The sequence below is a fragment of the Corvus cornix genome, chromosome 10 (assembly GCF_000738735.6).
Source record: "Corvus cornix cornix isolate S_Up_H32 chromosome 10, ASM73873v5, whole genome shotgun sequence".
Lineage (NCBI taxonomy): Eukaryota > Metazoa > Chordata > Aves > Passeriformes > Corvidae > Corvus > Corvus cornix.
The window spans coordinates 11,885,055-12,023,036 of NC_046340.1; the positions used below are offsets into that span (position 1 = coordinate 11,885,055).

Here is a 137,982-nt window from a genome sequence, read left to right on the forward strand (position 1 = left end):
AAACTCACCCGTGACAGGGCTCCAGGGAGTGACACGAAGCTGAGCGGGAGGTTCAGGTTGGACATCAGGGAAAGTTCTTCCCCCAGAGGGTGCTGGGGTGCTCACCAGGCTCCCCAGGGAATGCTGATGTTCCCAAGGCTGCCAGAGCTCCAGGAATGTTTGGACAACACTCCCAGGCACAGGGTGGGATTTTGGGGTGCCCTGTGCAAGGACTTAGATCCTCGTGAGTCCCTCCCAACTCAGAATATTCCACAGCTCCATGTTCAGTTACTCCTGAGGGCCTGACTCCATCTAATCCCAGGCTGAGGAATGACCTGTGGGACGAGATGGAGCATTTTTGTGCAGTGGAGCCCCACATCAAAGCATCACTTGGGCTGGAGGGGTTTTGTTTCTAAGAACTTCAATCCTGTTCAGATAACCTCAAATCTTATCAGCAAAATCCTGAGCATGTGTCAGTGTTACCTCGTGGAGCTGCTTCTGCTTTGGCTTAGCCGTGCCTAGAGACGGCCTTGGCAGCCCAGGCCTGGCTTGTCTGGCTGGAAAATCCTCATTTTAGTGCAGTAGATCCAATGGCTGCTTCCAGGTGAACTTGTCACCAGCCTGCAAGAAGCAAATAGAAACTGCAGCACACCCTTGCATGGTCTGTGCAGCCGGTGATGCTCTTGGTGCCCTGTGCTGAGTTCAGTCGCCCCATGAATATTCCGTGTTCAGTGTGAGTCTGAACCCCAAACCCACCACTAAAACCCCCACATCCCAGAGTGTTGCTCCCTTTCCAGCTCTCTTAGGGGTAGTGGCTTTCAAAATTCACTTTCCTTGGAATTCTTTGGATTTCCCGGATTTTTTCAGTCTGTTGGAGCCGTATTTACTTCCTGGTTTCTTTTCTCATTTTTTTTTTCTTTAAGTTGTGCATGACATAGGAAATTTTTTTTTTTTTGGGTCATTTGGGCTGATCTGTTCTTCTTAAGGAGTGGAATGTGTAAATAGCTGGAATGCAGTTTTTTTTTCAGGAGATTCTTTAAAGTCAGAGAAAGGGGGAGGGAAGGAAGTGATTCTTGTGTCCCAAAGTCCATGTCAGAGAGAGTAAATATTTCCTCTGGTGTGAAAAATATTTTTATAACTGGTTGAAAGTGCAGGTAACGAGTTTATCAGGAAAGAGAGTTAAGGAATACTAAAATTAGCAGATTCTTGTCTGAATTTTTTCATGTCCAAAAAAACTGTTGATTGCAAATAGTCGCTTCGAGCATTGACAAGGGCCACCTTTTGCCTATGAAGTCGTCTCAAAACAAAAAACTAAATCTTGCATTGATTAAAAAAAAAAAAGGAAAAAAAAAACAGGAAAAAATGATAAAAAAAACAGGAAAAAAAAGCAAAAAAAAAGAAAACCTTTAATCCAAGTAGCATTAGGTATTGCTGTCTGATCAGTCGTATGGTTATTTGAAAGGTTCACATTATGTGGCATCAAAATTGTTTTTAGTGTTTTTACAGCATCCCTCTGCCACTAAATAGTTGACTTGAATTTTGGAAAACGGAACTGTTTGTGTTTATATGTATATGTGTGTGTATATATGTATTTATAGATCCGTGTGTGTGAGTTCCAGGTGAGTTAAATAGTTTTTCCCATGCATGTGTATTTCATACATATCTGGCTGATATATATATTTCACCATACACCGATTTTATAATTTATTAAATGTCAGTTAAAAAAGAAATAAAAGGATAGAAAATGGGAAAGACTTATTTTTGAAACAGTCTGATTTTGGAGTGATTAAACCTCCGCTAGGAGAAGCTCTCGTCCAGTTAATCACGGATAACCTGGAGCGATTTTAGTGGGAGTGCCCTGGATTTCCGGGAGCTCCTGGAACACCTGGCAGGGATTTGGGATTGCTCATGGCTGCTTTTCCCACCTTCCCATGGCCTTGACCCCAAGAACAGCTTGTGCCACTTGTGGCAGCGGGATCGGAACCGTGTTAATCCCATGGAAAGCGGAATGTGGCGGTGTTGGTATCCCAGGATTTGGCACTTTGGGAATGGGAGCTCGGCTCGGCGTTCCTCATTCCCTGTGATCCTGGTGGGAGGAAGGCTCCAGGGTCACTGCCGGCCTGCATGACCTCAGTGCTCTGCTCAGGAGGGACAGCGAGGGCTGTGTGAGTATTCCTGCTCCACGCTCCGGCATTCCCGCAGCTGGAATTCCTCTGCGCCTCTGACCACAGCGAGCGGTGCCTGCCAGAAGTCTCAGTCTGGTCTCCCCAAACCCCGGCTCTTTGCGTCCCCAGCTCTCCTCTGGGTGGCCTGGGCTGCGCTCCTGCTCCGGATCCTTGGAATTGCGGGTTCTTGTCCTCGGGCTGTGCCACGGCAGGAGCGGGGTGTGCACGGACGTGGCTGCGGGGTGTGCACAGACGTGTGGGGTGTGCAGCGTGTCTGGAATGTGCACATCTCTGGGATGTGCACACGTGTGTGGGGTGGTCACAGACGTGTGGGATGTTCACAGACGTGTCTGTGGAACGTTCACACGTGTCTGGGACACGCACACACGTGTGGGATGTGCAGACACGTCTGGGATGTGCACATCTGTGGGATGCACAGGGACACGGACACTGCTCTGTGGGACGTGTGTGGGGGGGGGACATTCACACACGTGTCTGGGAGATCCACACGTGTTTGGGGTGTGCACACACATGTGGGATGTGCACACACCTGTCTGAGATGTGCACACGGGTGTTTTGGGGACGTTCTCTCCCATTTGGGATGTGCACACGGGTGTTTTGGGGACGTTCTCTCCCATTTGGGATGTGCACACGGGTGTTTGTGGGACTTTCTCTCCCATTTGGGATGTGCACACGGGTGTTCTGGGGACGTTCTCTCCCATTTGGGATGTGCACACCTGTCAGGACAGCTCCGTGTGTCCGTGCAGCAGGAGCAGGGTGCAGGTGCCTTTGAGCGCCCCTCCCATCCTTCAGAAGCTGGAAAATGCCCCGAAACCACCCCATAACCCTTCCTGCCACTCCCACGGTGATCCAACAGCAGCTCCAGGCTTCCCTTCCTCTCCCTGGGTTCTGCAGGTGGGATGGTCCAAGGTTTCCTTGGGCTCTCGAGGACCTGCAGGGCCCAGGAGTGTGAGGAGAACGTGGTGAAAACTTGTTCTTTGTTGCAACCGACCGTGTCAGGGTTTGAAGCACGTTTTAAACAGCAGCGGGTTTGCTTTTTCCGTGTTGTTTAATCACTCTTTTTTAACAGAACGTAGGTGTCTGACGAGGGCAGGCTGCTGGTGGGCCCCGAAAGCGCCGCTGCTCCCGGGTTAACAAAGGGGGAGATGTAAACAAGCAGCGTGTGAGAAGTGGCCGTGAATTCCGTGAGTCGAGAGCTGTCATCCCTTGCCTTAAACCCCTTCTCCTGGCTTTCCATAGGGCATTCCAACCCCGCCCCTGGCTTTTACGGGTGTACACCAGTGTCAGTTTGTGTAGAAGTACCGAGTGAAAATATCGATTATCTGCACTGGGAAAAAGCACCGCCAAGCCCAAAGCAGCCTGGTCTGAGTGTTTCCTGTTCCTGTGGAAAGCTGTAGGTGGAATAAAAAGCGTTCGGCTGTTCTGTGTTTCCTGACGGGGGAAAGGGGAGGGAGTGGGAAGAGGGGTTTTTCCCGGGTTTTTTTGGACCACGGAATGCTTTTTTGGGGGATGATTTGGGGCTGTGACAGCGCTGCTTTGTCCCGGCAGTGCATGCGAAGGGCGGCTCCTCCCTGCCAGCTTTTCTTTGGGAATGTTTTCGCAGCAGGAGCCGTTCTGGAGCAATCCCAAGTGACTGGGAGTCGCTCAGTGCCCGTGCCACGCTCTGCCATCGCCTGCAGCCGCCAGGATTTGGGAGTCAAATCCCGGGAATGGGGAGGGATGGGGCTGAGGATGGATGGGATCCGTTGGAATCTGGGAACAAACGCTCTGCGTGAATTCCTTGTTCCGTCAGCTCCACAAACCAGGCCTTTCCTGGTGGATCCAGGGTCGGGAGAGCTCCAGAATCCAGGAGCAAACCCCCAGCGTGAGCAGAGCTGCATTCCCAGCTTTATCTAAACCCTGGGATTAATTGAGGGTGGCAACAGAGCGCGCAGGGAAATCCCACCTTCGGCTCTGGGTTCCGCCTGCTCCTGGTTTTCCCAGGGGATCCCGGCTCTGATCCGGGTGTGCCGCTTTCCTGGAGCGGTGTCCGAGTGCTGAGCTGTTTGTAACTGCGATTTTCCGCTCTTTCTGGAATGTTTCCTATCACTGGAGCAGGAAGAGCCGATTAAGAGCTGAGGGGTGTGGCAGGTGTCAGTATTCCATGGGGCAAAGTTCCTTTTCCCTGGAAGGAAGCTGTTCAGAGAGCCAGGAATGTGGGGATGGATCCCAGTCTGAGCTCCCTGGGTTTGGGACCGTTGGGAGAACTGCAGGGATCAGGGCTTGGATCAGGAGCTCGGGCAGAACCTGGCGTTTTCCTTAACTGCAGGACTGAAATTCGTGGATCTGCTTCCATGGCTCGGGTGGAGTTCAGCAATGTCATTTAATCTTTCTTCCCTACCTTTCCCCCCTCCATGTGATATTCCATGAGCATAATCCCTGTTTTCCCCTCACAGGGACCCTGTTATGGATTTGGAAGGTTGGGATTTGCTGACATTTTGGGGTTTTTTCAATTTCTTCCCAACTTTGTGTGACATTCCTGGGGGGTGGGGGCCTTGGAGTGTTCCAGCTGCTCCGCAGGGATGGATGAATCTCGGAATCGTGGGATAATTTGGGTTGGAAGGACCTTAGATCCCATCTCATTCCATGGGCAGGGACACCTTCCCCTATCCCACTATTCCACTATGGGGCTGCTCCAAGCCCCGTCCAACCTGGCCTTGGACATTCCAGGGATCCAGGGGCAGCCACAACTTCTCTGGGAGTTCCAGCCCAGCCCCTCCCCACCCTCCCATGGAAGAATTCCTTCCCAATCCCTTGGATCTGCTGTGGCTGCCAGGATTTAATTCCTGCCCACTGATGGGGCAAAGAGGAGAGTCAGGATTAAGAAAGGGCTGGAGGGAGAGGAAGAGGCTCCTGGAGCAGAAGCCAGAGCAGATTTCTGGGAACATGGGCTCTTCCAGAGAGTTTTCCAGGTTGCTGTTGGTGCCATGATCGCTGTGAAATTTCCCAGCTGAATCCAGGGAGAACCTGCTCGGAATTCCAGACACCCCTTTGTGGACTTGCTCTGAGACACAGGTGGGATAACAGTAAGGATCCAGAGGAGTTTTAATCGGTCTGGAGCTGGGGAGCTTTTTCCTGGCGTGGAGAAAGGGAATTTCCCTGGCCCTGCTTGTCCCTGGCACCCAGCCCGGAGTGTGGGGACACCAAACACCCGCTGGGTCGTGCTGACTTCTTGGAGAACCAGGAGACCCCGACCACGAGTTCCTTCTCCCACAAGCCCAAGATTTAAATGCTTTTTAAAATAACTTTTTCCAGCTTGACAGGTGTTGTTCTATTCCGTTTATTCCAGTAACAGCTCACATCTTGTTTCTCCAGGAATGAGGGAGGAGTGGAAGTGGCAGAGCCTATGGAAGTGGCTGCACTAAATGAAGGCAAAATCAGGTTTCAAAAGGCAAATGGTGGTTCCTGAGTCCAGCTGAAAACTGGGAAAAATAGGAATAAATCCCTTCGGGGTCCTGCTCGTAGCTGATCTCACTCTGGGTTTCAGTAGTCGGCCAAAGGGAGGCAAATGAGGCGCACAAATTCTTCGTATCGGATGGTTCCGTTTGGCCCAACTTTGGCCTCTTTCAGCAGGTCATCGACTGAAAGCAGGAAAATACCGTCAGCATGGAAAATCCAGGATTTGGGGTCTGGGGTGTTTTTGTTGGAAATCACCTCTGGGGTCAAGAGGAGGTGGCAGCCAGGGGAGTTTCAAACTGGCTCAATTAACACTCGGATTTTAATTCCATGTAAAATTCTCTGGAGCAGAGATACCCATCTTTTTGAGCTCCTCAGGGGAAAGAGTCACAAATGAATCCAAATGGGTTTGGGGGTTTATTGTGCCCCTTGGAGCCAAATCTCTGACAAACTGGATGGGTGTGGGGAGGAAGGGAGGGAGGGGAAGGGAAGGGAAGGGAAGATGGATTTGATCCCTGTGGGAATTGCAGGATACCTTCTTCCTCGGAAAGCTTCTCACCCAGCTGGGTGAGCTTGGCCCGGAGCTCGGGCACGGTGATGACCCCTCTCTTCTGCCGGTCGATCATGGCCAGGGCCGTCAGGATCTCCTTCTCGGGCTCCTCCTGCTTCATCTGCCTGTACATGATGTTCAGGAAGGTGGAGAAGTCCAGCTCTGCGTTCCTGTCTGGAAAAGGAAGGGCAGATCCTTTGGGAATGGCTCCATTTGGGGCCGGATCCAGGATTAAGCATCCCCCTCCTCTTCCCCCCAGTTCCCTTTCCTGGGGCTTCTTCTCCCTGACCTTGAGGTTTCCTTTCCCCGCGCCTGGTCTGGCTCAGGGCACACCACAATTGGGGTTTTTTCTCCTCAAATCCCATTTATAACTTCGTTCAGTTTGTGCTCCAAACTTGGATCCTGAATTTTTAATCCCCCCCGCATCCGATCTCACAATTCCTTGGACTTTGTGCTTTGAGTTTTTCCGACAGGCCTGCAGCTGAGCATCCTTCTGTGCTCTCCCCGCTCTGCTGCCTGGCCCGGACAGTTTCCCAACCTCAAAATCCATATTAATATGTTTGTCTCCCACATTTTTGGGGATTTTAATGGCACTGTTTTAACCCGTGGGCTGGATTTAGCACATCCCAACCGCTCTGGGTAGATGTTCCCTCCTGGCTGTGCCTGGAGCATCCTGACTCCAGAAAAACCGTGTTTTCCCACCCTTAATCCATGTTTTTGGTGGCTGTGCCCGTGGCTTACCGATCCTGTGCAGGTGCAGGTGTCTCTGCACCTCCCCTGGCGTGGGGCTGGCTCCCAGGCACCTCATCACGGCCAGCAGCTCCGAGGCTTTGATCTTGCCTTTCTGCTTCTTGTCGTACAGGGAAAAACATTCCTTGAACTCTAATTAAAAACCGAAACTCGGTTACGCCATGTGAGATCCCATTGAGCCCCGCTCCCGCGGCCCGGCGGCCTTGGCAGGATTCCAGCCGGGATCTGGTGTCGGCTTCGGGGGTGGCTCCTTTCCAGGAGGGTGATGGGCACGGCGGGAGGACCTCGCCAAGTGTCAGGGGCAATTAAAGCCGAGCCTTGGGAATTGCGGCGCTAATTGGGGCCCTCCAGCCTTGGGAAGCAGGGCTGGGAGGGAAAGCGGGAAACGGGAGGATGTTGGTGAAAAGTGGTTTTCCTGCCTTCAGGGGGTAGGAGAGGGCGCTGAGGGAAAGCCTCGAGGACTGAGGGGGAGGATGCAGGAGGAGGAGGATGCAGGAGGGGGAGGATGCTGGAGGGGGAGGATGCTGGAGGGGGAGGATGCAGGAGGAGGAGGATGCTGGAGGGGGAGGATGCTGGAGGGGGAGGATGCTGGAGCTGGAGGACGCCGAGCTCTCCCGCATCTCCCCCTCTCATCCCGCTCGCCCACGGCCTTCCCACTTTTCCAGCAGCAAAGCCCGGCTTGCAGCTGACCTAGATACGGCCGGGAGCTCTCACGCCCCTTCCCACCCCGCTCCCAGCGCTCCCGGCTCCCTCCTGGTCCCGCTGGGCGCTGCCGGACGAGTTGTGCTGAGCGGGGAAAATCAGCCTGGTTCTGTGCCACCCCCCGTCCTTGTCCCCGCTGCCCCCGCCCTCGCTGCTGTCGGGGTGCCGGGGGTGCCCCGTGGGTGCCCCGTGGGTGCTCCGGGGGTGCCCCGGGGGTGCCCCGTGGGTGCTCCGGGGATGCTCCGGGGGTGCCCGCGGGGTCCGTGGCCTCCCCTGCCCCGGCCGCCTCCTCCTCCCCTCGCCAATCCGTGCGCGGAGCCGCAGATTATCAGATTTGCCATAATACTCTTATTTCAGCTTTCTTCGGCCATTCCCGGAGCAATCCCAGCCCCCGGCGCGGATCCCCATTCCCAGGGTGGGTCGCGATGGGAATTTGGATCTCCTGTGCCGCCTCCTTCCTCCTCCTCCTCCTCCTCCTCCGCTCCCACGGCACCAAAACCCTCCAGGAACTGGGATGGGGCACCTGGAATTTCTCCCGGTCCCTGTGGGATTGGGAGGGGCCGGTCCCTCTCTGTTGGTCCCAGTGCAATCGGTGCAACATTTTAGAGGGACTGGGGAGATTTCCCTGTTTTCCGAGCACGCAGATCCCGGGAGAGCCGGGAGGAGGGGGAGTGAGGGAGAACAAGCCCAGACTGAGACATTTTTGAGGGGAAATACCATTTTTATACATTTACAATCTTAATCTTGCTGATTAACCCCCGGCCCAGGACAAACCCGCACTCACCATTAATTTGATCCTGGGACAGAAACTTTGCCTGGAGCAGGAAGGGGAGGAAAGAGGAGAGAGAAAAAAACCAAACAGCTTTAAAATCTGATTTAGGGGCGCAGAGAGAAGGGTCGGCTCCGCCCGCAGCGCGTCACTCACCATGATTTTGGGGGCGATCCGCGGGGTTTAGGGCTCCTGGCAGGAGCGGAGGCGGCTGCTGCCACTTCTGCGGTTGATTAAGGGCTAAAGTCCGGCAGCCCCGGGCGGAGGCGGCCGGGCTGTAATAAATACCCGCTGCCATGGCTACGGGGCCTGAGCCTGCTGCTCCCAGCGCCGCTCCTGCTCCTCCCGGGAAAAGGGATCTTCCCGAGCCTCGGGATGGGGCTTTGGGGTTGTTTGGGGCCACGCTGCTTGGGCACAGCTTTGGTAATCCCAAAGAGCCACACTGAGCTTTGCTGCCGGGAGAGGAGGAAAATCCAGCCCCGCTGGAATTTTCTGGGGCCTCTGGGGAAGGGTGAGGGGGATTTATGGATCTTCAGGAGGGTTTGTAGGGGATGGAGGTCGGGATGTGCCCCTGAAATACTCACGGACAGGTGGAGAAGGTTTAAAAGCTCTGTGAGGTTTTATTTATTAGGATTGAATACCCAGAGGGGGATGAAGCACCTGGAGCCAGGCGTGGTGGACAGCCAGACCCACGGACAAAATATTTACTGGCCACACACGGACTGGACCCTTCCCAGTGACCATCCAAGGTCCCTAAACCCGCTGGGATGGAGCTGCTCCCTTCAGCGCTTCCCGTGAGTCACCGAGCTTCTCCCACGTTTTTATTCCGTGTTTCCCTGGGAGCTTTCCTCCTTCCCCCGCCGGGGCTGCGTCACGCGAGCTCTGACAGGGATTGTTCAGACCTGACGGGTCCCGGGGATGCAGCGGGAGCTGCGGGAGCTCCATCCCCGCGGCTGGAGAAGGGGGAGCTGCCCAGGCATCACCCCCTCCCTGATGCTCCTTTTGGGCCGCGTTTTTGAGGAATTCTGAGGAATTCTCCTGTCTGAGCGAGAGCTGGAGGTGCTGCTGCACCGACCCTTGAAATCCACCCCCTGCCTGATGGATTTTGGGGCCGTTTGTGGGGAATTGGCCCTTTTGTGAGAGCAGGAGGTGCTGCTGCACAGATCCCTGGAGTTCAGCCCTGCCTGATGGATTTTGGGGCCGTTTGTGAGGAATCCTGAGGAATTCTCATCTTTTGAGCAAGAGCTGAAGGTGCTGCTGCACAGATCCCTGGATTCAGCCCCTGGCTGATGGATTTGGGGCCGTTTCTGGGGAATTGGCGTCTCCTACCCCGTTCCTGTGCGGGGCAGCGCGGGACCAGCCCCGCGAGGCTCCCTGGGCTGCAGGGAGCAGCTCCGAGCGCGGATCCCTGCCCGTGGCTGCTCCTCCGGGAGCAGCCTGGGAGGAGCAGCTCCGGCTCCGTGCCGGGAAACCACTCCCATTCCAGGCCGGGATGATGATGGGAATGTCGGGACTCAGCGGGAGCCAGGAGGGATTTGGTGACCTGAGGAAGTCCAGCGCGGAGCTGGGCTGTGGAATCGGGAGGGCAAACCCAGGGAAAGCCACCGTGTTAAATTAACCCTGTTTTTTTTTGGGAACCCCGTCCGTGGCCCGGAGTCATGACACAGCAGCTACCGCTGGTCAGGAATTTATTCGAAATACATCAATCTACATTAGAAAAACTAGAGTTCTATTGCCCCCCTCCCCTCCCCTTTCCAAACCCCTCTCAAATATCAAAACTCAGAAGCTCTCCCTGGCCGCGTGGAGGTTGCTCATGTGCAGCGTGTAGAAGGCCCAGGGCTCGGGGATGTAGATCACGCCGGGGTATTTCTTCCTGAGGATTTTGTCGTTCCAAAGCCACCCCACCCAGCCCGCGATGAGGAGCAGGGCGATGATGAAGGAGTAGAAGAGGAAGAGCCCGTTGCTGTCCAGCACTAGCCCCTTCCGCTTCTGGTGCATCACCAAAGCCATCATGGCGAAGAAGGTGAAGATGTAGAGGATGAAGATCTGGCCCTCTGTCACCAGGTACCTGCCGAGGAAAAGCACCTCTGGTGACCCCGGGGGAGCAGGGAGAGCAGCATTCCCAGCTTCCCTGGCATCTGCTCCTCATCCCGACAAAGCTGTGCTGCTTCCTCTCCCTGATTTCACATTCCTTATCAGGAACTGAAGACCTGAGCTGTGGCCTTGGGAAGAGCATGGATACAGGGAAGCATTCCCAGATGGGAGAAGCTGCTGGGCTCAGTTTGTGGCTGGGATGCTCCAAGGCAGAGCCAGAGCCGGATTCAGGCTCCAATTTGGGGATCTTGTGCTCATTTAGCCCCAAATCCACTGCTGGGGAATGGAAAATCCACTCCACTTCCAGCTGTCTTTAAAGCCAAGGATGGATGTTGTCCTAAAAATACCGTCTGGGAGAAGGGCTCTGACTCCTCCTGGAGCCAGAATTCCAGGGGGAAGGGATTTGCTTTGGATATGAGGTGTGTCCAGGTGCTCTTTAAAAAGCAGCATCACAAATCCTTCCCGGAGCGGGGAATTCGCCCTTGCTCTGCCCTGCCTGGGAGGCAGCAAGGGAAGGAGGAATTGCACTCCTGGCTCTCCAACCCCACAGAGATCCACCTTGATCCATCCAAAGGAAGTGCAGGGGAGCTGACCAAATCACCCGGCTGATTCTGAGTCTCCCAAAGGAATTTCCTGTGGGAAAGCTGCCTCAGCAGGGGGTAGAGGCTGCTGGAAATGGGAAACGGGAACTGGATCAGCCTCGCTCCTGAGGCCACGGCAGAGAGAGAGGAGGCAGCGCCGGAGCACCCCCAGGGAGCTGCCAGGGGCGTCCCCACTGCCCCCGACCCGCTGGGACAAGTGGGAGCACTGCAGGCACCTGGGGACCACCCCAAAACCGCCACGGAACGGCCCGAGAGCAGAGCCGGCACTGCAGTGGGGCCAGCAGCAGCAGCTGTGGCTGCAGGAACCCCCAGACATGGGCAGGAATCTGGCTGGGTGGCCCTGGATTGTCCTGGGTGGCCCTGGGGCTGTCCTGGGTGGCTCTGGATTGTCCTGGGTGGCTCTGGGGCTGTCCTGGGTGGCCCTGGATTGTCCTGGGTGGCCCTGGATTGTCCTGGGTGGCTCTGGGGCTGTCCTGGGTGGCCCTGGATTGTCCTGGGTGGCCCTGGCTCTGTCCTGGATGACTCTGGATTGTCCTGGGTGGCCCTGGCGCTGTCCTGGGTGGCCCTGACGCTGTCCTGGGTGGCCCTGGCTCTGTCCCAGCTTCCAGAGATTGAAGTGGCTACAAATTTCCATAAGGTTTAATTTGATTTTCCAGCCCTGCAGAGCCCTGGGGAACCCCGGGGAATGGAGAAGCTCTCCTGGGGGTATTCCCAGGATACTCCTGGCTGTCCCTGGGGGGTTCCCTCCTCACGCAGAGGGGACAGGAGCCACTCACCAGTAGTAGAGGCTGCTGGGCCCCATGAGGAGCACGGCAGCCACGGGCATCCTGCTCTGCTCTGCCACGGGGGTGAAGCAGCCGGTGAAATAGATGAACAGGATCAGGAAAAACGGGATGTACCTGCAAGGATCAACAATTCCCAGCGCTGGGGGGAGCCTGGAATGGGGTTGAACCCCCCCCAAATCCAACCCACACGCAGAGCAACTCCTGTGCTGAGCCTGGGGAGCCATCTGGGGATGGAGCAGCAGGGGAATCTCGTGCTCTGAGACACAAAGGGCCTGCTGAGGGCTGCCTCTGTCCTGGCTGCTCCCAGTGCTCCTGCAGATCAGGAGAACTCCCAGGCTCCGGCAGGAAAAGCCCCAGTTTGCTGATCAGGGCAAATGCTGGGCTCCAGTGCTACCCTGAACAATTCCAGTTGTTCCCTTCCCCGGCTCTGGGAGCCCCATGCTGGGTCCTGCAGGACAGCAGGACATGGAGCAAAACCCCCCCAAGCCCTTTTTTCCTTTAGAACAACGGGGTTTCTCCCTTCACAGCACTCGAGGAACAGCAAGGCAGCCAGGAAAGCCTGATGGGGAGAGACTTCCCTGTGCTCTGAGCAGCCCTGGGATTTCCTGGCAGTGGATCAAGGCACAGCCAGGCCTTCCTGGGGTCTCAGGGTGTTTGGGGCACAGCCGGGGGTGGTGGCAGCCAGAGGAACCTTCTCTCCACCTGGACACCCCCTGGAAGAACCAGCTGTTCTCTGGCCCTACAGCTGCCCCATCCCAGAAATATCCCTGACCAGAGGGGATTTTCCAGGGCCCAGATCCACTCTAATCCCCCTGGCCAGTGGAACTTTATCCCCAGCCAGCTTTGGCTCCCGTTTTTCCCCCCTTTAAGCCGTGCTCTGCCCTTCCCCCTGCGCCACCCCGGGCCCTCTGGACTTGCTGGGAATCACTCACCACATGGAGTGCCCCAAATACTCGTCGTAGTAGTAGAGCAGCTCGAAGGAGTCGATCTGCAGCAGGGCACAGGGGTTAAACGTGGGGTTAGCAACGAGCACGGCGATTCCACCTTTCAGCAGCTGCATCCTCCCAGCCCAGCCCAGCCCAGCCCAGCCTCTTACCAGGGTCTCAGGCTTGAGGTTCCTGATGATGGGGTTCTCCCTGACGGACAGGTGGTGCTGGTACCCGCTGAAGATGAGCCGGTGGTTCACCGAGTCTCCCACCAGGTGGATGCTGGCGCCCATCACGAAGGTGATGATGCTGACGTAGACCATGGACCTGGGCAGGGTTTTGGGGGACCTCTCGATGAGCTGGAGGCACAGGGAGGGGGTGAGCGGCTGGAGGGGGCAGCGGGGACACGGCAGCCGAGTTTTGGGGCTTTGGTGCCTCTGCCAGAGCACTCAGAGCAGTTTTTTGATCATAAATGAACAAAACCCATAAATGAGGGAGGAAAGGCCGTGGCTTTCCCAGCTCTGGAGAGGATCGGAAGGTTGGATGTGCCCTCCAGTGGCAGGAGAGCCTCCAGCACACTCTGTCCTCACACTTCCCTCCCCTTCCCGACACTCTGGGATTCTCCAAGTGAACGTTCTGGGGCTCTTTTCACTTTCTTCCCGAGGGAATGGCATTCAGCTCCTACGGGACGAGCTGTTTGACCCCACAGCCAGGAGGAGCTGGGTGCCACAAAACCAGCTGGGGCCACTTTTTGGGCAGCACCTCCAGTCCTGGGCTCTCCCTGCCCCATCCCAGGCTGGCTCAGGGCCTGGGACAAGCCTTGCAACAGGAGCAGGAATTCCAGGAAGCAGCTCCACACTCAGCCTGCAAAGCAGGGAAGCTCTCCCAACCCAGATCCCAGCTCCAGGGGTTTGGGATTGTCCCAGCTTTGGGATCAGCCAGGCCCCCCCGTCCCTAAATCAGCTTTGCAGCCCTCCCCAGGCAGGGAAAAGCTCCTTATTTGTGTTTAATTTTGAGGCTTAACTTTCCCTTTCCCCGTGACTGCGGCACGGACGTCACCGGAGGCCAAGGAGAGCACAAGGTCCTGGAGGGTGGGACACATCCAGGGAAACGCATCCCAAATAACCCCTGGAATTCTTCTGTGGATGAGCCCTTGGTGCTGAGCTCCCAGGCAGCAAACGGAGCCCCCAGCCTGCAGAAATCGCCTGGGAAGGGCCAGCTCCCACATCCTGGCTATTCCCATTTTTCCAGCAGCGTTTAAAGTCTCCCAGAATCTCGGGAGAGACTCGTTTCTGTCTCAGGCCATAATTCAATTCCCAGCTAATGAGGGTTAAAATATATTTATAATTGCTTTCTCCTAAGTGTTTCACAGGGAAAGGTTCCTAACGATCTGACGGAACTTAACCTCATGAATGGTTTATGGGATCCAGAGGTTGGCAGCTGGAGCCAGATAAATTCCAGCTCCAGCCACAATTCCAGTGTCAAAGACCAAGTGTAATTAAGCCCTGAACAATTTAGAAAATCCACTCCACTTCCAGCTGTCTTTGAAGCCAAGGATGGATGTTGTCCTAAAAATATCATTTGGGAGAAGGGCTCTGACTCCTCCTGGAGCCAGAATTCCAGGGGGGAATGATTTGCTTTGGATATGCAGGAAATTGAGGGGTGTCCAGGTGCTCTTTAAAAGGTGGCATCACAAATCCTTCCCGGAGTGGGGAATTCCTCCTCGCTGGCAGGAGTTTGGGAATAAGCAACATCCTAAAAACCTCAGAACCTTTGCAAAACTGGGAATGGGAAAGGCCTGAACATTCCCAGGGTTACCTTCAGCAGCAGGAAGGGTGTGATAACGTTGTAAGCCATGTGGAAATAATCCCCAGCACTGGGCTTGTTCAGAGGAAACCATTCCAGAGGGAGGATAATCTGAGGAGAGAGGGAAGAGCAGGACATCCATGATTATGGGTGAGGGACAGGGAGAGGGAGAACATCTGGATTGCTTGGGAATGGTCAGCTGATTTTCAGGGGGCTGGTAGGGACCAAGCTGGGCAGCTCTTCTTGGAGCAAACTTCCCAAAAACCACCCTCTGGAAGTTTTCACTCCTATCCCTGCCCGGTGCTGGGAAGCTGTGGGGCCAAGGAAGGCATTTGGGATCCTGCAGCTGTGGATCTTCCTGAACCTCCTGCTGGCTTCCAGCTAGAAAAATTCCATTTAAATGGAACGGCCACTTCTGCCTGCTCCAGCTGGAAGCTCTGGGATCCAGGCAAGGAACAGGGAAGGGCAGGAGGAACCTCCCAGGTCCCTTTCGGTGTGAAAACAAAGGTGTGGAGAGACAACAGGGAACAGGATTCCCGGGAGACTGGGGCTGGCTCGGCCCCAGTGACACCAGAACAGGGTCCCAGCTCCTCCAGGACAGGGACAGCCCTGGGGACCGCCTGGCCCTGTGCCCTCACTCACCATGGCAATGGGGCGCCCGAAATCCAGCACCCAGTTCTGCAGGGTGAAGTAGAACCAGAGGTCCAGGTGGAACGGGGACGTCTTGAAGGTGTCCTCAGCCTTCACCGCCCCGTGCCTGGAGGGGACAGAGGGACACGAAGCCATGGAGCAGCTCTGGGAGGAGGCAGAGCTGTTATCCTGTGCTTCCCTGGCTCTGGGATCTGCGGGATAACCAAGCTGAGGAGCAGGCAGGACAGAGGAGCACGGAGCTGTTGCCATCCCTGACCCGTCCCTGTGGGAAGACTCTTCCTGGTCTCTTCAGCAAGGTGAAAAGTGCTGAACGAAGTGCAACTATTTTTAACTTTTGCATGATGAAGCAAAATCCCGACTCCCAGGAGTTGAGCTGAGTGCTAAAAATGCAGCCATGCCCGGTGGAATTCCAGCACCGGGATGCTCGGGATGCACCATCACCTTCAGCTCCTGCCCCGAACATCCTCTGCCTCTGCAGAGGCCGGATCCAACCCCGCTGGAGCCTTTCCATGAAATACCTCTCCAGCACCTTCCCGTCCCTCCAGGAAAAGCGGATCGATCGCTCTCCTGGTGCCGAGACCAGAACGGGATCAGCGGGATGAGCCTCGGGCTTGGGCTGCCTGAGCCATGGTCCAAAGGCCATGGAAGGTGTCCCTGCCCATGGAACGAGAGGATCTTTAGGGTCCCTTCCACCCCAAACCATTCTGGGACGGTTCAATGAACCCTGAGAGCTGGAGGGTGAGGATGGGGTACCCTGGGTGAGCTGGGAATGCTGCGGCTCCCTGGAAGAGGCTGTCAAACCCTGGATCGGCTGGAACAACCCAGGTAAGCCGGGATGTCCTGGACAAAGCCGAGTGGGGGAACCTTGGGGGACTCCGACCCTGGGGATGCCCCGGACCCCGCCGCATCCCGGCCGCGGTGGTACCCGGGATGGGGCTGGGCTGTCCTGCGGCCGCGGGGCAGGGTGAGCCGGGGGGAGGAATGGGGTGAGGATCCGCAGGGAATGAGGGGCGGATTTTCCCGTTCCCAGCCCCCCCGAGCCCCGGCCGCGCTCACCTGCCCGGGTAGAGCGGCCCGGCGGGCGGGGGGGACCCCGGAGCCGCGGCCGGGAACGGCCGGCGCCGCGCCGAGCCCTGCATGAGCCCGGCCGGGGCTCCGGCCCCGCTCCCGGAGCCGCTGCCGGTGCCTGTCCCGGTGTCGGCGGCGCTGCCGGCGCCGCTCCCCGCTCCCGCTCCCGGCCCGGCCCGCGGAGCAGCGGCGGCTGCGCGGGGGCGGCCCCGGGCCCGCCCCGGGGCGGGGGCAGCGCGGGCCCCGCTCCTGCAGCGCTGCCGGCCCGGCCCCGCCGCCCCCAGCGCCGGGAGAGCGGCGGCCGGCCTTTAACCCCGTGTGTGCCGGGCGTGGGGAGCCCCTGGCTCTGATGCGCGGCCCCGTGCCGGGACTGGGATCAGAGCGGGGAGAGGCTGGCACGGAACGCTCAGGGCGTTCCGTGCAGTGGGAATGAGGAGTGGAGCTCCCCGTGGATCTGGCTGGTGGCCGCGAGCGAACGCTGGTTTTCCCGAGTTTCCATGTCCCTGGATCACGGCACAAAGCGCATGGACAGTGGGGCCCTGCTCTGTTCCCTGCTCCCGGTTTTGGCTGGATAAATCCATCCGGCTGGGGTGGCTCACAGGCAGGGGAAGTGGGAGGCAGGGAGGGATTTGCACCCTTCGGGACTAAATTTGTGCTCCCTGGGATTTTTGGGTCTGAATCGGAAGCTGCATCCTACCAGGGGCAGTGACATTCCCCCAGGGCTATCCCAGGGTGCTCCAAGCCCCATCCAGCCTGGCCTTGGACACGTGCAGGGATGTGGCAGCCACGGCCAGGGCCTCACCACCCTCAAGTAAAGAAGGTTGGAGGCACCAAACCCTTTTGGCTCCTGGGCAGCTCGAGGGCTTGGTTTGGACACGGAGGCTCCAGCATCCCTGGGATGGGAGCTCTGTGTGACCACTCCCTGTCCCCGTTCCCTTGGATGTGCACAGTGTGACGTGGAATGGTAACAGGACAATCACTGGGAGCTGTGCCTCAGCCTTCCACTGAGGAATTGTGGCCTGGAATTCCAGGAGTTGGTCCCACTGGAGCTGAGGGGGCTCCCAGAACCAGCAGAACTGAGATTTTGGTCCCTCACGAGGAGCAGTGGCAGCGGAACACGGGTAGCACCTGGGAAAGGTATCCCTGGAAAGTGGAGGAGATCATCGAGATAACGGAGCCAGGTTCCACTTAATCTTACCAGGACCCTGCTTGTCGCCCTGTGCCTGACACGGGTACGTGGCTCTGAACAGCTGATCCTGGGAGCCAGGGCTGACCACAGCCTGCCTCCTGTCCCCTCGTGTCCCCTGGGCTCCGGCTGCTGCTCCATGAATAATGCACATCCCACAAAGAGCTGCGGCTCCGGTTGCAGGACTCCAAATTAACAATTAATGGGGCTGAGACTGGATCCCCCACAGGACAATGGGGCGGCAGACGGGGCCCAGGGTGGTGTCCCCTTACTGCCGGTGGCTCGTGTGGCCATCCCAGCGTGGGGCACCTCCGGAAGGGCTGCCAGCAGCCAGGGAAGGTGGCCCAGCAGGGGGTTGAGGTGACAGGTGTGTGACAAGGTGATGGTGTCCCCAAAACCAGAGGTGAGGGTCCTGCGTGTGCTGGGGACGGGCACCACGGGCTGGGTGGGGTGAGGGCATGGCCGAGGTGATGGGAACTGCTGGTCTGGCTTGAAAAACCCAAATTGAACCAAAGCCAGCCCAACCCAACCAACCCAGCCCAACTAAACCCTACCCAGCCAGCTCAGCCCGACCCAGTCCAGCTGAGCCCAGCCCGGCCCAGCCTAATCCAGTTGAATAAATTCCAACCCAACCCAACGCACCCCACCCTTGCTCTCCACACCTCCCTGACAGGAGGGGGCAGCTAGGGAGGGTTGGGCTCTGCTCCCAGGGAACAGGGGATGGGATTAGAAGACATTTTCTTAAACTGCACCAGCTGAGGTTCACGTTGGATTTAGGTTGGACATCAGGAGGAATTTCTCCATGGAAAGGGTGGCCAGGCCTTGGCAGGGGGAGCCCAGGGAGGTTTGGAGTTCCCGAGCCTGGAGGTGTCTTAGGAAGGCCTCACGTGGCACTCAGTGCTCTGGGCTGGTGACAAGGTGGGGATTGACACATTTTGGACTCAATGGCCTTGGAGGTCTTTTCCAACCTCAGTGATCGTGCAGTGGAAATGCGGATTAAAAGCTGAAGCAGTGACACGTGCGGCCTAGCAGTTGTCTGTGTTACTGTGTTTTATTGCTCGCTGTGGCGCTTGGGGACAGGCTCGGCGATGTCCTGGCGGTGCTACCTTGGCCTCCATGCTCTGGAGCGCTTTTCCAGCCTCGTTATTTTTGGGATCCCGTCACCGCGAGCGCCGGAACGGCCGCGCTCGGCCGCTGTTACCGGGCGGCCCCGCTGTGGGGGCGCGGCGCTGCGGAGCGGTTCCGGGGCGGAGCGCGGCGGTGCCGGCCGGGCCCGCGCTCCGGGCGGGGGGGCCGCGCCTTCTGCCGGGCCGCGGCTGCGCTCCCGCCGGGGCCGGCGCGGCGCGGGGGGCGGCTGGCCCCGGGGCGGCCGCATGTGCGCCCCGCGGGGCGCCGCGCCAGGACGGAGCGGGCCGGGGCAGAGCCGGGCCGGCCCGAGCGGGGCCGTTGCGGGCGGCGGGGCCGCGCGGAGGCGGAGGCGGCCATGGAGGGGCTGGCGGGGTACGTGTACAAGGCGGCCAGCGAGGGCCGCGTGCTCACCTTGGCCGCGCTGCTGCTGAACCGCTCCGAGAGCGACATCAAATACCTGCTGGGCTACGTGAGCCAGCACGGCGGGCAGCGCTCCACGCCGCTCATCATCGCCGCCCGCAACGGGCACGCCAAGGTGGTGCGGCTGCTGCTCGAGCACTACCGCGTCCACACGCAGCAGACCGGCACCGTCCGCTTCGACGGGTACGTGCGGCCCGGCCGGGACAGCCCCGGGCGCGGCCACGGCGGGGCGGGCAGGGCCTGGGCTGAGGGGAGCCCGCTCCGGGAGAGCGGGGCTGGGAGGGCCGTGCGGGCCTCTTGCGGCTCGCGCTGCTCTGGGGCTTGGTGCGGCTTGGGAGCCCTCTCCAGCTCGGAGTGTTCCGTGACCTGATGGTCGTTGCGGGGTCCTTCCAGCTCAGCGTTCTGGGACTTGGTGGTGCTTGTGTCCCTCTTTCAACTCGGGCTCTTCTGTGACTTGGTGGACCTTGTGCATCTCTTCCAACTCGGACTATTCCCTGACTTGATGGACCCTTGTGCGTTCTTCCCAACTCAGAGTATTCCGTGACCTGATGGTCCTTGTGGGTCCCTTCCAGCTCTGTATTCTGTGACTGGATGGTCTTTGTGGGTCCCTTCCAACCCCGGCTATTCCGTGATCTGTGACCACTTCCCTGCCCTCCCTGGGCCTCCGCAGATTTCCAGGAGGATCTGTTCCCTGATTTTCCCAGGCACAGAGGGGAGGCCCTCCTTTCTGCTGTTTTTAGAAGTGAATTCGTTACATCCACACCTGAACATCATGTGGGTGTTGGAGACCATAATGAGGTCACAGTTTGGTGATTTTGTGATAAAAATGCCCATGTGGTTGGAGATCCCACCCGACGCTTTACGAGCCTTTTCCATTTAGGAATTCCCCACCTGAAGCTGTGGACAGGATAATATTCACCACAGCCTAGAGAGGCTCTGCTGGGCCAGAGTGGCTTTTCTGGGACATTTTTGCTGCTGCAGGTGACAGTGGCATCGGGGAGGGGTTCTCACACATTTTTACATGCAGAACCCCTTCCCTGCGTGGTTTGATTTTTATTCCTTCCTTTTCCCTCCCAGCTGTTAATTTTTTTCCCGAGCAGAAGCGGGTTGAGAATTCCTGGGGTGAGCTTTGCCCTGAATGCAGCTGGAGGAAAGGCAGCACATGCTCTGCCGCTGGATTTTTGCCTGGCTGGGGTGGGGGTGTGTTTTCCAGAGGCCGTGCCTGGCACAGATGAAAGGAGGAGTTGTCTGAGGCACAATGGATGCACTGGAGAGGAGGAGAGGAGAGCCCGTGTGATCCCCAGGGATGGTTGTGCCTCAGATAAGGTGGCTCAGCAGCTCCTCGCCTTTGGGCTTTTCGCTTGGAACCTCAGCACGCCAACGAATCACCTCATGCTCGTTAACAAATCCTCTCTCCTGACTTTCCCGCTGCTTTAATACGGAAATATTGTAGTGGGATCATTTACAAAAATCAGGAACTTCTTACTGGGAGTTCTCTCCGCAATCTTAAAGAGCCTCTGGAGGTGCTGGATTTGCAAACAGCCACGGCTGTTGCTGTTTTGGTACAAGAACTTCACCAATTGATTAAAAACCACTGTGAAAGTGAAATTTGAGGTGAACTTTTATGATATTTTAACTCTGGGGAATGTGGCTGTTTGGGCACATGGAAATATTTGTCCTTCCTGTGTGTTTGGGGCATGCCTTGAGGGTGTATGACCACTGCCTGTTTCTTCATAAAATCCTTCAAAAAACAGGGAATGGGAAGGACAAATCCTTTATTTTGTGCACTGGGTTGGGGAATGAAATCAGCTGAAAAGGAGGGATCTGTCCCCTCATTTCCCCGTTGTCTGCGAGGCCGCCGTGTGACACAGATCTGTGGAACAGCCAGCTCAGAACTTCTGCTTTTCTAGGGTTTCTTTTCTTCCTGAGGTTCTGTTTGTGTCACCAGGCTGCCGGGCCGGTGCCCGGTGTGGGATCTCGAACACGGAAGCGCTGGCGGATCTGCAGCTCAGGGAGAGGGAACAGGGGAGGTGATCAGAAATTTTGAAGCCAGTTTTGCTGCCAGGGCTGTTGCTGGTGTCTAAATCTGGGGGTTTTTCGGTGTCAAAATACCCATTTTAAGCTTTCTGTTGGCCTTTAACATGTCACTTTGTGGCATTGAAGTGATAATTTTAGAACTCTTCTTCCCAGGCCTCCCTAAGCTGAGGCTGGAGTTTGTAAATGGGATCTTCAAGGTGGCCAAACCCTTTGGCTGCTTTGAAGCTCCAACTTCCAGCGCTCCTTCCCTTGGGAGCTCCGTGTGCTCCATCAGCCTCATTCCTTGGTCGTGCCGATCCCGGCGAGTTCCTTGAAATCCAGGAATGGGCAGGCTGTAAAATACCTGTTGGTGGCTGGGTGTGGGATGCTTTTGGAAGAGCAAAATTCCCTAATTCCCTGTCCTTGTTCTCCTGTTCCCAGCTTCGTCATCGATGGGGCCACCGCGCTGTGGTGCGCGGCCGGGGCCGGCCACTTCGAGGTGGTCAAGCTGCTGGTGAGCCATGGCGCCAACGTCAACCACACCACAGTGACCAACTCGACGCCGCTGCGGGCGGCCTGCTTCGATGGCCGGCTGGACATCGTGAAGTACCTGGTGGAGAACAACGCCAACATCAGCATCGCCAACAAGTACGACAACACCTGCCTGATGATCGCGGCCTACAAGGGCCACACGGACGTGGTGCGCTACCTCCTGGAGCAGCACGCCGACCCCAACGCCAAGGCCCACTGCGGGGCCACCGCCCTGCACTTCGCCGCCGAGGCCGGCCACCTGGAGATCGTCAGGGAGCTGGTCAAGTGGAAGGCGGCCATGATGGTCAACGGGCACGGCATGACGCCGCTCAAAGTGGCCGCTGAGAGCTGCAAGGCCGATGTGGTGGAGCTGCTGCTGGCTCACGCCGACTGCGACAGGAGGAGCAGGATCGAAGCTCTGGAGCTTCTGGGGGCCTCGTTTGCCAACGACAGGGAGAACTATGACATACTGAAGACTTACCACTATTTATATTTAGCCATGCTGGAGAGGTACCGCGACAGCGAGAACGTCATCGAGAAGGAGGTGCTTCCCCAGATCGAAGCTTACGGGAACAGGTCGGAGTGCAGGACCCCTCAGGAATTAGAGTCCATTAGGCAGGACAGGGATGCCCTTCACATGGAAGGCCTCATAGTGCGGGAGAGAATCCTGGGCTCGGACAATATCGACGTCTCCCACCCCATCATTTACCGCGGCGCGGTCTACGCAGACAACATGGAGTTCGAGCAGTGCATCAAGCTCTGGCTCCATGCGCTGCACCTGCGGCAGAAAGGAAACAGGAACACCCACAAGGACCTGCTGAGGTTCGCTCAGGTCTTCTCCCAGATGATCCACCTGAACGAGCCTGTGAAAGCCAAGGACATCGAGAGCGTCCTGCGCTGCAGCGTGCTGGAGATCGAGCAGGGCATGGCCCGCATCAAAACCACCCCGGACGCCGACATCCACACGGCCACAGACAACTACGAGTGCAACATCTTCACCTTCCTCTACCTGGTGTGCATCTCCACCAAGACGCAGTGCAGCGAGGAGGACCAGTCCCGCATCAACAAGCAGATCTACAACCTGATCCACCTGGACCCGCGCACGCGCGACGGCTCCAGCCTGCTGCACCACGCCGTCAACTCCGGCACGCCCGTGGACGACTTCCACACCAACGACGTGTGCAGCTTCCCCAACGCCCTGGTCACCAAGCTCCTGCTGGATTGCGGCGCCGACGTCAACGCCGTGGACAACGAGGGCAACAGCCCCCTGCACATCATCGTGCAGTACCACCGGCCCATCAGCGACTTCTTGACGTTGCACTCCATCATCATCAGCCTGGTGGAGGCCGGTGCCCACACGGACATGACCAACAAGCAGAAGAAGACCCCCCTGGATAAAAGTACCACCGGGGTGTCCGAAATCCTCCTTAAAACTCAAATGAAGCTGAGTCTCAAGTGCCTGGCTGCCCGCGCCGTGCGGATCTACAACATTAGCTACCAAAACCAGATCCCCAGGACTCTGGAAGAGTTTGTCCAGTTCCACTAGGCCGTGTCCAACCTTTTGTGGTGGTGCTATCCCGGGACGACAGCAGAATACACCCGTGTCCATGAAGTTGTTTTTCTCCATTCCTTTGGTTTTGGGTTCCTCTGGATTCCGTCTGCGGCCGCGGTTCTCGGGTGGAGATGGTGGAGGGCGGGGGCGGCAAAAGCCACGTCGTTGTCCTGTCGTTGAATCCGATGTTTGAGATTCTGGTCCTTTCTTTTTCCGATTAAAAGAATTGCTTTTTAGCTCTTGGTTTTCTAAACAACACAAAAAGAATCCCCCAGGTAACTCCTGTCGAATGTTTCGTGTCCGATACTCACGAGTCGCAGATTGGATTGAAACTCCTCGCGGTGAGGTGGGGGAAAAAAAATTGGGAATTCTGTGGGAGTTGGTTAAAAGTGGAGTTGTCCACACCCAGAACAGTGCGTTGCTCTCATACCTCACCGTGCTTTTATGCCTTTCAGTTCGTGCTGAAGATGTTGGTAACATTTTAAAAGTTGTGTTTGGATTCGGAATTCCCTTTTTGAGCAGCAGTTATCAGCAGCACCTACAGACGCGAGGGACGCTCCGTTAGGAAGTGCAGGTGGAGATGCAGCTCTGAGGGGCTGAATTCAGTTCTTACAAGCTCTTCACTGACACTGCTCCAGTAAGTATTGAATAGCCTATGGACAAAAAACTTCCACGCTGACCGAAAATAACCGGAATCATCGTTTGTTTTTCCGTAGCTCCGTCGCTCCTATCCACACATCATGCATGATCCCTAGAAACTGGGTAGGGAGTTGGTGTTTGTGTGTGTCCCAACATTTCAAACTGCTTTTAACTTGGGTTTTTTCTGTTGTTTCAACGCTCAACACGCACCTTTCTTTGACTCAAAGTCTGTCCAACTGCACTCTTGGATTCCAGATGCTGGATCTTCCTAACGGAGCAGTCTGTCGCCAAAGAGAGTCTTCCTTGAACCTGGCTTTTCCAAGAAGCATTGGAATCTGTGCCTCCCTGAATTGGACTCGAGGATTTTTCATGGTTTTTACTCCTTCCAGTAGGAAAATCTCTTCTTAAAACTGATTTTTATGAAATTCTCCTCTCATCAACCTCTTTGCTGATGAGCGAGTGATTGTACAGGAACGTTGTTGCTTGAGAACTTTGGGAGAAGTGGCAGATGCTCCGAGAGGAAAATGTCACTTGTTGGGACAGGCTCCTGAAACCTCTGTTCCTTTCCCACGCAGCTTTTTAACCGTCAGGATGAACGAATGTTCCGTAGGGGTTTTTTAAAAACAATCCGGGTAGAACTTTCAGGCGAGATTTGGGCACACGTTTCTATTTGTATGACAAAGAAATAAACATTGAATGTGGAATTTGCTTGGAATTCCTGATTCTTGTGCAGGGCTGAGCGCTGGGTGCTGTCTCCTTCGAGGGAAAAGCTTTAGGATCAGGTTTAGGATCAGGTTCTCCAGAGAAGCTGTGGCTGCCACATCCCTGGAGTTGTCCAGGGCCAGGTCGGAGCAGTTTGGGAGTGGGAGGTGTCATTTTCCTGAGGAGAGGATTCCAAAGCAGCTGTGAAATTCCTGGCAGTTGATTCCCAAGCACTTCCAAGAGGAAGTGCTGTGGGTGGAGCAGCTGCTGGGAAAGGTGTGTCCCTCGTTGTTACCTGCTTCCCAATGAATTCCTGCTGCCTGGTGTCATGGAATGCTGTCCTGCCACCTTCCCTGTGCCACCCAAAGCTCTTGGCAAAGGAGAGGGAATACCTGTGGATGCAGCAAAGTCCATCCCAGCCTTTGGAATCCCAGGACCTTCTCCATGATCTGGAATTTTCTTTCCAAGCATTGGAGGTTGCCCTTGCTCACTGTTACTTAAAGCTCCTGATGAAATTCCTTGGAGCCTCCAGGTGCTGTTTTCCCTGGGAAAAGCACGGAGCGAGGTCCCCGTGCCGGGAGGAGCCGGGTGGTGCCCGGGGTTGGGATGTTGTTGATGGAGTGGGATCAGTGCTGGGATCAGTGGGAGAGCTCCGGGAGAGGCAGAAATAAACCCGGCCCAGCTGAGCCCAGGCCGGGCTGGGAGCTGAGCCAGGCCTTGGAATCCCGATCCCGCTGTCCCGAGGGATCCAGAGGGGCAGAGCCACCCGGGGGCTGGGGACAGCCGTGCTCAAACCCCACCCTCGCTGCTGCCAGGACTCCCAAGGTCCTGAGGTGCCTGGAAATCCGGCATTCCCGCTGCTTCCTTGGGAATATCTGAGCAGGCGAACGGGAGGTGGGGCAGCTGCATCCTGAGCTCCACAGAAATGTGGGAATTGTGTCCTGCAGTGATCCCAGGGATCCGTAGGGAGAGGTGCGGCCTCAGCATGGCGCGGGATGGGCGCCGGGCACTGGGAGTGGGCAAGGAGGGTGGGAATTAAATATAGAAATCCATTTGTGTTCTATTATATATCACAGTATATAATATTATATTTAATATTTACATATAAAAATTATATATATACATATATATTAAAAATACATAAAAGATATATATTTATGTGTATATATATACGCACACATATTTTATATATATACACATATATGATATATATACACATATATGAGAGCTATATATAAATGCATATATATACATGTATAAAAATATAGAAATAAAATACACAAAGATTTTATATTTATATATTATATATTTTATATAAAATTTTACATGAAATACATATTATATAGATTTTATATAATATTTATATAATATATAATTTATATAATATATGTATATATAATATACATAATATATATATTATGTATAATATATATAATATATGTATTTTCTATATATAAATTTAGAAATATAAAATCTATATAAAATGTATATGCATATATGAGTGTGGGTGTAGACATATGTATATAAATATATACATATAAAATACATCTATGCGTGTGCACATATATATAAAACAGCTACAATTATATTTATATTACAGGGAGTTATATATATATCACGTATATATAAAATATATATATGTGTACACGCACACATATATAAAAATACACAGAGTGCTCTCAGCACAGCATCTGCTGTGATCACTGGAAGGCTTGAAATGCTGGCTTTGACTCATATACATATACATAAACTATCTATAAATGTATATAAATATCTAAAAATATATATAAACGTGTGTGTGCACGTGTAGATGCACATTCACACACAAGCATATAGACGCTCCGCAAGCTGTGTAATTGATGTATATATAGATATATATTATAATTTTACAGGTATGTAAGAATTTTATGTATATATATGTAGACACATGCATGTACTCACAACCTAATGCGTCATCTGATAAATGTATATATATACATATACATAATATACATATATACACAGGTATATATATATATATATGTATGTAGTGTCTCCATATATAAACACATGAATACACACTACATGTATAGAAAGCATATATAAATATATATTGTTGATATACATATATAGTACAAAATATATATATACATTTGTATCGTACATAAACATGTATGTACACCAGTTATATATAGAACTATATGCTCTGTATACTTATATATGTGCACGAGAGCGTGTATCTAGGACTATATACTCTATATACTCTCTCTATATATCTATATCTCTATATATTTCTATATCTCTGTATCTATATATCTATATCTATATATCTATATACATCTTTATCTCTCTATATACTATATCTATAATATACTCGGTATAATATATAGAATATGTTATATACAGCACATAAATATACCTCTGTGTGTATATATGTTTATATATATGGATGTATATGCATGTATTTTTATATACAATATATAGTACAAAAAATATATATGTACGTTTATCTCGTACATAAACATATATATACACAAGTTATATATAGACCTCTGTATACTCTATATATTTATATATATGCACATGAGATGGTATATATAGGACTATATACTCTATGTATCTATAGATCTGCACACGAGATAGCACACATAGAACTGCATGCTCTATGTATAGGTCTATATATCGATACCTATATCTATATATCTATATATCTATATATCTATATATCTATATATCTATATATCTATATATCTATATATCTATATATCTATATCTATACATATCTCTCGATATACCGTAATATACTCTGTGTAATATATATAGAATATATTCTATAGAGCACATAAATATACCTCTGCATGTATATGTGTTTATATGTATGGATGTAAATGCATATAGTTTTATATCTAATATATATAAAGATGTCATTATTAGTCTATTTCTTACCTGTATATGTATACATATACTCATATTTGTATATTTATGTGGTTTTATATATATTCTATATATATACATACAGTATGGGGTTCTCTATATAGCATACAGTAGTAGTATCTATATTAAATATTATATATATTAAATATTTCCTATAGATAATATAAAGAAATAGGCATATAATTTAAATAAATAGATTACATCTATTACAGATAATAGATACATAAACGATCATATATATAATATTTATTATATATTATAGATAATGTCGTGTGCATGTACATATAAAAATAAATATATATGTGTGTAAATATGCATGAAATATGAAATATATATTTCATATATATGAAATATAAAGATTCTATATATCTTAAAATATATATTCATAGATATATAACTCATGTATATAAATATGAATATATATTTTGGTAAAAATATATGTTTAGTTATATCATATATAAAAATATATATTAAAAATAAATAAATAAATATATAATAGAATAGATAATATATATTTTATATATAATATTATATTATATACTATATATATAATATATAAATATATAAGAATATATGTTTATATTTATATATAATATGTATATCATATGTATATGTGTATTTTATTATATGTATATTTTATTATATATATTATATACAGTATATAATATATATCCTATATATGTAGCATATATTATATATGTTATGTATAATATATATTTATATACATATATATAAATATATAAAAATACACAACCACATATATTAAATATATATAAATATATATATTTATATATTTTAAGATATATAATATGTATATAATATATATTAAAAAAGATAATTTTTACATATAAATGCACATCCATTAGAAAAGATCTATTTTTATGTACACATGTATTTAGGATTTCCCGGAGCATCCTGCCCATTCCTGGCTGCTCTCCAGCTCTTTCCCTCCGTTGCAGGGATCCAGAGCCCGGCAATGCGGGAAGGCAGGAGGGACGCTGTGCGATCCGCCAGGCCTGAGCTGGCACAGGAATCCCAGGATTTGGGCTCTCCGGGGTATCCCTGCACCCCAGCTGGACCCCTGAGTTCCCGATCCATCAGAAACTCGGACATGCAGAATTCCCACTCTGGCTGAGGATGGAAATCTGATTTTGGGAGGTTTTCCCCCACATTTTATACCAAGTTTGGGGCTCCCAAAGGCTTCATCCGACTTCTCATCGCACCTGAGAGCATCCCTTCAAAACAGCCTGGAAAAGCCGCCCATGCCACAGAAATAAAGGATGGGAAAAGTCTGGGATCCATCCTCCTCCCCTGATCCCAGAGGGATGGGAGCAGCCCCGCCTCATACCCGTGGAAGGAAGGGAACAGACACCAGGAATTTTTAAAATACCGTATTTTTAATCCTTAAAAAATACCAGGACAGTATTTCCCGAACCTCATCCCGCATCCAGAAACATCCGCTTCCCTTTCCTCCATAAAATTAATATTAGCATAAATAATTCTGCTATGCCAGGGACACATTCCTGCCCTTAGATTCCCATGATTTCCATGGCTCCAGCTATGTACAGGTATGATACAGGTGGGGGCCCTCGCTGGCCACCAGCTCCCCAAACTGCTCTGCCGGGACGAAACTCATCAAACTGCTTTTAATTAATTAATTAATTTTTTTCTAAACGATTTTTAATTTTTTTTTCCCCCAGGATTTTTCTTTTTTTTTTTCTCCCCCCCCCACCTCCTTTCCTTCCTATTTTTGGAATAATTATGTACAGCCTGACACCGGAGATTTGCATTAAGGTGCTTGAAATCCCAACAATTTCATTCAGTGCATTCAGACTAATTAAAGCCTCCTCTTAATTACTCCGCTTAACGAAGGCAGTTTGAGAGCCGTGGCCAGCAGAACCCGGGATTTGCTGTGGCTGCGCCACGGGAAGGAGCAATCCATGGGGGTTTTTTTTGGGATATTATTATTATTGTCAGGAGTTTTCCAGCCCCGCATCAGGGACGCCTCACGTTGGTGTCCCCTCGTCCCCGCTGCTGCCACCTCCGTGGAATCCCACTTGGAAGCTCCAAGGAGGAGATTTTGGGGAATTTCCCGTTGGTTTGAGGGGGTTTTGATGGCTTTTAGGTGCTGTCCCACAAGGGGTGTTTGCTCATCCCGCTGCAAAGCCAAGCTCAGCCCCCAAATCCCTCGGGATCCCGGGAATCCCGGGCTCCGGAGCTGGGAAGGGGCTCCTGGCCCCGGCAGTGTCACTCCATGCCTTGGGAATTCTGCTCCCGCTCCGCCTCTCGCCGGCGGCTCCCGCTCTTGAAAAACCCGAGCTGTGGGGAGGGAAGAGAAACACAACCCTGCTGTTATCCCAGGAGCTTGCCTTCAGTGGGAGAGCAGCTGGGAGTTGACCCTGGATGTAATTTATATGGAAAAGGAGATTTCGGAGGAGTTTTGGGGGGCTTTGAGGGGCTCGTGAGGTGCTGGACATGGAGCTGGAGGGTCCCTCCAGGCATGGAGTCTCCAAAACTCCCCCAAAAGGTGCAGCCTAAGGGCTGCTCACCTTCCAGAGCGCCAGGACGAGCAGGGCCAGGAGCAGGAGACCTCCGAAGGTGCTTCCCAGGATGATCCAGATGGGAATCTGCGACTCCTCGGCCTTGGAGATCTCAAAAGTGATCTGAAGGAGAGAAAAAAGCACTGCAGATTCCAGGCAGGGATGGAGGGGAAAAGGGGACGGTGGGAATGCTGAGCACCCCTTCCTTTGGGAATGCTGCACCAAGGATTTGGCTCAGTTTTCCCTGCAGAATCCGGTGATTCCAGGATTGGAGCTCGGCTCCGGCCACGGCTGCCCCGCGTTTCTCCAGACCTCGATGCTCAGCCTGGGTCACTCCTGCCCTTCTGCTATCCACAGGGATTTTCCCAGTGGGATCAGGGCAGGGTGTGGCAGCATCCCAAAGCTCTGGATCCCACAGTCCGGGACTCACCTGGCGGCTGGGATCCTCCTCTCGGAAAATGAAGGGGCTCCGGAAGTGCCGCTGGAGAGCGGCGTTCATGGTGAGCTTCAGTGCCTTGAACTTCAGCTGCATGGAGAGGGCCAGGATGAGCATCCCACATGGAAAAGGAGCCCCCATTCCCAATGGGATCCATCCCAATGACAGCAAAAAGGAGGTTTTAAATTAATTAAATTGGCATGGATTAATTAGTTACGGAATGCGATAATCCACGTCGAGGTGCTGTGTGGGATGCTGGATGCACAATCCCACACGTGGAATAAGTGGCTTTGGGAACAAAATCACCCCCCACACGCCTGGGCTTCCTGGGGGAGGGAAAATCCCCACACTTCCGGGGTGTGGGGGGGATTTCTCCCCCAAATCCCCGTTTTTTGTGGGAGCACTCACTGCTTTCAGAGACTTCATCCACAGATTTCCACGCAAGTGCAAGTTCAGCTCCTCGTTGGGCGCCAATTCCACGTCACAGTCGATGGAAACCACGTCGGAGTTGCTGTGGTTCTGCAGAGGGAAATGTGGGATCATCGCTGGAAAAGGCGGGAGAATCCCGCCGGGATCCATCCCTGGCACACACCGAGTGGGGGAGAATCCCACGTTCCCGTCCTCCTGCGTGGCCAAATCCCCACGTTCTTTAAAACTTTTTAAAACCTTTTTCAGCCCAAGCTTCCCAGACTTGCTGGGTTTTGTGCTGTTCTTTTCCTCCAAGCTTTCCCTTGGAAAAGAATGATCCCAATCTTTGGGAGCTGGAGGATCCCCTCGCTCCCCATCAACCCCGAGTATTAATGGGGTTTTATTTGCAGTGGCTGAGAGGAGAAATAAAAATCAAATCATGGAAGGGTTTCAAAATCCCCTAAAAAATTCCAGCATCCACCTGCCCCTCCCATGTCCATGGGCCATCCTTGTTCCAGGTTTTTCCCTGGTTTGGGATATCCTGGAGCCAGGACCAGCCCCGTGGGGGTGAATACCAGGTGTGGGGTGCGGGACAGGTCCTCCTCCGCCGGGGTTCTCCGGTAGTCAGTGGTGTTCCCCCAGATGCTGCAGGTTGTGTTTTCCTGTGGGAGAAGCTGATGGAATTCCAGCATGGACACAGGGATCATGGTGACCACTTCCCTGTGCTCCCATCCCAATGGAATTGGGGATCCCCAGCATCCCCCAGGCTTTGCTGGGGCTGGGATTGAGCTGGGCTCGCTGTGGGATGTGGCTGGAGGAAGTCCTGGAATCCTACTTGAAATAATTCCTGAGTTTTGTGCCTCTTCCCAGCAAAACTCAGCCTGGCAGGGAGCCCCATCCCAGATTCCAGCCAGGTGTGCCAGGGTGACACTGGTGACATGGGGACTGCCAGAGCTGCAGCAGAAACATTCCCAGCTGAGGCCAAACCCATCCATAAAAACCTCGTCCATAAAAATCCCATCCATAAAAATTCCAGGCTCCTTCCATGGGCTTGGGAAGCCCCGGGATCTGCTCCCAGCCCTCACAGTGCAGGCCCAAGCCTGGAGTTCATCCCAGGCTCAGCTGCTGCCTCCCAGACCCTCAGGAATTCACTGCACACTGGAGAGAGGTCGGGATTGGGGAATTCCTTGGACTAAACCCTTTGGCCTCGGGGTTTTCCATGTTCCCAGCCAAGAGAATGCTGAAGGATCTCCAGGCACGAGCCAGGTGTGAGCACAGCAGTGTTCCCAAAAGATGGAGGGACATTCCATGGAATTCCTCCATTCCCATCCCTGTGCAGGAGGGATCAATCCATCCAAACCATGCTGGAATCCCATCCTAAAATGGGCTGGAATCCCATCCCAAACCATGCTGGAATCCCATCCCAAACCAGGCCAGAATCCCATCCCATACCCAAAACTGGGCTGGAATCCTGTCCTAAACCATGCTGGAATCCCATCCCAAACCATGCTGGAATCCCATCCTAAACAAAACCAGGCTGGAATCCCATCCCAAACCATGCTGGAATCCCATCCCAAATCAGGCCGGAATCCCGTCCTACCTGGTCCACCCGGAATTCCGTGGGCAGCAGGAGCCGGTTGCCCACGCGGGTGGCCACGGGCACGGTGAGCTTTAGGGTCACCCCTCGCACTGGGAAGAATCCCAGGTTCTGCAGCTGCCGGGAAAGAACACTGGGATGTGCCGGGATCGTGGCATGGGGATCCTGGCTCCCAGGGCAGACCCCAAATCCTGGCAAATCCCTCAGGGATCCAATTCCTGCTCACCGTGAAGGTGCCGTGGAAGGGGGGCCCAGTGGGGTTGGATCCATCCAGGGAATTGTTGGATCGGATCTCGAAATAGTCCAGGCTCGACGTCCTGTGGGACAAGGGGTGACAAAAGGGTTTGTAGGGTTTTCCCCTCTCTTTCCAGGATTTTCCCTTTCTTTGTAGGATTTCCCCTTTCTTTGCAGGATTTCCCCTTCCTTTCCAGAATTCTCCCCTTTCTTTGTAGGATTTTCCCCTTCTTTGCAGGATTTTCCCTTTCGTTGCAGGATTTCCCCTTTCTTTGCAGGATTTTCCCCTTTCTTTATAGGTTTTCCCCTTTCTTTGCAGGATTTTCCCCTTTCTTTGCAGGATTTCCCCTTTCTTTGCAGGATTTTCCCCTTCTTTGCAGGCTTTTCTCGCCTCTTTAATAAAGCAGAGCCACCCAAGGCCCTGGCTGAGCTTTGGATGTCACAGGAGGTAAATCAATCCCTTTCTTTGCAGCTGGAAAGGCGGGAAAAGAGCCAGGAATATCCTGTGGGAATCCATTCGGGAGCACCTGCGATGGCCCCAAATCCCCACATTCTTTAAAATTATCTCCCTCCTTTTGCACCCCAAAGTTCCCAAATTTGATATCTTCTGTGCTCTTCTTTCCCTCCGAGTTTTCCCTTCGTTCTGACCCGGAGAATCCCCCGGCTCCCCGTAAATCCCGAACATTAAAGGCGTTTTATTTGCAGTGTCGGAGTGAAAAATAGAAAATGGCCCAAGGGCTGAAAAACCTCTGAAAAATTCCAGCGAGCACTGCCAGGGAATGTGCTTTGGGATCCCTGATTTTCCCATCAGCACGTTCCTGAATCATCTCTGCCTTCATCCCTGGCTCTCCCAGACTCGAATTCCCGCTGCTTCCACGTTCAGCCCGCAGCTGAGCTTCCCTCCGATGCCTTTGTGGGATGGCCAGCGGCCCAGACACTGGGAGCACCTGTTAGGGCCATTACTACCTCCAAGAAATCCCTTTTTTTCCCATAAAAACTCGCCCTCACACCTCCTTAATAACTCTGTGCCTTTAAACATCTGGAGAATCCAGCTCTCCACAGCTCGGGAATTTTAGCAAAAGCTCTCCCTGATTTTATGGTTCCTCCAGCTCCTGCTTTCTCAAGAAATTCCCGAATGAAAGCTCTGTTTGAAGGCTGCTCCCGGCTGCTTTTCCCAAGGGATATTCCCCAATCCGTGACCTCCCCGGAGCCGCATCCCATTCCAAACCTCACCTGGTGAAGAGCAGGTCGGCCTCGTACTTCAGCTGGAAGTCGAGGTGGACAAAGTTGTCCTCCTTGGTGCTCTCCTTCTCCTCGCTGTCACTGCAACAGCAGCAGGGCCCGGGGGTCAGGCAGGAGCCAAATCCCCTCGGGAATTTTTTGGGGGAAGACTGGACTTTTTTTGCTTTTTGGTCAAAGCAGGGTTTTATTCGGGGATTTTTATGAATCTCCCTGAAATGATTCGGAGGGAGGCGTCACCAGCTTAAAGTGGTGCAGGGGAATCCTCCCCTGCTCTAACAATTAGAATTAAATTATTAGAATTTTTTTTTTAGATTAAAAATTAAAAAATTAAGATTAAAAAAATTAAAATTAAAAAAACCCTTTAAAAATAATAATCAATTAAAGAAACTTCGCTTCCCTGTGGGAAATCTCTACTGTGCAGGAATTGGGAGTAAGGAGAGTTTTGCAAAATTATCAGGAGATATTTTTCCCGGGAATTTTTTGCAGTGGGAATATGGATGGGAAAGCACCAGTGGCTGGAGATCCAGCTTCCACAGGCATGGAAAAATCATGGATCTAAATCCCCAGATAAATAAAAGCAGCCAGGTTTGGCAGCGCAGGGCTGGGATAACCCACAGCAACTGGCTCCCCATGGGGTTATTCCACGGAAAGCCTCTTGCTCTGGAGGAGGGAATCCCAAGGGAAGCTGGCAGCATGCCAGGGTGCCCAGAGAAGCTGTGGCTGCCCCTGGATCCCTGGAAGTGCCCGAGGTTGGACAGCTTGGGATAGGGGAAGGTGTGGGAAAGGGCTGGGACTGGATGGCCCATAAGGTCCTTTCCAGCCTGACCCATTCCATGATTCTGTGATTCCAGAGGGAGAAAGCATCCCCACACCTGCTGGCAACCATGTAGATCTCCATGCTCTGCAGGAACACGGACTTGCTGAATTCAAAATCCAGGCGGAAAGCGACCTGTGGAGAAGGGAAAAATATCGGGAAAAACATCAGAGGGAATAAAACCCCGAGTGCTGAGCAGGGACCGTGCGGGACCCTGCGGGTGACACCGTTCCCGATCCCACCAGAGCCTTTCCAGGCAGAGAGGAGATTTGCAGGAATTGTTCTTCCCTGCCATCGGAGCAGCAGCGGCTCCCTTTGGAAGCAGATCCCTGCAGAGGCCCCAGATCGGCGGGAAGGGGAGGCAGCTGGAGAGAGCCAACAGCAATAAAATGGGATCAATGTGATAAATGTCACATCTGCGGTGACCTCAAACCGTCTGGGCCGCCACAGCTGACTGGAATATCAAAGCTCCCGCTGCTCCGGGGCCAAAATTCCATTTCCAGCCGGTCTTTGTCTTGGCAGGCCCGGCAGTACCTGATGGCCCAGGATGCATTCCCGGCCCCCGTAGGTCATGGGGAGCCGCGCTCCGCGTGCAGCCACAGGCATCCCGCTGGGATTTTTTGGGAGCTTTAAAGCCGAGCCTGCTGCCTGAGGCTCATCCGTCATTATCCAGGAAAGGTTTCAGACGGATACGGGAGCTGGGGAGATTTTATCTGCGGATCCTGCTGGTGTTGGTCCCTTTTCCCATGGGAGTATGGGGTGGGGAGGGGGAATTCCATGTGGATCCTCAGTGGCTGCATCTCCCCATTTTTCCTTCCCCACTTTATCCCTGAATTTGATGTGTTCTAAGGGTTTATGGCTTATAAAAATGATAAACTGGATCTGGGCTCATCCCAAATACTGGGAACACCGGTTTGGAGGATGCCACCACCCAGGGGGGTTTGGACAGGCTCCCAGCAGGATCCAGAGGCACCTCAGAGCAAGGAAAACCTCTCAGGCAGGGAAGGAGCCTCATCCTGCAGGGAGCGAGCTCAGGGAAGTTCCCATCAGTGGTTTGAAGCCGACACTAAATTTTTCCAAAGGGCTGGAGGCAAATCCTGTCACCTGGAGGAGCTGGGTTGGATTTTGGGGCTCTCCCAAGCACCAGGGCAGGATCCCAAGCATCCCAGCTTCCCTAAGATGCCTTTCAGACTCCAAAAGGGAAGAAACCAAATGTTTATATTTAAAATCCTGTTCGGCGTCACCCAGCTGTGGCAGATGTGACCCCGGGGGCAGAGAGTCCGTGTCCCGTGGGTGAAGGAGCAGTTGGAAGCCGGGAATGTCCTACCTTGGCCTTGGCGCGGAAGAAGGGGTAGCTGACGTTGCACACCCTCCGCGTGGGGTGTCTGTTGTCACTGGCACAGTCGATGTTGATGTCTGTGTCGTCCTGAAACGAGACACGGAGTGTCCAGGACATCGGGAATGAGCCCCGGGAGCCGGCGCTTCGGGAAACGGGAAACACCCAAGGGGCTCAACATGGGCCTTGGCTTTGGGGAGACAACCAACCAATGACCAACCAATGACCAACCAACCGATGACCAACCAACCAACAACCAATGACCAACCAATGACCAACCAACCAACGACCAACCAACCGATGGCCAACCAATGACCAGCCAATGACTAACCAATGACCAACCAACCAATGACCAACCAATGACCAACCAACAACCAATGACCAACCAATGACCAACCAACCAACTGATGGCCAGCCAACTGATGGCCAACCAATGACCAACCAATGACCAACCAACAACCAATGACCAACCAATGACCAACCAACCAACTGATGGCCAACCAACTGATGGCCAACCAATGACCAACCAATGACCAACCAACCAATGACCAACCAACCAACAACCAATGAACAACCAACAACCAACCAACCAGTGGCCAACCAATGACCAACCAATGACCAATGACCAACCAACCAATGACCAACCAATGACCAACCAACCAACAACCAATGACCAGCCAATGACCAACCGATGACCAACCAACCAACAACCAACCAATGACCAACCAATGACCAACCAATGACCAACCAACCAATGACCAACCAACAACCAAAACCCAACCAATGGACCATCCAACCAATCAGCCTGCTCGCTGCAGCTGGGAATCCTTCCCATGCATTCACCGATGTTCCTGGAAAGGGGCATCTCTACCAAGCCATTTCCAGCTTCCTGGTTTAAATCCTCTTTCTGAATCTACAGCAGTGAATGGATTTAACTGCAGTGAAGGAATGAACCTGATTATTCCTGGCATTCCTGATTTTTCTGCTATGAGGAGTCTTTGGGAAGCACCAAAGGCCGCTATCCTGCATGGCCACCAGCTAAGCCGGAAATCCCTCACCTCAACACCAACATTCCTGCTGCTGGAAAACTTCCCATCTCTCTAGCCAGGCTGGAGAAACTCCTGCCCATCGCAAAGCCCTGGTGGGATGGGATGGGATGGGATGGGATAGGATGGGATGGGATGGGATGGGATGGGATGGGATGGGATGGGATGGGATGGGATGGGATGGGATGGGATGGGAAGAGACACCAACCCTACTCTGCCTCCTCCACAGCCCTACCAGAGGTTGTAGCCTGGTTGTAAGCGGGTGTCCACCTCACCATGAGCTATTCCAGCTTTTATCCCTGTGTCAGATCCCACAAGAGTCTCAGTTTGCACCACTGCCTCCGGAAAAGTCCTACCCAGGAGCTGGAATATCCCAGCACCAGCCTGGAGCTTCTCCCACTCATCTGCTGAAATTATGGACTTTTTGGGGGCCCAGCAACTTTTAATTTGTATGGCACTGATATCCATCCCCTCTGGATGTTCCTTTATAAGGAGCAGCAGCCAGGAGCCCGTTATCCGTGACTCTTCCAAAACCAGCTGCAAATATTCCCTGCAGCCACTGCTGCCCAGCGCTTTCTGTTCCCCACCACATGGGGGATTTTCCCTGCTCCCCTCACTTCGTTTGGAATAATCTCCAAAAAATGCATTTTTCTTATTTTGTGGGCAACGAGCCCCACAATTTTCCCTTGGCATGGCTCGGAGAAAAACAAAGGAGATGGGATCTGCGGGCGGGGATGAAGTCATGGCGGGGTGAGGGAATGCTCAGCAGTATCAGCACATTCCCAAACCTCACTGGGAATAGGGAGGAGTTGCTCCAAGATCGAGTGAGCGTGGGGGGTGAAATTTTCAGGAGCAGATGGGACACTCTAGGATCATCCAGGGAAAGCCATGGAGAGGTGACATCGCCCGGCTCAGTGCTGAGCTGTGGCCACATTCCCATGATCAGCCCCTACTTCCAGGAGTTATTTCTCAGCTGCAAAAACTCATTCCTGACAGGAACTTGGCCATGTGCAGGGAGCATTTTTAAACGACTGGAGGAGAAAAATAGAGGGAAATAATTTCCTCTGGGTTTGACCTTCGCTCAGGCTCTTAAAACTCAAACGTTTTTGTATTTCCAAAATAAAGAGCTGGAAGTGCTTAGAAACGGAGCCCATAAACAGCTCTGATTTATGAGGGATGGAGCCAGATTTGGGCTCTGCTTTAGGCTGCAGCTTTCTCATCGGGCTGGGATTAGCAGCTCCTCTGGAAAGGCCTGGATCTCCCCTGGGAGCCTCACCTTGGGGATCAGGCTGGCGAACTGGAGGTTCCTGGAGAAGGAGATGTTGAGGACGGTGCTGTAGGCGTTCTCGCCGCGGTTTTCCAGCGTCGCTTCCACGGCCACCCTTCTCCTGCTGCTCTCGATGACGAAGACGGAGGCGTCGAACGAGAGGCTGAAGGCTGAGCAGTCCCCCCTCCGCAGTGCCCTCCGGCAGAATTCCCTGCAAGAAGGGGCATTCCCGGGATTTTACGTCCCTGGGTAGTGCATGGAAATCCCTGCTCTCCCTCTGTCCTGCCGTGCTGAAAGAGGAATTACAAATTCTTCCCATTGTCTATAATTTTGGGATTTTTGGCCAACGGTGTGAAGCTTTCTCAAACATTATTGGGAATGCTTGGGACAGCTGGGATGTAGGGAAAAAACAGATCCCATGCCATTAGCAAAGGTGGCTCCAAGCCCCGTCCAACCTGGCCTGGGACACTTCCAGGGATCCAGGGGCAGCCACAGCTGCTCCGGGAATTCTATCCCAGCCCCTCACACCCTCTCAGGGAACAATTTCTTCCCCATATCCCATCCATCCCTGCCCTCTGGCACTGGGAAGCCATTCCCTGTGTCCTGTCCCTCCATCCCTTGTCCCCAGTCCCTCTCCAGCTCTCCTGGAGCCCCTTTAGGCCCTGGAAGGGGCTCTGAGCTCTCCCTGGAGCCTTCCCTTTTCCAGGTGAACATTCCCAGCTCTCCCAGACTGGCTCCAGGGGGGCTCCACCCTCAGAGCAGCTCTGGGGCCTCCTCTGGATTCAGGGACAACCTTTAATAGCTCCTTAACCACGGAGCTGCAGTGTGAAATTATTTCCATGAGTCAAGGCCGTAATTGCCAGGTGGGTAATGCCAGCCTTGCAGTTATTCCCTGTTATTTCCTGATTTGTATCCCTGGATCTCATCACCATGGCACCAAATATTAGTTGGTTTGTGGATTCCCTGAAAAACCACAGATTCATTCCAGACATGGAGAGGAAGAGGCTCAGAATGCCAAGGAGCACCTCATGGAGGGCTTGGATGAACCTTGTGGTGATGCTGGATGAACGACCGGTGATGACAGAATTTATGGAGCATGGATTGGGGCTGGATTTTGGAGCCTCCCCCAGCTGGTGACACTCTTAGAGGATCCTCTGGGTCACCCACTCACATGGCACTGGGAATGTCACTCCTGGCATCCAGCACCAGATCGGGGACACAGTGCTCATCCTCATTGCAGCCGTTCCAGAAAGGGACCTGAGGGGACAGCGAGAGCAGCTCGGTGACGATTCCCCCGGAGATAAATCTGCCCTGGTGCTCTGGGAGGTGGCACCTGGGAGGTGGCACCTGGGAGATGGCACCTGGGAGGTGGCACTGTGGGAGATGGCACCTGGGAGGTGGCACTGTGGGAGGTGGCACTGTGGGAGATGGCACCTGGGAGATGGCACCTGGGAGATGGCACCTGGGAGGTGACACTTTGGGAGGTGGCACCTGGGAGGTGACACTTTGGGAGATGGCACCTGGGAGGTGGCACTGTGGGAGATGACACTTTGGGAGGTGACACTTTGGGAGGTGGCACTGTGGGAGATGACACTTTGGGAGGTGACACTTTGGGAGGTGGCAGCTGCTACCTACAGAGACCCTGAGCGAGGTGGGCCACCCATCATCCAGCATCGGGCCGTGCTCGGGATGCTCCAGCTCGTAGTCGATGGAGAACGTCACCGGCTTCACGTAGTCGGCTGTGTCCTGTGGCACATGGAAAACGTCGGAGAGGAGCCCAGGGCTGCTGCCTGGGGTGGGCAGCACCTCGGGGTGTCCCCCAAAGGTCACAGATCTGTCCTGCAGCCCCACCCTGGGCTGGCATGTAAGGACAAAACAGATCCCGTGCTCCAAGATTGCTCCTAGCCCCGTCCAGCCTGGCTTTGGACACTTCCAGGGATCCACAGCTTCTCTGGGAATTCCTGTGCCAGGGCCTCAGCACACTCCCAGCCAGGAATTCCTTCCCAATATCCCATCCATCCCTCCCCTCCGGAAGCCCCTAGGAGCTCTTCCTTTGCTTCGCAGAGGGATGCTCTGAAGGGAGATGTTTTTTAGGCTAAATCACGAGCTCCAGCTCCAGCTCCAACCTCAAATTTCCCAAAAGTTCATGGCAGTTCAGGCTGGGGCTTGGGGCTGGGCCAGTCTGGCAGCTCGGGCCTGCCTGGCCTGCTCAAGGCTCTCCTCATTCCCTGGGAATGTTTGGGTTTGGCCAGCTTTGTTCATCAGCTGTTCCCTGCGAGCGAGGGATTCACCAGCACTGCACCCAGGGGTGGGGCCCTGCTGGCTTAGAGGGGCACAGGGGGACACCACCAGGGACTGGCATGGGGACACTCGATTCCCCATGGAAAAAATGGGCATTCCTGGTTTTGGAGCAGGAAAAGCCACCTGAGCCCAGGATCGGGAGCGCACGCCCTGCCCAAGGACACGGCCCGTGGAACGGAGCACGTGGAAGCTGGGCCTGCGATGATGTCACTGCTTGGGGACCCAGCAGCCGCCCGTGCTGGCAGCTCCGTCCCTGACCACACCAAAGCAGCGGGAAGGAATCCAGCGGGAAGGAATCCAGCGGGATGAGGCTCATTCCCACCCCAGGAAGCCACCAAGGGATGCATCTCGGGTCTGGCTGAGGAGGACATGGCAGCCTCGTCCTGCTCCACACTCACCAGGACGTGGAAGGGGAGGGTGTGGCAGAGCTCCCGCCCGGCCGGCAGCTCCAGCGCCCTCTGTGCCGTCCTGTCCCCGCTGTCGTCCAGGTGTGCCCGGGGCGAGTAGCGGCGCTCGTCGATGGTCGTGTTGTACCTGAGCCCTGCGAGGACAGGCCAAGCTCAGGCCTTGGGGCCACACAGCCCAGTCCCAGGGCAAAGAGTGGCCCCAGTGCCCATTCCCTGCTGAGAGGAATCCAGGGAAATCAGGTTATAGCCTGCTGCTGACAGCCCGTTCTGGGAAGAGCTTCCCCTCTCCAAACGAGGAGCTTAAGAGAGGAGTTATTTCAAGACCCTGTGGAAAATCTGTGCAGAGATGGAATTTTTTGCCTCTCATACGTTCACGTGCTGCTCTGGAGGTGTCGGAGCACACCTGGATGATTTATGGAGATCCTTTGATTCCTGCACTTCTGTTGGAAAGAAACTGGAGATTCCCAGCCCAGCACCAAGCAGGGATTTCAGAGAACCACAGAATCCCAGAGTGGTTTGTTTTGGACACACCTTAAATCCCATCTCATTCCAGCCCCTGCCATGGGCAGGGACACCTTCCCCTATCCCAGCCTGCTCCAAGCCCTGTCCAGCCTGGCCTGGGACATTCCAGGGATCCAGGGGCAGCCACAGCTCCTCTGGGAATTCCAGCCCAGCCCCTCCCCACCCTCCCAGCCAGGAATTCCTTCCCAGTATCCCATCCATCCCTGCCCTCTGGCAGTGGGAAGCCATTCCCTGTGTCCTGGCCCTCCATCCCTTGTCCCCAGTCCCTCTCCAGCTCTCCTGGAGCCCCTTTAGGCCCTGCAAGGGGCTCTGAGCTCTCCCTGGAGCCTTCTCTTTTCCTGCCTGGACACCCTCAGCTCTCCCAGCCTGGCTCCAGAGCCGAGGGGCTCATCCAGGGGGTGACTCTTCCAAGTGGAAAGAAAGGTAAAATCAAATAAATAAGGAAATCCCACTCAGTTTTTATCCCACAGGGACAGCAGGAGGGAGAAAAACACTGGATTTGACAGCACAAAACAAAACTCGTGTGCTGGGGGATGGGAATTTTCCCTTTGGCTTTGGATCCCAATTTTCCTTTGCCAGCGTTTCCTGCCGGACCGCAGGAGCTGAGCCACTATTGCTTCCCTTCGCTCCGCTGAGTCCCAGGAATCTGCCGGCTGGACTCGGGGTCACGGTACCATCCAAGGGTTTAATAGGAGAACCAGCCAGCTCCACAGAATCCCTGGGATATTAGGGCAACATGCACATCTGGCCGGCAGATGTGTCCCGCTGCTGCGGTGGGAGGGATGGATGAGCCCTGCGGAACGCGGGCCGGCCACGTTCCCTCCTGTCCCGCTGGGGTGACATTCCCGTCACATGGAGCACAGGAAGGGAAATCCTGGGAGAGCTCAGCCCAGGGAATAGGTGAGGGATGAGGTAGGATTTATCCCGGGGGTGTTTCTTTCGGCACAACAGTCACCAGAACCCGGAGACTCGGCCGGGATAGGGACAAACGTGGGTGACACCAGAGGGATGTGGCAGAGAGACACGTGCGCTCCACCAAGCTCCGGGATGGTTTCCATCCCAAAAGCTCGGTGTTCCCACGGGGCTGGAGACCTGAGCAAGGCAGGAATTGGGATTTTGTCCTTACCCACGGTGGCAGTCTGGAAGTGGGCGGAGAGGAAGAGGGCGGTGAAGCAGACGAAGGCCCTCATGCAGGTGGCCTCCTTCCCGTTGCGCTTGCAGTCCTTGGTGAAGATGTTGATCTTGGAGGGCTCGAAGCGGAGGCTGGCGTTGATCTGCACCACACTGCGGGACCTGCGGGGTGGGGAGAGGGCATGGGATGGGATCCAGCATGGGATGGGACATCCTGGAGTCTCCCACAGCTCCAGGTTTGCCCTTTTCCCTCCTTTTCCCTCCTTTTCCCTCCTTTTCCCTCCTTTTCCCTCCTTTTCCCTCCTTTTCCCTCCTTTTCCCAGGAGGCTGAGGAAGACCAAAGGCCCTCTCCAAGCAGAGCCCAGGGTGACCCATCTCAGCTGGGCACAGCCACCCTCCGTCCCAACAGCTTCAAGGGACTCTCCAAACGTTAATTAATATTGGAAAATATTGCTCTAATTAAATCAGACCAGAGGGATCCCGGGCAAATCCCCACAAATCAGTTTGGAACTTCTGGAGAACTATGGATGAAACTCAATGGAAAACCAGCTCTGGCATCTTTTTAGGGCCCAAGGGCATTGAGATCCCACAGCCCCGCTGGACAAGGGGTGGTTATTCAGGAAAGATTGTTGGGAGATCAGTATTTCTGGAAAGACAGATTGGACTGCTGGGAGACCAGTTTTCCCTGGAAAAACGTCGGCATGATTTGGGCAGAGGAAATCAGGAAAGGGCACAAAGGATCCCTGGCTCACCACAGCACCACGGCGTTCCCCAGGGAGCCCACGGCCAAGTCCACGAGTCCATCCTCGTTCAGATCCAGCTGCCCGTGGATGCTGCATCCAAAATACATCAGGCCCGGAGCGAGGTCAGCGGCCGCGATCCGCTGGAAAGGAATGGGAACAATCCAGGCTGGATTCCAGCAGGAGCATCCGTGCCTGCCAAGGGTTTGCCAGGCTGACTCCACCTCACCACTGAAAATTCCCCATTCCAAGTGGTTGTACTAAACATGATCTTCCAGGGAATGAGAGCAGTTTCCCTTTCGAGACACCATCCAAGATTTCTATTGGATTTACCCTGCGTATTTAATACTTGTCAAAAGTGTAATAAATAAACAAATTATTTATTTATTTATAATTAATTAATTAATTAATCTGTAGCGATCCCTTGCAATGCTAAACATTGCCTCAAATTCCAAGCCTTCTTCCTGCTATTCCATGGAATAATTTAAGTTGGAAAAGCCATCCAAGGTTGTTGAGTCCAACCATCCCCCGGCGCTGCCAAGGCCACCACAAATGTCCCCAAGTGCCACATCCACACATCTTAAATCCCAGCAGGGATGGGGACTCCACCACTGCTGTTCCAGTGCTTGAATTCCAACGTTTTGTCTTGGATGTCTCAAAAGAGGGAATATCTGGCCGTAATAATTAACAATTCCATCCTGGGTGTGGATTTGTCCTGCTCCATCCCTCCTTAAAATGGGGACAAATTACATTTATTCCCACGAAGGATGAGGAAAACTGAACACACGGCAGCCCCACCTGCTTGTACTTCTTCAGGATGGTCTCCTGGAATCCAAGGAAAATGTAAATGGCTCCTTGGTGCTCGTCCTCCAGAGGGGCCCCGACCACCAGGTCATTGTAGGAGTCCTGGTTGAGGTCGGGAACGGCGGCGATGCAGGAGCCGAAACGGGAATTCTGGTAACTCTGGAGATCTGTGAGGGCTCCGCTGGGAACGAAGAGGTTCTGCCAGGGGAAAGGGAAAGAGAAAAGAAAGAAAAACAATTCCCAAAGCATCAGCAGCAAGACTGGAAAGAGGAGAAACCCTCATGCAAATGTGCAGTGATGTGGGAGGGGTTCTCCAAGGAAGGGGGTGGGAGCGCTCCCAGGGATGTGGGATTTTGGAGCCCCCAGCCAGCCCCACATCTGCTTTGCACGCTATGGAAGAAATTCCATGACTAATAAACAATCTTGCTTTAGGTGCAGGATTCCACGCTCCAGGCAGGCTCTACATCCTTGGATGTAGAGCACGACCTTCCCACGTGCCCCTGGATCCTGATGGATTTGGCTCAGGAGCTGCATTTTGAGCCAGATTTGGGGGTGGCCCAGCAGGAAAGCTGGGACAGGACAGGGGACAGGGGTGGCACATGCCCCATTCCCATGGTGGAGGGAGGGCACTTGCTGTCCCCAGAGCCCCGTGAGTGGCCAGCCCTCCCAGGGAACAATTCCTTCCCAATATCCCATCCATCCCTGCCCTCTGGCACTGGGAAGCCATCCCCTGTGTCCTGTCCCTCCATGCCTTGTCCCCAGTCCCTCTCCAGCTCTCCTGGAGCCCCTTTAGGCCCTGGAAGGGGCTCTGAGCTCTCCCTGGAGGGAGCGAGTTTGGAGGAGGCCACGCGCCTGGAGATGGTTTCTCCAGAGGGACATCCGTGCTCCCACGCGGCAAAGATCCCATTGCGCACCTCGCTGGGAGCTGGGCGTGCCAGAGCCCGCAAGGGGACGCAGCTGCCACGGCAGCGCCCGAACGTCCCCGCCGTGTCCCCGGGCGCCACTCACCCCCTGCAGGGCGTACACGTAGACCTTGCCCCGCTCCCTGCCCTCGCTGAAGAACATGGGCGCTCCCACCAGCAGGACGTCGGTGACGCCGTCGCCGTTCACATCCAGGGAGTTGATCTCGCTGCCGTAGTAGGAGCCGATCTGCAGGAGACCGGACGGGATGGGAATGATGCCACCATTCCCTGGGATCCATAGGGATATTCCAAGCCCTCTCCCTGCTACAGCCACGCTGTGGATGCAGCGACCACCAGGACATCCACGGCCGCGCGACGCTGCCGAGCCATTCCAACTTTGGAAAATCGAGGGAGAGGGTTGATTTTTCCGTGGGGGGAAATCAGCGCAGCATTCCCGGCTGGAATTACCTGCTCTCCCTTGAGGGCCTGGTGGATGGTGAGGTTCCTGTTGCTGTGCATGTTGAACAGGATGACTTTGCCGGTGTGGTTGAACCGCGGCGCTCCCGCCACGTAAATGCGCTCGTGCTTGGTGGAGATGACGGAGGAGACGGTGTAACCTGGAAAGGGATGGACACGGAGTGAGAATGCCCTGCCTGCTCCCAGGATCTGCTTTCCATTAGCCCCTGGCTGCTGACACAGCTCTGGCCACTTCCCAGAGAGGGAAGCTAAAAATCTCGGATTTTTCCAAAGGTAGAGTCACCCAGATGGACCCCAGTGCCTCCGAGCCACTGCTCTGGTGCTGCCACAGCTGGAGCTGTGCTGGGAGTTTTGGCACTGCTGGATTTGCTCTTCCTGTGCAAATCCTTCTTTAATCGAAGGTGAATCCGATTCCTGCAATTCCCAGGCTTCCGAGCGTTTTATTTCATTCCTCACGTCAAGTCGGACAAACACTCGTGAGGTGCTGAGTGCTGGGAAGTTGCAGCTCCCGCTGCTCCGCTCCTCCGGGAACACTGGGCAGGAAAAGCTTTGCCGGCGCTTGATGTCAACATTCCCAGTCCAATAGGAGCCATGAATCCATCAAAACCATTCCCCCTTCTGGAAATAATGCTGCCTAAGCGTAAGAGCAATCCCTCTTTCCTACTGGGATCACTCCCTGGGCTGCGGCACTTCCATGGCTGCAGACGGGATTTTGTAGGAATATAAAGCTGGGGCTCCTAAATCCCAGTTTTCAACACCAGGTCCAGGATCCTGAACCTTCAGGCTCAGGTTTAAATTCCACTTAAATTCTTAGAAGTGGAACAGGGTGCTCAGAGAAGCTGTGGCTGCTCCATCCCTGGAATGTTCCAGGCCAGGTTGGATGGGGCTTGGAGAAACCTGGGATAGGGGAAGGTGGAATGGGATGAGCTTTAAGGTCCCTTCCAACCCAAACCATTCCAGGATTCTGGGATTCTGTGAAACTCAAAGTTTAGCCAACCATGAAACTGAATCTCATTCCCTGGAAGCACATCCAGTTAAATGTTGAGTTTCTCCAGGGATTTTCAGACCCCTTTCCCTGCTCACCAGACTTACCTGGGCTCCCTCTTTCCCTAAAAATGCCCCCCCTGGAGGGATATTCCTAAACCAAGCGCCATCCCTGAGCCCCCCGGCTGCTGCTCAGCAGGATACACCAGCATTCCTCAATATTCCTGGATTTCTCACTCCAGGCAGTGGGAAAGAGAGCCCGGCTGAGCTCCCACACGGATTCCCGTGGGAGAGCCACAGCCATCCCTGCTCTGGGGACTCCCAGCCTGGGGGACACTCTGCTGTCACCCCAAAGATGAACCACGTATCCAGGGGCTCTCCACATTCCCGGGAAAGAGCCTGGACGTGCTGATCCCACAGAATCCCACCTCTCTCCCTGCCACATCTCCAAGGAGAGGCTCCATTTCACGATCCAGGCTGCTATTTTTATTTCAGAACTTCAGTGGCTGCACATGGAATGGATTAACCCAGCAGGTATTTCCTGCCTAGGCATGAAATTCCATCAGCGCTTTGAAACCATTCCAAGGAAAGCTGCGGATGACCCGCTGGCTCAGCCGCTCCTGAATTTAAATCCCGTTTGCGCTGTGCTCCAGGGTCGGAGCCGGGCTCTTCCCAGGTGAGGATGCTCCTGTGCTGCATCCCACAGGTCTCCCATGATCCCACTCCCACTGAGGAATATCCCGTGCTTCCTATTATTACGGATAAAATCCCGAACTCCCCCGTGGTCTCGTTCAGCTTTCCCACCTAAATACGCTCCGTGATTTTTCAGCTCCTCCGGGAATTCCTGCAGGTAAGATTCCCGCAAAGGAATGACCTTCCCGCTGCTGGTTTCCTTCAGGACGGCTCCATTCCAGTCGTAGGCTCCCACTGCTCCCAGCAGGATCCCGTCCTGTGGGAAAACAGGAGGGGTTTGACGGGATTTCTTCCCCAGTGGAGGTGATTCCATCCCTCCGATCCCATACAGACCAGGAAACCGTTCTTCCAAGCACACCTGGAATGCTGGAGGGTTTTAAATATGCTGGAATGACACTTGCACCCTATTCTTGTCTTCTCAGTGTGCTTTTCCTCCCCAGGAAATTCCCAAATGCTTTTTCCATGGACATCCCAGCTCGTCCTTCCCAAGGGGCTGTGGCATCAGGAGGAGCTGCTGCAGATCCCAAGGAATGCTCGGGTCTCCCAACACCTCCCCTTCCCATGGGATAATCCAGCAGCATTTCCTTGTCCTCACATCAGTGATTTAACTCCATAACTAATAACGTATCCCAAATCCCGATCTCCCACCTGGAGCGGGGTGTGATAAACAGGACAAGGCAAGGAGCAATAAAATCCCACATTTCCTCTCTTACTTCCACAACGTGGGATGAAAATCCAGTCTGGGACATTTCCAGTCCAAAGGAGATCTCGTTCTTGTTGGTTCCTTAAAAAAAAAAAAAAAAGAGGGAATTTGTGTTTAACGGAGTTTTGTTTTCCTGGATGGGCTGAGCAGTGCCTTGGTGGGTTCCCATCCCATTCCAGCCCTTCCAAGGACAGAGACACCTTTCCCTATCCCAGGGTGCTCCAAGCCCCGCCAGCCTGGCCCTGGACACTTCCAGGGATCCAGAGACAGCCACAGCTTCTCCAGGAATTCCAGCCCAGCCCCTCCCCACCCTCTCAGGGAACAATTCCTTCCCAATATCCATCTAAATATCCCCTTTCCCAGTGGGAAGCCATTCCCTGTGTCCTGTCCCTCCATCCCTTGTCACCAGTCCCTCTCCAGCTCTCCTGGAGCCCCTTTAGGCCCTGCAAGGGGCTCTGAGCTCTCCCTGGATCCTTCCCTTCTCCAGGTGAACATTCCCAGCTCTCCCAGCCTGGCTCCAGAGGGGCTCCAGCCCTCAGAGCAGCTCCGGGGCCTCCTCTGGAATTGCTCTGGCAGCTCCAGGTCCTGCTGATGATCCCATTTCTCCCTAAATCCCTCCTGTTCCACAACCTCATGCTGTTAACAGGTCTGGGAGCTGTGCTGGGGTGCAGCTCCTCCCCTTTCAGAGCTGCGGGATCACCAAAAATGGAGCTTCGGAAATTGCTCCTTCGTAATTCCAACTGTGGGAATCTCCTCATCCAGGGCAACTTCCACATGGAAGAGCCAGGCTGGATGGAGAAAACTGGGAAACTTGTGAGGAGTTTGCGAGCTGCTTTGAGCAAAAATGCCCCAAATCCAGGATGTTTAATTCCCAGCGCGAGCCCTCCATCTTCTGTTCCAATTGTTCATTCCAGGCTGCATTTTTCCTCTGAAATTCGGATAATTTTAGTTTGGGAGACGGACAAAGTTGTCACAAGAGCTGACATTTAAGACAGAAATATTTCCTGATATTTCACTTCAGCCAATAAAGCCAAAATTCCAACATTATTTCCATAATCTCCTGATGTCTGGCACCCCTGTGTGTGGGTTTTCCTGTTTGTAACCCTGGAATTTTGATGGATGAGGAAGACACTGGCACCCAAATTCCCCCCATACCAGATTTCCAAGGTTTTCTATAAAAAGAAAAATCAAAGCCACCAGAATTCCAGTGGCCGGAATGAGGTGTGTCCTTTGGAAAAGGCATCTCTGCTCCCGATATCCAAGGGATGCAACCACTCCAAATAAAGACATTTCCTCAAACCTGAAGATCTTCCAAGTGGGATTTTAGGCTCAGGACGGAAGCCACGTCCAAGTCGGGCAAACAAAGGATCAGCAGCGCATTCCCAGCCTGGGATGTGCCGGGTAGGAGCATCCCTCACCTTCCAGGCTGAAAATCCTTTCTCCCAGAGCATCCACGATGTCCTTGAGCGCTGCCTCGTCGGTGACGTTGAAGAAGTGTTTGTCGTCGGGGTCGCTGGCGATGAACTTGATCTCGTTCAGAAAGGCCTCAGGGTTGATTCCTCTCCTGTTGTAATAGCCCAAGACCTGGTTGGGAATAAAACACAAGGCTCAGGGGTTTTCATGGAATTAGAATTCCCAGATGGCTTGGGTGGGAAAGGAGCTTAAAGCTCATCCCATTCCATGGGCAGGGACACCTTCCTCTCTCCCAGGGTGCTCCAAGCCCTGTCCAACCTGGCCTTGGACACTTCCGGGGATGAGGGGTCAACAACTTCTCTGGGCAGTTCTTCCATGATGGATAAAACCATCCCAAAGCCTTTTGGGGTGTCCATATGGGAGAAGCCCCATCCTTGGATCTGCCCCCGCTTTGTGGGAACAAACAGAGGAACTGCTGTGATTTCTCCAGGCTGGACATTCCTTGTGGAATTTGGGGTCCTGCCTGTTCCTGGTCCCAGCACCTGCTCCGGCAGCCAAATCCCGAGCTGAGCATCCCAAAAGCAGCACCAGGCACAAGGAGCTCTTGGAATGCTCCAGGAGCAGTGGGGATGGGCTGTCCTGGTGTTTTGGGATTCCTGGAGCACCACCAAGCTCTGCAGGACTTCTTCCACCGCCCAGAGGTCCCCTCACTCACCGCCACGGCGTATCTGGTGACGTTGTCCCTCTCGCTGTCCTCGATCACCTTCTCCAGGTCTGGGCTGTCGTGGGATTCTCCATCTGTGATGACAATCATTACTCTCTTTGCCCCTTTCCGGCCACCTTTCCGAAACGCTTCCGAGCTGCAAGTGAAGAGATGCCCTGGGCTGCTCCGTGGGGGCTCCGCTGCCCCACCGAGCCCGCCCCGAGGGGTCTTTGGGGCCGCTGCCCCTTGGGGAGGTGCAGGAACCCTCGGGAAATGCTTGTGGATGTGGATGTTCCCACTTTTTGCAGGAAAGAGGCCCTAATTCTGCAAAATTGGACAAGGGAATGGATCTGGAGTTGGCCAGCGGAGTTTTGGCCGTGGCCTGTGGGCTCTTCCCCCCTGAGGGAAAACTTCTTCACCCAATCGTCCAAAATCCCACTATTTTGACAAAACATGGAGCCAAATTCCAGCATATTTATGGAAAAGGGACATTGAGCAGGGTCGGGGGACTCTGTGTGACACAAATCATCCAGGACCTTGCTTGGATCCAGCCAGGACCCATCTAAAACTTTCCCAAGCTGCCCACTAGGGCAGGGCTGGAATCCCCATTCCTGGAGGGATTTAAAAACCATATGGATACGGCCCTTGGGGACACGGTCAGTGGTGGCCTTGGCGGTGCTGGAGTCGATTTTAGACCTCTTTTCCAACCTAAATGATTCCATGATCTGCAGCAGGAATATTGGTTGGGATGAAGGAGAAGTGCAGGAGCAGGGATTTGTCCTTGGAAAGGGACGAGATGGAGCTGGATCTGTCCTGAGTTCCCGGGGATCCTCCAGGGATTTCCAGGAGAGCTCCAGTGCCTGGAGTGGAATTCGGGGGCTGGGAGCTCATCCCTGAGGCCTTCCGGGAAAAGGACACAATTCCAAAGTCTGCTCCAGCCGCAACTGAGGACGGCGAACTTTGGGAAGCACCATTTGCAAAGCTTCCCACAAACGGAAGTTTTCCCAAACCTTGGTGGTTCCCCCATTTTTAAGCAGCCGGGAAAACAAACGGAGAGGGAAGGAAGGGCAAAAAACCAGGGATTTGAAGGTTTTCCTGGGAATAGGACCAGGAATGGGAGGGGTTTTACCGAGCAAACTCAATGCCGTAGGCAGTCCTGGTCTCGGTGCCCCCTCGCTGCTCGATGTGGCTGGCGGCCGCCACCACGTCCTGCACGGACCTGTAGTCGTTCAGATGGAACTCATGGACCACGTCCTCTCCGTACTGGACAACTCCCACCTGGGAACGACAGGAATGTCACCAAAAATGCCAATGAAACGAGGTCCTGTCCGCAAGGAGCTTTGTCAACCACGGGAAGCACCAGCCACCAGGAAAATTCCATCTCTCATGTAATTTTCCCCCAGTTTTCCCTCCACCGCATCATTAATAATTCCCAATTTTACAGCTCTCCCCCCTGCCCTGCTCCCAAGTTTTGGGGTGATCCAGATGTGTCCCAGTTTGGACCCACAGCATCTCCAGGTGGGACCAAACTGGATTATTTGGGAAAACTGGGGATATTCCTGCCCAAATCCCTGTCCAAATTCCTGCCTAAATCCAGCCATGATCTCTCGGAGCGAGAGGATGGAGAGCTCCTCACAGCTGCCTGTCTTTCCATAGGGTTTCATCCTCCCTGTTCCCACTGGGATGTGGGATGTGCTCCCTCCATGGCTCACTTAGGGACATTAATGGCAGTGTTTTTTCCACGGAATGAGTTAAAAATCCCAATATTTGGACAAATTCCAGCAGATTGAGAGAAAAGGGATGTTGGGAATGGCCCCAGGATGACACAAACGGTTCAGCGCCTTACCTGGATCTGTCCGGGACCGATGTAAAACTTTTTCAGGATATTTATCAGGAAGTGCTGGACTTCAACCCATGGATAAATGCTGTTGGATCCATCCAGGACGATGATGATGTCCATGTAGGTCTGGCATCCTGTGGAAAATCCAGGGATTTAGTCAAAGTCCTCTTGCAAAGGGGCAGGTTTGTGGCTTCACTCCCAGCCAGCTACTTCCTCTTAGGATTTATCGGGAAAACAATGGGATTTCAATCATTTGGGGAAGAACTTTGGGCTCCAGCAAGGTGGGGAGAAGCCACAGGAATCCGCTCCGCTGCGAGAAGATGGGATCGCTTCCTAGGAATAACACTCTGTGGCATCATTTGGGATTCAGCTTTGGAATTTGATCCCATCTAATACCATTCCACACTTCAAAGAGGAGCAGGATCCGGCTCCGTTCCTCCCGCAGAGCCGTTCCTGATCCCTGAGTCATTCCCAGCCCTGCCATGGAACACAAGGCGGGCATTTCCTCCCTTCCCATGAAATCCTCAGCTCCGAGGCAGCCAAAAACCCCAGAGGGGACCCCAGGGCTCGGCTCTGCAGCCGGAGCAGGAGGGATTTCAGGAGCTGCCTTTTTCCAGTGCGGAAAATTGCTCAGGATCGTCTCAGTCTGCTGATGTTTTATAACATTCCTTGGAAAAGTCATGGATGATCGTAGATTTCAGGGATTTACCAGCTGCTCTTCCATCCTCTAGGTCTTTATGGATTAAAGAATCCATGGACTGGAGTCACTCCTGGATCACTGGGATCCTCCGTGTGCCTCCATCTCCATCCCATCCTGGGAATCAGGGAGAGCAGCTGACCCTGCATCCCACTAAACGAACGCTTCCTAAAATTCCCTAAAATCCCAAATGTCCTTTGCAGGAAGGGCTGGAACATAACGAGGGAAGCGACACTGGGAATTTGGTGATGCCTTTCCTGCCTTGATCCTGAAAATCCCATTTTCCCAAGGCCCTCCTTATGCCCTGGGAATTTGGTGATGGGCCCTGCCTTTCCTGCCTCAATCCCCCCAAAATCCCATTTTTCCAAGCCCATCTCTCTGCCCTGGGAATTAACCAACACCAGAGGGGTGCTGGAGCTGGGGAATCACATGCCATGGGATGAGGAGCTTCCAGGAGCAGGACAGGCTTCTGGCAATCCTTTCCAGCTCCAGGAAATCCAGGAAACTTCATTTAAACCCTCCAGAATAAAATCCTGGCTTCAAATTCCCAAATTCCAAGGTATTTAACTTGCAGTAAGTGAGGGCTTTGTTTCGTGCAGCCAAGCTCGGAATTCTTTCCCTATTTCCCTCCTTAGCTCTGCTGATAAAATATTCGGGATGTTGGATTCCAGGCTCGGGAAGAAGAAGGTGTTTTTGTCTTCCCAAGGTGTCAATCACAAGGAAAATCATTCCCAGATGTGTGGAACCCTTTGGAATCGCTTCCTCTGAGCACTGACAGCACTTTGTGTTCTCCCTGGGGTTGGGAACAGAGATTCCCTCTGATTCCAGAGGTGGGATGGGAGCTGGGATTGGAGCTGGGATTGGAGCTGGGATTGGAGCTGGGATCTGAGCCGGGATTGGAGCTGGGATTGGAGCTGGGATTGGAGCTGGGATTGGAGCAGGGATCTGAGCTGGGATTGGAGTCAGGATTGGAGCTGGGATTGGAGCCGGGGTTGGAGCTGGGATTGGAGCCGGGATTGGAGCAGGGATTGGAGCTGGGATTGGAGCTGGGATCTGAGCCGGGATTGGAGCAGGGATTGGAGCAGGGATCAGAGTCGGGATTGGGGCCAGGATTGGAGCCGGGATTGGAGCAGGGATCAGAGTTGGGATTGGAGTCAGGATTGGAGCCGGGGTTGGAGCCGGGGTTGGAGCTGGGATCAGAGTCGGGATTGGAGCAGGGATCGGAGCAGGGATCAGAGTCAGGATTGGAGCTGGGATTGGAGCTGGGATTGGAGCAGGGATCAGAGTTGGGATTGGAGCCGGGATTGGAGCCGGCATCGGAGCAGGGATTGGAGCAGGGATTGCAGCCGGGATCGGAGCCGGGATCGGAGCTGGGATCGGAGCCGGGATTGGAGCCGGGATTGGAGCAGGGATCAGAGTTTGGGATTGGAGCTGGGATTGGAGCTGGGATTGGAGCAGGGATCGGAGCTGGGATTGGAGCAGGGATCGGAGCTGGGATCGCAGCCGGGATTGGAGCAGGGATTGGAGCCAGGACTGGAGCTGGGATTGGAGCAGGGATTGCAGCCGGGATTGGAGCAGGGATCGCAGCCGGGATTGGAGCTGGGATTGGAGCCGGGATCATCGGTCCTCACTCTGCAGAGCCGGAGCCACGGTCCTGGAGAAGCGGAAGTTGGAGTTGACTCGGGAGCACATTCCCGTGGTGTAGTAGGAGCTGCCGCACTCGTGGGACCACAGGGGGCTGCAGGCCTGGCGGGGACGGGAAAAAGCAGGAATGGGATGAAACGACCCCTTTTCCATGGATGTGTTGGCAGCTTTTCCCCACGGAACGCGTGAGGCGGTGCGTGAAACAGGGAATCATGGAATTATGGAACGGGTTGGGTTGGAATGGAGCTGGAAGAACTCGTTCCAGGCCTGGCCAAGGGCAGGCAAACACTGCAGAGGTCAGGGTGTTCCGAGAGTCGCCCAAGCTGGTGTCGGACACTTCCAGGGATGGAGACTCCCCAGCAAACGAGCGACTGAGGGAATAAACGAGAAATGCTGTGCAAAGAAACGAAGGAAGGGCAAACGAAGCGCTGCGAGGGGGTGTCCGTAATTCCCGGCGTTCCGACAGAGCCGGAGCCATCCAGGAGCTGCTCCCGTAAGGGCTGCGATCGATGAGCGCAGGGCGGCTCGGTGCTGGCACGGGCAGCACCCATCGTGTGCTCTTGGAATCAGTTAAATCCATGTAATGGAAATATAACGAGGGAATCACCAATTGTCCTGAGCTGGAAAGGACCGACAGGATCATCAAAGCCCGACTTTTCTTTAATTTAATTTAATTTAATTTAATTTAATTTTATTTTATTTTATTTTATTTTATTTTCAATTTATTTTATTGTATTTTTTCTAATTTTTATTTTATTTCTATTTTCTATTTATTTTATTTTATGTTTATATTTTTATTTTTTTATTTTCTATTTATTTTATTTTATTTATGTTTTATTTTAATTAATTGAATTTAATTTATTTTTTATTTTCTTTTTATTTTCTTTTCTTTTATTTTACTTTCTTTTTTATTTTTAATTTTTTATTTTATTTTTATTTTATTTTAATTAATTGAATTTAATTTATTTTTTATTTTCTTTTTATTTTCTTTTATATTTATTTTCTTTTATTCTACTTTCTATTTTATTTTATTTTACTTTAATTTAACTTAATTTAATTTAATTTTTATTTTCTTTTTATTTTATTTTACATTTATTTTCTTTTATTCTACTTTCTTCTTTATTTATTTTATTTTATTTTGCTTTATTTTACATTATTTTATTTCATTTCATTTTTTATTTCATTTAATTTCTTTTCATTTTACTTTATTTTATTTTAATTTTTATTTATTTAATTTAATTTTACTTTATTTTATTTTATTTCATTTTACTTTATTTTATTTTATTTCGTTTTATGTAATTATATTTCATTTTACTTTAGTTCATTTTGCTTTATGTAATTTTACATAATTTTATTTCCTTTTACTTTATTCCATTCCATTCCATTCTATTCCATTCCATTCTATTCCATTCCATTCCATTCCATTCCATTCCATTCCATTCCATTCCATTCCATTCCATTTTTAATTTATTTTGGTTCTTTTACATTCTTTATTTTTACTTCAGTTCATTTCATCATAACTTACTCGATTTTACCGTGCCTCACCCTTAAATCCGCATCCATCTCCCTCCATCACACAAACAAAACCCCCAGAGAGGAGCCTCTCACCCCTTGACGTCCCACTGCCCATTCCCGCTGCCCATTCCCACATTCCCGCTCCCCATTCCCACATTCCCACATTCCCGCCCCGCATTCCCGCTGCTCACCAGGAAGCTGCTGTCCCGGGGGTTGGTGGCCAGGCTCAGGCCCAGGCGCATGTTGTCCTTGCGCTCCGAGACGTTGGACAGCGTCACCCGCCCTTGGGAGAGAGGGTGGCATCGGGCACAGCTCCCGGCAGATCGGGAGCGCTCCCTGGCATCTCCGGAGCGACCGGGAGTTGTGCCAGAGGAGCCTCTGCCGGTGGAACTCCGGGTTTGGGGCATTTTTGGAAGTGGTTGGTGAGGTGAGGATTGGGTTTTTTCCTAGATGAACAACTAAGGAAGGAAAATTGTTTGGGGAATGAGGCTGGGAGAGGAGGAAATCCCTTGGAGGGCTCAGCGCCTCATCCCGTATTCCCGGGCCGGTGGCTGATCCATCCCTGTGCATCCCTGTTTTCTCCGTGGCACAGCCCAGAAAGCAGAAACAGCCCCCAGGGCAGCCCTGTCAATCCTAAATGTCACTGAGCCGCATCCCAAATCCCTGATCCGACCATTTCTCTGGGACAAGCAGCTCCCCGTGAGCCAGAGCTCCCCCTTTGCTGTCTGCCTGGGAAGCAAACTGGGAATCATGGAATGATTTGGGATGGAAGGAACTCTAAAGCCCGTCCCACCCCATTCCATGGGCAGGGACCCCTTCCACCATCCCAGGCTGCTCCAGCGTGGCCTTGGACACTTCCAGGGGCGGCCACAGCTTCTCTGGGAATTCCATTCGTCCTTCCCCACCCTCGCAGGGAGGAATTCCTTCCCGATACCCAATCCAGCACTTCCAGGGATCATTTGGGATTTGGGAAGGGGCCGTACCCAGGTTGAGCTTGGTGCAGTTGCTGTGGCCGTCACTCGGCACCGGACACTTGTAGACGTCTCCCGTCTTCTGCTGCCCATTGGATTCATACGGAGCTCCCACCACCAGCCTGTGGAAAACACGGATCCGTCAGCGCCTGGAGAACGGGAATCCCCCTGGGAAAAAGGATTCCTCGGCCCCAATTCCCTGCTTGTGGTTGGGAGTGGCAGGAGAGTGTCCCAACCTCAGTCATGGTCCCAAGGACAACTTCTCCTTCCCTTCCCGCTGGAGCAGCAAAAAGCTGGGAATGTGACTCCCTGCCGCCGGGAATTATGGAATTGGTGCCCATCAGCTGCAAGGAACAGATTCCTGGCAGGGAGGGAGGGCTCCGAGCCTGTCCGGAAGCACAGGGAGGAGCAGGGCACCAGCTCCAGGGTGGCACCAAATCCCTCGGAATCAGCTGCGGTGCCCATGGATTGGCCCTTCTTCCGGCTGCCTGTGGAGGAGCCTTTCCATAGGATCATGGAATGGTTTGGGATGGAAGGGGCCTTAAGAATCATCTCATCCCAACCCCTTCCATGGGCACCTCCCACTTCATTCCGAGAGCGTCTCCAGGACATGGATGTGGATGCAGGGATCCAGCAGAACCAGAAGGAAAAGCAAGGAGCTGGTAGAGCACTTCCAGCAAATCCCCCTGGGATCCACAAGGAATTTTGCCCACCAAAAGCCTGGAAAAGGGCATTTGCTCCAACCTGGAGTTGCTGTGAACAGCTCTGAGCCAAACATCGGGATCTCCAGTGGTGGGTGAGGACGTTGGGAAGGAATTTTTCCCAGGAAAACCCTGGAAAAGGGAATTCTCTCCAAGCCGGGGCTGTTCCAAACACCGGGAGCCGAACCTTGGGATCTCTGGTGGACATCGGGAATTTCCCTGCTCTCCAAAAGAAGGGAGCTGCGAAATCCCATTCCCCCAGCAAGAATTCCAGCTTCCAGCCGGATATTTCTGGGACATCCAAACATTTTTCCCACTTTTCCATGACCACAACACTTTGACCCAGCAACCCAAAGCAGGAAGAGCGCAGGACCGGAGGAATCCGGCTCTTCCTTCCAGGCTATCCCAAAAATCCTCAGCGCCACGAGTTGTTGGCAACTCCCGCTCCCAAAAGAAATGGCATTCTTTTTTTGGTAGCTTCCCAAAAATCCTATGGATGCAACCGTCCGAGTCTGGATCTCCGGATAAACAGGAGCTCTTTTGTTCCACAGGGCCCTTCCCAGCAGCTGGAAAAGCCACCGGCACAGATGTTCCCGGTTAGACCGGGAATGGTCATCCCTTAAAAATGCTGCTCCTCCAAGGACAAACATCGCATTCTTTGATCCCAGCGCTCCCAAGCGGAACCGCTCACCCAAGGAAAAGCTCCCGAATCCAAGGATTCTCATGGAAACGCTTCCTGTCTTACGGCTCGAGTGTTAATGTGGGGATTTGGGATGGGAAAATCGTCCCCAGCTGGAGCTGTCCTCGACAGCATCCAGGAGCTCAGGGAAATCTGGGATTTTCTGGGAATTTGCTGGTTTTCCTGAGGCTCTCCCACACTGTCCGTGTGGATGTGGAGAGGAGGGAAAAGCTGGAAGATGGGGAAGGGGGATGGAAAAACCTTGAGGATGAGGAGGAATAAAGGTGGAGGCACCTGGGAAAACGAGGCTCTCCTGGCGCAATTCCCAATTCCCAAAGAATTTCGGATAAATGGAATGTAATTAACGTCTCGGAGCAGCTCCACCTGGATGCGCCCCCCCTCCTGCAGAAATCCTCTTGGAGACTTTTCCATTAATTGATATTCCCGTATTAACACGATCACACCACCCACTCCTAAATATTCCCAAAAAACCAGCGGATTGGGGGTTGGATCATTCCTTCGGGATGACGAGGCAAACCCAGCCATTCCCCAATTCCGGGAGCTCAAAGGAAACCCAAACATTCCCAGCTTTTGCCACGAATCCGAAGGGGCTGTGGAGCTCCCGGAGCTGAAATTCTTGTCTCCCAAAAAACAATGGAATTGTTTTCCCTTTTCAGTTAACTGGGAATGATTCATCAGCTGGAGCTGGCAAATCCTCATGGAAACTTGGCAGCTCGGGAAAAGGCTTTTCCAGCTGTTTGGAAGGTGTTTTTAGGGATGCTGCTCCACTCTTCCTTTCCTTGGAAACTGCAGCTTGAAACCCTGGATTTCTCCTTTAAAAAAATCAGGGATTTGGGATGGGTTATCCCAAATCACCCAGAATATCCAAATAATCCCGATCATCCCAAACCAACTGGAGCATCCCGCCATAGAAGGGAGACATTCCCGGCTTTTTCCAAGCTTTCCCCCTCCGCACACCTTGGGATGATCCCAAATCTCCCTATTTTTCCCTGGATTCCCAAGAGGGAAAAAATGAGGCTTTGGAAGAAAATCAGAACCGAACCATTCCTGCCTCACCTTCCTCTCCTTTCCCTGCTCCCGGCAAAGCAAAAGGGGAATAAAACAGGGATGAAGCAGGAAAAGCTCAGGCTGCCCCGAGCAGTCTGAGGATGGATCCTTAACTTGCATCCCAAAAAAAAAAATCAGGAGAGGAAAAGTGAGAATATCCCAGGAGCTCCAGCAAAGCCCAGTGCTGGGTCCTGATTCCCAGTTTTCTCTCCAGCCTGGGAATGAGATGGTTGTGTCCACATCTGCAGGCTGGGAAAGGCTCAAATCCTACAAAATCAGGGAATTATGGAATGGTTTGGGTGGGAAAGACCTTAAAGCTCATCCCATTCCAGGCCTAGATCCTGGACTTGAGCCTTGTCCCGATCCCTGTCCTGATCCCTGTCCCGATCCCAATCCCTCTCTCTTTCCTGATTCCAATCCCTGTCCCTGTCCCGATCCCTGTCCTGATCCCTGTCCCTGTCTCTTTCCCGATCCCTGTCCCTGTCCCGATCCCTGTTCTGATCCCAATCCCAATCCCTGTCCCTGTCCCGATCCCTGTTCTGATCCCAATCCCGATCCCGATCCCTGTCCTGATCCCAATCCCTTCCTCAATCCCTGTCCCGATCCCTGTCCCGATCCCAATCCTGATCCCTGTCCCAATCCCTGTCCCTATCCCAGTCTCTGTCCCGATCCCTGTCCCGATCCCTGTCCCCTCCTGCCATTCCCGTGCCCCAATCCCCCGGATCACCCCCGCTGTTGTTTTTCCAAGCCTTCCCAGGGTTTTCCCCTCTTCCCTTGAAAAACCAAACCTAAATGCTCCCAGCCTTTTCCAGCCGCTCCTCATCCAGCCAGGAATGGTTATTCCCAATTTCCTGGGCTCTGGGGCCAGGCGGCGCTGCTGCAGCTCCAGCAGTGACAAATCCATGACCGTACCCCAAATCCATGGAAACAGCGGATTCTGGGAGCAAAGGCAGCCCGAGGAACCCTGGAATACCGTGGGCAGCAGGAATGCCACATTCCTGTTTTTCCCGGCGTCATTTTTTCCTGGTTTTCGGGATGTTAAAGAGGTGTTTACAGGTGACGCCTGCCCATGGTTCTTGGATCAGCCAGAATTTTCCATGGAGCCGTTCGGGATCCGCACGTATCCATAGGCTCTCGTGGGATCTCCAGCTCCCCTCTGGAGATTCCCAAGAAAACTGTGATCCCAGTTTTCTCCAGGCGACTCTTCCCAGTTTTCCATTTCCATCCCAAACAAACCCTTCCCTTTTGGAAGCACCATTGATTCCCAGATTTCTTGCCACCCCATCCCTGGAATGTTCAAATTCAGCTCGGAGCAACCTCTGGAAGCAGGGCTGGAATGACCCAAACCAAGCCAGGATTTTCTTGAAAACGAGGCCAAAAAGAGGGAAAATCCCCCAAAAAAACAGGGATAGGGTGGGATCCTGCACCCAGGGCTGGGAGGGAGAGCTGGGAGCAGACATTATGGAATTCTCTGCACTTCCTACCCTTCCACCCAAATATTCCGAGCGCTCGGGCGGCGGCCAAGCCACGGAGAATTCCAGCCAAGAAACCTCTGGCGGGAGTCGGGAGCAGCGATCCCTGGAAGTGTTTTTCCAGATCAGCACAACTCTGGCTTTCAATCCAGCCGCAGGATTTCTCCCTCTTTTTTTTCCCCTCTTTTTATTCCCCTCTCCAGCCGGGCTCCGACTGGGAATGTCACATCTGTGCCCGGAGCAGCCGCGGGAAAGGGGCTCTGGGTGCCCCTCGCCAGGATTCCTTGGAAAAGGAGTTTTGGGATCAGAACTTCCCTTTGAGATACGAGCTTGGGATAGAGGAAGAACTCCCCGGGAGCATCCAGCATCCCAAAAAATCTGGGAATGGGGCTCTGGGTGCCCCTCGCCAGGATTCCACAGCTCCTGGAATGACGGGAAGCAACCGGGACAAGCACTTGGAAGGGGGAGGTGAAAGATGAAGGGAATTTTTTCCCTTTTTTCCCTGCTCTTGGACCTCTAGGAATGTTTTTCCCCAAATTCCGTGAGATTCCAGGTTGTGTTGGCCGCCAACATCCAGGAGCTCCATGGGAAGAGCTCCTGTTCCCATGGGAGCTTCCGTGTTTTTTAGGGATACGAATCCCACATTTGTGGGAATTCTTTGCTCCTTTTTCCCAAATAAATCCATCCACAGCGTCTAACCTGCCTGGATTTGGGATTCAACCTTAAATCCCCCCAAATCCCCTCCGTCCTCCCAGGAATTCCCTCTCCTTATCCCAAAATTCCTTCCAGGTCATTTTATCCTAAACACAGCAATGCAGGGAATTCCCATTTTTCCCAAAAATCCCCAGCTTGGACACTGGGAATGCTCTGATCCCACAATTCCAGGTCTCCCTTTCCCTGCCTGCTCTGGGAGTGCTCCAGGCCTGGGAAGCTGGAATTCCACAGAGCTCCGGTGGTTTTTGGGATGAATTCCAGGCACCTGTCATCATCTTTTCCATTCCCACCTGGAGGAGGCACCTCCAGCTCCATGGAAAAGAGGGAAAAAAGTGCGGAGAAGGAGGCCTGGAAACCCCTCACAAGTCAAATCCCACATGGAGGAGCTTTTCCAGCCTTAAAAATTCACGTGGAATTTCCCCCCACCCCCCCGGAGTTGAATAACCTGAATTCTTCCCTCATGGATTTGCTCCCGGATTTTCCGCTGCTCTCTGGGATGCAATTCCAGCCCCCACCTGTGAGGCTGGCTGGTTCCTTGAAAGGTTTGGAAAAGGGGGAACAATTCCCAGCTTTAAACAAACACCTGGAGAATCCGAACTGTTTGGATCCGCTCCAATATTCCCTTATAAATCTATGGAAAAAAATACCAACCCCACATCCTTGGAATCCATTCCCAAACAATTCCCAGCAGGCAAAAGCAGCACGGAAAGGCTCAGACTGAAGGAGAGGTGCCAAAATCCTGGGATTCCACGCTTGGAATTTGGCAGCTGGATCCCATGGCTGGGATTCTCGGAGAACCACGGAGTCTGCCGAATTCCAGTGGATTTGGGGCAATTCTTTGGGATGCGATTGGAAGATGCTCACCAGGAACTGGGGTCTCAAAACATTCCCGTTCCTTCCGTGTCCCGCCAGCTCCTGGAATTATTATCCAGCTCCTGGAATTATTATCCAGATCCTGGAATTGTTATCCAGCTCCTGGAATTTTTACCAAGCTCCTGGAATTATTATCCAGCTCCTGGAATTATTATCCAGCTCCCTCTGCACATCCATGGTTTTTATTCCAGAGGTTTTGGTTGCTCCCACATTTCTCCTTTGAGTTGCTGCCTCCATTTTTTAGCTGCATCCACGTTTTTCCTCGGAATTTTTTCCCGCTTAATCACAGATTCCAACGGCGCTGTCCAGAGTTTTTATATCCGTGTCCATCCATAGGATCCCGCTGGAAAAATTCCATTTTTCCAAGCAGAGGGAACCAACAGAAGGACAAGCTAAAGGTGGATCCTGCGGATGTTGGTGGGAAAAGTTGGGAAAAGTTGGCAGGAAAAGTTGGGAAAATCAGCCAGAGTTGGTCTTTGCTCCAGTGTCTTGCTCAGGAAAGCAGGAAAAAATTCCCGTTTTCCAGGGAATCCAGCCCTTGGCCACCCCATCAGTAGTGAGGCATGGAAAAATGGGATAAGAGATCCCAAATATCCCAGGAATTGCAGCCCCTCTGCTGGGATGGAGCTGGGAACAGCTCCTAGGGATAAAACCGGGATGGGAATATTCCCAACATTGGGCTTTTCCAGTAGTTTCCCTCAGAGAGCTCGGAAATCCCGGGAAACACTGAATTCCCAACTTTTATGCAGAGCCGTTGATCCCAAGGCATCACCCCTTGCATAGGATGCACAATTCCCGTTGGGAAAAAGCCCCGATCCTGGTGGAAAACAGGACTGGGAGCCATGGAAAGAGAGAACTCCCCCACTTCCATGGAACAGGAATGTCAGCTTTGGGATACGGCATGGGACCCCCAGCAGGGCGGAAAAGGTCGGATTCCGGAATTCCGGGAGTATCCATTGCGTTCATTATGGGATTAAGCCGGGCTTCGTCCCCCTGGGGGGCAGATCTGGAATTCCAGGGAATTCCAGGGGCTTTGGAGCATCCGGATGTGCTCCTGGAATGCACCAAAGGTCTTGGCCAACATCTGGGCAGGATTCCCTGGGATCAGCTCTGGGATCCCCCTGGGATCAGCCTCGGGATCAGCTCTGGGATCCCCCTGGGATCAGCCTCGGGATCAGCTCTGGGATCAGCCCTGGGATCCCCTGGGATCAGCCAAATGCATCAAATCCCAGACCAGAGCCAATCCCAGGCTCATCCCACATTCCCCATGGATATTCCCCATGGATATTCCCCATGGAGCACTTCCCCAGGTCCCAGCTCCTCCACGGAAACTCTAAAAAACAGGATGGCCCCACCCAAATTCCAGATGGAATTGCAGCTCTTGCGGAGCCTGAGAGCTTCCAAGGAATCCTGATCCCGCCTGGAGCAGCCGCCAGGACACCCCGTCCATACCCGCCCTTCCCAAATTCCCAATATTCCATTCTCCCACCGGCAATTCCTCTTTTTGGAAGGAAAACCTTTCCATGCAGCACGTCCAAGATCAGCCTCATCCTGGCACAGCAATTCCCACCCCAAACTGGGAATTCTCTTGGAGATTGTCAGGTTTGGGGTGGATCTGTGCAATTCCTGCTGAAATTCCCACCAAAATTCCCGGTTTTCCGGAGCCCACTCACCATTTCTTCCCGCCGATGTCGTGCTGCTGCACCGTGTATCCAAAGAAAGCTTCCCTGGATCCCGGGATAATCTGGGGCCTCTTGGTGTCGATGTTGAAGGAATGCCCGAATCCTGGGAAAAAAGGCAAGGATTTGGCTGGAAACCCCAAATTCCACGTGGCCAGAGGATAAACCGGGAATGCAAGAACTTGGGAAGGCTCCAGCCATGGAATGATTCCAACCGCAGCCCCACTCCCGCTGCTCCCACTTGGGGTCGGATTTGGAGATTCCAGCGGCGCTTCCAAGCTCACCCATCCTGGGAAAGCTGCTCCCAGAATTGCTCCAGGAGCGTCCGACATGGAGCAGGGATGGTTTGGTCCCATTCCCACCCCAGCCAGGATGGAAATTCCAAAGTATTCCAGCCCCACCTCACCTGCAGCCTCCCAAAATTCCGCTCTCCATCCCGGAATTCCCGAGGCTTTTCCCAAGGAGCTTTTCCCAAGGATGCAAAGCCTCCCAGCCCGGAATTCCTGAGGCTTTTCCCAAGGATCCAAAGCTCCCAGCCCAGCCATTCCTGAGGCTTTTTCCATGGATCCAAAGCTCCCCAGCCCGGCCATCCCTGAGGCTTTTCCCATGGATCCAAAGCTGGGATTCCCATTCCCTGTTGGAGCAGGAGCTGAGGAGAGGCAGCTCCAGAGGGGGATCTCCCTAAGGATGGAATTCCAGCTGGGACAGGGCCATTTTTGGGCTTAGGACCGTAAGGATCCTGTGGAAAATTCCCATTCCCACAGAATTCCCTGCCCATGGCATCCCAATCCCGGGATCCTGGTGCTCACGTGGGACAAATTCCCGAGAAATTTCCTGGCCCTGGAGCAAATTTTGGGGAATCTTCTGGCAGCTCCTCCCTCTGCCTGGAAGCAGATCCAGGTGGGAAATTGGGAGATCAGGAATTCCTCAAGGATTGGATTTGAGAATGCTGGAGACGCCCCTTTGCTATTCATGGGAAGATCCAAATCCCAGGAGAGAGCGGCAGGATGGACACGGATAACCAGGATATCCCGGATTCGATTCCCTGCATCCTGCTGGATGCGTCATTCCAAGAAAAACCTTGGAATCCTCCTCCAGGGCAGGGACAAGAGGCTCGTGTTGGAATTTCTAGGGATAGAAAGGAGGAATTTACAGGGATCCGTCAGTAGGAAAGGTCGGCACCGTGGAAAAATCCAGGCTGGGAATGTTTGGATAGACGGGAATGCCCGAGCTAACGGGAACGTTCGCAGTGCTGGCAGCGGGGAATGGCGGAATCCGACCACGGAATCCAAGGTGAAGGAACTTCCGAGTGCTCCAAGAAGCAACGCAGGGAAGCAGGGATAAAAAAACCCTGGAGCAGGGAGGAGAGCCGAGAAGTTCTGCGGAGCGTTGACCTCGTTTCACATTCCCAAAGGAATGAAAAGCTTCTCCCGGTTCCCGGCTGCAGAGAGGGAAGCTGGGATTGGGCTTGGAATGATGGGAAAGGGAAAGCAGGAAGGGCATGGAGAGCAGCCTGGAATCGGCGGGAATTTCGGGAAAGGGATTTGGTTTTCCCAACAATGAATTCCAAGATCTGGAAGTGTCGGAGAGGATGGGATGAGTTTTCCTCTTAATTTGCCTGGATTTTGCACCCAGGCAGAGGATTTTTGGGAATGGGAATGCCGGATAAATTGGAGAATCCCAGTCCATGGCTCCTTGGATTAGGAGCTGCAGCTTCCGGATGAAAACTCTGGAAAAGGAACAAAAACTCTCCAATGATGGGAAATATTCCATGGAATGGGAAATCTCTGGGAAAACAGGGAGAAGAGCTGGGAGTGGCTCCTGCTGGAGCATCCCAATCCCAGGGAACGGACCCAGGGAAGTGAAAAAATCTGGGCGAGAAGATTCCGAGCAATGGATAGAACCTCAAAATTCCAATGGAAAGAACGGAAAAAAAGAAATATTGGGAATTTTCCAAAATATTGGGAATTTTCCAAAATATTGGGAATTTTCCAACCGGCTCCAGCTTCCATGGGAACCTCAGGAGAGGTTCTCCAGGAGATTTAGGAGCCTGAGAGGTTTTCCTGCCGGGAATGATGTCACTGTCCCAAAGAAGGGACTACAAGATCCAGGTTTTCCTTGGAATTCCAAGGGCAACTTCCTTGGAATTTCCTTGGAATTCCAAGCCTCAGATTCCTCCTTTCCTTTGGAGCTTCTGGAGCATCCAAACTTTTGATTCTTGTCAGGAAAAATCTCAGGAAAATGAGAAAAACTTTGGGAAAGAAGAATGGGAATGAAATCGAGCCAGGAGAAAAACCAGGATAAAAAGAACTCCTTGGAAGGGAAATCTCCAGGATGGGGAGGATTCCAAAGGCTCCGGCAGCAGGGGGCGAAACTGGGGGAAAGAGGGGAAAAACTGGGGAAAAAAGGGGGAAAATCTGGGAAAAAAAGGGGGGAAATCCGGGAAAAAAGAAAGGAAAACTGCCGGAAAAAAAGGGGGAAAACTGGGGGGGGAAGGGGGAAAATCCGGGAAAAAAGGGGGGGAAAACTTCCCTGCCTGAACCCTTTGGGATTCCCAGCTGGAAAAAGGAACTCTGGGAATGTTCCTGGCAGCTTTCCTGTGATTCCCAAGCCTGGCTCTACTTCCATGAAGATTTGGGGCTGGATTTTGCTACTTTTGCTCCAAAGTTTTCTGATTCCGGGAGCTGCCGGAAGAATATCCCAGTTTTTATTGGATTGGCAGGAAAATCCAGCTTTTTTCCCTGGGCTCCGGCACTGCCAGAGCTCGGGATGGAATTCCTGGAGAGGGAATATTCAGCTGAACAAGGAAAACTTTATAAAGGATAAGAATATTTGGGAAAAAACTCCGGGAATGGGCAGGGTGGGCTCGAATTCCCGGGAATCCCGCTTTGCCAAGGGAATGCTGGCAGCTCCCGGTTGCTCTCCCATCTCCAAGCCAGAGTTTGGCATCAGTTATTAGGGAAAATCCTGGGATTTGGAGCCCGGGAATGCTGGGGATGAACGGAGGCTCAGGCATTCCAGGATAACGCCAAGCGGGAATTAATAACGGCAGCACTTCCCGGAAAAATTCCAGGAAATCCAGAAGCTGGGGGGAAGTGGTTGCTCAGAATTCCAAGGACCTTGGGGGGTTTTATGGGATCTTTCCCGGCGAAATCCTGGATGGACAAAGCCCCACCCACTGTGCAGCCACCCACAAGGAAGTCCCCAGCATTCCCAAGGATTCCCAAGGATCCTTGGGAATTCCCAATTCCAGATGTTCCCCACAACCATTCCACTCTTCAGAAAGGCAAGGAGCCAATTCCTTCCCTGGAAAACCAACCCGGGAATTTATGGAATCTCAGCGCATCCTCCTGGAATTCCCAGATTTCCTGGGAAACGTCGGTGATCCCAGGGCCACCCATTCCCATGGGAAATGTTGATGGACAAGAGAGGCTCAGAATTCCTTGGATGGCCTCTCCCACTTTGGCTCCAGAGCCTCGGAGCTGCTCCGAAATTTCGGGATACCTTGGAACATCCCGGGATGGGATTTGTGCTGGGAATGTCACTGGAAGGGGACAATCGCCAGGGACACCACGGAATTCCCAGCCCGTGCAACAATGGAAAAGCAGGAACAGAGCCCTGGAGGTTCTCCCGGGGCTATGGAGAGAGCCGGGAGCGGGATTTCCTTGGGAAAAGCAGCCAGGACAGGGAGCAGAGAGATCTTCCCATGGATTCACATCCCATCCCAACACCCTGAGCTCATCCCGGAGATCTGGGAGATCCCAAACATCCGCAAATTGCTGGGATCCAGATGGAAAACAGCAGGAAAAAGGAATCCACCAGGAGCTGAACACGTCCCGGTCCGGAGGCACCGCGGAGTGCCGGGAATGGGAACCATTCCCACCGGGATACGGCTCATTCCAGACACCCCACAGGCACAAAGCTCTGGGGGCAGAAATCCCTGGATACCGGGAAACCTGGATACCCCGGGAAACCTGGATACCCCGGGAAGCAGCCCGGGCAGGAAGATCCAGGGGCAGAAATGCTCCGGGATGGGAATGGAAATTCCCATGGGGAGAAAGATCCAGGGGCAGAAACTGCCGGGAATGGAAATGCCTGTGGGCACCAAATCCTGTGGGCAGAAACCTCTGGATACAGGAAATTCCAGGGGCAGAAACGCTTCAGGATGGGAATGGAAATTCCAAATGGAAATGGGGAGAAATATCCAGGGATGGAAACATCCACGGATAGAAAGCCCCGAGATGGGAATTTCTGTGGGCATAAATCCCGGGATACAGAAACTTCCAGGGGCAAAAATGTTCGGGAATGGGAATGGGGATCCTTGTGGATAAAAAAATCCAGGGGCAGAAACATCCATGGATAGAAACTCTCGAGGATGGAAATCCCTGTGGGAACATCCATGGACAGAAATATCCATGGATAGAAACCCCCATGGATGGAAATCCCTGTGGACGCAAATCCCGGGATACAGAAACTTCCAGGGGCAGAAAATCTTGGCTACAGGAAGCACCGTGGGCAGAAATATCCAGGGACAGAAACTTCCAGAGGCAGAAACAGTCGGGAATGGGAATGGAAATTCCCATGGATAGAAATATCCATGGATGGAAATCCCTGGGGACACAAATCCTGGGATACAGAAACTTCCAGGGCCAGAACCGTTTGGGAATGGGAATGGAAATCCCTGGGGATAAAAACATCCACGGACAAAAACATCCATGGATGGAAGCCCCCGAGGCTGGAAATCCCTGGATACAGAAATATCCAGGGTCAGAAACTCTTGGGAATGAGAATCCCCACGGACAGAACCATCCACGGACAGACCCCTCGCAGGGATCATCCCACCCATCCCAATTCCCGCTGCGCCACATTCCCAAATCCCGCCACATTCCCAAATCCCGCCACCTTCCCAAATCCCCCTGCCACAACCCCCCCATTACGGACCAGCAGCGCGTCCATGGGGGAATTCCCCGGGGCTCCGCCGGCTCCCAGGATTTTTCCAGCATCCCATTCCAGAGCCGCGGCCACGCCGGCAGCCCCAATCCCTCCATCCCGGCACACATGTTCCCAATTATCCCAGGAAAAGCAGCTCGGCCGCGGCTCCCTTGAAAGGATCCCCCAGCAGAAAGGGAAAAAATTCCCTAAAAGCGGCCAGAAAAACCCCAACCGTCCTGGCGCGTTTTCCAGCAGGAAGTTTGGGAATGTTTGCAGCTGGAGCAGGCGCGAGCCGGCGGCCGCGCTGCCGCGGCTGGGGAAAAGCTCTTTTTCCCCGTTTTTTTTCCCGGTTTCCCCCCCCCCCACTTTGGTGGCTCCCAGCGCGGGTCGATTCCAGCTGGGATTGAAACGGGAATGAGCGCTGCTGGGGAAGCTCGTTTTCCAAGGAAAAGCCCGAGCGAGCCGGGAAAAATCCTAAAAATCCATCCCAGCCCCCCCGGAGCAGAAGGGGAAAAGCCGCAGGCTCAGCTCCTGGAATTAAACTCCGCCTAAAGCCGCTCCTAACTCCTTTAACCCCGAGCATTCCCATTTTTCCAACGGGACAAACCTCAGAAAAGCTGGATTTAGGGAAAAGGGGATTTCATTTTGGAGGGGGTGGGGGGGGGGTGGGTGGTTCTTTCCCCCCCCAACATCGGATCCTTCGGGAAAATCCCGATGCCGGGAATCCCATCCAAGATCTCCATCCTTTCCCAGCTCCCTCCCGCTCCCGGCAAAACTTTTCCAAAGAGCCGCATTAAGGTTTCTCCATGGGCTTTTCCAAGCGATTCCCGCTTTTTGGGGATCGGGCTGAGCACTCACCGGGCAGGAGGCAGAGGGAACAGGCCAGGAGAATCCCGCTGGGAAAGGCCATGGAATCGCCGGCTGCCCCAATCCCCGCTCCCGAGCATCGGCGGGAGGCAGGACTGGCAGCTCCTATCCCAAATCCCTTCCCTTATCCCAAGCTTTTCCCGGCTCCCTGACAGCGGGCGAGCATTGGGAGGGAGTGGGAGGGACGAGGGAAACTGGGAGGAGGGACAGCGGGAAAGGTTGGGAATGGGAACAGCCTCCTCCGGCCGCGGCACCCTTTAGGGAGCGGCTTCCAGCCGGGAATTGCGACCGGGAATGCTGGGCCTCTCCCGGTGGGATCACACCTTGGTGGGGGTTGGCTTCAAGGGACACCGGTGGCACCGCCGGGGCTGGCACCTCCACCGGGATGGTGCCGCCCTCAGCTCGGGGCCGCCTCCCTGCAGTGCCACCTCCACTGGGTGCCACCTCTCTTTGGGTGCCACCTCCACTGGGTGCCACCTCTCTTTGGGTGCCACCTCCACTGGGTGTCACCTCTCTTTGGGTGCCACCTCTCTTTGGGTGCCACCTCTCTTTGGCTGTCACCTCTCTTTGGGTGTCACCTCTCTTTGGATGTCACCTCTCTTTGGGTGTCACCTCTCTTTGGGTGCCACCTCTCTTTGGGTGCCACCCCCCACTCGATGTCACCCCTGCCCAGGTGCCACCTCTGCTGGGAAACGAGGGGGAAAACCTGGGAGAGAGAGGGGAAAAACTGAGGAGGGGGGGGTGGAATTTGGGGGGAAAAGTGGGGAAAAAAAGGGGGAAAAACTGGGAAAAGAAGGGGGGAAAGATTGGGAAAAAAGGGGGGAAAAATCTCAGAGAGAGGGGGGTGAAAATCTGGCAGAGTGGGAGGGAAAACTGGGAATGTTTCATCCCAGGGAGCGAGTTCAGCTGGATGCGGATCTGGGAATTACATAAGCCATTCCCAAAGGGAAGATCCCGTGTCTTCCCCAAATGAAAATCCTTGGATGACTCCTGAAAAACCCTGGATAAGGAGGAGGCTGCTCTGGCTGTGCCCTCCCAGCTGGAACATGGCTGAGCCCTGGATCCAGGAAAAGCCCCTGATTGCCTGGAAAAACCTACGGATAACGGGAATTAGTCATGGAATCATGGAATGCTTTGGGCTGGGAGCTCATCCCATTCCAATCCCTCTCCACGGGCAGGAATGGCACCCACAAATCCCTGGATCCCAAGGCCAGCTCCTCCAAATCCCACAGGATTTTGTGCTTCCACCTCATCCCTTCCCGGCCTTCCTTCCCGACTTTTTGGGATCCATTCCCAGGAGGTTTTCCCACGTCCAGGCTCGGTTTTTCCAGGCTCCAGCTGCTCCCGCGGCAGCTCCTTGATCCTGACCTTTGGGAGGCGTCCGGCCTTGGATGCAGCTGCCTCGGGAGTTTGGGAAGAGCGAGGCTGGAAACCAGGAATGTAAACACAGGGCAGGAATGACAACAATTCCCGAATTCCCAGATTTCAGCACAGGAAGAGCCGAGGGGGAGGGCAGGGATTTTATCCCGATCTGGATGCTGCTCCCAGGGGGCTTTTCCAACTTTCCAGGGAAGGATGGATGCTCAGGAACACCAAAACCCACCCCAGACCTGGATTTTGGATTGGGATTTGTCCCTCTGGATACCAGGGAGCAGCTCCAAGCCGGAGCATGTGGATCCCTCATTCCCGATCCAGCGGCTCTGCTGAGCTCAGAGCTCCGGAGAACTGGTCCAAAAAAAAAAGCTGGAAGCAGAATTCCAGCCTCTCCCACACTGGCAGCTCTTAAAGGAAAACTCATTGAACACAAGGAATTTCGGGATGAGTTTTCCATGGAATTCACTCCCTCACGTGACACCACAGGTGCCACCAGCGGGACAAACCTCCCCAGAATCCCACCTGGAATTCTCCATGGATCAGCCTGGATTGACTTTCCCCAGATGTAGAAAAATTTGGAGCTTTTCCAGGCTAAATTCCTGCTCCGGAGGATCTGTGGGATGCCCCAAATCCCTGGAGCACCTGGGCCCACCTCCGACCCCTTTAATTAACGGCTCCTAATTAGCACTGGCAGCTTAATGAGCTCATTTGCATATGCAGCCACAGCTGCAGCTCCAAAGGGGCCCCAAAAACGGGGATGATCCCGAAAGATTCCTGGGAAAGGGATGGGGGGAGCGGGAGGGGAGGAGGGGCCCGGGGGAACCCCTGGGATGGATCCTGGGTTCTGCTTCCCAAAATGTTGGGATGGATCTTGGGATCTGCTCTTGAAATTCTGAGATGGATCTTGGGATCTGGCCCAAAATTCTGGGATGAGTTCTGGGATCTGCTCCCAAAATTAGGGGATGGATCCTGGGATTATCCTCCCAAAATTCTGGGATGGATCCCAGATTCAGCCCCCCCCCAAATCTTCAGCGAGTTCTGGGATCAGCTCCCAAAATTCTGGGATGGATCTTGGGATCTGCCCCTAGAATTCTGGGACGGCTCCTGGCAGACAGGGGGTCCAAATTTTGGGAATACTGGCAGGGATGAGGAGCTCTGGGGGTCTCCCACCAGCTGCTCCTCCAACGCCCTTTCCAATCCCTGCTCCCACTCCTGGGAATCGTGGGAATCCTTGGCTCGCAGGGAGACACGGAGGCCACCTGGTGCCTCCGTCCCTGCTCCGTCACCCCACGGAAATTTGGGAATGCTCCTGGAGCGAGGGGAGAAGGAGCAGCCAGGCCAGAGGTGTCGGATTCCCCTTTAAAATTCCCGTTGGAGCCAAGTCCGAGCTCATCCATCAAACATCAGGGTCCAGGCATGGAAAACGCTCCTTCAATTCCCTGGGCTGGCTTCCCGCAGCCTGGGATTCCTGCCAGGAGCCCTTTTCCGTGCCCGACTCCCGCTGTTTTCCGAGCTGCCACCGGATCCCGCAGTTTCCAAACTCCGCTTTCCCCCGGCAGACGGGAATGGGGCAGCCGTAAATCCAGGCTCTGTTTCCATGGAATTCTAGATCCATCCTGGAGCCAGGCCAAGGAGGGATGGGGAACGAGCTTCCAGTGCAATTCCAGAGGCTCAGGTGGGATTCCTGCCGGATTCCTGCCCTCATTCCCGTTCCACTGGCCACCGCTCCCTATGGGAGGTTAATGATGGGATGGGAAAACTCTGGGAATTTCCTGGAAGCTCCCACAGCTCAGGGAGCCCATGGGATCCAAACGCTTGGGTTGGGAACATCCCCTGTAACCCCGGATGTTGCCGCAGGGTTTTATCCCAAAATCCATCCCACTTTTCCCTCAATTCCTTGAGCTTTATCCATCAGCACTGGAAAGAGAGAGGAATTCGGCAGGAGAAATCCAGGCATCGCCATAACTCCGAGTCCGTGGAGGGTGTTGGGAGAATTCTGGGAAAATGTTGGATTTGGGGAATGGCGATGGAGCAGAGCCACCCCCACGGGGAGATTCCCACCTCGGCCCACCTGCATCCCATGGGAATGCTGTAACCACCTTGGATTTTCCCATTTATCCCTCATTTAAAGCTCTCCTGCCTGGCTTTCCCAGGATCCCACAGGCTCCTCCTCCACCATCCCTCGGCTTTCCCACTTCACAATAAATCCGGATGGGCAGAAAGGAAGGAAGCTGGGATAGGCACCAAAACTTACGGAATCCTGGAATGCTTTGGTGGGAAGGGACCTTAAACCCATCCCATTCCATGGGCAGGGACAATTCCCACCATTCCAGGCTGTTCCAAGCCTCAGCCAGCCTGGTCTCTTCCCTGGATCTCTTGCCTTGCTCCCTTCCCCCTCATCCTCTCCCAAGCTTTTCCCGTCCGATGGAATCCACGCTTCATCCACGTCCCATTCCCAGGGATCCCCAATCCTGGTGCTCACCTGGGGATTGGAAGCCTCGGAGATGGGAGTTTCAGTTCCCATCTCTCTCTCTCCCAAGCCTTTGGAAGCGTTTTCCCATTGGGAAGAGCTTTTCCCCCAAATCCCCACTTCCCAGGCATCCCAAATCCTGGTGGTCTCCTGGGGATTGGAAGCCAAGACACCACCTGGAGATGGGAATTTCAGCTCCCACTTCCATCTCCTGGGCCTTTGGAAGTGATTTTCCACTGGGAAAAGCTTCTCCCCCTGATCCACAGATTCCATTCCCAGGGATTCCCAATCCCGGTGGTCACCTGGGGATTGGAAGCCGAGGGCAGCAGCACTTGGAGATGGGAATTTCAGCTCCCAGCTCCCTCCCCCGAGCCTTTGGAAGTCCTTTCCCACCGGGAGGAGCTGCCTCATCCCGATCCCTTCTCCCGCCGGAATGTGCTCCACATTCACTTCATACTCGGAATGAGTAAAAGTGGCTCCGAATTCCCCTCCCTGCAAAAAGCGGGATCTTTTCCAGGGATAATGGGAAGCAGATGCCGGCGGCGGAGGGAAGCGGCAGCAGACGGAGCTGTTTGTTCCCGCTGCCGGCAGTTGGAAATGGAATCTTCTCCCTTTCAGTGCCGGGATTCGGGTTGTCCGTGCGCTCCCGGCGCCAGGTATTGTTATTCCAGAGGAGCTTTCATCCAAAGGGATGAACGCCCGGCCCTGACTTCTCCATAAATTATCCGCTCTGGAATCCAAACACGCCGTTCCCGGTAATTGGCGGCTGCGGCGGCTCCGGGATATTCCAGGACACTCCGGGTGCTGTATCCATGGCATTCCCATTCCTCTGCAATTGTGGGCAGAGCCAGGGATGTGCCGGATTTGGCCACGCGGCTCCGGCAGCGACGGGAATGTCCCGGAACTGGAATCCCTGGATGGGCCATGGCGGCAGCTCCGGGCGTTTTCCCTAAGGATCAGGTTTTGCCAAGGAGGATCGACAATCTGTAATTTCAGAGGGAATGCTGGCGCTGAGGAAAACCTGGAGCACCTGGAATGGTCCCACCTGTCCCTGGGGATTGGGATCGTGGGGGCTACGGGAACTCCACGAAAGATTGGGATCACCACGTCCGATGGAAAGATTGGGATTGTGTCTGAGAGAAAGACTGGGACAACCGTGTCCCATGGAAAGATTGGGAAAACTCTGTGTCATGGAAAGATTGGGATCACCATGTCCAACGGAAAGATTGGGATCACCACATCCGATGGCTGGGTGGGTCACGGTCAGTCCCTGCAGCGCTCCGGTTCTGACAGATCCCAGTCATTCCCAAACCTGGAGCGTTCCCATCTCCCGGCCATTCCCAAACCTGGAGCGTTCCCATTCCCCAGCCATTCCCAAACCTGGAGTGTTCCCATCTCCCAGCCAGTTTCCATCTCCCATCCATCTGGACACCCCTGGAGCCGGAGATTTGGGGCTGGAGCTGCATCCCTGGAGGGAATCCATCCCAGCCCTGCATCCCAGCTCCAGGATTTTCCAGGGATTCCATGACCCAAGCCCATCCCGGTGCCGTGGGTTGGGTCTTCCCAAGATTTTCATCCAAGGAAGCGTTAAGCTCATTCTTGGAGCTCGGGAAGCCAAGGAATGAGGAGGGAGCTGAGGAAGCCTCTCCATCCTTGGATTTGGGATGGGCTGGATGAGATTTTTCCCAGGAGATTTCCCTGAGCCGGGTGAAGTCCAGTGCTGATCCCAATCCCTGGCCGCGGCCGCTCCGCTCTTCCCGCATTCCCAGGCTCCAATTTCCCCTAAGATTTAATTGCTCGCATCCAGCCCGGCAGCGCCAGGAAAGGAAATTCCGGGATAAGCGCAGGGATGGGATGAGGAAGGATGGAAAATTGTCCACGCTGGGCTCCAGATGCGGCGATGGGGGGGAGAACGGGAACCCCCAAAGCGGATTTTGGGATCCCTGATCCTGAATTTCCATGGAATTCCACTCACCCCAAGGGATGCGCGCTCTCCTCGTGCCACGCGCGCGCTCCCGTCACATTCCCATTCCCAAGGATTTCCGCAGCGATTTCCTCCCGGCAGCGCCAGGAGAGGGAGCCCGAGCTGCTGCCGCCTCCAGGAATTCTCCGCTCCAAGGATTCTCCGCTCCACGAGGCCGCATCCAGCGGGATCCGCTCTTCCCATATCCCGGGACACGCCGCGGGTGGGGAATTCCCACTCCTGGCAGCCGGGACTCTGCTCCACAGCTCTGGGAATGGGGCAGCCTGGGAATGGGATTGCCTGGGAATGGGGCAGCCGGGATCCAGTCCCGCCGGAGCATTCCCGCCGGCCTTCCCGTGGGGATCGTCCTGGGCTGTGGGAGACACATTCCAGAGGGCACAGGGACCAATCCAGACCTCTGGTGCTGCTGGGAATTCCGGGATCTCTGATGCTGTGAGGGATGCAGGGATGCTGCTGGGAATTCAGGGATGCTGTGGGCATTCAGGGATCTCGGGTGCTGCTGGGAATTCAGGGATCTCGGGTGCCGATGGAGAAGCAGCTCCAGCTGGAGGAGGCCGGGACACAGCTCCCGGATCCCGGTGCCAGCAGGAGATCGGAACTCTGGGAACTCTTTCCGGGTTCGGAGCACCCCATTTGCCGGGATCTGCAGCGGGATCATGGATGTTCTCCGTGCAGGTCTCCAACAAAGCTCTCTCCAGGAAAGCAAATCCAGTTGGGATCCCAGCAAAGATTCCAAGCTGAACCCGAGGCACAAAATCCCTGGGATCTGTCACTGCCTTCGTTTGGATCCCAAATGGAATCAAATCCTCCCCAGTCTTCCCAAAGCCGGGCTTCGGGATTGCTGGGCTGTCCTGGTGGAGCCAGAATTTTTTGAGGAATTCCCTCAGGGAAGGGAATTATCCCATGTTTGGCAGGACCAGCAGTGCTGCAAATTCCCCAAAATTCCCCAAAATTCCCACCCCATCCAGAGCTGAGCCCCCAGTATTCCTGCTTTTGGATGAGGGGCTCCCCCAGCTTTCCCCACTCCCAGCCCCTTTCCCAGCATTTCCAGGCTCCTCCTGAGCCGCACTTGGGATTTGGGAGATGCTGGGATTTACCACAGCACGGAAAATCCGGATCCAGCCATCAGCAGCGCCAGATTCTCAGGATCCTCCCAGCTCCAGGCACCTTCCCACAGCTTTCCCATCCCATCCCTACCTTTTCCAGCTCTCCCAGTACAGCTCCCAGTGAGTTTTTCCAAGTTAATTGGGGATAATTGATTCCAGCGGCTCCAGGAGGCTCCGGGCGCTGCCGCTTCCACCTCTGGAATGAGGCAGCCGGCACACGGAGCTCCTCCAAGGCTTTGGAAAAACTGGGATTCTCCTCCTCCGGCTTATCCAGGCCTGGATATTCCCTGTCCTGAGTTCTGCTTCATTCCAGGCATCCTCTCGTTCCACACGGATCCTGCTGATCCAGCCCAGATCCCAGGAAAAGGGTTTTTTTTCAGGAGAAGGTCACAGCTGGGTGGGCCAGGATTTAGAGCTTGGCTGATGTCATTAATTCCCGTTAATTGCATTAACCTTTCCCACATTTTCCAGCCCAGCCCACGTGGTTTATCCTTAAAAACAGTCGATTTTCATGGAATATCTGGGATTTTTATTCCCCTCATTCTCAGATCCATTGACTTTTTACAGGGAAGCTCAACCCTGGAATAAAACTCATCTTCCATCGGGTTCTTGGCTGGATAATCTCCTTAGGAAAAGGAAATCCTTGGTTTCTGGGCAGTGCTTTTCTTCCAGGAAAACTGGGAATGCCTTTGGAAGTGGCTTTGAAAGAAATAAAATTAACTGGGACAACACCTAATCCTGGAGAATTCCAGGCCTGGGCCGTATCCTGGTTTCATTCCCTGGAAACAAGGAGCTCAAAAGTTCTTTTTTCCCCCCTAAATATTTATTCCCTCATCTGCAATCCTGGGAATATTTCAATATGGGAGAAAATTCCTGGATTTGGGGCGTGGAGGTGATGCAGGGATGGGTGCCAGGGGCGCGCCTCAACTGATTTCATTCCTATTAGAATTCCCTAAATTACCTGGAATTGATTTGGAATCGGGGCCACCAGGAGCGGGATTTCCTTGGTGGGGAGATGGGAATCGGGATGCAATTCCCCAGGATTTATTCCCTTGCTGGCAGCTCTTTGGGGCCTGGGTTTTGGGTTGTTTGGGAACACGAGGGGACATCGGCGTCCTAAATGACTCCGAGTGTCCCTTCCAGCTGGGCCTGGAGAACGGAGCTGCCAGCCCTGCCGGCGTCACCGTCGATAATAAAAAACGGGGAAAACATCTCCTTTTCCGTGCGGATGGATCCTTCTGGATGCTGGGCTATACAGGAATATCTGAATATCGGCGGATTAGATCGATTTCTATGGAATATCCGTCCTCCTGGATCGCTGGAAGCGGCCGAGGCCGGCGCTGGGGCGGTGGAAGCGGCGCTGCCGTGGCAGGGGTGGGGTGGGATGGGCTTTAAGGTCCTTCCCAGCTCCGCATTCCAGGATTTTCTGGGAGCTATCGGGACATGTCACGACAGCGGAGAATCATCGCCGGTACCGCGCGTTCCTTTCTGGCGTTGCCGGCGGCAGAGCCGAGCCCTCCCCGCCCGGCCGCGCTGCGGGCCCGGGCTGCAAAGGGTTAAAGCGGCACCGGGACCGAACCGGGGCTCTAAAGGGTTAAAGCGGCACCGGGGCTGGAACCGAACCGGGGCTGCAAAGGGTTAAAGCGGGACCGCGGAGGCGGCACCGAACCGGGGCTCGCAAAGGGTTAAAGCGGCACCGGGGCTGGAACCGAACCGGGGCTCGCAAAGGGTTTAAAGCGGCACCGGGGCTGGAACCGAACCGGGGCTCGCAAAGGGTTAAAGCGGCACCGGGGCTGGAACCGAACCGGGGCTCGCAAAGGGTTAAAGCGGCACCGGGGGAGCGGCCCGGGGCTCGCAAAGGGTTAAGGCCGCGGGCCGGGCCGGGCCGGGCCCCCCCGCGCGGGGCCGCTCCCCGGGGGCGGTGCGGGGCTGACATCACGGCCCCGCCGCGCCGAGCACCGGCCGAGCTGCGGGCAGCGCTCCCCGCTCGGCAGCGGGCACAGCCCGGCCTCCTCCTCCCTCTCCTCCGCCTCCTCCTCCTCCTCCTTCTCCTCCTCCTCTTCTGCTTCTCCTTCTCCTCCTTCTCCTTCTCCTCCTTCTCCTTCTCCTCCTTCTCCTTCTCCTCCTTCTCCTTCTCCTTCTTTTCCGCTGCTCCGGTTCCAGCCCGCCCGCCGCCGCGCCAGCCGCATGACTGTCCCCAAGGTAAGGACCTGCCCTCCGCCGCCGCCGCCCCCACCCGGCCGCAGGTGCCGCGCAGCCCGGCCCGCCCCAGCCCTTCCCCGCTCCCGGCCGAGCCTCTCCCGCTTTTCCTCTCCCCGATTCCCGGGATTTGCTCGTGGCCGAGCCCCTCCCGCGGCCGCGGCCGCTCCGGCCCCGCAGCTCTGCTGCAGTTTTAACCCTTGGAGGGGGCGGCGGCGCGGGGGGAGCACCCGGGGGGGGAGTGGAGACCCCCTGACCCCAGATCGAGCGGCGCTGGGACCCCGAACCGCGCATCCCCCGAACCGCGCATCCCCCGGACCGCGCATCCCCCGAACCGCGCATCCCCCGGACCGCGCATCCCCGGACCGCGCATCTCCCGGACCGCGCATCTCCCGAACCGCGCATCCCCCGGACCGCGCATCTCCCGGACCGCGCATCCCCCAAATCCCTCATCCCCCAAATCCCTCATCCCCCGGACCGCGCATCCCCCGGACCGCGCATCTCCCGAACCGCGCATCCCCCAAATCCATCATCCCCCGAACCGCGCATCCCCCGGACCGAGCATCCCCCAAATCCCTCCTCCCCCGAACCGCGCATCTCCCGGGACCCCTCCCTGAGTCGCTTTCCAGCTTCCCGGACCTCCACAGGTGGCTGGAATGGCTTGGAAAACCTCGGGAATGGCGCTGGGGAGATTTGGGATTAAGGAGCCGAACGGGGGGAGCTCGGTGGGAGGGGGCGCGGGGGGTGCGGAGCCCCCAAATCCATCCGGGAGCATTCCCGGCACGGCTCTCCCGGATTCCTGTGGAGCAGGGAAGGTTGGGAAAAGGAAACCTGGGAAAAGCCTGGGTGGGGTCACCAACCTTTGGGATCGCTGGGGGTTGGGAACAGGGATAAGGAGCCGGTGGAATCTGGAAAGGGAAGATGCCTGTTCCAGTGCTCTTCCCATCCCGCGATCCCTCGGAGCTGATCCCGCTCTCCCATCCCACGGCCGAGGTTGTGCCCCTGGAGCCATCCAGAGGCTCCGGATCCTGCTGGATTTGGTGACGTGGAGCAAAGGGGGCGATTCCAGACCCTGGAGCTGTGGGATTTGGGAGCAGAGAGCTCCAAGCCTGGGCCAATTCCAGACTGGGAATCCATGGGATTTGGGAGCAGAGAGCTCCAAGCCTGTCCTATCCCGAGGGTGTGGCATAGCCACGGCTCTGGGGGTCACCAGACATTCCAGGGAAGCAGCCTTGGGAAAGGTCATGGAGCAGGGAAGGGTCTGGAATGGCCTCAGTGGGATCTGGGAATGATGATCCCGGGAAGCCCTGGGATGTGACAGGGATTGGGAATAAGACTGGCTTGGGGCACTCGGAGTGGGAGCCAACGGGACTGGAGCTGATCCATCTCCAGATCCTGGAATGGGATGTGGGAATGTCCAGATAACCCCATGCTGGTGGCTCCCAGGGAAATCAGGGAGAATCCCTCTTTTCCCCATCTTTTTCCTTAAGGAAAAACTTGTGGGATGTGACCAGCACTGCCTTGGGGGTTGGGTATTCCCAGAATTCCCAATCTGTGCCAGCATCCTGGGAAAAGTGTGTTCCCAGCAATTCCGGAGAGGGATGGATGAGCAGGCCGGGATTGGGGTTATAAAAAACTGCAATTGGGATGAAATATTCCCAAATTCTCAGATATGCAGGGGCGTGGTTGGAAGCCAGGCTGGGAATTTGTAGCTCTCATTCCCAGGGTCTTTTTTGGAGCAGGAATGGATTTATCCAGGAAAAAGGCCCCAGGGAAAGCCCCTGCAGCAGGATGGGAATTCCCGGTTGATTTTCAGGGAAATCAAACGGAAAAGTTTTCCATCCTCTGTCCCAAAATTCCCTTGGTTAGATCCAAGCTCTCCCTCTGGATCTGATCTCCTGCAACCTGGATTGATGAAATCCAAAGAAATTCCAAGTGCAGATTCCTGACCTGGCACAGCATCGATTCCAGGGCTTTTCCAGGCAAAACTGGGACACGGATCCCAGTGCCCCGACATTCCCAGGATGTGGAGAGGGCAAAGGGAAGCGGCACAAGGAGCTGGGGGAGAGGAGAGGCTTTTCCGGGAAGTGTTTGCCTCTCGGGAGTTTCTCAGGAAAAGCTGCTCCAAAGCTGTTGGAATGGTGGGATTTGGGGATGGGAATTGTTCCCACAGCCAGGCAGGAAAAGGGGGAGCCCCAGGGAATTCCGGGATCCGCATCCTGCCCCAGCTCCTGGCCTTATCCGGGACAGGCATTTGGGATTCTCCTCCCACGCTGGGGCCGCTTCCCAGGCAGAGCTGCAAATCATGGATAGGCTTTTCCAAACGTTGTAAATATTCCCGAGCAATTCATCCTTGGAGGAAAATCCAGCTGAAAATCGGGAGCAGGGAACGAAAGCCAGGCAAAAGCATCCCGAGGCATCGGAGAGGGAGCACAGAAAGCTTTTCCCGGGATGTGGGGGCTGGGAAAAGCCTTGGAGGGGGGCTGGAATATCTGCTGGATCCATCCCTGTCCCAATCCACCCCCTCCCTTCCCACGGGAAGGAGCAGCCGGAGCCGCGGCTCGGCCCAGATCCCGCTCCTGGGGGAGTTTGGGAGCAGGGAATTAAAAATAGGATGGAGCTGGATCCATGGGAATGCTGGGAGAGCCCACGCCTCACCCAGAATTCTGGGGTGGACCCTGGGATCTGCTCCCAAATTCTGGGATGGATCCTGGGATCTGCTCCCCCAAAATGCTGCAGTGAGCTCTGGGAGCTGCCCGAATTCCCTGGAATCATGGCATGGATACCACGGCATGGCCACTCCAGCTTTTTTTCCCAGGGAAGATCTGTAGGAATCTGGGATAATTCATCCCTGCTGTGGAGTCCAGTTTGGTCTCTGTGCTTTGGGAAGGGAAACCATCCCAAATTTTGAGAATTCCTCCATGGAATTATCCCGGATAACTCTGCCGTGCCCCGGGAAGCAGCAGGAGCGGGAAGCTGATGGAAGCAGGATTTCAGGGAGAAGGGATGAGTCAGGATGGGGAACGGAAAGAGGGGAAAGAGATTCCTTTTGCCATGAAAATGGTACCGGGATTGTTGGGAATGTCCAAGTGGGAATGTCCAATGGGAATATCCAAGTGGGAATGTCTAAGTGGGAATTCTGTGGTCAGAGAGGGACCGGAGAATTCAACCTTGGGTTGGGGCAGGAGCCATTGGTTCTCCCAACTTCTATTCCAAAGGCTGCTCCCAAATCCCAGACTAAATCAGTGGGATCTGGGGCTGCAGGAATTTTGGGAAGGGGGCTTTGAAATGAGTGGAATTTTTCCCGAAAAACGCTGTTGAAAGGAGGATTCCATGTGGGAATGATCCCACGGCTCCTCTGGCTTTAACTGGCAAAATCATGGAGCCGAAGGAACGGGAACGGCTCATCCTGGGAGCAGCAAGGAAACGGAGCCAACCCCAAATTCCAGAGAGGAAATTCCGACTATTCCCTGTTGGGATCAAACCAGTGCTGCCCTAAGGAAGTTCTCCACGGCTGGGAGGTCAGAACGCCGGGATATTCCCGGTGGGAAGTCCCGGTGTCCTCTGCCGCCTTGGAAGGGCAGATTTAGTGGCCGCAGCAAATGCTGATCCATGGAAAAGCTGAGACCGGATCAATCCGTGGGAAGCTCGATGGAATCGCGGTGGTAGCAGGGAATTGGGAATTGGAGAACATGGATTGATTTCCTGGGAATGCAGGGGGAAAGCTTTTCCGGGGGGATGCTAAAAATGGATTTGATGGAGCAGCCTGGCCTTGAGAATTCCAGGTATCCAAAGGGGCTCCAGGAGAGCTGGAGAGGGATGTGGGATAAGGGATGGAGGGATGGGAGCCAGGGAATGGCTTCCCACTGGGAAAGGGGAGATTTAGATGGATATTGGGAAGGAATTCCTGGCTGGGCTGGAATTCCCAGAGAAGCTGTGGCTGCCCCTGGATCCCTGGCAGTGTCCAAGGCCAGGCTGGAGCAACCTGGGATAGTGATGGAGAGAATCCATGGAAAGTGGGAAGTGGGAATTTCCTGCCTCATTATCCCTTCCCTTCCCTTCCCTTCCCTTCCCTTCCCTTCCCTTCCCTTCCCTTCCCTTCCCTTCCCTTCCCTTCCCTTCCCTTCCCTTCCCTTCCCTTCCCTTCCCTTCCCTTCCCTTCCCTTCCCTTCCCTTCCCTTCCCTTCCCTTCCCTTCCCTTCCCTTCCCTTCCCTTCCCTTCCCTCATTCCCAAATTGTCCATAAAGCCTGGGGTCACCAATCTTTGGGATCGCTGAGGGTTGGAAATGGGGCTGTGGAGCCATTGGAGCCTGGAAAGGGAAGATCCCTGTTCCAAGGAATATTCCTCTCATCCAAGGCAACTCCGGCCCTCAGCTTTTTAATGAGTTTTAATTGGGATTCCGTGGAATTAATTGGCATTCAATGGAATTAATTGGGGTCGTTAATGGGGCCTGGCGGGATCTGTAACTCACACCCGGCCGGGCAGGCCCATTCATTCCCACCCCCCCTTCCCGCTCCTTTCCATGGAATTTTATCCAATGATGAATAGTCCCATTCATCCCGCAGCTCTGAGGAGCCCAATCCCGGATTCCTATCTCCCGAGTCATTCCTTAAATCTGGCAGCGGAGGGGAGGGGGGGAAAGCTCCGGATGGAGGCAGCTGCTCTGGTGCCCCCCAAATCCACAGATCCCAGAGTTCCCGGAGCCGTGCCAAGCGCCGCTCCCAGAAATCCCGCGCTCCTTTGTTCATGGCAGAGCCGCTGGCAAAGGCTGCGGATCTCCGGCTGGAATGGGGCCGGGAGCCTCCGGCAGCGCCGGGAAAAGCTCCGGGAGTGGAACTCCTGGAAGAGGCTGTGCCAGGGAAGGGCTGGAAGCGGGCAAGGTGTTGTTGGAGCGGAAAAATCGGGATAAATCGGGATAAATAGGGATCAACCCTCAGGATCTGAGCCCAGATTGGGGCGTGGCCGCAGGAAATGCGGTTTGATGGGAAATGTGGGAATTCTGGGAATGGTACCAGCCCCATCCCTGCATCCATGAGGTTTTCCAGATGGTTGCTCCAAGCTCACCTAAAAGTCAAGGAATTTCAGGATCGGGAATTTCAGGAGCTGTGCCTGCCCTCCCTACGGATATGGAATCATTCCCATGGATGAGCCCCTGGCTCGGTCGCGCTCATTCCGGTGGGAAAAGCGACTTTTCCCCCTCTCTGACTTCCCGAAAACCCCCTCAAGTTGGGAGAAAGCCTGGAATATTCGTTCCCCTCAAGGAAATGTAATTCCACGCAGCTCAGCCCCATCCCGACGGGATTCCCACCTGGAATTTCCCCTCTGGGAATGGTGGTTTCTCCCAGCAGCACCTGCCGTGCAAATCCCAGCAAACTGGGCCTTCTGGAAAAATCCTCCTGTCCCAAAATGTTGGGAAGAGCCACACTCCAGCAAAATTCCCGGGAAGCTGCTGGGGACCGGGGTGGGGACAGGGACAGGGATCGTTGTCATGGAATTAATTCCGGTTGGATTTGGGAATGGGAATGGCCCCAAAGGCTGAGCCACATCCCTGGAATGTCCAAGAAAAGCTTGGATGGGGCTCGGAGCAGCCTGGGAGAGTGGGAAGTGTCCCTGCCCATGGAATGGGAAGGGATTTAAGGTCCCTTCCCACCCAAAGCATTCCAGGATTCCAGAATTCCACGGTTTCCATGGATGCCGGTTGGTAAACCTGAACCATTGGGATGCCGGATGTGGATCCTTGTGGAGCCCAGCCCCTGGAATTCCGCTGGGGGCTGGAGTGAATCCCAACATCCTCTGGGTCATGATCCCTGTTCCCCGGTTTTGGTGACTCCGCAGTTCGGGATCGATCCCGGTTGGAAATCGGGACAGGCGGCAGCTCCCGTATCCAAAGGGTTTCCCTCTTTTCCAGGCTCCTGGAGCAGCTCCGATTCCCTGAGCTCCGTGTCCATCCCGGGGGATCCGGAGGCGCCGGAGCAGAGCAGGGCAGGTGAGGATTCCGAGGGACCCGGAGAGGGATGGGAACATTCCCGGGATGCGCTGCCGTGCCCAGGGTGGGAATCTCCCACCCGCAGCCTCTCCCATCCCGAATGTCTCTGCTGGGAGCTGGGAATGCGCTCCTGTGGCTGGAGGAGCGTTTTTGGTCCGTGCCTTTCCTCCCCGAATTTGACCCGTTATCCCAAAGAATCCCTGTGGATCAAATCCAGGGAACGCTCGGGAATGAGGGGGAAAGGAACGAATTACAGAAATGACCCAAAAGGCCTGGAAAACTTGATCAGGGATGAGCATTCCATGGCGGCTCATCCGAAGGGATCCCAGCTCCCGGTGGGATCACCCCGACCTCTGGAAAAGGGAATCGCTTGGGCCGCTCTGGTGTGAAGAGCGGAGAGCCCCGATTCCAGAGACATCCAAGGAAAACCTGGGAAAAAAGCGGCATTGGAGGCACATCCCGGGGCAGGGGAGGGACATCGCCGCCGCTGCTCCGGCAGCTCCTGGCTTTGCGTTGGAATAACAAGGAAAACAAGGATAACAGCAAGGAAAACAAGGAAAACAAGGAAAACAAGGAAAACAAGGAAAACAAGGAAAACAAGGCTCCCTTGCCTTTCTCCGGAGGGTTCCGCTCATCCCGGGAGCCGGAGCACAAGGAAAGGCTTGTCCAGGCTCGGATTCCCGAGGGTTGGGAAGGGGGGGTCGGTGCCTCCCGCATCCCGAGCCGGCCATCCCGTGACCTTCAGGCTCCTCCGGCGCTTCCCGGGAAACGGGAATGTGCAGCCTGGAATATTGACCGGATCCTGTTTGTTTTCCTTGCTCTTTTATTTCTGGATTTGGCCTTTCTTGTTCCGTCGCTTCTGCTGGAAAAGTTTCATCCCCAGCCGGGAGAAAGTTCCCGAGAAAAATCCTTGCGGTTTGGAAGGAGGCGGGATGGGAACGGAGCCGCCGGAGCTTCCTGTGGGATGCGGCACCGCGGGGTGCTCGTTGCCAGGAAGAGTTGGAATTTCGGAGGTGGAAAGGGAGAGCTGCTCCCTGGAGCGCTGGGCCCTGCTCTGGAAAAATCCCGGGATAAATAAACTCCCCTGGTTCATGTCCCGTGCAAAGCTGGGGCTTGGGAAGGGATTTTTCCCAGATTATCCCAGTGTTTCTGCTCCCGGTGGAGTTTTCCTGCAATTTTTTGATCCTCTCCCACCCAGCATCTCCTGAAGGAATTTTTTCTCCATGGGATTCGTTTTCCCTGACAATTCCATCCCTTGAATTCCCGCTTTAACGTGGCTTTTCCCGCTTTTTCTGATCGAAAAGCTGACTTTGGGAAAGGTCGGATTGATGGGATCTTCCCACAGGAGGCTTTTCCTTGGGATAGACCCGCCCTGCTTATCCTGCTCCGAACTGCTGGAAAATCCCGGCTGGAAAATCCCGTCGGATCCAAGGATCTGTCATGGGATGTGAAATCATTCCCACGGATGAGCCCCTGGCTCGGTTCCGCTCATTCCAATGGGAAAAGCGACTTTTCCGCCTCTCTGAATTCCCTAAAACCCCCTCGAGTTGGGAAAGAGCCTGGAATGGTCTTTTTCCTCAAGGAAATGCAATTCCAAGGAGCTGGAGGAGGGAAAATCCCGGGGGTGGTGCCCCGGGGCAGCTCCGGGGGCCGGGAATTCTTTGTGCTCCATCCAGAGCTTCCCGGGGTGGGAAGGACTCAGCAAACAGAGTGGGAGGAAAACTGGGCTCCTTTCCGGAATTTCTTCCAGAGGGGGAATTTTGGGATTGTTCCCGGCACGTGGGGTCTGGGAAAGCTTGGATTTCCTCCTCCAGGAGTTTTCCTGGAGGGAAAAGGATCCAAACTCGGCTCCCTGAGGGTGCCAGGGATGATTTCTGCCCCTTTCCAAGCATTCCATGATATCCGTGGGAATTCGGGAAGCAGCTCCATGGATGGGGAGGGATGAGGATTCCTGGGAAGAGCTCAGCTCCGTCCGCCCTCACTTGGAGCTTTTTTCCAAGGTTTGGGGAGAGGAGAGGCCATTCCCAGGATTTCTAGGAAATGGAAATCCTTGGAAAGTCCAACTTCAGGGAAATCCCAGGCAATTCCAGGCTGGGAGAACCTCTGGGAATGTTCATCCGGCTTTGTGTTCATGGAATGAATCCCGAATATTTGGGCAGCCAATCTCCCGCTCTTTCCAAGCTGGAAAAACATGGATATCTCCTCCCTCTTCTTGTCCATACGGAAAAGTGGCTTTTCCCAAACCCCATCCATCCATTCCCAAACCCCATCCATCCATTCCCAAACCCCATCCATCCATTCCCGCTGTCCCAGGCTGCTCTGAGCCGCCCTTGGACATTCCAGGGATCCAGGGGCAGCCACAGCTGCTCCGGGAATTCCAGCCCAGCCCCTCCCCACCCTCCCAGTCAGGAATCCCTTCCCGATGTCCCTGCTAAGGGAGCAGCTCGGCAGGAACCGGGATTGCTGGGATAACCAGAAAATCCCGGAATGCTTCGGGCTGGCATCTCCAAGCCGATCCCATTCCATGGGCAGGGACATTCCCGCTGTCCCGGGCTGCTCCGAATCCAAGTGAGGGAAACTCTTCCAGCTGCCCCCTCCCTGAATCCCAACCGAACCCAGACGGATTTGAAGGAATAACGAGGCCGGAGATGTCCCACGTCCCACATTCCATGGATTCCATGGATTCCGTCGCCATCCCAGGCTGCTCCAAGCCCCGTCCAACCTCACCTGGAACGTTCCAGGGATCCAGGGGCAGCCGCAGCTGCTCTGGGAATTCCAGCCCAGCCCCTCCCCCGCTTTCCTAGGGAGCAATTCCTTCCCAATATCCCATAATCCCACCTTTTCTTACCACAAATCCATGATTTTTATGGAATTACCTCGTCCTCTTGAAGAGCTTGAGCTGCCGCGTGGAATTATCCCAACCCTGGGAGGAGCAGACGGGCTCGGAGCCACCAAAAATTCCCTGCTGGGGGTCGGACCGCGGCTCTCGGGAACAGCAGGAAGGGAGCGGGGGTTTTCCCTGGAATTCCCGGGATTGTGAATGGAATGTTTTCCTTTCCCTCTCTGCACAGAGCTCTGGGCGAGTCCATGAGGGACCTGCACAAGTCTGAGGTGCTCGGGAGCAAGCGCGGCCTGGTGAGTGTCCCGAGCTGGGAATTCCCACACAGCCGGGACTAAATCCATGGAAAACACATCCCGAGCCAGCCCAGAGCCCCCGGCAGGGGCCGGCTCCGCTCTGGAGATCCCTCGGAACGAAGGGAATTCGCGTCATTCCCACCGCTCATCCCGCGCTGCTTTGGGCTGGCCATCGGGGGGGCGAGGTGTCCATCCCGTGGCGAGGTTGGATCGGGAATTCTGGCCCCGTGGTGGGGATGGATCGGGAATTCCAGCGCCACAGTGAGGCTGGATTGGGAATTCCAGCCCCGCAGTGAGGTTGGATTGGGAATTCCAGCCCCACAGTGAGGTTGGATTGGGAATTCCGGCCCCACGGTGAGGTTGGATTGGGAATTCCAGCCTGTGGTGAGGATGGATCAGGAATTCCGGCCCCGTGGTGAGGTTGGATTGGGAATTCCTGCCTGTGGTGAGGATGGATTGGGAATTCCAACCCCATGGCCAGGCTGGATCAGGAATTCCAGCTCTGCAGTGAAGTTGGATTGGGAATTCCAGTCTGTGGTGAGGTTGGATTGGGAATTCCGGTCTGTGGTGAGGTTGGATCCGGAATTCCAGCCCTGCAGCCAGGCTGGATTGGGAATTCCAGCCCTGCAGTGAGGTTGGATTGGGAATTCCGTCCCCGCAGTGTGGTTGGATTGGGAATTCCAGCCTGTGGTGAGGATGGATCGGGAATTCTGGCCCCATGGTGAGGTTGGATTGGGAATTCTGGTCTGTGGTGAGGTTGGATCCGGAATTCCAGCCCTGCGGCCAGGCTGGATTGGGAATTCCAGCCCTGCAGTGAGGTTGGATTGGGAGTTCCGGCCCTCCAGCCAGGCTGGACTGGGAATTCCAGCCCCACGGTGAGGATGGATTGGGAATTCCAGCCTGTGGTGAGGATGGATCAGGAATTCTGGCCCCACGGTGAGATTGGATTGGGAATTCTGGTCTGTGGTGAGGTTTCCAGCCCTGTGGTGAGGTTGGATTGGGAATTCCAGCCTATGGTGAGGATGGATCGGGAATTCCAGTCTGTGGTGAGGTTGGGTCTGGAATTCCAACCCCATGGTGAGGTTGGATTGGGAATTCCAGCCCGAAGTGAGGATGGATTGGGAATTCCAGCCCCGCAGTGAGGTTGGATTGGGAATTCCAGCCTGTGGTGAGGATGGATCGGGAATTCCAGCCTGTGGTGAGGATGGATCGGGAATTCTGGCCCCATGGTGAGGTTGGATTGGGAATTCTGGTCTGTGGTGAGGTTGGATCCAGAATTCCAGCCTGTGGTGAGGATGGATTGGGAATTCTGGCCCCATGGTGAGGTTGGATTGGGAATTCTGGTCTGTGGTGAGGTTGGATCTGGAATTCCAGCCCCACGGTGAGGATGGATTGGGAATTCCGGCCCGCGGTGAGGATGGATTGGGAATTCCAGCCTGTGGTGAGGTTGGATCAGGAATTCCGCCCCTCTGGCCAGGCTGGATCAGGAATTCCAACCTGTGGTGAGGATGGATCGGGAATTCTGGCCCCGCAGTGAGGTTGGATTGGGAATTCCGGCCCCGCTGCCAGGCTGGATCAGGAATTCCAGCCACCTCCCGCTCCTGAGTTCTCCCCTCCCAATGGGAAGGATCCCTGCACTGGGATGCGGCTGCGGCTTTGCCGTCGCGTTCTGAGCCTTCCCAGCTGGATTTCGGCTCTGGATCTCAATCCCAAACCATCTCCTGCCTCCAGCTGGGCGGGATCTGGGATCAGCCCAAATCCATTCCCAAATGGACCAAATTCTCTGGGATTTGTTCCTTGAGGCTCCCAAATCCCCCAGTCCTGATGCTCCCAAGGTGCAGATTCCCTGCAGAATCCACCGGGAATTTGGGATCACGGCTCCATCCCGGGAATCCCCCCAGGAATGTGGCCCGGCAGCGAGGCTGGGAGGGATTTTTCCCTCCAAAAAATCCTAAATTTCATATTTGTTCCCTGTTTTCTGTACCAGGGAACCGCGGGATCTCCGTGGGCTGGGATTGGGCAGCTCCAGCTCCTTCCCAGCGATTCCAGACCCTTGATTTTCCTCTGGAAAAGCGGCTCCTGTTTGTGCCCAGTTCACGAGCGATTGATGCTGGGAATGTCAAACTCCGGCGTTCCTGACCTTTCCCATGGAAAAGAACTTCCAGAGGCTCCCAGGGATGCGCAGAATCCCCACGGGGCTGCAATTGGCTTGGATTTGGCATTTCTCCCTCCAAAACTCAGCCTTGATTTGATCCGGAAAATCCCAGGCAGGGAATCCTTGTCGCAAGCTCGGAGGGAGGCAGGAAAATCGGGAATAATGGGATTTTGGAAAGCCTCAAAGCCCCCTCCTGAAAAGCCTGGAATTTTCAGCGTTGGATTTCCTTTTCCCAACGTGGTTTTCCAGGCAAATCCCTCTTTTTTTGTTTCCCGCCACTCAAGCGAATCCACGGAACAGCCAATCCCGAGGAAGGAGCCCTTTTTTCCCATGAAAAATCCATGGCAGATGGGATTTTTCCAAAAAGCGGGAAGGGCCCAATTCCAAGGGAAAAAAAACACCAAAAAGATTGAGGGGCGGGAATTCTTCCTCCCAGAAATTCCAGGTTTTTTTTTGTTCTCCGCGAGCTCCAACGCTCGGGGCGGATTAACGGGAGCTATATTTAGGATATCCAGGTTTTTTCGGGATTAGGGCCGGGGCTCTGCCGTGTCCGGAGCTCCTTTCCCGAGCTTTCCCTTGCTCCCGCTGTTTCCAAGACTCCCGAGGGATGAAAGGATCCTTTGAAAAGCCAAACCCGCGGAGCCAAGAGCCGCTCCCGGGAAAGGCCGCGGCTGCCAGGAAAGCAGGAAAGCGTCCAAGCACGGCCGGGGGCTGCTCCTGGGATCTCTTCCCGGTTTTCCAGCATGGCTGTTCCCAAGGAATGAGGGCAGAGCTTCTGGGGGTCCTTCTCCTGGTTTTCCAGGCAGGGACATTCCCAAGGAATGAGGACAGAGCTGCTGGGGGTCCTTTCCCAGTTTTCGGGGCAGGAATATTCCCAAGGAATGAGGGCAGAGCTGCTGGAATTTTGCTTTTCCCAGTTTTCTAGGCATTGCTGTTCCCAGGGAATGAGGGCAGAGCTGCCGGAATTTTGCTTTTCCCGGTTTTCCAGGCATTGCTGTTCCCAGGGAATGAGGGCAGAGCTGCTGGAATTTTGCTTTTCCTGGTTTTCCAGGAATTGCTGTTCCCAGGGAATGAGGGCAGAGCTGCTGGAATTTTGCTTTTCCCGGTTTTCCAGGAATTGCTGTTCCCAGGGAATGAGGGCAGAGCTGGCAGTTTGCTCCGGAGCCCCGGATTCCCTCCCCCCATTCCTGTTATCCGTGTCTTTGTTCCCGAGTAACGGATGCTCAGAGAGAGGAAAAAAATCGGGATAAAAACCGAGAGGTTCTGAGGCAACAAAATTCGGGAACAATTGGGTCAAATCATTGGGAAAGACCAAGGAAAGCGGGAAAAATATCCCAGGGGTTTGGAATGCTGCCGAGTTGCTGGAAGGCAGTGGAAAGAGAGTTTAAATTCCAGCGGAAAATGGGGAATTCCATGTTTTCCTGAGGTTTTGGGAAGGGTTTTGTCCCCTTGGCCGGGTCACATCCAAAGCTTCCATGGGAAGTTCCCATTCCCAAAGCATTCCCGCCGGAGGAAGCTCCTGGCCAGTCCCGGTGTGGGGCCGCAGCTGCTCCCGTTCCCACCTTTTCCTCTCGCGCTTTGTCTCATTCCGTTGGGAAAGGCGCTCCGTTCCTTCCCGCTGGGAATGTCAGCCCCGCCTGGAATGCTGCCGGTGCCGGAGCGGGATCCATCCCGCTGGAGAATCTCAAATCCATTGTCTCCGTCCAGGAAATCCATTGTTTTTCCAGCCCTGAATTCCAGGGATTCAAGAGCCCGGATGTGCGGAGGGGAGAGAAAGAAAGAAAGAAAGAAAGAAAGAAAGAAGGAAGGAAAGAAATTCCAAACCTTTTTCCTGCTTGGAATTCTCGCCTGGATTGTAAAAACTTTGGGATTTCCATCCTCTCACCCAGCAAATTGGATTCTTTTCCCACAATTTTCTGCCGTAAATCCCAGAATCCTGGAATGCTTTGGATGGGAAGAGACCTTAAAGCCCATCCTGGGATTTCTGTGGGCACTTCCCACTATTCCGGGCTGCTCCAAGTCCCATCCGAGCTCGCATATTCCAAGGATTTGGCAGCCACAGCTTCTCTGTGCCGATGGAAAGTGGTGCTTGGGAATGTGGGGATCTTCCTGGGAAAAATTCCCGAGTTTGCAGCGTCCCCCTTGGGATGCTGGAATTCCATTGGCTTTGCTCCCTGGCGTCCCTGGGGGGGCTTTGGCCACATCCTCTGGAAGTGGCTGCAGGGCGGGAAAATCTTTCCATGTGGGAGCCCTGGGATCCCTTTCCTTGGGATTTTTGGTTTGCCGGGATCACCCGGTGGATCCTTGGGATGCCTTTTCCACCAGGATCGGGTGATGGATCCTTAGGAAGCCTGAGCTTCCAGGATCAGGCGATGGATCCGTGGGATCCCTGATTCTTCAGGATCATCTCGTGGATCCTTGGGATCCCTCATCCACCAGGATCAGGCAATGGATCCTTGGGATCCCTGATTCTTCAGGATCATCTCATGGATCCTTGGGATGCCTTTCCCACCAGGATCAGCTGATGGATCCTTAGGATACCAGAGCTTCCAGGATCAGGCAATGGATCCTTGGGATCCCTGATTCTTCAGGATCATCTCGTGGATCCTTGGGATCCCTCATCCACCAGGATCAGCTGGTGGATCCTTAGGATAGCAGAGCTTTCAGGATCTGCTGGTGGATCCTTGGGATCCCCGCTGGCTCCTGTGCTGCTCCGTGTGAAAAATGAACGTGGAATATTCCCGCTTCCCGACGCTCCCTAAGCGCTCCCATCCCGCTCCAATTCCCGCTCTCCCGCCATCCAGGCCAATCCATTTCCAAGCCGGCACATTCCAAGCCCTAATTCCATTGTCGTGTGCAGCCGGCGCAGCCCAGCTGAGCATTCCCGCTCCAAAGGGGAGCAGCTGGAATTCTGCAGTGGCACCGAGGCTTTCGGAGCTTCTGGGAGCTGCTCCTCGCTCCAGGGGGATCCCTTAGATTTTCCAGGAATGTTCAGGGTGGGTCGGGGCCATCCCAACATTTCCATATCCCGCCAGGTTGAAATAGGAATGGGAGAGCAAGCAGGAATGGGTTTTTTGGCAATGCTGAGCCGTCTTTCCGAGCCTTTTGGGAGCCATTCCAGCACTGGGGGGCTGCTTAAATCCATCCGGAATGTTCCTGTTGGAATGGGGCCATCCCAACCCTTCCAGCAGCTAAAGACGGGAGAGCGGCCGGGCGCGCGGCGTTTCCGTGGGAACGCTGATCCCTGCGCTTCCCCGCAGATGTCATGGCGGCCGCAGTACCGCAGCTCCAAGTTCCGGAATGTTTACGGGAAGGCGGCGAGCCGGGAGCACTGCTTCGACGGCGTTCCCATCACCAAGAACGTCCACGACAACCATTTCTGCGCCGTCAACGCGCGCTTCCTCGCCATCGTCACCGAGAGCGCCGGCGGCGGCTCCTTCCTCGTCATCCCGCTGGAGCAGGTGAGATTCCGGATGGGAATTCCCGCCCGGAGCCATCCCACAGTGTCCCAGTCCCTGCTGGTATTCCTGGGGTTTCCTTGGGGCTTCTGGGAATGGGAATTCCCACCCGGAGCCATCCCACGGTGTCCCAGTCCCTGCTGGTATTCCTGAGGTTTCCTCATCATCCCATGAGAGATTTGGGAAGGGAATTCCCAGCTGGAGCCATCCCAAAGTGTCCCAATCCCTGCTGCTTTTCCCGGGATTTTCTGTGGGGTGAATTGGTGAATTGGAGTTTTTTAGGAATTCTGGATTTGGGATAGGGCAGGGATGGATTTGGGATGGGACAGGGCTGAATTTGGGATGGGGCAGGGCTGGATTTGGGATGGGATAAGGATGGGATTTGGGATAGGACGGGGCAGGATTTGGGATGGGACAGGGATGGATTTGGGATGGGACAGGGATGGATTTGGGATGGGGCAGGGCTGGATTTGGGATGGGACAGGGAAGGATTTGGGATGGGGCAGGGCTGGATTTGGGATGGGATAAGGATGGGATTTGGGATGGATTTGGGATGGGATAAGGATGGGATTTGGGATAGGACGGGGCGGGATTTGGGATAGGACGGGGCAGGATTTGGGATGGGACAGGGATGGATTTGGGATCGGACGGGGCGGGATTGGGGTGAATTGGGGTTTTTTAGGAAGAATTTAAGCATCCCATAAAAGCATTTTTGGAATCTCTTGGGGAGTTTTTCCGGCATTTCGGACACCGGGAATGTCTCCGCCCAGTCCCATCCCGGTGCCGCTCGGATCCCGGAATTCCGAGGACGCGGCTCCTTGTTGGAGCCTCTCATCCCTTTGGTTGGGCTTTCCACGAGCCGAGGGAACGGCTGGAGCCCTTCGGGATTTCAGGTTGGATATTTGGGAAAAATTCCTCATCCAGAGGGTGCTCGGGCACTGGAACAGCTCCTTTCCATGGGAAAAGCGGGATTGATCCCACTCATCCCTGATCCTGCCAGGATCTTCCTCCTTCTCCCGTTACGCTTTTCCTTTTCCATCTCCATCCAAGATTCCCTTTGGCCTTTCCCAGGAATTCCCCCGGGATCTGCTCCATCTCAAGTTGAAATTCCCATCAGTCCGGCGGCGGCGGCGACCTTGAGCCTGGAATTTACCTTGGATAGGGAAGGGGGAGGGTTTTGGCAGGAAGAGAATCCGTTAAAATCGGATCAAAGGAATTTTTCCAAGGAGGGAGGTGAGGCCCTGGCACAGATTCCCAGAGAATCCGTGCCTCCCCCATCCTTGGAATGTTCAAGGCCGGCTTGGAGCAAGCTGGGCCATTGGAATGGGATAAAATCCCTTCCCACCCGAATCCCAGGATTCTGGGATTCTTGGATTCTTTGCTTCGCTCCCAAAATTTGGGCACTGCCCTGGGATTCTCCTGCATTCCCAGCTGGAATGCACATCCCACCCTGGGCACCCGAAGGAGCTCCCAGGCTCATTCCCAGGAGGAATTTTGCCCTGGAAGAGCCGCATTCCCACGGAAGAGTGGCATTCCCTTCCCTACGGATGCACCGATCCCACATTCCATGAAGACACTCCACACATGGAGCGTCTCCCGTTCTCCCGGACACCAAATCCAGGGCCAAACCCAATTCCCAAATTCCCAAATCCCCAAATCCCCAAATTCCAGCTGGGAAGGGAAGCTGGGAGAATGGAGGAGCTCTCCCTGTTTCTCCCCATCCCATCATTCCTTTCCCTGTGCAGCATTCCCGCCTCTCCCGAATTCCTCTTTCATTCCGGGAGCCGCTCCAGATGGAAGGAATTCGAAGGAATTCCAATCAGGATTTAATTGCCGAGCACAGCTTGAGCCTCATTAATATTCCCAGAAAAAAATCCCCGGCAGCTTCGTCTGAGCACCCGGAGCGCTCCGGCTCCATCCCCATCCCTGCTCCTTCCGCACCCTCTGCATCCCGAATCCTGCGGAACGACCCCAAATTCCCAGCAAATCCCCATTTTCCCGGGCAAAATCCCAGTGGGATAAAAGCCGGGATGCCCTTTGCCACCTGTTCCAAAGGGATCCTTGGAAATCCTGGCATAGCCGGCCCATCAATCCCGGCTGGAGCGGCCCTGGATGCTCCGCGGCGAGAGGAGTTCATAAATTCTAGGGGGGTTTTATCTGGAGCCTGATTAGCTCATTAAGGAGAAACTCATTTTCCTTGGAATTCAGCAGCTCACGAATTAATTGGGATCCATAATTAGCAGCTAATGGAGGTAACCCGGATACCGGGCGCCGCTCCGTGGATTTGCCGCCGTATTTTTGGATCCTTTCCCTGGATTTTGCCCTCAGTAAAGCTCCCGGGATCTGGGCCGCGCCAGCTGCTCCTCCCGCACATCCCGAATCCCAAATCCGGCTCCCGGCGTTTTCACGGAGCGATCCGAGGGGATGGGAGCCTTGGGAAGAGGGAGCTTGGCTCCTCCTCCTTCCCACATTCCGGAGCCTTGGCCGTTGGGAATGAGGCTCTTCCCAGCTCCGGGGTGAAAATATCCCAAGGGAGCGGGGGAAGGAGAGCACCGGCATCGGGATCTGCGGGATTTGCTCCATAGTGATGGGAGAATCCCGGAATCCTGGAATGCTTTGGGTGGGAAAGGACCTGAAAGCTCATCCCATTGCATCCATGGACAGGGCGGGATTTGGGACAGGGCAGGGAAGGATTTGGGATGGGATAAGGATGGATTTGGGATGGGGCAGGGAAGGATTTGGGATGGGGCAGGGATGGATTTGGGATGGGGCAGGGATGGATTTGGGATGGGACAGGGATGGATTTGGGATGGGATTGGGATGGATTTGGGATGGGGTTGGGATGGATTTGGGATGGGGTTGGGATGGATTTGGGATGGGATTGGGATGGATTTGGGATGGGGCAGGGAAGGATTTGGGATGGGGCAGGGATGGATTTGGGATGGGACAGCACATGGAATTCCCAAACTTCCCTGGATTCCCTTCCATGTTCTCTTCCCAAAGTTCCCGCCTTCCAAAGCAGCGGGAATTTTTCCTGCAGGAACAAAATCCAGGATTCTCTCCGGCCTCTGCTCCAATTCCCACGTCCTTGGAGCTTTTCCCCCTTAAACTCTGGATATGGGAGATTCCCTGAAGGAATTTCCTGGGATTTTCCTCTTCCTGTTTTAGTCTGTGGGAGAAAATTCCTTTAAACATCGGCAAAAGAATTCCTGAGGCTCCCAAAAAATCCCTGATTCTTCAGCACTGCTGCTCCAGCTGATATCCCAAAAATTCTCTGGAAATCCCAGCCCTGTCATCCGCCTGGCTTTAAACACCTGGATCGCTCCCAAGGAAAAAATCGGGATGAGATTTGAATGCTGGGAGCGGAGCAGAGCAGGAAAGGGTTGGGAATGAGGGATGCGGGACGGGAAATCGGGAATTCAGTCTGTGGCTAAGCCGGAGGTTGAGCCTAAGGAAGCGAGGTCGGGAATTGCGGCACTGCCCCAGCTTTTCCTGCCCCCTCTGCCGGCTGGAATCCACAGGAATCCCGGGAAAACAGGGCTGCTCATTCCTGAGATTTCTTTGGGATGTCCCTAATCCCATGGAATGGGAATTTATGGGGTCTTTTGGCTTTTTAATCAACAGCTTAAGCCCAGCTTTTCCTTTTCTGGGATAAACAAATCCTGGGAAGGGGGGGAGATTAATCCCGAAATTTTATCCAGAAATCCTGGGGGTGTTTGGGAATTTTTAGGGAAATGGGGAAAACACTTCCCATGGAGCCTTCAGAGCCTTTCCCAAGGTTTCTATCCCGGAATTTGGGAATAGAATTTCTACAGAAAGCTGGGCACGGCTCATCCAGGGAATCCCAGGAGCAGCTCCGGCATTTGGGAATGTCACTGGGAGCTCCCATTGCGGTGCCAAGGAGCAGATTCCCAAAATAATCCCGAGGGCCTGAACACATTCCAGGGCCCAGGAGAACAAGGAATTCCTGAGAGGTCGGATCAGGATTATCCATGAACCACGAAAAGCAGGGATGAGCCAGGAAAAATCGCCCATCCCATTGGAATACCCACATGGATCCAGAAGGATAAAAGGCCCCAGGAGGGGGGCCAGGATGCCTCTGGAATTCTGATTCCAGCCTCATCCATCTCCCAACTCTCATCTATCTCCCGCTGCCTCCGGAGGCTCCCGGGATGGGGATGGACCCAGGGAACAGAGGGAAAAGCTTTTGTTCCTGCTCCTGGCATGGCTTTGATCCCTAAAATCTGGGAGCTGGAGAGGAATCCCATCCCTAAATCCCATCCCTAAATCCCATCCCTAAATCCCATCCTTTTGGCTTTGTCATGGAGCCCCAGAGCTCATCCCGTGCCGGGTTCCTGGGCTGGGATGAGATTCCAGCAGCCCCCGATCCCTTGGGAACGTGGCCCACGGCTCAGCCGTGCTGGGAGAGGCTCCTCCCACTCCCAGCTCATCCCAGCAGCTCCGTTTTCCATGGATACGAAGCTGGAGCTCCCATCCCAGGGCTCGATGCCCGTTCCCAGCATTCCCACACGGACACGGCCCTTGGAGCAGGGAAAAGCCGCTTTGGAGCCCCAAATGCCACGGGAGGCAGGAGAATTCCCGGGTTTCTCCCTCTGGATGCACCTGGCTGGAAAAGCCGAGGGAAAAGGTGCAAAAGGGAAACAGGGAAAGGAGGGAAAAGCCTCTTTTCCTGCTCCTGGCGTGGCTTTGATCCTGAAAATCTGGGATGCAGCTTTTGTGCTCCGGGAGCTCCTCAGGGTTGTTCCCAGTGGGATCCAGGGAGCTGATGGGATGTGATGGGATTTATCCTTAATTTAAGAGGGATTCTATTCCATGGATTTCAACCTTCATCCCAGGAAAAAGGGCGGATTTCTTCCCTGCTTTTTGGCCTGGGGATAATGGGAAAGAGGAGCTAAATCCCGGGAAAAGTTTTGGTGCATTTTAGAGCAACTGAGCTGGAAAATCTGGGAATTCTGATCCCAAAGGATCCCAGAATGTGGAGTTCGTAGGGTGGGCTTTGGGGCCTCAGGACAAGGAAGGGCTGGAATTTGTCCAGGAAAGGGAACGGAGTTGGGAAAGGGGCTGGAAAACCGGGATCCGGGGAGCTGGGAAAGCGGCTGGAGAAAAGGGGGATGAGGAATTTCCCCCTCTGGAATTCCCTGACAGGAGGGAGCAGCCAGCTGGGATCGGGATTTGCTCCCGGGGAACAACAGGAAAAGTGGGAATGAGCTCAGTTCCGTGGGATTTCCTCCTCTTTGGCTCCCAAGGAGGAGGGAGATCCTTGGAAAAGCCAGGGAATGGATTTATCCCGAATTCCAGCCCCTGGAGACTCCAGGATTTCCTGGGAAATGCCCCCCAGCTCTGGCAGCGCTTCCCCGATCCAGCTCCTGGAGCCGATCAGGGAGCAGCCGGAGAAGCTGCTGGAATGGGAAGAGCGGCCCTGGAGGGGTGGGGGCTGCTCCTCCCTTAACGGGATTTTCCATGCGGGAATGGGATTTTCCATGCGGGAATGGGATCCGGAGGCGCTGCCGGCTGGATGCTGCTTCCGTGGCCGAGGTTTTCCATGTGGGATTGAAGGATGGAGCGGAATACAGGGATTTTTTTCCGCCTTTGTGGAGCTCTCCAGGGAATGGGAGGCTCCGGAAGCGCTGCCAGGTTGGGTTTTCCAAGGGGAAAGCCGATTTTGGGAATTGAGGATATTGGAGTGATTTCTCCAAGGCTCCTGTGGGATGGATTTCCGGGAAAAGTGAGACTCAGCCATGGCCGGAGCAGTTGTGCTGCTCCAAGGGATTCTTCCCAACACTTGGATCCGGTGCTGATGGATCCGACAGGGAAATTCCTGCTGGATTCCCATCACGGAGGAAAATTCCATCCCTCTCCATCCCAGACTCCGGAATGCAGGCAGTTTCCATCCCTCTGCCTGCTGCCCTTCCGGCCATTCCCAGGGAAAGAATTCCCTCTCCGCCCCCAATCCCAAAATGAACAATTTATCCAAGGAATTCTCCCTTTTCCCAATGGAACCCCAATTCTTTTCTCTTTCCCAAGATTTCCTCCTTTCAGCCTTTTCCGTGGAAAACCTCGGAGCTGCCGGAGCCGGGAGAGTCCCTGCAGGGCCGGAATCTGGGTCACTGCGCTTCCCTCAACCGGGGATCAGGGATCCAGGGATTAGGATTCACCTTGGATTAACTCCCAGCTGCCGGCAAGGTCCCGCTGAAAAACGGGGAAATGCAGCCGGAATCCAGGGATATTTCCGGCTTTTTCCCCTTTTATTGCCTTTGGTTTTCCTTTCCCTTTTCCAGGCGCCCCGGGAATGGCACATTCCTTGTCCTTTTCCCACTGTGCTCAACCCATATGAATCGAAATTCCGGATTTCTTTGGAAGAAATGATCCCTAAAAATCAGACTCGGTGTTTTCCTCTTAAAATCCTGATCAGTTTTGGGGAAAATCCATTGAATCTTCTTTTCGAAGGAATTCGCTCAGCCCATTCCTCCAAACAGAAGCGGTGGGATTTTAATTTGTGCCGTTAAAAATTCCATCCACCTGGAATTCCACAGGAATTCCTGCGGTAGCCGGGGGGTGAATAAAGTCACGGCAAAGCAAATCGGAAATTCGGGAAAAGGGGAATGAGCCAAGCCCTTGGATAAAACCGGGAATTGCATCCCAGGACTTCACTGGTGGTTCTGGGACGCAGAACTAAGGAATCACCAATATTCCCGGCTTTCCTGCTTCGGAAGGAATTTTTCCTTCCCAAATTCCTCCCTGCAGCTCGGGATGCTGCTTCCAAACGAGCAAATGAATCCTGAGAAACCTTGGGAGCAGCAGCTCCGGGGCTCTCCCTGGCCCTGATCCGAGTGCCCGGAGCTCTCCTGCTTTCCCTGAGCTGCCGAGGGCACAATTCCCGGCGCGTTCCATCGGCACATTCCTTTGTTCCCATTAAACAGAGCCAGGAAAGGTCGGCAGGGAAAATCCATGAAATATTCAGTGGCTGTGCCGAGCTGACCCAGTTATTCCGCGCGCTCCAAGCGCGGATCCGGCACGGAGCCAGCACGGAGCAGGGAAGGACTCCGGGGCGGCAACCGGACCCGGAGCATTCCCGGGAAGGGAAGGGATTCCTATGGCCCATCCCGGTGGGAATCTTCCCAGGAGGCTCCATAAAAGCTTGGGAAAGATTTCCATCCGCACGGAGGGATCCCATCCTGTGGGGTCACGGATTTAGGACTAGCAGGAGTTGGTGATCCCGGAATCTGGCGTTTGTCCCGGGGAAGGAGCACCTTGGGAAAGGGCGCTTCCGAAATTTGGGAGGGAAATGCCAAAGGCTCCAAGGCCAGGCGAGGTTGGATGAGCTTGGAGCAAACTGGGATTAGGGAAGGGATCCCTGGCCATGGCAGGGATTGGGAACGGATCTCCTGGAAGGTCCCTTCCCACCCAAACTGTTCCAGAATTCTGGGATTCACGCGTGATCCCATGGCTGAGCTGACCTCAGGGGCTTTGGGCCTCTGGAATCTCTTCCCATCCTTTCCCCATGGATTCGGACCATCGTGGAAGGAGAGCTTTGGATATCGGAAAAATTCCCTCATGGAAAGAAAGGGTTGTCCATGGCCAGGGGTGGAGGCCCCGTTCCCAGAGGGATTGCAAATCCCTGCGGATGCGGCCCTTGGGGACACGGATGAGTGCTGGGAACGGTTGGATTCCGGGATCTTGGAGCGCTTTTCCGACCCCAACGATTCCGTGATTCAGTGAATTCCCACCGAGCTCCACGGAGCTGTGTTTGGAGAAACCCCTGACCCCTGGATAGCTGGGAATACCGACGGGATAAACCCAATCCTTGCCTTGGCCCATCCCAGGCTGAGCCGGCTCTCCCTCCTCCAACGATTTCCCATCCCTGAAAACACCAACTTCTCCCTGACTTGGACGGTTTTCCCATCGTTTTCCTTGATTTTCCCTTCCAGACCGGCCGGATCGAGCCGAACTATCCCAAAGTTTGTGGTCACCAGGGAAATGTGCTGGACATCAAGTGGAACCCCTTCATTGAGAACATCATCGCCTCCTGCTCCGAGGACACCTCGGTGAGCCGGGATCCCGGGATGCGCTTCCCGGATCCATCCACCCTCCCGATGCCATGGATTCTCTATTCCCGGATTTCCATGGCATTTCTTTTGGGAATGCTGAGGGCCAGGAGATCAAAGCCAATCAATTCCCAACCTGTGCCCAACCTGGCTCCTGGGCCGGAATTCCCTCCCTTTCTTTATTTTCCGGATACAAATCCGGATGGGAACGAAGCTGGGGAAAGGTCCAGAGGGTAATTCCCACAAGGAGCAGCTGAGGGAGCTGGGAAAGCTCAGCCTGGAGAAAAACGGGATCCGGGAGGAATTCCTGGCTCTCCACAAGTCCCTGACAGGAGGGAGCAGCCAGGGGTGGATCCCAGAGAAGGTTCAGGTTGGAATTTCTCCATGGAGATGGAAAAGAGGAGCTAAATCCTGGGAAAAATTGCTGGTGGTTTTTAGAGCAGCTCACCTGGAAAATCCGGGAGTTTTGATCCCAAAGGATCCCGAAATGTGGAGTTTGTAGGGTCAGGTTTGGGGTCTCGGGACAAGGAAGGGCTGGAATGTGTCCAGGGAAGGTTCAGCTTGGAATTTCTCCATGGAAAAGGCTCAAACATTGGAATGGGCTGCCCAGGGAGGTTTGGAGTCCCCATCCCGGGAGGTATCCAAGGAATTCCTGGATGTGGCGCTCAGCGCTCTGGGCCGGTTCAAACGATCACAGCTTGGACTCCATGATCCTGGAGAGCTTTTCCAACCCCAGTGATCCCGTGATCCATCCCAAAGGCTGCATCCTAAAGGAAAAATCCCATGTGCAAAGGGGAAAACCGGGATCCATCCCTGGTTTTGCAGGACAAGAGCTGGGGTTTGGGATGATCCAGTTTTTATCCCGTTCCGATCCTGCCTCTCCTGATCCTCCTCTTTTCATCCTCATCCGGATAAATCCGGCATTTTCTATTAGCTGGGAGCCTGGCAGGGAGCACACGGAGTGGGAAGAATTCCTGTCACGGCCGTGAGTCACAGGGAGCCGTCTCCCACTTCCCAGAAAAGCTTTTATTCACCATGGAGTAGAGGGCTGGGCGGGATCTGGGATACTGGGAAGAAGCCGGGAATTCGGGATGAGGATTTCAAATCCCTGCCTGGATAAGGCCGTCTGTCCGGGCTGGATTTTTCCCGAGGGATGCCGGCGCCGTTAATCCGTTATTTATCCTTGAGGTACAATCCACACCAGGGCTGATCCCAAAATTCCTGAAATGCTGGGGAAGCTTTTTTTTTGGGGAAGGAGCTTTCAAGGACAGGAGTTGGGATGTTCCGAACCACGTTCCAGGTGCGGATCTGGGAGATTCCGGAGGGCGGCCTGAAGCGGAACATGACGGAGGCGGTGCTGGAGCTGTACGGACACAGCCGCAGGGTCGGGATCGTGGAATGGCACCCGACCACCAACAACATCCTCCTCAGCGCCGGATACGACTACAAGGTCAGGCCTGCCGGGAATGCCGATCCAAAGGGTTTTCCCGGGCTTTTGGCGCTGCTGGGGGTCACCTGCGGATGGCCAGAGCGGCGTCGTGGAATTCTGGAATGGTTTGGTTGGAGGGAGCTTAAAGCTCATCTCATTCCATGCCTTCCAGAGGGTGGGAGAGCTTCCATAGGGCAGGGAGAGCTTCCATAGGGTGGGAGAGCTTCCATAGGGCGGGAGAGCTTCCATAGGGCGGGAGAACTTCCATAGGGTGGGAGAGCTTCCATAGGGTGGGAGAGCTTCCATAGGGCGGGAGAGCTTCCATAGGGTGGGAGAGCTTCCATAGGGTGGGAGAGCTTCCATAGGGCGGGAGAACTTCCATAGGGCAGGGAGAGCTTCCATAAGGTGGGAGAGCTTCCATAGGGTGGGAGAGCTTCCATAGGGCAGGGAGAGCTTCCATAGGGTGGGAGAACTTCCATAGGGCAGGGGGACATTCCATAGGGCAGGGGCAGCTTCCATAGGGCAGGAACAGCTTCCATAGGGCAGGGAGAGCTTCCATAGGGTGGGAGAACTTCCATAGGGCAGGGAGAGCTTCCATAGGGTGGGAGAGCTTCCATAGGGTGGGAGAGCTTCCGTAGGGTGGGAGAGCTTCCATAGGGCAGGGAGAGCTTCCATAAGGTGGGAGAGCTTCCATAGGGCAGGGAGAGCTTCCATAGGGCAGGGGGACATTCCATAGGGCAGGGGCAGCTTCCATAGGGCAGGGAGAGCTTCCATAGGGTGGGAGAGCTTCCATAGGGTGGGAGAGCTTCCATAGGGCAGGGAGAGCTTCCATAGGGTGGGAGAACTTCCATAGGGCAGGGAGAGCTTCCATAGGGTGGGAGAACTTCCATAGGGTGGGAGAGCTTCCATAGGGTGGGAGAACTTCCATAGGGCATGGAGAGCTTCCATAGGGTGGGAGAGCTTCCATAGGGCATGGAGAGCTTCCATAGGGTGGGAGAGCTTCCATAGGGTGGGAGAGCTTCCATAAGGCAGGGAGAGCTTCCATAGGGCAGGGGGACATTCCATAGGGCAGGGGCAGCTTCCATAGGGCAGGAACAGCTTCCACAGAGCAGGGGGACATTCCATAGGGCAGGAATAGCTTCCATAGGGCAGGGAGAGCTTCCATAGGGCGGGAGAGCTTTCATAGGGTGGGAGAACTTCCATAGGGCGGGAGAGCTTCCATAGGGTGGGAGAGCTTCCATAGGGTAGGAGAACTTCCATAGGGTGGGAGAGCTTCCATAGGGTAGGAGAACTTCCATAGGGTGGGAGAGCTTCCATAGGGTGGGAGAGCTTCCATAGGGCAGGGAGAGCTTCCATAGGGTGGGAGAGCTTTCATAGGGCAGGGAGAGCTTCCATAGGGCGGGAGAACTTCCATAGGGTGGGAGAGCTTCCATAGGGTGGGAGAACTTCCATAGGGTGGGAAAGCTTCCATAGGGTGGGAGAGCTTCCATTGGGCAGGGAGAGCTTCCAAAGGCCAGGGGGACATTCCATAGGGCAGGAACAGCTTCCATAGGGCAGGGAGAGCTTCCACAGAGCAGGGGGACATTCCATAGGGCAGGAAGAGCTTCCACAGAGCAGGAACACCTCCCCCCGTCCCGGGTGGCTCCAAAGGCCCTTCCCGCAGGTGCTGATCTGGAACCTGGACGTGGGCGAGCCGGTGAAGATGATCGACTGCCACACGGACGTGATCCTGTGCATGTCCTTCAACGCCGACGGCAGCCTGCTGGCCACCACCTGCAAGGACAAGAAGCTGCGCGTGGTGGAGCCGCGCTCCGGGAGGGTCCTGCAGGTGCCGTGGAAGGAGGGGTTGGAATGAGGTTTTAGGGAAGAATCCTATGGAATGGCTGAAAATGTCCGTAAGGTGCTGGCGGGGCTCCTGGTGGGATGTTTTCCGTGCGGCGGGATCCAGTTCCCGGGCTGGGTGTGGAGAGGATGGGAAGGGCTTGGCCTCGTCCCGAGGAGAGGAGTTGGAGGCTTTGATTCCGTTGTTAATTAAGGATTTGTGGAAAATGGTGGGAATGAAAGGGGAAGGTGCAGGAGGAGGATGGTGGGTTCTCCCTGATATTCAGGAAAATGGGAATTTTTGGCCGAAGGAGAGAGCTGGAAAATGGGATGAGATGGGAGAGGCGAGGGGGGAGACGGAAGGGGCTTTCCTGGGATGAGAGCTGGATCCAAAGGGAATTCCAGAGCTCATTCCCGTCTTGCAGGAGGCCAGCTGCAAGAACCACCGCGTCAACCGCGTGGTTTTCCTGGGAAGCACGAAACGGCTCCTGACCACGGGAGTGTCCCGCTGGAACACCCGGCAGATCGCCCTCTGGGACCAGGTGGGTGCCAGGATCCCGCTCCATCCCCAATGGAATTCCCGCTCCATCCCTTCCAGGATCCTGCTCCATCCCTGCTGGAATTCCTGCTCCATCCCTGCCAGGATCCTGCTCCATCCCCAATGGAATTCCTGCTCCATCCCTGCCAAATCCCCACTCCATCCCCACTGGAATTCCCGCTCAGCACCGCCATCGGGCCACGGCTAACACCGGGATTTTCCTGTTTTCCAGGAGGATTTATCCATGCCCCTGATCGAGGAGGAGATCGATGGGCTCTCGGGGCTCCTCTTCCCGTTCTATGATGCCGACACCCACATGCTGTACCTGGCTGGGAAGGTAGGGATGTGCAGAGCAGCGGGATGTGGCATTCCCAGAAAATCCCCCAGCATTGCCCAGGGATTGGGGCTGGAATTATATCATGGAAAGGTTTGGATTGGAAGGGAGTTTAAAATTCATCCAGTTCCATGGATGTCCCTGCCATGGGACAACTTTCCCTATCCCAGCCTGCTCCAGGCCCCAGCCAGCCTGGCCTTGGACACTTCCAGGGATCCCGGGGCAGCCACGGCTTCTCTGGGAATTCCAGCCCAGGCAGGAATTCCTTCCCTGTATCCCATCTGTCCCTGCCCTCTAAATGCTCTTCATCCTGGTTTTTATCTGCCTTCTCATTTCCAAATCCATTCCCATCCCTCTTCCCTGCTGCTCCAGGGTGATGGCAACATCCGCTACTACGAGATCGGCTCGGAAAAGCCCTACCTGAGTTATCTCATGGAATTCCGCTCCCCGGCTCCACAGAAAGGACTGGGTAAGGATGGACGTGCTGCTGCTCCGCTTCCCGGAGCGGGGAAAAGGTGTATGGGGAAGGTTCTGGATTACATGGCACCGGGAAGAGGGTTGGGATTGGGACTGGGATTGGGATTGGGTTAGGATTGGGTTGGGATTGGGTTGGGATTGGGCTGGGATCAGGTTGGGATTGGATTGGGTTTGGGTTTGGGATTGGGATGTGTTTGGATTGGGTTTGGATTGGGATTGGATCGGGATTGGGTTGGGTTTGAGTTGGGTTTGGGTTTGGGTTGGGATTGGATTTGGGTTGGGATTGGGTTGGGATTGGATTGGCTTGACTTTGGGTTGGGATTAGGATTGGGTTGGATTTGGGTTGGGATTGGGTTGGGTTTGGATTGAAATTAGGTTGGATTTGGATGGGATTGGGTTGGGGTTGGGTTGGATTGGGATTGGGTTGGGTTTGGATGGGATTAGGTTGGGTTTGAGTTGGAATTGGGCTGGGATTGGGTTGGATTTGGGTTGGGACTGGGTTGGGTTTGGATTGGGATTGGGTTGGGTTTGGATTGGGATTGGGTTGGGTTTGGATGGGATTAGGTTGGGTTTGGGTTGGATTGGGATTGGGTTGGGTTTGGGTTGGAATTGGGCTGGGTTTGGGTTGGAATTGGGCTGGGTTTGGGTTGGATTTGGATTAGGATTGGGTTGGATTTGGTGGGCGCTATTCCGGCTCCGGAGCATCGGCTTCGGCTCCTGCAGGGCACCATTCCCATCCCTGTGGAGATTCCCACGCGGTGCTGCTGGATCCTGGCCGGGTCCATATCCAGGGACACCATTCCTGCTGTCCCACCTTGCCGTCAGTCCGGGATTCCCGGGATTATCCCAAATAAAAGCTGCTCATCCTTTTCCCACCGTCCCCGCTCTGCACCTCAGAGCCACGACGAGGATGGATCCAGTGGAGCCCCGCGTGTCCCAGTGGAGAGCAGGGATGGGTTGGGCTTTTCCATGGTGGGAATTCCATGCGGATGGCCGATCCCTGTCCCTCTCCGCAGGGGTGATGCCGAAGCACGGCCTGGACGTTTCCGCCTGCGAAGTTTTCCGTTTCTACAAACTCATCACCCTCAAGGGCCTCATCGAGCCCATCTCCATGATCGTCCCAAGGCGGGTGAGTCCTGGAATGCGGGAATGAGCCGGATCCAGAGGGTCTGGGGTGGCTCCGGAGCCGTGGAGATGCCCCACTTGGAGCAATCCCACGGATGGCTCCGTTCCCACCATCCTGGGACCTCTCCGTCCTTACACGTCCCAGGGAGCTTTCAGCCATGGTTTAGCGGGAATGATTTTAGGGAATGTTTCCCTGAGGGATCGGTCTCCCCTGGGGTTTGGGAGTTGTTTCCAGGCAAATATTGCTCGGATCGGGGTTTTCCGGGAAGCAAATCCAGCTGTGCCGGCCAGGGCTGGGTGGAGGACGCAATCCCAGGTTCTCTGCTCCAGCCAGCACTTCCCAAATTTCCTCCCTGTGCCCCACGTTTCCCAACGATCCGGGTGTTCATCCCCTCCGTGGGGGAGGGAATTATTCCCATGTGCCCAGGGAGAGCATTCCGGGATGCCATTGCTCTTCTCTTGCCGTGTTCCCAGTCGGAGACGTACCAGGAGGACATTTATCCCATGACTCCGGGCACGGAGCCGGCCCTGACCCCGGACGAGTGGCTCAGTGGGGTCAACAGAGGTAAAGCCACCAGTGGGGGTATCCCAAAAATATCCGGGATGTAGGAGGGGGCCGCATCCCGCTGATCCGCCGGCTCTCCCTCAGATCCCATCCTGATGTCACTGAAGGAGGGATACAAGAGGAATTCCAAGATCGTCTTCAAGGCGCCGGTGAGGGAGAAGAAAAGCGTGGTGGTCAACGGGATCGACCTCCTGGAGAACGTCCCACCCCGCACGGAGAACGAGGTGGGGCAGCCCGGGAATGGGAATGGGAATGGGAATGGGATGAGCCTGGAAAGGCACTGCTCTGCCGATCTCTATCCCAATGGAGGCGGGAGTGTGGGATCCTTCTAGGGATGGGAGCCCGGGATCCATCCCAGGACCCTTTTCCATGGTAGAATCCCAGGATTCTTCCCAAGGTGGGAGCCTGGGACCTTTCCCACAGTGGGAGACCGGCATCCACCCCAAGGCCCTTTCCCAGGGAGAAAAACCGGGATCCATCCTGCGACCCTTTTCCAGAGTGGGAGCCTGGGATCCATCCCATGACCCTCTCCCACGCTGGGATCCTGGGATCCAGGGGCAGCCACAGCTTCTTTGGGAATTCCATCCCAGCCTCTCCCTACCCTCCCAGGGAGGAATTCCTTCCCAAAATCCCATCAAAATCTCCCGTCCTTCAGTTCAAATCCATCCCCTTGTCCCCAGAATCAGCCGAGTTATGGCTCATTCCCAAAAATCCTGGGATGAGTGGCTGGTGTGATCCCATCAGCTCCATCCCCTCATCTCCATCCTCCTTTTCCAGCTCCTCCGGATGTTCTTCCGGCAGCAGGATGAGATCCGGCGGCTGAAGGACGAGCTCTCGCAGAAGGACGTTCGGATCCGGCAGCTGCAGCTGGAATTAAAGAACTTCCGGAATATCCCGAAGAACAATTGACTCCAGGGACATTTTCTAAATCAATTCCTTTGTTTCTACTCCGCCCCTGAATTCCTTGGATCCACTCACCCACAACACAATTCCGGAATCTGCGGCTGCCGAGAGCCTGGAATCACGTCGTGCGCGTCTTGTCCGGCACTAATCCCGCTCTAACCCGATCCCCGGGAAAGCCCGGAGGCTCCCAGTAAGTCGGAGCCGTGTCCGTTCCGTCGGGATGAGCCAGCCCGGGCGGATTCCCGGGAAAGCGCGATGCTTCCTTGCTATTAATTTCTTTTCCTATGCAAAGATGTGACAGCGGGAGCGGAACTGGGAAAAGGGCGGGAAGTGGGAAGGGCTTGATCGTCAGAGGGGGTGTCCGTGTGGGAATCTGGGATCCTTCCTGATGTGGGAGCTTGGGATCCTTCCCATGGTGGGAAACCAGGATCCTTCCTGTTGAGGTAAACCGGGATTCTTCCCATGGTGGGAAACCAGGATCCTTCCCGTTGAGGTAAACTGGGATCCTTCCCATGGTGGAAACCTGGAGCTCTTCCCATGGTGGAAAACTGGGATCCTTCCCACAGTGGGATCCTGGGATCCATCCCAGGACCCTTTCCCATGTTGGGATCCCAAGACTCTTCCCACGCTGGGATCCCGGGATCCTTCCCACGGTGCCGGGGCTGCGGCACGGCCGGGATGTGGCGGGAGGAGCCCATGGGAAGGGATCTGCTCCAAGATCCTTTAAAATAACAAAACCCGCCTGGAATTCCCGCCCAGAGAGGGATTTTTGCTCCCTCCGCCTGTGAAAAGCGGGATTTTCCCTCCTCCTGCCCGCCGGGAAGGGGCCACGGAGCAGGGGGAAGGATATTCCTGGGGGTGCTGCCCCAGGGATGGATCCCGACGGATGGATCCCGAGGGACACCCCCGGAGCGCTCGCTGGGCTTGGCACGTTGGACAATCCCGGGATTGATGGAATTTGCCCGGAGCACAGGGAACGACACCGGATCCTGCTGGTTTTTCCTGGAGATCCCTATTTCCACTCAATCCAAGTTGCTGAAATTCCCGGCGCTCCTGGTGCGGCTCCGTCCCGTCCGTGTCCCGCGTTCCCGGTGTTCCCGGCGTTCCCTGCTGCGTTCCATGTGCTGTCATTCCCGATTATTTATGCTCCCACGGGATAGTGATGGAATAAAATCTTTTCAGGATACCAGCGGCGCCTTCCTGCCTTTCCTTCTCCATCCAGGGGCTCCGGGGGATCTGCTCTCGCCTCAGGGTTGGGGGGATCCCAAGGGAAATTCTGGGATGAGCTCCTCTGGGAAAGGGATTCGCCGGTGGCCGGAGTGGGGAGCAGCCACAGATGGATCCTGGAATAATTTGGGATGGAAAGGAATTTAAATCCCATTCCACAGGCAGGGACGGCTCCCGCTATCCCAGGACACTCCAACCTGGCCTTGGAAAATTCCAGGGATTGGGAATCCAGAACTTCTCTGGGAATCTGTGCCAGGGCTTTCCTACGCTCGCAGGCAGGAATTCCTTCCCGATATCCATGGAAACTCCCTCTCTTTCCGTTCTCCTCCCATCCCATTCCCACAGATCCTCCCAAAATTCCATCCCTGTTTTCTCCCGGCCCCAAATTCCCAGGTCAAAATTCCTCGTCATCCAGAAGGCAGCCAGCATGGAAACGGGGGTTGATTCGAAGCTTTATTCCCGTTTTTTTCCTGGTGTTGGGAATGCGTTCCCGGCTTTATCCTGCCTCAGGCCTGGAAGGAAAATCCAGGTCGGGATTTTTTAGGGATGCTTAGGGAGATCTTGGAATTCTCATGCGGATCCAGGTGAGATTCCTGATATCCCACGGCCTCCAAGGGATCCCCTGGAAGGGGAGATCCAACGTTTTTCCTTGGATCCATGGAAACGAGGCCGATTCCGGCTGGGAGTGGGGCTGGTTAACGAGCTCCAGGAACATTCCCGCCAGTTCCGGCACGATCCGCACGGTCTCGGGAGGCCGGAGCAGGACGTGGCTCCAGGGATGCCTTTGGAACGTGGATTTCCTCCAAGAGCTCCCCGAAGGTTTGGGATTTGCCAGAATTCCCAGGAAAAGCCTTGCCCCAGGATCCGGCTGCTCCTCCTGCGGCTCCCCTCTGCCAGTGACAGCTCCGGCTCTTCCCAGCGTTTCCCCGTCTCCATCCGGCTGCTGTTCCAAGCAGGAATTCCCGTTTGAGGGACAGGACGGGATCCAGAGGCTGGGACGGAGCGGTGGCGCCGCGTGCCGGGATCATTCCCAGCAGGAACAGCGGGATTATCCCAAATCTCCCGCTGTCCCCGCCTGCGGAGCTGCTCCAGCTCCGCATCCCAAATTCCCGAGGACCTGGAGCTGCTGGAGCAATTCCAGAGGAGGCCCTGGAGCTGCTCCGAGGGCTGGAGCCCCTCTGGAGCCAGGCTGGGAGAGCTGGGAATGTTCACCTGGAGAAGGGAAGGCTCCAGGGAGAGCTCAGAGCCCCTTGCAGGGCCTAAAGGGGCTCCAGGAGAGCTGGAGAGGGATTTGGGACAAGGGATGGAGGGACAGGACACAGGGAATGGCTTCCCACTGCCGGAGGACCGGGATATCGGGACATCGGGACATGGGGATAGGTGTGGATTTTCTGGTTATTTCTGGGTGGCTCCCTGGGTTTTCCAGGGTTTAATCCAAGCAGCGAATCCCTAATTCCCAGTTTTCTCCCTGCCATCCTTCTCCCTGGTTTCATTCCAAAGCCTCCCGCCCATTCCCCGGATTTCCAGTCCCCTCCAGGACCCTCAGGAATGCCCAAATTCCCATCGATCCGCAGCCTTTCCCAAGCTTTCCCCAGGCCTAAATCCAGGCTGGAATTGCACCTTTCCCACCCTCACACTTCCAGGGATTCCAGGATTTCAGGGAAAAGGCTCGGGGCGCTCTGGTGTCCGGCAGAATCCGCCCCGTCCCTCTCCAGGTCCCATGGGATGATTCCTTTCCTGGTTTTTCCCTTTTCCCGGTTTTTCCCTTTCCCGGTTTCCCCTTCCCAGCCCTCCCTGCTCATCCCAAGGATCCTGACCTACTTTTGCTTCCCGGAGTTTTCCCTTTGTTCGAGGCTTCCCAGCCGCGGGTTTCTCAGGATGCTCCGTTCTCCAGGATTTTGTGGGGCCCTGCTTAAAGTTAAAACCGGAATTGAGATTAAAATTCCCAGGAAAATCTGGGATCGGGAATGGGAATGAACAGGACGCAGAGGACCCGCTCCGGGCGGATTTGAATTGGGAATTTTCCGAGGATTTCCTGGGGCTGATCCCTCCTTTTCCCGATATCCTTAAAATCCAGGGAAGCTTTTCCTTCGGGTCCAGCCCCCCCGGATTCCGCAGCTCCAGCCCCGCATTCCGGGGCTCCGCTGGAAGCACAATTCCCTCGGGGCAGATCCGGAGGAATTTTGATGGATTTAGTCTGGTTTTTAGGAATTTTGCACTGCAGCCTTTGGACCCGAGGGAGGATTCCCACATTCCCACTTCTCCATCCTCTGAATCCCACTTTTTCCACCCCTAAATTCCCACTTTTCCCTTCCAAAAATCCCACTTTCCCAGCCCCACATTCCCACTTTTTCCACCTCCAAAATCCCACTTTTCTCTCCCCACATTCCCACTTTTCCATCCTCTAAATCCCACTTCTTCCCTTCCCACATTCCCACTTTTCCACCCTCAAATCCCACTGTTCCACCTCCACATTCCCACTCTTTCCTCCCCACATTCCCACTTTTTCCACCTCCCGATTCCCCCTTTCCCAGCCCCACATTCCCACTTTCCCAGCCCGCTCATCCCACCATTCCTTGTTTTCCGGCAGCCACACGTTTCGCAGCGATCCGGCCATTCCCGCTTTGCCATTCCGGGTGTTTTCCTGGAAGGAATTCCAGAGGCGGAATTTGTATCAAAAGCTTTTATTGAAATTCCTCAAAGCCAAACAGACAAAAAACTCCAAAGGTGGCTCTGCCGGGCCCCCAAATTCCCAAAAAACCCCGGGAGCCGCTGGATTCCCACAGCCGGCAGCTTTCCTGGGCAATACAAGTCACTTCCAGAGGGATTTTTCCCGCGGGATCTGTACATTCCCCAAGGATTTTCCGTGTTTTTGCCTCCCACGAGGTAAGAAAATACAAATTTTCTGGAATTTCCATGGAATTCCCGGCGTCTCCTGGTATTCCTGGCTTTTTGGGTGGAGAATTTGGGATTTTCCAAGCGGTTTCTCCGGGATTAGGGGCGGATATTCCGGAGAAAGCTGCTTGGGAAGGGCAGGAGGAGTTGGGTTTATTCCAAGTGGTGAATTGAGGTCGGGAAATTCGGGAATTTGGGATGGTTTTCTGGAGAGATTCCCATTTGTTTTCCATGCCTGCCATTTCCAGGGATTTGGCTGCGCTCCAGCCGTGAAAATTCCCCCCCAAAAATTCCCTCCAAACCCACCCCCCCTCCAAAAAATCCCCTGAAAATAATAAAAACAATTCCCAAAAAAGCCGAAAATTCCCTCCCAAAATTCCAGGAAAACTCACAACACACCGGGATTGCCAATGAGCAGCTCCGACCCCATCCCAAACAATCCAACATTCCCAAAAAACCGACGTTTGGTCGCTATTTACAACGAGGAAAAGCCCGGGGAATTCCCAACGCTGGGGAAAAGGGGCTGGAAATGGCGGCCATTCCCAAAAAACCACGGAGCGAGGCGCTGCTCCCACCCCAGGGAAGAGGCCTGGCTCACATTCCAGCAGTGTCTCCCAGAAAAAAGTGGAGATTTGGGGATCAGAGGTGGGAAAATCCCGGCTCATCCACGGATCTCAACTCGGTTCTCTCCTCGTTTCCGCTTCCGGGATGTCCGAGCTCCGCTTCCAAGAATTCCCAAACTCAGGTTCCTACTCAACTCTCGCAGCTCCAGGGACTCCGGGAAGGGATCCAAAGGAAGAAATTCCCAAAGAATTCCAGGAGGAGTGGCAGTAAAAATAGGATTTTATTCCCGTGCCCACCCTCGCTCGGTTCCCACAGCAACGTTACAATCCGGAAAAAAAAACCAACGGAAAAAAAAAAAAAAAAAAAAATCGGGAAAAGAAAAGGAATTCCAAAGGGTCGGGAGGTGGGAAAAGAGGGAATTCCGGGATAAAAACAGTCAAATCACAAGAGGGAATCTCCCGGGAAGGAAGGGGCGCCTCAGTCGTCCTCGTCGCCCTCGTCCTCCGGCTCTCGTTTCCTCTTCTGGCCCCGCTCTTCCTCTGGAAAACACAAACAATTCCCGTTATTCCCGGCCGCGGCGGCATTCCCGCTGGGCGGGGCCGGCGTTTGCCCTGGGAGCGAGGCGCTGCAGCCGCAGGAAAAGCGGGATCGGGACGGGCTCCGTACCGGCCTCCTCCTCGTCCTCCTCGTCGTCCACCTCGCCGTCGTTGTAGCCCTCCTCGTCCTCCTGCGAGGACAAGGAAAAGCGGGATGAGAAGCTCGGCATCGGCCCGGGATCCTTCCCGACAGCCCTTTTCCCGAGGCCTTGGAGCCGCTTCCCAGGGGGCCGGTTCGGGATGGAACAGCAGGAATCCGGCACTGAAGGGCCGGGAATTCCCGAGCTGCGCCTGGCAACGGGGCTGCCCTTCCCGACTCCGGGAAAACCGGGATTTGTTGGAGCGCGTTCCTCCGGAGCCTCGGGGGTGGACTGGGGAGGCTGAGGAACATTCCAGAGGGGTGGGAGAGGGGGCGGGGCTGCAGGAGAGGGAAAACAGCTTCCCACAATCCCCTTTTCCTTCCTCAATCCCATTCCCACCCTCGCAACCCCATTTTCTCCCTTCCCAATCCCATTTTCCCCCCTCAATCCCATTCTCCCTTCAAGCCCATTCCCACCCTCCCAATCCCAGTTTTTCCCTTCTCTCATCTCATTTTCCCTCCCTAATCCCATTTTCTTTCCTGCAATCCCATTTTCCCCCCCTCCCAATCCCATTCTCCATTCAATCCCATTTTCCCTCCTCTGATCCTATTTTCCCCCCTCAATCCCATTTCTCTCCCTCCCATCCCATTTCCCCCCTTCCCAATCCCATTTTCCCCCTCCAGTTCCACTTCCCCTCCTTCCAGCCCTTTTCCCCTCCCTCAATCCCATCCCCCACCCCCCCAATCCCATTTTTCCCCCATCCCCATCCTAAAACTCCTCAAATCCCAGATTTGAGCCCTTTCCTGCCCAGCCCTTCCCAGTCGGATCCCGCTGATTCCCGCTGTGGAATTCCAAGCCTCACCTCCTCGTCTCCGCTCACATCCTCCTCTTCCCCTTCCTCCTCCTCCTCCTCATCCTCCTCGTCCTCCACTACCTGAGCGTCATCATCGTATTCCTCCTCTGGAAAAACAAAATCCATGGAAAACTTTTCCTCATTCCACCCCAAACCCTGGCAATCCAAGTGGAGAATTCCTTAGGGATAGCACGGGATTGGCGGCAGCTCTGGGAATGCAGGGTCAGAGTTGCTCATGGAGCCTCCGGCTGCTCCACTTCCCACTGTTCCCAAGGATTTGGGAGCTGGAGGATATCCTGGCTATTCCAGGAATCCGGAGCAGAACTTTCCCATTATCCAGCGGGAGCCCTCCCAGGGACACAAAATTCTGGCCTATTCGGGAATTCCCGAAAGGAAAGCCCCCAAATCCGACCATTCCCAGCAGAAAAGCGGGAAGTGCGGAGCCCCCGGAGTGTTTTCCGTGTGTTTGGGAGCTTTTGGGAAGTGGCCCTTCCCAGAGCTCCCACTCAGCATTCCCGGGAAAAGTGCACATCCAGCTTTTCTGCTTTGCTGCGCCGCTGGGATGGGAGAATCCAGCAAATTCCCCGGGATCAGCCGGATCCGCAGCCAGGGATGGCTCCAGGGGCAGCCGGGGAAAGGCGGCACCTAAAGCACTGGGATGCCCCAGAATTCCCTGGAATTCTGGCGTGTTCCTTCCTCAGGGCCTGGCTCGGAACTGGGAATTCACTGGAGCTCCCCCGTGTTTTCCATGCACTTCCCTAATTCCTGCTTTTTTCCATGCCCAAGCTGCTTCTCCCCTCACCCTTTTCCATGAGGATTTCCACAATTCCAGGACATCCCCGTTCCTTCCATTCCTTCAGTCCCTTCCCTTGGTTCCTTCCTTATCCCACCCCTCCATTCCCAGATTGAGGAATGGGATTTTCCAGGCCCTGCCACCTCCTCCCCACATTCCTTTGGGATGCGGGAGCTGCCAGGAATCCCACCTCCTCCATCCCACGTACCATCCTCATCCTCCTCCTCGTCATCCAGGCCCTCCACGTATCCCTCGGCGTCGGAATCCGGCGCTTCCTTGTCATCCCGGTCTTTCACTAGGGATAAAACTGAGGAAGTTGCTCCTTCAGGCCCTGCCAGGCTCCTTCCCGCCATTCCCTCATTCCTTTCCTGGCTCCTTCCCGCCATTCCTCCTTCCCGCCATTCCCTCATTCCTTTCCTGGCTCCTTCCCGCCATTCCCTCATTCCTTCCCCTCATTCCTTTGGGACACTCAGCTCCTCTCCCTGATTCCTGTCCCTCATTCCCTCAGGACATTGAGATCCTTCCCCTCATTCCTTTGGGAAAATGAAGTTCTTTCCCTCATTCCTTTCCCTCATTCTTTCAGGACACCCAGGTCCTTGCCCTCATTCCTTCCCCTCATTCCCTCATTTCTTTCCCTCATTCCCTCATTTCTTTCCCTCATTCCCTCATTTCTTTCCCTCATTCCCTCAGGTCCCTCCCCTCATTCCTTCCCCTCATTTCTTTCCCTCATTCCCTCAGGTCCTTGCCCTCATTCTTTCCCCTCATTCCCTCCCCTCATCCCCTCATTCCATCCCCTCATTCCATTCCCTCATTCTTTCCCCTCATTCCATCCCCTCATCCCCTCATTCCATTCCCTCATTCCCCCACCTCGCTTCCTCAGGTCCTTCCCCTCATTCTTTCCCCTCATTCCCTCATTTCTTCTCCTCATTCCCTTCCCTCACTCTCTCAGGCACTTTCCCTCATTCCATCCCCTCATTCCCTCATTCCCTTCCCTCACTCTCTCAGGTCCTTCCCCTCATTCCCTCATTCCATCCCCTCCCTCCCTCATTCCATCCCCTCATTCCATCTCCTCATTCCCTCACTCCATTCCCTCATTCCCTCCCCTCCCTCTCTCAGGTCCTTCCCCTCCCCTCCCTCCCTCAGGACCCCGAGCTCGCTGTTCCCGCCCTTCTCCTCCCCCAGCAGCTCCAGGAGCGGGTTGTGATCCCACCTCCTCCATCCCACGTACCATCCTCATCCTCCTCCTCGTCATCCAGGCCCTCCACGTATCCCTCGGCGTCGGAATCCGGCGCTTCCTTGTCATCCCGGTCGTATCCATCGAGGTACGTCAGCTGCGGCAGCAGCTTGAAGACGTTTTCTCTGTAGTCGTTCAAGTTGGTCACCTCACAGTTGAACAGGTCTAAGCTCTTCAGGTTTTCCAACTTTTTCTGGGAAAACAAAGGAATTCCAGAGGTTTGCTGGTGCAGGAATTCCCTCCGAAGGCAAGGATGCCACGGGGAATGTGCTCAAGGGATTCCTGGGGGTGTTTTGGGCTCTCCCAGTTGGGATCTGGGATGGGAAAGGCTCTCCCTGGAGTCCAGAACTTCCCAAAAGTTAAATTTGGGAAGAGCTCTGAACCGCTCTGGGAATAACTGATGTGCAGGGAGTTATCCCAAAGGAATTCTTGCAGATGGAAGCAGGAATGGAGCATTTGGACACAAGAATTTTGCCAAGAGAGCTTTAAAAAATGGAATGATTTTTCCTCAGCCTATGGAAAATGAAAAAACACATGGAAACAGAACAGGAATTCAGCTCCTGGGGTTTTGTGGGACTTCTTTTTGGGAAGAGGTCTGCAGTGCCCACAGCACTTGGGAATCCTAATAATAAAATCCCACGGAAATGAGGATTTGTATTAAGGCTTATCCATGGATAAGGAACAGCAACTCTTAGGGAATCTCTCCCTTCCCTTTAATGTGGAAAGCACTGGGGAAAAAGGGCTGGAACTGGGAAAACTGGGAGCACTGGGAGCAGCTCCAGGCCTCCCTGTGAGCTTAACAGTGCTGCAGGAAAGGAGATCCATGAAGGGAAGGGCTCCTGGAGGGGTTTTAATGGGAATTTTTGAGCCTGGAGATGGATCCAGAGCCCACAGAATCCTGGGAAGCTGCGGTGATTCCCGCCGGGAATGGGGGAGCCCGGCCCGGCAGCCACTAGAGGGAAGCAGCGGCTCACCGGGAACAGGGAGAGGGACTTGGGATGCGGGCCTGGATCCCTGGATTAGCCGGGATATTGGGAAGGAAGGAGAGGGAAAGGCCCTGGCACAGGTTCAAGGAGCCACATTCCCTGGAAGTGCCCAAGGACAGGCTTGGAGCAACCTGGGAGAGCTCGAGCTATTCCAAAGGGTTGGAATGGGATTAATCCCATTCCTTGGAGCAAAACCAACTCACCAGGACTTGGGATCTGTGCCTAGATCCAGGGATAAGCGGGATTTTGGGAGGGAATGAGGGGGAAAGGCCCTGGCACAGGTTCAAGGAGCCACATTCCCTGGAAGTGCCCAAGGCCGGGCTTGGAGCAAGCTGGGATATTCCAAGGGCTGGTATTCCAAGCCCTGGTATTCCAAGGGCTTTGGAGCGGGATGAATGCCACTGCTTGGAGCAATCCCAACTCACCAGAGGTTCTATTGTCCCGAGATCTTTAATTTTGTTGCCGCTTAGGTTTAGGTGCGTGAGGTTCGGACACTTCTCTGCCAACACTTCCAGGCCTCCTGAGATTCTGTTGTCGCTCAGCTCGAGCTGCAAAGGGCCCAAAAACATCCTCAAAAATCCCATTTCAGCCCATTCCAGCCCCTTTTCCACAGGCAGGGAAGGGAAAAGGGACGGATTTGGCCCGGGGAGGTGGAATTTACCTTCTTGAGTTTGTTTAACTTTGGTAAATTTGCGACTGAGGTTAAGCCGACGTTGATTGTGCTGAGGAATTCCAGCTCCTCAAACTCATCCGTGAGGCCCTCGATTTTCCCTTCGAACGACCTGCAGTTGTCCAGAACGAGCTCTTTCACCTGGAAAGGGAAGAAATCGAGGAGAAATAGAAGGAATTCCAAGGAATTGGTAGGAATCGGGAGGTTTTCAACAGCAAAGCGCAGGAATTTGGGGGATGCGTTGAGAAGAAAGCCCAGATCAAGGCAGTGCTCCCACACAGCGTGGGAAGAAACCCCCAAATTCCCCAAATAAATTCCCAAATTACTCATTGGGCTGAAATTCAGGTGGAAAATACGTGGATCTTGTCCCTCAACTGTGTTTCATTATCAGGATTCTCCAGAGGATCCATGTGGGGATAAACAGAGTTTTTTCCCCCTCACGTTCTCCGCATGCCCCCGGAGTTCCCACCAAAAACTATTCCGGCTCAAAATACCTTTTTAAAATTAAATAATGTTAGTTAAATGAATTATTTAATTGAAATAATATCATTGAAACTAATACTAAACCATTTAAACAGCTAATCCTGCCCATAAACTGATCTAGAATTAATTAATCATGGAAATCATTGTTATTCCGTTCTGTTACAAACGAATCCTTTGGCTCGGGAGAAGTCTGTGGTAAAGGTGACAGAGAATTCCTAAAAAAATATGGAAACCTGAGTAAAAGTATCCCAAAAATCCACTCCCAAATGATGAATTTTTCGACTAAGAAGTATTAAATTCCACACAACTCCTGGGATATGACAATGTTTTGGTAAAACGCATGGAAAAGCTGCTGGATCTTTCCAACCCCTGGAAAGCGGGAGCACCCCTGGCCCTCATCAGCAGGGAGAGTGGATGTGGGATTTTAGGGAAGAGCTCCAAGGGTTTTCCTGGGGAGTTGGAGGGATGTGGTGGGGGATGAGGCAAGGGGAGGCTCCCAGTGTCACAGCACTGGCCCCTTATCTCCTGTGCCAGGTGCAGAGCGACAGGGGAGATAAAGGCCCCAAAAGGGGAGAGAATGGCCCCAAAAGGGGAGAGAATGGCCCCAAAAGGGGAGAGAATGATCCCAGGGTGGAGAAAAAGTCCCCAAAAGGGGAGAGAATGGCCCCAAAAGGGGAGAGAATGGTCCCAGGGTGGAGAAGAAGTCCCCAAAAGGGGAGGGAATGATCCCAGGGTGGAGAAAATGGCCCCAGAAGGGGAGGGAATGATCCCAGGGTGGAGAAAATGGCCCCAAAAGGGGAGAAAATGGCCCCAGAAGGGGAGGGAATGATCCCAGGGTGGAGAAAAAGTCCCCAAAAGGGGAGAGAATGGCCCCACAAGGGGAGGGAATGATCCCAGGGTGGAGAAAATGGCCCCAGAAGGGGAGGGAATGATCCCAGGGTGGAGAAAAAGTCCCCAAAAGGGGAGAGAATGGCCCCAAAAGGGGAGAGAATGATCCCAGGGTGGAGAAAATGGCCCCAAAAGGGGAGGGAATGATCTCAGGGTGGAGAAAATGGCCCCAAAAGGGGAGAGAATGGCCCCAAAAGGGGAGAGAATGATCCCAGGGTGGAGAAAAAGTCCCCAAAAGGGGAGAGAATGGTCCCAGGGGTGGAGAAAATGGCCTCAAAACGGGGAGAGAATGGCCCCAAAAGGGGAGGGAATGATCCCAAGGTGGAGAAAATGGCCCCAAAAGGGGAGAGAATGGTCCCAGGGGTGGAGAAAATGGCCTCAAAACGGGGAGAAAATGGCCTCAAAACGGGGAGAAAATGGTCCCAGGGGTGGAGAAAATGGCCCCAAAACGATGGGAGAAAACATTCCCAAAAGAAGAGAGAATGGCCCCAAAACGGGGGGAGAGAATGGCCCCAAAACGGGGGGAGGGGAAACATCCTCAGGTGTGGAGAACATGGCCCCAAGGGCCTGGGTGTTGTTTGGGGGGTCCTTTCCCGGTGTTTTTTTTCATTGGGTACACCATCACCAATCCCAGATTCCCGAAATGCACTCCAGCCTGGCTGGAAGTGCTCCTTTTTTACCTAAATTGCTCACTTTTATCCCAAACTTCCTGGGATTCCCGTCCCTCTGCAGCCAGAGTGAGTTTTCCTGGGCTCTGTGGAACTCCACGAGAAGGGCCCACCCATCCCAGGAACAGCTCATTTTTCCCCTATAAACTTTTCCCCTAAATCCCAGGAAAAGCCCTTCCCCTGCACTGCACGGTGCACAGGGGTTGTTTCCATGTGGGAAAAATAATGCTGGGATTGGGATAAAGAACCCGCAGGAATGTGAGCAGAAACACGGAATAACAGCTCAGCTCCCAGCAAGGACAATTAATATGCAAATATTTCATTTCCTTAATTTTTCTTCCTGCAATCCTGCTGCACAGGGAAGAATCCGACGGAGTTTTCCAGCTCCAAACATCCTTGGATTTCTAATTAAATCCCTGGAGTGAAAAGGGAAAGGAGCCCAGAGCAATAGGAGAGCACAAGGGAATCGTGGAGAGGAGGAGGGGCAGTGTCAGACAGGAGAAATCCATGGTTTTCCTGGAATTAGGATAAGGAATGACTCCAAAGTTTTCCAGGGTGAAGAGTTCTTCTTCCCGAAGAATCCCAGGGTGGGGAGAGGAAACCCAAGACCAAGGCAGTGCTCCTGATCCCACAGAGATGAGGGAAAAACGAACCCCAAAATTCCCCACATAAAACTCCCAAACCACTCACTCACCACCTTGAAATTTACATGGGGAAAAAAAACCAATCCAAGAAGTGAAGAAAAAACCGTGGATCTCTTCCCTGGGCACTGTTTCATCATCAGGATTCTCCAGAGGATCCTTTCGGGGGTAAACAAAGAGTTTTTCCCCTCATCTTCCCCACACGCGCCCCCGGAGTTCCCGCCAAAACAAAAAGGGCGGGAAAAGGGCAATGGAGGCGACTCCTCCTGATCCGGGTGTCCCTGCTCCGTCACCTCAGCCCAACAGCCACGGACACGGAGCCAGGACACCCCGGGATTCACACCGGGAAGAAGCTCAAGGTGTGGGTTTTGCCCCAGAGGAGTTTGGGAATTGCTCACGGGGAATTTTGGGGGCTGAGGGGAGTGGGAAGGGAGGGAAGGGGAGGGGAGGGAATGCGCCCAAAGCTCGCCCGCTGAGGGACAAAGAGCTCCTGCCCTGATCCAGGAGGGGGGATATCCATCCCTCCATCCTCCCTGAGCACGGAAAACAGGGAACTGGACAAAAAACCCCAGGGAACTGGACAAAAATTCCCTCAGGAGCAGAGCGGAGATTTAAGGAAGAGCTGGAAACAGCCTTGGATGCAAAGGAAAAGCCTTTAGCACGAAGGCAAATGATCCAAGTGCCTTTTTTTTCCTTTTAGTTTGCATTTTTTGAGAATCTTGGAATGTTTTAGGTTGGAAGGGACTTTTAGGATCATCCCATTCCAACCCTGCCATGGAATTTTTTAGGGAAGGCTGTTTCCTCCCCACTTTTCAGGAAGTTTTGATGCACAAGTGCCACGTTCCCACCTTCCCTGTTGGCACAGCCAACAAATCCATGGAGAAACCTCCTGGAATCCTGCAATCCACGTTTGGAAAGCTTGGATGAGTTCCGAGGCTGTTTGGGAAGAGCAGAGCACCTTCCCAACCCTTCCCAAAAGCAACACGGTGTCGGTGCTTATGGTGTTAACTCCCTGAATCCCTGGAAACAACAGCATTCCCAACAAAATTCCAGGAGGGCTCTATGTCCTAAGAATCCCCAAGGAAATCCAGGTGTGCCAAAGGAGAAGGAACTGGGTTTGTGGGATTTTTCCCAACACCCCACAGCTCTCTGCCTCCAGCCCTGCACATCCCACTCCAGCTTTTCCACGGCACATTCCCTCTCCATAAAATCCCGGGAGTTTCAAGGAGGAGCAGCCGCGGCACTCGGGAGAGGCCGTCGCTTTCTGCAGCCCCTCCGACAGGGAACTTTTCCAAGGATTTGGCTGCCACACAGAGATCCCTTCTCCGTGCTGAGCCCTCTGGAGGGACGCTGGATCTCATCCAGGCTCGCTGCATCCCGACAGGAGCACAGAGCTGGCAGTGTGTGCACAGGGAAGCGGGAACGCGACCGCATTCCAGCTAAACCAGCTCCCCGGAGTCCAGCAGCACTGGAATCTCCTCCTCGTTTGTGTTTCAGGAGTTCTGGGAATATTGAGGAAAATTCCACCTCCTGAATCCCTCCAAAGAGCTGAATTTCCCTGGCAGTGTGTAAAAGCAACAATTTTGCCGCCTTTTTCCTCGCTTTTTGTCACCGAAATACGGGATAAACCTTTCCGGACCCAGGAATCCTGGAGCACACCTGGATGAGGTGAGGGGATGCAGGTGGATCCCACGGAAATCCCTGTGCCGCTCCAGGTGGACACATCTGGGATTAAGAATCCCCCGGGAATTTGTGTCCAAAAGCAGCACCAAAGATCTGGAAATCCAAGTCACGTATCCTTAACTCCGTCCCTACACCACGGAGCAGGGATAAGCACTCATGGAATATCAACCACAGGACCTGTACTTATCCCAAAAAACTGCTACCCGCTGGAAAAGCCACACCCACAGGCCCAAACTCCATGGGAACACTCCCTGGAATGCGCTCCCAAGGGAATGTTTGGGATAAAAGCCAGGCTGCAGGCGCCAGGTTGGTTGGTTCCCAGGGCGAATCCAGAATCCATTGGATTGGGATATCCCACCTGGAGCAGCTGCAGCTTCCCAGTGTTCCTCACCCAGCCTTTGTCCCAGATTCTGTTCCTGACATTCCCGGCTGCTTCCAGCTTGTGACATCCCGGCTGGGGATGCTCCCTCTGGATTGAACGTTCCCTGGAGCTCCTGAGGGCTTTCCTACCATCGCTCTACACTGTTTGATAAGCAGGGCTCTTGTCTCTTCCCGGAATTCCCGGTTCCCAAAGGCACAGCCACGGGATCCCCAGGGAGCATCCAACCTACTCCAAGGGCAGGAACAGGGAACTCTTTGGAAGCAGCCACTGGATTTCACCGAATTCCAAATGACATCCGAGACCTGGAGCTTCTCCAGAGGGGGCCTTATCACCACATCCCAAGTCATGGAATTGCTGAGCTTGGAAAAGCCCTCCGAGCTCACCGAGTCCAAGCCGGGACTGAGTCCAGCCCCGCCAGAGCTCTGAGTGCCACATCCAGGAATTCCTCGGGAATCCCGAGCGATGGGGACTCCAAACCTCCCGGGGCAGTTCCAGTGTTTACAGCCCTTTCCAGGAGGGAATTTTCCCAACTTCCCACCTGGGCCTCCCCCAGCACAGCCGGAAGCCGTTCCCGCTCATCCCGTCCCTGTTCCCTGGGAGCAGATCCCGATCCCGCTGCCTGCCCCCTCCTGTCCGGGAGCTCTGCAGAGCCACAGGATTCCTTCCTCATCCTCCTTTTTTTCCAGGATAAACCGGGAAAAAAGCCAAAGTCTCTCCTTCAGAAAATCTCCACTCCACGGGCAGGGAGAGGCAGGAATTTGGGCCCAAATTCCCAAATCCCGGTGCGTCCTTAAAGGCGACAGAAGGACAGAGAGCAGCCACGCAAGCACTCGGAATTTGGGGAATTTCTTGCTCTCCCAAGCCTGTGGAGTCCAGGAAAAGCCTCGGCTCTCTCTCCAGTAAGGAATGACCTCGCTGCCTCCTGTGTCCTGCTGCGTCCTGCCCGTATTCCCCATCGATCCTCACACGGATGCGGGAATCCTGAGCAGAAATGGATCTCCTCAGGTTCCCGCTCCGCTGGCTTTGTGCTGCAGCGTTGGAGGGAAGCCCGCCCGCCCTCCACAGGCACAACATTCCCGGTTTTTTGGGCAGGGCGTGGCAAGGCTCAGAAGTTGGGAAGAGCTGGGGCAGGGCTGGGATGGAATTCCCAGACAAGCTGTGGCTGCCCCATCCCTCTGGAGCGAGTCGGGCAAGGCTTGGAGCAGCCTGGGATAGTGGGAGGTTCCCTGCCCAGCTCAAGGATGAGCTTTAAGGTCCTTCCCACCCAAATTATTCCGTGGAATTCCATGGGATTCCACGATCCTGCAGCAGCCCACGTCCATGGCCAGCTCCGAGTGCGGACAAGGATTCCCCACACTGATGTTGGAAGCTTTCCCAAAATTCCAACTGGAGCTGACGAACTGCCTGAATTTCCCATTCCGATCCCACCTGGAATGTGACCAGGCCAACAAAAGCTTGGATGAGCATCCGACTCGATCCCTGGATTGACGGAGCTGCTCCCATGAGCCAATCCCTGCTCCAAGATCGTTCCTTGACCCCCAAACGTCCCCAAGCCGGAGAACCCAATTAAAATCATTAACTCATTCATTCATTAATGAAATCCAGCCTCCTTTTCCAGCTGCAATTCCAAGCCCTCCGTGATCCAACCCTGCGTGATCCCAGCCTGCGTACGGCTCCCACGGAAAACAAGCAAGGAGAGCATGGAATATCTCCAGCCCGGATCAGAGCAGCTGCTGGGCCGCCCCGTGTCCGCTCGGCCGCAGCTCCGGAGCTGCTGAGCTCTTCCCGGTTTTCCAGAGCTGGAATTCTGCCCACAGCAGGGAGGGCAGCAGGTGCCATGGCCCGTGGCCACCGGGGATTCCCGTTCCATGGGATTCCCATTCCATGGGGGGAGCCTCAGCTGCTCCTGCTGCTCAGGAATGAGGATGTGACCTGGGGCAGGATTAGATTCCCCAGGGAAGGGGAAATTCCCGAGGTGTTCCATCCTTTTCCTGGGTGACATCGGGGGACAGCGGATGGATTTCCTTCCCCAAAGCCGCACAGGATTCAGGATTTTTTTCGGGAATAGCTGAGATGGGATCAATTGATTTCCAACCAGTTATCCATGACCATCTCCTGGCTGGGAATGTACTGGGAAGAGAATCCCAAGAAAATCCTGGGGCAAGGAGAGATGCTGCAGGAAAGCGGCCACGGAACACAGCCCAATTCCCTGGAAATCCAGCAGCCGGAGGATTGAGAATCCCACAGGGAAGGGACTGGATGGGATTAACGTGGATCCCCCGGATACCTGGGATTGGGAGCAGAATTCCATCAGCACCTCTACGGATGGAAGCGACACCGCGGCTCAATGCCAGCGCCTGCCAGGAATTCCTGGAATTTCATAGGATTTCTCTGCGCTCCAGTTCATGGGAATTCCCCCAGGGACACTCTCCCTATCCAAAAAACCCTGTTCCCTTCAGGAATTCCCTGCTGGGGCTGAGCAATCCACGACTGCCGAGCAAAACCGGGTTCCTCGGGAACACGCCCCATTCCCGCCTCAGCCCAGCCGGAATTCCGAACCAGAATCAGAGAATCCTCGGAAAACACCACGAAGCCATGGAGTGCAGCCCTCAACCCAAGGCCAGCACCTTTCCAGGATTCAGCCTGTCCTGGGAACACCGAATTCCCATCCCGTGAAACTCCAGCCGCACCTCAGAGCTCATCCTGGGGTGTCCAAAATCCCACCTCAAAATCCAGATTGGAATTCCTCCTCTGCTGCAACTTTCTTGGAACAATCCCAGGGATGATTTAAACTCCCAGCATCCCGGGATCCCTGAGCTTGGAAAAGACCTCCAAGACTGAGTCCAAGCTGTGCCCGATCCCCCCCAGAGCTCTGAGTGCTGCATCCAGGAATTCCTCGGATGCTTCTAGGGATGGGAATTCCACAAGCGCAGCCTTTTCCAATATTTAACCAGCTTTTCCATGAAAAAATTCCTGCTGATGTCCAACCTGGGCCTCCCCCAGCACAGCCGGAAGCCGTTCCCGCTCATCCCATCCCTGCTCCCTGGGAGCAGATCCCGATCCCGCTGCCTGCCCCCTCCTGTCCGGGAGCTCTGCAGAGCCACAGGATTCCTTCCTCATCCTCCTTTTTTTCCAGGATAAACCAGGAAAAAAGCCAAAGTCTCTCCTTCAGGAAATCTCCACTCCACGGGCAGGGAGAGGCAGGAATTTGGGCCCAAATTCCCAAATCCCGGTGCGTCCTTAAAGGCGACAGAAGGACAGAGAGCAGCCACACAAGCACCCGGAATTTTGGGAATGCACTGACACCCGGATATCCCTGTGGATCCCCAGCCCAGGATTCCTAAATCCCTAAACAGGAGCTTAAAAGCACCTTTTAAACTCGGCTCACTCAAGCCGGGCTTATCCAGGCTCATCCCGCAAGGATCGGCCTCTTCCCGCCGGCACTCCGGAAAATCCCACATCACGGGCTGGGAAAAGGGACAGGAAAGTCCCGGAGTTTGAATAATTTGGGGATGGTTTTGAGGGATTCTTCCTTGAGTTCTTTTACCCCAAAGCCGCTCCGTGTTCGGAGACAGCTCCGGAAAAAAACCTGGCTCAATATCCGGAATTTTTCAGCAAGAGTTTGGATTTTCCAGCTCTAATCCCGACAAAAAAACCCCTCCCGGATGGCTCCAGTAATTTCACATCCCTTTGCTCCATTCTGGATCCACGGGAAATCCCTAAGTGGCAGAAAGGTGAAGAATCCTGGGAATTCTTGTGTCTAATTCTGGGGCATCTCCAATCCTGAAGAAATTCCAGGAGGGAAAATCCATCACTGACGCCCCAGGAAATTCCCCAAATCCCCTTTCCCGCATTTCCAAGATCCATAGTCACATCTATAAACAGACCAGGAACACACGGAGTTTTCCATGGAAAACTTTCACTGGGAATTCTTGGGGTTGTTCCTTCAACTCCATAAAAATTCCCAATATTCCAGACACGCTGTTCTTCCAAACCCGGGAATAAACAGCTCCATCCTTCCACGAAATTCCATTCCCTTTGAATATTCCCGTTATTTTCCAGCGGCTGGGATCACTTTGCTCCTGCCTGGAATTGCCCTGGATCGCTCCAGCTCCAGGGATTTTTCCTGGAGGAGCGGCGCTGCCACATTCCAAATGTTTTTCCTCCACCGCCAGCTCCCAAATCCAATAAAACGGAAGGAAAACCCAGGGCCGCAGTGCAGCTTTCCCTGGAAAACTCCGCAGGTTGGGATTGGGAGCCTTCGGATGTGGAGCTGGGCATTCCCGGGATGAGGCGGAGACGCAGAAAAAATCCCTGCCTTTAAACGAAGATTAATTAAGGACTAATGAGGAGAAATATTTGGGAAAGAAGAGCTTTTCCGGCTTCTCTCACGGCTTTGAAGGATCCAAGGGAATCCATGGATAACTTTCAGTGGAAAGGAAAACCGTGGATTTTTTTCCCTGCTTTTGGAAGTTTGTCAGGGATTGTGCTTCCCTAAATTTCGGGATTGACTGCAGCAATCCAGGGAAATCCCAATTTCCCGGTTGTTCTGTCTGCAGGACAGGGGAGACGGGGAAAAAATTCCTGCAGGAAAAGTGCAGCAACGTCATGGAAAAAGCTGGGAATGTTGTCCAACATTCCCAAGGAATTCCAGCATTCCCAAGGACAACATTCCCACCCTCTATTCCCAGCTGGCATTTGTGGATACAGAGCATTTGATCCACCTCAATCCAGACCCTTCTCCCTTCCCGTTATCCCAGGAAAATCCTGCGCCTTCCCGAGATCCCAGAAGTGCAATCCAGCAGCATTCCCAAATTCCCTGACTCTCCATCCATTCCTGGACACCAGCCAGCTGTATTCCAGACATCCCAATCCTGAATTTCCAGGATTCTCCAGCACCCGGAGCAGCAGGAGGAGGGAGCAATCCAGGGAAGGGATGGAATGGGAATAACCACTCCACAGCCTCCCGGGATGGAAGGATTTAAGGAGAAGCAGTTTGATGGGATGTAAATATTTAGGGAAAGAGCCAGGGATTCTGGTGCCAATGGATATTCAGGATGGAAATATTTAAGGAAGCAGCCAGGGCTGCTTTTCCCAGCATTCCATGGATATTTCAGACGGCTCACCAATGGAAACAAACGGATTTTTGAAACTCGGGGAAACGGACAAGAATTTAAAATTCCCAAATCCCTGAAAATGCCCACGGAATTCCCAGGTTTTGGGCCACGCTTGGAGCAGAGCAGCAGGAATGTGGATTTATTCCATGACAAATAACACAAAATTCCAGCAATTCCTGCTCCAGGGCTGGGTTAGGACAAGGTTTAATCCAGGAGAAGTCTGGACTGAGATTTTCCCACCAATTCGAGGGCAGGATGAGAAGCTCGGTTCCTTTGGGAATTCCAAGAGCTGGAATCCCACACAATTCCATCAGTTCCACCCCAGCTTTTCCTCTTATTCCCACCCTTCCAGCTGGAATTTGGACACCCGAATCCCAGAGAACATTTGGAGCTTCCCAAAAAAAAAAAAGGGAATTCTCAGGAGGCCAAAACTAAATCCAGCGGCATCCCAGAGAAACGGGAAAACGGGAAGAGCAAGGAAGAGGGAAAAAAGCCTTTTCAAATCCAGTTCCACTTTCAGAGGGAATTTCCCACACGTTTTTCCACCGTTTCCCTCCGGAATGAAAACTTCCAGGGGAGGAAAAAAACCCCAGGAATGAGCCAGAACAGGGAGGAATAAATTCCAAGTTTTATCCCTGCTGCAGTTTGGAGCCGATAAAGGAATTCTTTCTCCCGATAAACCAAATTCTGGGCCTCATTTTGACCCCCCACCTGCACCTGCTTCCCAGTATTTGGATTTTACTCCGGATTTTCCCATGGGAATGATCAGGGAAATTCCTGGGAATTCGTGACAATTATCAGGAGCTGATAAATTAGAATGAAAAGTTGTATTGATAAAAGAAACCAAGGGATAATTCTGCTGCGCCTCACGAATGGAACAGGAGAAAAAGTGGGAATATCTGGGAAAACACCTGCCTGAACCACAGCCAGAAATCCCAAATTTCCAGCAGTAAAATCCAGGTGGATACGGAAAATAATGGGAAAATGACAGGATTAAACAACAAAAATGAGATTAAGGAAGGAATATCTCCCACAGAATCCACCTGAGGACAGCCGGAGGATGTTTTCTTAATCAGGATGGCACTTGATGGGATGATTTGATGGGAAAGCACAGAATTCCATGGAAAACCAGGCGGCGCAGCAATAAAATCTCCCAAGCAGGCTCAGGAAGAAGCACCAAACCCCATCCGTGTCCCATTATTTGAGCCTGACTTATAAAAGGGCTGGTCCTGGCTGATTTCAGGATGAACTCTCTAAAAAAGCAGCGCGGAATTTGAGGGAACTCCGAAATTCTGAGGGATTTTCCCAGGATTTCTTTCTATTCCACATCAAAACTGGGGAATAACGACAAGGACAAACACTGACCGCCCAAAACGAAGGAAAACAATTCCCAAACGCATCCTCCTCATACCCCAGAACTTCCTGAAATCCAGAAATAAATCACTTTGGCACAGCTATTCCTTCCCAATCCCACTTCCAGAGGGTGGATTTGGAAGGAATTTTCCTTAAATAATATTGCCGAGGAACAGAATTCACCCCCCACACTCCAACCCCGTGCACACAGCTGGAAGCAACTCGGAACACAACAACATTCCCAACTGGAATCTCTAGCCCTCTGCCTAAAAACCTGGAAAACTGGGGTTTAGGACACCTTGGGAACACCGAGACACCAAATTCCCGGACAGATTCCAAGGGTGCCAAGGAAAACCAAGAGTTTCCAGGTGAAATGATCCTGATTTTCCAGCTCCCTGCTGCCCATTCCCAGCCCTGAGGAGCAGGGAAGCCCCTCCTGCTCCGAGCTGTCCCAACTTTCTTTGGCGTGAGGCAAAACTGAGCAGAAACAGCACAAAATCCAAGCGTGGAAAGCGGGGAGGGGGGGGTGAAAGCCCGGTTTAAACCTTTGGAAGCTGCATTTAAAGCCTTAAGTCTGAGTTTAAACCGGGCAAGAAGCCTCCAGTTAGAAAGGCAGCGAAGCGAAATGGGGGCAAACAATGACCAAAAGATAGAAAACTATGAAAAAAAAAAAAAAAAAAAGAAGAAAATCACGGAAAATTAATTTTAAAAAGAGGCTGAAAAGGAGAGAAACACTTCCCAAAGCCCAGCGCTGCCTCCCCGCAGGGCCCTGCCCAGGAAGGAGGCGGATTCCCGGCTCCGCGCTCGCTGCCCGGGGGGGCCGCGGGGCTCCCCCCGCTCTGGCGGCCCCGGCCCCGCTCCGGCGGCCGCTGCCTCGCCGTGCCCCGAATATTCAATAAAACCCGATTTTTCAAAAGCTTTTTATCCTTTTTTACCCCGGCGCGGCCGTCACGAGCCTCCTCCCGCCCCGCGGCCGGCGACAAAATGGCAGCGGCGGCGCTGCCCGTCATGTCGGGAGGGCGCCGGGCGGCCCCGCCGCAGCCTCCGCACCGCCTCAGCCCCGGCGGCAGCGGGGCTCCCTCACGGCCCCGCGGGGCCGCCCGCGGCCGAGGCAGCGGCAGGAGGAGGAGGAGGAGAAGGAGGCGGCGGCGCTGAGGGAAGGCGGGGGGGCAGCACAGAACATGGCGCCGCGTCCTACTTGCGGTGCGGCGCTGCCCCGCTCGCCTCACGGAGCCCCCGCGCTCCCCGCGCCGGGCAGCGCAGCGCCGGCCATGGCGGCTGTGGCGCGGGGCTCTGCGCTCCGTGCCCCCTCCGTGCCGTCCTCCTCCTCTTCCTCCTCCTCCTGCTCGCCCAGGAGTTTTTAAACTTTAAAGCGCAGCTTCCGCCGCCCCGCGCCCGCCTTTGTCCCCCGGACAACACCGCGCTCGGCCCGGCCGCGTCCCGCCGCGCTGCCCCGGGCGCTCCCCGCTGAGGTACGTTCGCCCCCCGCGCTCCCCTTCCCGCAGCCTCCGGCGGCCCGGGGGACGCGGCGGGGCCGGGGCCCGGCGAGCCCTGCCCGGTCACCGCCGAGGGCCCGGCGGGGCGGGGGGGGATGAGGGGAAGGGGCTTCCCCGCCGCGGGTTCGCGCCCCGCCTGCCCCCGGCCACCTCCCGCCCACTCTTTTGGGGTGGTTTTGCTATTTTTTCGCTTCCTTTCCCCCCCGCTATTTTCTTGCTTGTTTTGGGGTTTTGTTGGTTTTTTTTTTGGTTGGGTTTTTTTTTTGTTTGTTTGGCTTTTTTTTTTTTTTTTTTTTTTGTCCTGCCAAAGTTTTTCGCCGTCCCCCGTTTATTCCGCGAGACGCGGAACAACAACCTGAAGTCCGGCCCCGGGGGAAGGAAGGGGGGGAAAAGGGGGAAGAAGGAAAAACACGCACACACATCCAGCCTTTTTGTGCGTGTGTGGGGATGGAGGGGGTGGAGAGTGCGTTGATTTCTTTCCATTTTTTTTTTTATTATTATTCTTATGATTATTATTCTTATTATTCAACGCTCGCGCTACCGGCGGCGATGCCCCATCGCCCGCAAAATTAAAAAAAAAAAAAAAAAAAAAAAAAAAAAAAAAAAAAAAAGCCCAAAGCAAACCCAACCAACGCTAAGCATTGGTTTCAAAATTCTTTCCTTTTATCTTCTCAGCATCTGGAGAGAGGGAGAGAGAGAGAGAGAGAGAAAGGGCGCGTTCATGAGGACTACAAAGTTACAAATATGGCTCCCCAGTCTCTCTTGCCTGATCACTGCAAAGAAATGAAGACGCACTTTAAACTAAACCATTCGCAACTCACTCGCAGTCCCTGTCTGCCTCTCCCTGCCCAGCACCCTGCACAAATATTTGCGAACTAAACACGCCGAGAGAGAGAGGAGCGAGCAACTTATTTTTATTTAATGCACGGCGAGCCCTCTCCGAGGCATCGCAGCCCGGCACGGGCAGGAGCAGCCCCGGGGACCCCCCCAAACCTCACCGCGAGCGCCCCGCGCCCCCCAAAGCGGGGGGCACGGCCCCCCACACACACAGGTAGGCACCTCAAGGGCAGCAGCGGCCCCGCCAACACCTGGCACGCTCCACCCCGCCAAAAAAAAAAAAAAATAACCGTGGGATGCCTTTTTATTATTCTCATCATTAGCATTATTATCATTAATTTTTTTTTTTTTTTTTTTTTTGGCATTGCATTGCTTACATCTGAGGGCGTCCTGTTCCGCAGCTCTAAGTGGATCCTTTTCTTCATGTCCATGTCCGTGGCTGGCGGGAGGCGCGGAGGGTGCCCGGCTCGGCTGGCGCAGTGACCCCTGTGCAGAGCCCCCCGATCGCGGGGCGCGGAGGGACTCGGGCTCGCCCAGCGCCGCTCGGAAGCCCGAGCGCAGCACCGCGGCGCGCACTAACCTGATAACCGCGGGGGCGGGCGCTCCGGGGGCTCCGCCGAGATTGACAGCGCCGCCGGCCAATCAGAGCGCGCCGCCGCCGCGCCTCAGCCAACCGGCAGCGCGAGGCGCGGCGGAAGCCAATGGGGGAGCGGCTCGGCCGGGCAGGGGGACAGCCCGGCGCCGAGCCCAGGCTCATTCCGCGCTGCCGCCTGATGGAGACGGAGCGGCCGCGGCTTTGCCGCGCCGGGCACGGCGCTCGCTGCCCTCTCCGCCCGCCCGCGCCTGGGGGAGGCGCCGGGGCGGGGAGCGGTGGCCGAGCCGGAGCCTCCCGGCCCGGGGCGCGCAGCCAGGAGGGAGGGAAAGGTGCGGAACGGGGTACGGGAATGGCGCGGGTAATGGCGCGGGCCCCGGCGGCGGGGGGCGGGCGGAGCGTGAGCGGCGGGCGGAGCGCGGCCGGGGAGGGAAGGAGGGAGGGGCGGCGGCGCTGAGGGGAGGGGGAGCGCCCGGGCCGCCCTCAGCGGGGTCCCCGCGGCCGGGGCCGCCTCACGGGGCTGGGGAGCCGTTCCCGAGGCGAAGGGAAGGGCGGGAGTCGCTGCCCGTGCCCGGGAGTGCCGGGAGGGTCTCCCCGGGAATGGCCCCGGCGGGGCGGGGGCGGTGCTGAGGGGAGGGGAGCGGGCGGGCCGCCCTCAGCGGGGTCCCCGCGGCCGGGGCCGCCTCACCGGGCTGGGAGCGGCTCTGGGGCGGAACGGCGGGGTCCGGGATCCTTGGGAAGGACAGGGCAGGGCGGGAGGCTCGGGAGGATCCCCCCGAGAAGGGAAGGGCAGAGCGGGAGGCTCGGGAGGATCCCCCCGGGAAAAGCCCTGAGCAGGGCCAAGGACGGGAATCCTTCGGTTCCCGGTGGGAGCCGCTAGGAAAGATTGGAAGGGATTTTTTTTCCTTGGAATGCCAGGGTAAGGGGGATGGATTCCGGCTGGAAGAGAGCACGGTTAGGTGGGATTTTGGGAAGGATTTTCTTCCTGGGAGGGTGGGGAGGGGCTGGAATTCCCGGAGAAGCTGTGGCTGCCCCTGGAATGTCCAAGGCCAGCTTGGAGCACGCTGGGACAGTGGAAGTTATCCCTGCCCTTGGAATGGGATGGGCTTTAAGCTCCTTTCCATCCCAAAGCATTCCCTGCTCCTGCTCCTTTTCCAGGCGCTGCTGGCTGAGGTGGCAGCTGTTGGATGTAGGATCCAAGCCCACAGCTGCTCCTCTTCAGGGATTTGGGATTTCTGAACCCCGGGCACCGTTCCCATCAGCTGGAGCAGAACACAGGTAAGAAGTGCTTTTTTTTTTCCTTCCAAAATTCCACTTTGTCCCTTCCTGCTGTTCCTGGAATGTGGCTGGGCTTGTCCAGCTTTCCCTGGAAAACACAGGGCTGGAAAATCCCTAAGAGCTGTTGGAAAGCATCGAGAGAACACTGAAAATCCTTGGGAAACTTCTATTTCATCCAAATATTTTGCAGCGCTGGATGGAGGTGAAGTGTCACCTGTGAGCGTGGATAAATCCCAGGAATGTGGGTGATGACAGCAGGAATTGTGTTGGGAATGGGACAGGAAAAGCTGCATCCAGCTCCAGGTAAAAATTCCGATGAAAGCAAAATAAAAGTGATATTCTGCAAAAAGTTCATCTTTTTGGGATGTTTTAGGAGTTTATGATGGAATTTTGGGATTGGCTGATAAATCCTCGACTGGTGATTAATATTCCAAACTTTTCTAATCGCTTGGGATTTGGGAATGAAGCGGAATTTTCTTTCAGCTCTCTTTGAACTTCTCCTTCCCAGGTGCGACCAGAGGTGGCTCCTGGGCTGAATCTTCAGGAATTTTTGATGGAATTTGTGCTCCTGGCCTGGGAGGAGACCTTTGGAAAAGGACTTTTCTCCTGGAAGAGAATTTGCTGGGATAAGCTGTGATTGAAAAGGAATTTCTGGGGATCCAGAGCTGCTTTTTCCTTTGTTTTCTCCTGAGGAAAATCTGTGTTTCGAGTACTGAAAGGTGCAGAAAATTCCTGGTTTTTTGAATGACTGAGGGAATTTTTTCCGAGTTTAAAGCCCAAACTCCATGTTTAAAGCTGCTCCTTCCATGGTTCCTATTCCAGGAGTTTGGGAATGAAAAAGGAAAAGGAATGATAAATTGGGAATAAATTTTAAAGAATTTTTTTTTTTGCTTTTCCTTCTACAATTTTCCATTCGTGAGATTGGTTTTTCCTGGTTGGTTTCAGAGGAATTTGGAATTCGTGGGATTGGTTTTTTACAGGAATTTGAGGGGTTTTCCTGGTTTGTTTTCAGCAATTTGGAATTTGTGGGATTTTTCCTTGTTTATTTTTAACAGGAATTTGTGGGATTTTCCCAGTTTATTTTTACCAGGAATTAGGAATTTGTGGGATTGGTTTTTTACCAGGAATTTAGCGTTTTTCCTGGTTTGTTTCTATCAGGAATTTTTAATTTCTGGGGTTTTTTTCCTTGTTTTTGATCAGCAATTTGGAATTCATGGGGATTGTTTTGATCAGGAATTTTGAATTGAATTTGTGGGATTTTTCCTGGTTGGTTTGAGTGGAATTTGGAATTTGTGGGATTGGTTCTTTACAGGAATTTGAGGGGGTTTCCCCCTTTTTTTTTAAATCAGGAATTTTTACTTTCTGGGTCCCCCCCCGTTTATTTTTACCAGGAATTTGAGGGTTTTTCCTGGTTTGTTTTCACCAGGAATTTGGAATTTGTGGGATTGGTTTTTTTACCAGGAATTTGAGGCTTTCCCTTGTTTATTCTTACCAAGAGTTTTTAATTTGGGGAGTTTTTTCCTGGTTTATTTTTAACAGGAATTCGAGAGTTTTCCTTGTTTGTTTTTATCAGGAACTTGGAATTTCTGGAGTTTGTTTTGAACAGGAATTTTAAATTAAATTTGTGGAATTTTCCCGTTTTTTTAATCCGGAATTAGGAATTTGTGGGATTGGTTTTTACCAGGAATTTGAGGGTTTTTCCTGGTTTCTTTCTATCAGGAATTTGGACTTCATGGGGGTTGTTTTGAACAGGAATTTTGAATTGGATTTCTGGGATTTTTCCTGGTTTATTTTTATCAGGAATTTGGAATTTCTGGGATTGTTTCTTTACAGGAATAGGAGGGTTTTTCCTGGTTTGTTTTCACCAGGAATTTGGAATTTATGGGATTTTCCCGGTTTATTTTTACCAGGAATTAGGAATTTGTGGGATTGGTTTTTTTACCAGGAATTTGAGGGTTTTCCCTTTTTTTTCTTAATCAGGAATTTTTAATTTCTGGGGTTTTTTCCCTGGTTATTTTTAACAGGAATTTGAGAGTTTTCCTTGTTTGTTTTTATCAGGAATTTGTGGGATTTTCCCGGTTTATTTTCACCAGGAATTTGTGGCATTTTTCCTTGTTTGTTTTCCACGGGAATTTCGGGTTTTTCCCTTTGTTTTCCCGGGATTCCACCCCCTCCAGCTTCCATGGGAATCCTCCTGCTGCCCCACATTCCCACCCCGCTGAATTCCCCTTGGAAAATCCCTGGGAGTTGTTTGGTTATCCCAGAGAATGTCCCTTTGTTTTCCCACACAAAGAATTCCTTCTTTTCCCTGGGAGCAGCTCCCTGCTCTGCCTGCGGAGCTGGGAATGCCAACGGGAAAAAATTCCCGCTTTTCCCACCCTCAGCATTCCCAGCAGAGCTCCCTGAGGGGAGTTTGGGATCAAATCAATCCCTGGGATCCAGGAATTCCTATGGAAAAGAGCCTTGGGATTCCATAGGAATTTCCTGACCACCCCAATTTGTGGTTCAGCTCCTTAAAATCGGAATTTTTGCAGCATTCCGGGGAAAAAATGGGGAAAATCCCATAATAAAACGAGGAAAAGCTGATTTGAAGTTAAAAAATGAGGGAAAAAAATCCCAGGATGGCTCCAAATCCCCCCCCAAAATTCCCTAAAATTGAGGGGAAAACGTTATTCCCGTTTTTTTGGTTTGTTTTAAATTCTATTTTCTTTCGTCCTGGTAAAAATTCCTGGTGGATAATTGGGATATTCCCAGTTTTCTAGTGGAATATCCCATGGTTTTCCTGCTTCCCTTGGCCTGGAGCGATGGGAGAACTCGGTCAAATCCCCTCCCCCCCCCCCCCAAAAAAAAATCGGGAATAATGAAAAATCCAAGGAATTCTGGGATAAACCTTCGGAATTTAGGGAAAAATGGGTGTAAAGCATGGAAAAGCTGGAATGACTCGGGAGTTAAAATCAAAGCTGGGAAATCCTGGATTTTGGGGGGATTTTTGCTGTTGGAAATCCAGGAGGGGGATGAGAAAAAAGTGGGGAAAAAAACCCCTTCAGGGATGCTTGGAAAATTCCTGAGAAAATTCCTTGGGAAACTGGGGGGAAAAGGGGATTTTTGGGGCTAAAAACTTGCAGGAAATGGAAGGATACAAAAGGAAAATGGGAAAACTGGGAATGGGAATGGCGGAATTCCAGGTGTTCAAGGGATTTCCTTGAGGAAGCTTTGCAGGATTGATGGAGCTGTTCCCAAAAATACCGGCAGGATTCCAAGGAAACAGAAAATTTGGGAATTCTGCTCCAATCCCAGCACATTGTGATGAATCCAGAGGTTGGTTTCCTGTTTTTCCAAGAGTTTTCACTCCAGGTTGTTCCTTTTGGGAATGTTTGCCCATTCCTGCCCTTTTCCAGGGACAAATCCCATGGGATTTCCTGGAGCAGGAGCTGCTTCCGTGGGGTTTTCCAGAGGCTCCTGCTGCGGGAAGAGCTGCTGGAATTCCTGAGGGCGAGCAAATCCCGCGGAATCCAAGGAAAACTTGGGAATGGGAGGTGGTTTCCTGTGAAAATCAGGGATGGATTTCCTCTGAGAATGAGGAGATCCTGTGGAATCCCAGGAAAATTTGGGACTTGAGGGTGGTTCCTGTAAAAATCAGGGATGGAAAGGGGTTGAATTCCTCAGAAAATGCGGAATCCAGGGAAAACTTGGGAATGAAGGGAGATTCCTGTAAAAACCAGCGATTGGATTCCTCAGGATGAGCAAATCCTGTGGAATTTGAGGAGAACTTGGGAATGGGGGGGTGGTTTCCCATAA

At 54.1% G+C, this 137,982-nt stretch overlaps 7 protein-coding genes across 17 annotated transcripts in view; 3 read left to right on the forward strand and 4 right to left on the reverse strand.

Moving 5' to 3' along the window:
- Positions 1–5,468: 5,468 nt before the first annotated feature.
- Positions 5,469–8,638, reverse strand: CALML4 (calmodulin like 4). Its single transcript, XM_039557698.1, has 5 exons — positions 8,528–8,638; positions 8,387–8,417; positions 6,892–7,032; positions 6,136–6,324; positions 5,469–5,785 (listed from the first exon to the last, which is right to left on the reverse strand). Exons 1-5 carry the CDS (start codon positions 8,528–8,530, stop codon positions 5,688–5,690), a joined length of 462 nt encoding a protein of 153 aa, XP_039413632.1. The 5' UTR covers positions 8,531–8,638; the 3' UTR covers positions 5,469–5,687.
- Positions 8,639–10,042: 1,404 nt separating this feature from the next.
- On the reverse strand, positions 10,043–16,395 carry CLN6 (CLN6 transmembrane ER protein). The gene is made up of 7 exons (XM_039557697.1): positions 16,292–16,395; positions 15,227–15,341; positions 14,597–14,695; positions 12,949–13,137; positions 12,785–12,840; positions 11,844–11,966; positions 10,043–10,439 (listed from the first exon to the last, which is right to left on the reverse strand). Exons 1-7 carry the CDS (start codon positions 16,372–16,374, stop codon positions 10,151–10,153), a joined length of 954 nt encoding a protein of 317 aa, XP_039413631.1. The 5' UTR covers positions 16,375–16,395; the 3' UTR covers positions 10,043–10,150.
- A 2,528-nt stretch (positions 16,396–18,923) lies between these two features.
- FEM1B (fem-1 homolog B) lies at positions 18,924–24,483 on the forward strand. Its single transcript, XM_039557696.1, has 2 exons — positions 18,924–19,220; positions 21,495–24,483. Exons 1-2 carry the CDS (start codon positions 18,973–18,975, stop codon positions 23,128–23,130), a joined length of 1,884 nt encoding a protein of 627 aa, XP_039413630.1. The 5' UTR covers positions 18,924–18,972; the 3' UTR covers positions 23,131–24,483.
- A 4,283-nt stretch (positions 24,484–28,766) lies between these two features.
- On the reverse strand, positions 28,767–70,164 carry ITGA11 (integrin subunit alpha 11). Of its 2 annotated transcripts, none has more exons than XM_039557492.1 (30): positions 69,734–70,164; positions 63,938–64,049; positions 56,770–56,879; positions 55,978–56,069; positions 54,259–54,373; positions 51,937–52,064; positions 51,220–51,368; positions 50,103–50,247; positions 49,393–49,558; positions 47,985–48,055; positions 47,383–47,527; positions 45,586–45,734; positions 45,224–45,364; positions 44,210–44,413; positions 43,424–43,554; positions 42,667–42,833; positions 41,010–41,152; positions 39,946–40,056; positions 39,482–39,567; positions 38,320–38,521; positions 35,989–36,087; positions 34,720–34,796; positions 33,839–33,928; positions 32,598–32,688; positions 32,375–32,488; positions 31,350–31,448; positions 30,775–30,885; positions 30,361–30,456; positions 29,940–30,053; positions 28,767–29,709 (listed from the first exon to the last, which is right to left on the reverse strand). In XM_039557492.1, the coding sequence occupies exons 1-30, from the start codon at positions 69,783–69,785 to the stop codon at positions 29,638–29,640; spliced, it is 3,582 nt and encodes a 1,193-aa protein (XP_039413426.1). In that variant the 5' UTR covers positions 69,786–70,164; the 3' UTR covers positions 28,767–29,637. The 2 variants fall into 2 exon arrangements, with proteins under 2 accessions (XP_039413426.1, XP_039413427.1); XM_039557493.1 differs by having other exon boundaries at positions 31,350–31,436; positions 69,734–70,162.
- An 8,615-nt stretch (positions 70,165–78,779) lies between these two features.
- CORO2B (coronin 2B) lies at positions 78,780–110,057 on the forward strand. 3 transcript variants are annotated; one of them, XM_039557494.1, is made up of 14 exons: positions 78,790–78,878; positions 84,785–84,862; positions 87,934–87,997; positions 93,413–93,613; positions 101,560–101,676; positions 102,977–103,126; positions 104,769–104,933; positions 105,352–105,468; positions 105,697–105,801; positions 106,171–106,267; positions 107,292–107,404; positions 107,875–107,965; positions 108,050–108,189; positions 108,743–110,057. In XM_039557494.1, exons 3-14 carry the CDS (start codon positions 87,950–87,952, stop codon positions 108,872–108,874), a joined length of 1,476 nt encoding a protein of 491 aa, XP_039413428.1. In that variant the 5' UTR covers positions 78,790–78,878; positions 84,785–84,862; positions 87,934–87,949; the 3' UTR covers positions 108,875–110,057. The 3 variants fall into 3 exon arrangements, with proteins under 3 accessions (XP_039413429.1, XP_039413428.1, XP_039413430.1); XM_039557496.1 differs by lacking the exon at positions 87,934–87,997; XM_039557495.1 differs by lacking the exons at positions 84,785–84,862; positions 87,934–87,997 and having other exon boundaries at positions 78,780–78,878.
- Positions 110,058–113,812: 3,755 nt separating this feature from the next.
- On the reverse strand, positions 113,813–133,106 carry ANP32A (acidic nuclear phosphoprotein 32 family member A). 8 transcript variants are annotated; one of them, XM_039557544.1, is made up of 8 exons: positions 132,692–133,106; positions 118,758–118,907; positions 118,522–118,644; positions 117,105–117,303; positions 116,085–116,183; positions 115,093–115,190; positions 114,221–114,568; positions 113,813–114,093 (listed from the first exon to the last, which is right to left on the reverse strand). In XM_039557544.1, the coding sequence occupies exons 1-8, from the start codon at positions 132,743–132,745 to the stop codon at positions 113,875–113,877; spliced, it is 1,290 nt and encodes a 429-aa protein (XP_039413478.1). In that variant the 5' UTR covers positions 132,746–133,106; the 3' UTR covers positions 113,813–113,874. The 8 variants fall into 8 exon arrangements, with proteins under 8 accessions (XP_039413478.1, XP_039413479.1, XP_039413477.1 ...); XM_039557545.1 differs by lacking the exon at positions 132,692–133,106 and adding an exon at positions 130,917–131,043 and having other exon boundaries at positions 116,085–116,151; positions 117,172–117,303; XM_039557543.1 differs by lacking the exon at positions 132,692–133,106 and adding an exon at positions 130,917–131,038 and having other exon boundaries at positions 116,085–116,171.
- The window catches only part of LOC104683866, a 13,661-nt gene continuing 6,793 nt past the window's right edge, over positions 131,115–137,982 (forward strand). Inside the window, exons 1-5 of the mRNA XM_039557791.1 lie at positions 131,115–131,453; positions 132,153–132,528; positions 134,065–134,184; positions 134,375–134,487; positions 134,693–137,982. The exon at positions 134,693–137,982 is cut by the window's right edge and continues 1,598 nt beyond it. The gene's annotated coding sequence lies outside the window, so the exon portion shown is untranslated. The remainder of the gene's footprint in view (positions 131,454–132,152; positions 132,529–134,064; positions 134,185–134,374; positions 134,488–134,692) is intronic.

Coding starts and splice junctions, on each gene's coding strand:
- ANP32A (XM_039557542.1), bottom strand. CDS start 130,991: ATGACGGGCAGCGCCGCCGCTGCCATTTTGTCGCCGGCCGCGGGGCGG. Junction 116,184..117,104: donor CGAGGAGGAGGATGAGGATG/GTACGTGGGATG, acceptor CAACTTCCTCAG/TTTTATCCCTAGTGAAAGAC. Junction 114,569..115,092: donor ATGTGAGCGGAGACGAGGAG/GTGAGGCTTGGA, acceptor CCTCTCCTGCAG/CCCCGCCCCCTCTCCCACCC.
- CLN6 (XM_039557697.1), bottom strand. CDS start 16,374: ATGCAGGGCTCGGCGCGGCGCCGGCCGTTCCCGGCCGCGGCTCCGGGG. Junction 12,841..12,948: donor ACCTCAAGCCTGAGACCCTG/GTAAGAGGCTGG, acceptor GCCCTGCTGCAG/ATCGACTCCTTCGAGCTGCT. Junction 11,967..12,784: donor TATTTGGGGCACTCCATGTG/GTGAGTGATTCC, acceptor TGATCCTTGCAG/GTACATCCCGTTTTTCCTGA.
- CALML4 (XM_039557698.1), bottom strand. Junction 7,033..8,386: donor GTCCCAGGATCAAATTAATG/GTGAGTGCGGGT, acceptor GTTTTTAATTAG/AGTTCAAGGAATGTTTTTCC. Junction 6,325..6,891: donor CCTGCACCTGCACAGGATCG/GTAAGCCACGGG, acceptor TTCCTTTTCCAG/ACAGGAACGCAGAGCTGGAC.
- FEM1B (XM_039557696.1), top strand. CDS start 18,973: ATGGAGGGGCTGGCGGGGTACGTGTACAAGGCGGCCAGCGAGGGCCGC. Junction 19,221..21,494: donor GGCACCGTCCGCTTCGACGG/GTACGTGCGGCC, acceptor TCCTGTTCCCAG/CTTCGTCATCGATGGGGCCA.
- ITGA11 (XM_039557492.1), bottom strand. CDS start 69,785: ATGGCCTTTCCCAGCGGGATTCTCCTGGCCTGTTCCCTCTGCCTCCTG. Junction 48,056..49,392: donor AAGGATTTTCAGCCTGGAAG/GTGAGGGATGCT, acceptor TTTTTTTTTAAG/GAACCAACAAGAACGAGATC. Junction 39,568..39,945: donor CCACCTCGCTCAGGGTCTCT/GTAGGTAGCAGC, acceptor CTGTCCCCTCAG/GTCCCTTTCTGGAACGGCTG.
- CORO2B (XM_039557494.1), top strand. CDS start 87,950: ATGAGGGACCTGCACAAGTCTGAGGTGCTCGGGAGCAAGCGCGGCCTG. Junction 87,998..93,412: donor TCGGGAGCAAGCGCGGCCTG/GTGAGTGTCCCG, acceptor GCTTCCCCGCAG/ATGTCATGGCGGCCGCAGTA. Junction 106,268..107,291: donor GGCTCCACAGAAAGGACTGG/GTAAGGATGGAC, acceptor CCCTCTCCGCAG/GGGTGATGCCGAAGCACGGC.